Below are 144,179 nucleotides of genomic sequence, written 5' to 3' on the forward strand. Positions count from 1 at the left end.
TCAATAGGACTTAGAAGAAAATCCACCCACCAAACTTGGAGAAAGCCAATCCCTCTACCCTGAAGTTGTTGTCCCAGACAAAATTATGTACTTAGTGCTGACAAAAACCATGCAGTAATTCAGTGATATCTGAGGGAAGAAGGGCACAGCAGGACCTTCTTGGTTTTAGCGAAGCTGTGACTATGTCACTTGCCTGAAATCCATGACCTGTGAAGCTAACTCAGCTGAGAGATACCTCCCAGTGAGGAGTTAATATTTTTCACTATGTTCCTGTACCCTACGCCTCTTGATTCCCCCATCACTCTGGCACCCCAATGCTGTCCTGCCTTTGAACTCTAATCACAGTGTCCACCCTCCCTCTGGTGACTAGGGATGTTCAGTTTTTGCCACGGGAGTCACTTCTATGCCTTTTGGGAAGGAATTGCTTTGCCCCAAGAAATCTGCCTCCTGGGGTTGGTTTTGACCTCATCCCTTCATTCGTTTCATCTGAAAAGTTCCTCAGCAGATTCTTTTTTTTTTTTTTATTGACTTTGTAATAATATTACATTAAAAATATATATGTGAGGTCCCATTCAGCCCCACCCCCCACCCCCCCTTTCCCCCCCCCCCCGCAACAACACTCGTTTCCATCATCATGACACATCCATTGGATTTGGTAAGTACATCTTTGGGTACCTCTCCTCAGCAGATTCTTAAACTGAAACTCTACTGCTGTTTTTATGCCTGGTCTTTCAGGAGCCTAGTAAAGTCAGCTCCTTTTCCATGTGTTCTTCAAGACACCAGCTTCCCCTGATTTGAATTCCATGCATTTCTCTGGCATGATCTTTCAGGATACCTTCCCCCCACCCCTCAAGCTGAACCACCTTGAAACTGACCCAGAAGTTCTTTGAATATTTTCTACTCTCAAACCTGTGGACTACTCGCATGAATTCCAAAATTAGTCTCTCTCTAGTTTCCTCCTTCCTGAATAAGGAATCGAATTTAGAGGGGCCAACCCAGCACTGCCTTTCTGGGCTAGCACTCAAAATTTGAAACTAGAACCTCTCCAGTGCTTTGCAATATGCAAGGAACTCCATTGTTTTGTCCTTTAAATGCAACTAATACAGTTCTTCCCACCAATGCCTAAAAGGCCTGCTAAGATTCTGTTCTCTCTATAATCAGATATTTGTGTCAGCTTTGCAAGGGCCCAAAACCTGAGCTCCCTTGCACACAAACGGACCTGTGGACCCTGGTGAAAGCCCCACACATGTAGTTCTCCCCCATAAAATCAGCCTCTTGCCTGTGGACAAAACCTCCATAAACCGTTGTCATTCACCAAGGTGAACTATTGCATGCCTATCTCAAAAATGATCACCTAGGTCACAGCAGTTAACTCCAACAACATAACTGTAAAAACTCACCTAGATTATTACAAACCTCTACAAACTGCCAGCCCTCACATTAAAAATCCATGGCCAAAAGCCTTCCCACCAGTAATAGGCTGCCCGAAGTCCTTCCCTTTGTTTCAGTTTCTCACTGTTACTGGCCAAAACAAAAAATATTGGAGAATTCTGAAATTATTACCTGGAAAATTTAGCCCATCTTCTCCTGTTGCCAGCTAGGAGTGGAAGACCATGCAAAACAATGCATCCCAGAGCAAGTGCTCTATGCAGGGAGGAAGGCTTCTAAGAAGCAAGACAGTTATTCTTCATAATAATAATCAGCTGGTTATTCTTCCCAAGTTTACCAAGGAATAAGTCCCCCCCTTCACTGATGGAGATTGGCTACAAGGTAGAGAGGAGCCAGGGGATATTCTCAACATGGAAGAAAACTTCAGGTGTGGGACAAAGCATTCCCCCCTCACAGTATCCTATTTGTCCCTGAATGGCAGCTCCTAGCAAAGAAGTTCTCATTTAGTGGACACTCAATTTATACATATTTACTGGCATGAAAATGAACTGGAAAAAAACCTTTTCTGATTTACTGTTGCACTAACATAAGACCTTTACAAGTGAGAAAGAAGCAAGCCCACCTGAAATATACATTAACTCCTATATCCCCCAGCCAAGGGATGAGATATTTTATTGATTCTAAGAGATTTAATTAAAGAGTCCTTTAAAATCAAGTTTACAATCAGTCATTTCTTGCTCTGGCCCAGGACATGTTTCCGACCAGGTGCTTTAACCCCTCTTCCCCATGCGGAATCGTAGGAATTACTCCAAAACCTTTCACCCTGGAAACATCCATGCACTGATTTTCCAGGTGGTTCTCACTAGGCTTAGCCAAGGCCAGGCTTCCCTTATATCTGAATAATTACAGAAAGTTAAACCTGGAAGGGCTAATACAAACCATGTAGGATACTGCTCTCATTATTCAGCTTAAAAAAACTGAAGGCTAGAGAGGATAAGTGATATTTCCAGGCTCCTGTAATGCCTACGGTAGAAAAGCCCAGGCTGTGATACAAGTCACGTGACCACAAGAATAGGAATCTTGCTACTCTGATGTCTTCGCACCCCTTGGACCAAGGACAATTGTTTTGGGTACTCTATTCTGGTGGCTGCAATGTCATACACTAGGACAAATGGGAACATGAGCTAAAGCAATTGCTAAAGCAATTAGGATTCCACCGAAATCACATTGCATGTTTCTCTTAGGACTGGGATGGGGAGGTGCAGACGTTCTTCATCTAAAGCTGCTTGACCTCTATTTGATTGAAAGCAACATCTGGTCTCCAGGCTTCCAGCAGAGTTTCTCCTATTGAGAGGTAGCCAATTGCAGACAGATGTGACATTTCCTCAACACACTGTGTTGACATCACTGACATGTACCTTATTTGAACAATGGGCAGCCAAACTTCTCAACACCTTTAAATCCGAAGCAATTCCAGGCCAGGATAGCTGAAGAGCCATTCTGTGCATAGACTTTTCCACAGAGATCAGAACGAGTCCAGATCCCATGCTGACCACCCCCATCTTCTTTTTTGCCATATATCCTGTCACTTAAGCCCCAAACCATTCCCTTTCACACAATAAATGTGAATTGCAGAACACATGAAGCTAAAGTCATGAACAGGTACATAGTCTATGAAAAAATGAGTATGTCTTAAATTCCAGCCACCCAAAAAGCCTCCAGACAGAAAATTCTTTTACAGTTGTTATGTACTCACTCAATTCCAGGTCCAGGCCCCCAGCCGTTCCCTGAGTTGTTTTCTCTTGCCTACCTCTCTGTTCCCTTCACTAACCTATACCCCATGATGCAGATGCTTTTACCTCCAACTGACAAAAGAGGAATGAGTGATGATCCAGAAATAGTGTGTGGCAAAGCTGAAGACCTGATTTTAACCCCCATGCTTACTCCAATGATTAAAAATAAAAGTCAAACAAATACTCAAGAGTTATTGATGAACCATTAAAATTAAGATAGTTATTAGTAGTATAGGTAATATTCTTTTTAATTCAGAAAAGTGGCTGAAGTGTCTCATTACTTTGCAAAACTTGTGACATCGAGAGCATCACTTAGTGTAGTGGGGTTAATAGTGTATCCCACAAATTCATGTCCAGCCGGTATCTGTGAATGTGACCTCATTTGGAAATAGGGTATTTGAAGATGTAATCAATTTAAGATGAGGTCATATTGGATTAGAGTGGGCCCTAAATCTGATGACTGGCATCCTAATAAGAAGATGAATTTGGAGATTCAGAGACAGAGAGGAAACCCAGAGAGGAGAACACCATTTGAAGACAGAGGCAGAGATTGGAGTGATGCAGCTACAAACCAAGGAACACCAGGAGCCACAAGAAGCTGGAAGAGGTAAGGTATTAGTCAGCCAAAGGGAAGCTGATGCAAAATACCAGAAATTGGTTGGTTTGTTTAAAGGGTAGTTATTTGGGGTAGGAGCTTACAGATACTAGACCATAAGTATAAGTTACTTGCCTCACCAAAGTCTATTTTCACGTGTTAGAGCAAGATGGCTGCTGATATCTATGAGGGCTCAGGCTTCCTGCGTTCCCCTCTTCCAGAGTCTTGTTTCTTCCTGGGCTCAGGGTTCCTCTCTTCCTGGGGCTTGCTTCTGTTTCATCTGTGAGCTTACTTCCTGGAGCTCCAGCCTAAGGCTGCAGCATCAAACTCCAAAATCAAAAACCCTCAACTCTGTCCTTTGCCATGCCTTTTATCTGTGAGTCCCCAAGGGTTGGGGACTCAAAGCCCTAATGATGTGGCCCAATCAAAGCCATAATCATAACTTAATCATGCTCATGAACAGACCAGATTACAAACATAATCCAGTATCTTATTTTTGGAATTCATAACCATATCAAACTGCCATAGGAGGCTTCTTTCCTAGAGCCTTCAGAAGGAGCATGGCCCTGCCAATGACTTGATTTTGGATTCTCAGTCTCCAGGAACTGGGAGAGAATAAAATTTCTCTTGTTCTATCACCCAGTTTGTGTTAATTTGTTATGGTAGCCCTGGGAAACTAATTCAGATTTTGGTACCAGGAAGTAGGATGCTATTATAGTAAATACTTAAAAATGTGGAAGTGGTTGTGAACTGGATAATTGTCAGATGCTGGAAGAATTTTGTGGTGCATGGCAGAAAAGCCTAAATTGGCTTAAAGAAACTGTTGCTAGAAATATGCGTGTTAAAGGTGACTCTGGTGAGGTCTCAGAAGAAAAAGATTAACATGTTGTTGGACACTGGAGGAAATGTGATCCTTGTTAAAAGGACAGAAGCTCTACTTTTGGGTGGAAGGGAGAACTTGTATGTAATGAATTAAATTTGATATTAAGCTGAGGACATTTCCAAGCAAGCTGTAGAAGGGACAAACTTTCTTCTCCTTGCTGCTTATAGTAAATTACAAAAGAAAAGAGGTAAGTTGAGGAATAGACTGTTAAGCACAAGGAAACTAGCACTTGATTATTTGGGAAATTCTCAACCTATCCAGATGACAAAAGTTAAGAAAACACACTCCTGGATAGACACCAAGGGTATGGTTGGATGACCTTTTGGAGAGATTAGGTTTGTAATAATGGATTTGATCAACCACTTCAGCAAAAGCCAAGGATATAGGAGGTATTGTTCAGGAAAGTTCTGTGGAGGATCTCTTGTATGAAGGCTTGGATCTCCATGAATTGCATGTAAGACCAACAAGGTATTTGAGAATGTTGTACTAGAAAGAACACTGCCAGCTTGGATTGATGAATCAGAGACGGGATGAAATGAAAGGTCATCAGACTGCCAATATTATACATGCAGTAAACAGGTCAAGAGGGCAGGGCTGTCCCTGCAGGCCTCGAGCGTGCACCCCACTGACAGACCCCAGAGGGTGGAGCCTCTGCTTCTGCCTAGAGGACAGAACATCAAGCCTCAGAGGATTATTCTCAAGACTTGAAACTTAATGGGATTTACCTGCTGGATTTTGGACTTGCCTTAGCTAATGATCCCTTTATTCCTTCCATGTTCTCTCTTGGAATGGGAATGTCTATCCTTTGTCTTGTCCACCATAGTATTTTGGCAACCTATGAGTTGTTTTCCTGTTTCACAGGTCCACAGATGAAAATGAATTTTGCCCCTGAATGAATGATCTAGATGAGATCTGGAACTTTTTGAGTTCATGATATTCATATGAGAGTTTAGGTTTAGAGTTAATGCCAGAATGGATTAAGACTTTGGAGATGTTGGATGGGATGAATGTATTTTGTATATGGAGCAGCCATGAATTTTATGGGATGGAGGGTGAACTGTAGTGTCTGGCCTATGTAGGATGGCAGTCCTAGGAAAGTAATATACTTAGGGTTCCTTTCAAATAACTTCTTGGTCTTAATTGTCCTCATTTCTCACTTTTACACAAAAAATAATATTTATTGAGTAGCTACTATATGTCAGGCATAATTTAAAGTACATTGTATTGAAATAATATAATCCTCATAAGAAGTGAAATTATAATTATCCTCATTTTACAGATGAGGGAACTTGAACACAGATAGAAGTCGAGACTGGATTTGAATGTAGGCAAGTGCCAGAGACCATGCTCTGAGTCACTCACTGTGCAACATGCCCTCTCAAGCCCACAGAATAAGGCACACACTGAAAGCCCTCGGATAGATATGGTCAGAGTTGTTTAATTAACTTGAAATGTTAGCTAAAGCAGGGAATCATTAAAAAGATACAAACCTACTTTTATTTTATACATTCATTTTAAGCAAAAGGAGAGGTTTTTTTCCAGCAACTTATTATTTTCAAGTTTTTCAAAACCATTCAACTTAGTTTAATTTTTTGGTGGTGGCTCATGTTTCCTTGGTTGGCATAATTGTAATAGCAAGTGTAACAGGCATAAACAGGTTTGGGGACAACTACAACTAGCTAGTGAAAAACATACAAATCAACTATAACATTTGTGGGCCATGGGCATCAGTGAATATGTTTTCCAGGAAGAATGGAAAGCATTGGTTAGACTAGTGCATTGTGTAAATGGGGGTTAATTAATGTAGCTTCATGATATGTAAATGCCACATATATGTCTGATAATTAATAAGGACTCTTACAAGAACTTTAATTATTTGTCTAGATAGAATATGTTACATTAATTCAGCAATGAAGTAGATCAGAAAAGTAGTTTAAAAAGCTCAGTAACTGGTTAGCTGTACAAGGAAAAGGAGAGGGGAAACAAAGGCAATTCTGAGTCCCAGCGTCTGGACTCCTGGGAGAATGAACTGAAGAATGAGTCTGAGAATATTTGATGGAGGAGGGAGCATGTCTTAGATTACCAGGGTTGCCATGGCAAATAACACAGACTGGTTGGCTTAAACAACAGGCATTTATTTTCTCACAGTTTTAGAGGCTATAAGTTCAAAGTTGAGGTATCGGCAGACTACACTTTCTCTGCAGTCTGCAGCATCCAGGTGGTGACTTGCTGGCAATCAAACTCTGCCTCTATCACATGGAGATCTGTCTCCTGCTGTCTTTTCCTATGGCTTCTATTTCCATGTCCCAAATTCTTTTACTTATAAGGACTCCAGTCATATTGCATTAAATCCCATCCTAAATCTATTTGATGTCATCTTAATAGGATCTTCTAAGATCCTACATATAAATTAGTTCACACTCACAGAATTTGGGTAAGAACTTGAACATATCTTGTGAGGGGTATGATTAAATCCCCAGCAGAGGTTATTGTTAGACTTTGCTATCATTTTTATTAATTTGAAGTCAGCAGAACAACTAAGAGTAAATATTTGTCAGGTATTAAGTACTGACTATTGAAACCAAGGTCAAGGTTTTAACATTTTCTGCCTAGCTGAATCGATAAATTTGGGTAAGTTCTCTAGGAAAAGAGGAGAGCAAAAGGAGAAAGCAGAATCTTTACAAACCATCAACAAGTATAAATTAAGGGTCTGAGGGGAATGTGTAGAGGAGAGATCCCAAACATCCCACACTGGCAGCTGGCACAATTTCAAGAGCTTAGGCTGTAGAATGAAACCACTTTCCTTTAATAGCTCTCATGCTAAGTCACTCTACAAATGTCCTGTTCCTTCCTCTCCAGAGTCTTCTTTCCATGACAACTATTAGACTTTAAGGAATGCCTACTTAATCCAAGGGATCATTTGAGGTTGATAGTGCCCCGAGAAAGGAAAGTAAAAAACAAAAACAAAAACAAAAAACCTGCTCCATCAGCCAAGAAGCTAATTAGTTTTCAACTTGAAGGGGACAGAGTTAAAGGGCTCATGGATGAAGATTAATCCAGTATGCCTGAGAGTGAGGAAAATTGAAGAGACAAAGTAGTGTAGACAGTATTAAAAAGAGCCAAGTGCCAGGCATGGGAGATTGGTGCTGTAGAGTGTTGCAATTGAACCTGGCACACTGGCCTTCACGGGCTGATGGATTGTGGATGTGCTTATGCAATGTCAGTGAAACCTGCTAACCCAGCAACCTGGTTCATTCCTTCTCTACGCACTTATCATCTGAGGACCACTGCCACTGTCCTACCAATAGTTGCCTCTCCACCTGGGGACAGAAAACGAGTCTCCCTTCCCTGCAGGGTTATACGTGGTTATCACAGTCCCTCGTTTCCCCTGAGTTCAGTGTTCCATTGTTACCATGCTTTAATTAATCAGCCTTTATAGTAAACTCACACATGCACATACATGTATACACCCTAGGCTGTGTCGTTTAACCATGTGCTGTGCTTAAAATACCTCTTCTGAGCTCCCCGCATCTCAGACCCCAGCTCGACTTCCATTTCCTGTCTCAGGCTGAGTGAATTTCTTTCAGAAAAAAGACACACTCTCTGGTTTCCTATTTTCAGCTCTCTGTGCTCCTGGCTAGAGAAAAGCACATCTAATATTTTAGTGGAAATTTGTTAAATATGTTGCACTTCATGCTAAAACATTGTGCTTTAGTTGCATGCATCAGTTTTTGACAAGCAAGAGAAGACAAGATGAATTAATATTTAATATTCTACAGAGTATAGAACTATACACTGTTTGTTGATAGAGATTTTCCCAGCAAAGCTCAAAGCACTCTGCTTAGATGGTCATTTACTCTTCACTCCAGCTCTTTGAAATTACTACACTCCTGTTCTGTACTTTTCGATATTAACACTTCTACAAAATGAGAGGCCTAACACAGTCTCTCAGCACTGGAGGGAAGAAAGGATGCTTGTTCTCCAGAAGCTGAAATTATCCAGGATTAATTGACCAATCATAAATTCAGTGATGGTCAGTGAATCTCTGCACAGGATCACACATATTGGTATCACCACTGAATCAGAGATCAGGCCTATAGATTTTAAATTTTAGTTCCATTTCTCTTTGGGTGTTCAACTTTTTTTGCTAGAGAATAGCAGGAAGAAGGAAAACACAATTATAAATTTTATTTAAAATAATATTGTTCACTCTATTCATTTTGGAAAATTAGAAAGTGATGTAAAATAACACCCCATTAGAAGTAGTTGCCATTAACATTTGGTTTTATTTACTTTTTTGCCTTATATTTATTACTTTTTCATATATTTAGCTATTTTTGCACAAAATTGTTACTAGGATTCTGTAATATATCTTACTTCTTTGATGTATATTCTATTGTAAACATTTTCCCACATCATTAAAAATTGATCAAAAATATTTTGGTGGTGGCCTGATATTTCACTGTGAAGATTTGTCATCATTTGTTTAGTCGTCCCGAATTAGAAGACACCCAGACGAACTTGGTTTCTTGTTATATATATATATATATCGCTGTAGTTATCAACTTTGAGAATAAGTGTTCACTCATACTCACCAGCTGTGTGAACTTGGACAAGTTACTTGATCTGTGAGTCATCTGTTCCTGCATCTGTAAAATAGGGATAATAATAATTCTTCACTACAGGGTAGTTTAGAGGATTGAGGAGTTTATATATCTGGAAATTTGTTAGAGCAGTGCCTGGAACGTAGTAAGTGCCATAAAAACATTGAATGAATAAAAAGCTAAACCCTCAGCACTTATTATTTGCACAGGTCAATCAAGCTTTACCTCAGTGAACACTATGTTCTCAGCCTTTTGCCGTGGGTTATGGGGAAGAAGATAACCCAGTAAAAAATACAACACATTATCCTCCTTGCCTTTGGTGAAGCAGATAGAGATCCTATTCACAGCACACAGAAGGTTATAGCCCTATACCTGACATGAGTGTATACATGAATTGATCTCTTCCAAAAGAATTGTTCTTCCTTGTACAAATCAATAGCTAAATAAGTGGTTGATTAGTGGCTATCATGAGAAGATGAAATGTTACCCATTATATCTTGTAGAATAGTTCCCGGCTATTCACAAAACACATACTGTTTCTTCACTGTGATTTTTACAAGCTTTTATTAATTTACTACTGCCTTAGTTTCCTTGGGCTACCATAACAAAGTATCCCAAACGGGTGTCTTAAAACAACAGAAATCTATTCTCTCACCATTCTGGAGGCTAGGGGTCCAAGAACAAAGCGTTGCCAGGGCCATGCTCCCTCTGAGGTCCAAAGGGAAGAACCTGCTCCATTCCCTCTCCTGGGCTTCAACCTCTGCTCAGTGCCCCATAGCCATCCTTTCTCTCCTGTGTCCAGATTTTCTCTTCCTACAAGGACAGCAGTCATATTGAATTAGGACCCACTCTAATCCAGTTTGCCCCTTTTTTAATTAATAATATCTTTCAAGACTTTATATCCATATAAGGCCCCATTCACGGGACTGGGGGTTAAGATTTTGCCTTTTTGGGGGATCCAATTCCACCCATAACAGTTGCACATGTATGTGTAATTTATGTTAATGTATTTTAAAATAAAATATATATTTTTAAAATAGGCAAAAAAGTTACCTAAAATCTAATTATTCAAGTATAAGCACATATACTTGAATATATTTGAATATATATTTGCTATCTAGGTTTTCAGTGTATATTCTTTCAGAATATTTTTCTATTTTTGCCTAACATAGTTTCTGTTCAACACTTCACGTTGTTATGTAACCAGCCTTTTTACCTAACATTATATAAATATTTTCCTGCATTAGTAGATGTACAACTATATTATTTAGTAGAATTCCATTTCATGAGGCACCATAACTGACTTAAATGAATCCCTATTATTGCACAGTCAAAAACTTCTTACTATTATGAAATAAAAAGGCTATAAAAAAAATCTTTAGATAAACATCTTAGTCCAATTCTTTCCCTTAGGATAAATTCCTCAAAATAGAATTGCTGGTCCAATCATATGCGTATTTTAGGACTTTTGCCAAATTGCCGCCCAGAGGATAAACTCCCACCAGCAGAATAAGAGAGAGGCTGTTTTCTTACATTCTTGTCAAGACTGAGGAATTTCATTCTTACAATTTTCACCAATGTGATAAATAAAATGTAATATCTCTTCAATATATCTGCATTCCTTTGATTACTAATGAAGTTCTTTTAAAATGTTTTATTTTTAAAGGCATATCAAATAGAGGGTCTAGGAGTAAGGAGACAAAGACTAAAGATACTCATAAAAAAGTTCTTAAAGTCATTTAGGTATTTGACCCTTTCGGGATCTGATGAAAATTGTTGGGTTGAGGACAGGTGCTCATAAAATTTTGCATACAATCTCAGGGATTCATAAGCTTCCTATCATCTATCCCTGGGCTTACCGAGGTCCACAAAGATGTCTACCTTCAATTAGTGTTCTGTGAGAAATTATCAATTCATCATGCTTCCATCCTACCTCACTGGAAAATGTCTAGTCAGTTTCTGTTTTTCAGAAGCAGTGCCCTTAATTAGAACTAATCTCACGAGCAACTTCTCCGGCCATGCTATAATGGAACAAAGTCATAATATGAGAAAGGTAAGAAAACTGGAAAGCACCAGCTTTGGTAATGGATGATTTGGGTAGACGACCATTTTTCTTCAAGGCACTTGGCGCTGTGAGGTCTAGCAGGCTAGCCCAGGACACCAGCAAAGGAGCACTAAGGTTGAGTCATTAATCTTAAAATATGCCATATAAAGCTCCAAGAGCTATTAAACCTAAAGGATTTTTATAAAGGTTATACAAAGGGAGGGGGATGAGCATAGGTGATTTCCTTTGAGAAAATATGCTATAAAATAGTCAGTCTTAAAGAAATACATTAGGGAATAATTATTAACTTTTCTTACAGAATTTTCATTTGACAATAGGTTTTATTATAGGTCTTTTCTAAACAGTACCTAAGAGAATTGAAAAATAATTCAATTTTCAAAAATGTGATTTACCACCCACTTATTGTGTAAAATGTCTTGTTCTCCTGAGACTAAAGATGTTCTATGCCAATAAACTATTTTAATGCATCATCTGTGGCTCCTCTGGAGACCACAGTACTTGATAGATAGCGGGAGTAATCTGCTGTGTTATTGCAGAGATTGTGCTCAGAAGGATAATCAATAGATCGGTGTCAATCTGAGAAACAGAGTGGGAGCATCTCTAGTGGATTTCTTCTTGACTTTGACTTGAAAATATTGGTATTCCATGTGATCTACAGAATGGGTAGTTAGCACAACATTAAGCTTTGCAGGTGACACAAATCTAGAGTGGCTGGCATTTTGAATGGGAAGATTAAATGTCCTTGCATATTAAAAGAATATCTGCAAACAAAGAGAATTGAACATGAAAAGGAAAAGTGAAGGAGAGTTTCATTGGAGAGAAACAAGAAGAGTAACCAACTGAAGAAACACAAAGGAGAAAAGACCTGTCTTGAAAAGTACAGCAACCAAATGTGTAAAATATCTGATTTGAAGATAATTGTGTTTTGATTTTAAAATAAACCATTTGTTTATGAATTTAATATTTATCAAGCACCAACTCTGGACCAGTCCAAGTGATGGTAAAATATGTAAATGTAGATTCTATCATCCTATCTTTCCAATAAAACTTTAAAAAAATATATATATATAGTGGGGCAGATTTTACCAGGGACTAGAATCCACAAAGTTTCTCCTCAGCTTTGGAGGAAGCATGACTAGTTTGGAGAACTGCCAGGGGAGAGACACAGAACAAACAAGGGTAAAAGGTAAGACCTCAATTGAAAAGATAAAGTAACTGGGACTTTTCAGACTAAAGAGCAATCTCTAGTGGTCTAATGGAGGTACCTGATATTTTGCATTTACTTCTTTTAAAATGGGCTTAAACCCATGTATATAAATATACATATATGACAATGGGGGATACTTAAAGTTAAAATAGGATATGGGTTACCCATATGGAAATCTCCTAAGACTGTAAGAATGTAATAAATCCCTTTTGGCTAAGGATTTCAATCTTCCACCCCCCACAAGAATATCTATGACCTCCCACATCTCTTCTGATTTATTCTGTCTCTAAGAGTTCTAATTCATGAATGTTTTTCAGATTCACAAACTGGAAATTAGCCCATCACCTGGACAAGAACAAACATTCCCAAACTTGTTTGACTCTTAGGCATTCATCTCCTTATTGCATTAGAGTTGATCTTAACCACTGAACACATGGCCCTAAAATTTTAATGGCTATAATGGGGGGACCTGTAAGTTGAAGTATATACAACTATCACAGTTTGAATTTCATGAATATTTCCCATTATACAGGCAGTGCTCTGTTCTACAGCTGATCTTCTTAACCTTCCTCATCGATTTATTTCTAGTAACTCTTTTCTAATTTAAATAGTTACACATATTTACTCAGAGTTCAGAAAACTTAGAAATCTCAGAAGGAAATAAAAATTGTCCCAAACCCTGTTGCTCAAAGAGTAAGAGTCCTGCCTACTCCTTGATTTTAGTCATTTAGCCATTTCAGACTTCTGAACTCTGAAGCTATAAGATAATAAATTTATGTTATTTTAAGCCATTAAATATGCAGTAATTTGTTACAGCAGCAATAGGAAACTAACACAAGAAGCATCATAGTGTAGTAGAAGAAATATAAATTCAGGGTAAAATAGAGCTGGGTTTATATCCACTGAGTAACCATGTGACCATGGACAATTTTTTTTTTAACTTCTTTATACCTTAGTTTCCTTGTCTATAAAATGTAAAGAAAAATGCTTACATTATGCTGCTGTTGTAATGATTAATTGGCAATTTTTTATATATTTTGATGCTCAAAATGGTGTGACTAGCACATAGTAGACACTCAATTCATCTTTAACTATTTGTCCCTCTTTTCCTTTTTTTATGGCGTATAATACATTCCTTCTTTAGTTGCTGCTTTGTGAGAACTTGCCTTATATTTGCTAGTATATTGGAAGTAGCTAATGTATTTTTACCTTTGTATAGCAGGTTCTTAGCACACAGTAAGCCAAGAGGAAGGAAGGAAGGGAGGAATGAACAAAGAAGGGAATTTGAATAAATTTATCAATTTTCATTTATACATTTTCTGTTCATTCTAAAAAATTCTGCCAGCCTGGATATAAAAAGAAAATAAATGTTTCTTAAAATTCTTCCCAGAAGAAGAGAAATAAAAACTAAATATGTTTTGTCAAGTTTTATAATTAAATTTTAGCTTTTATGAGTGTTCCCCATCAATCAATGATACATTTTCTAATTGTAAATAGCTCATGACAGTCAAACCAAACAGCAAAAATAGGCCACAAATTGAAACAAATAATTTTCTCTCTAAGCTGTTGACTGAACAAAATGAAACCACATTGAGATTCAATTAAGAAGAACACATTGGGAAGCCATAAATGACCCAATGCATTTTGTAGGTTCACAAAAAATAGTTCATAGACTGGAAGAAGCTGTTTGTTGTTTTTGTTTGAGCATTTGCTCAAAGCATTGTTATAAAAAATCATCTTCAACACCTTCAAAATCAGTTGCATATTGACACAATTTTCACATCCCAGGGAAGAAAGGATAGGAAGATGAAAATAAGGAAGGAGACTAACAGTTAATTTGCTCTGCTCTCACCCAAGACCATGCTAGTGCTTTCATATGCATCTCATTTACTGAAGGAAATGTGAAGTTTCAATTTGTGGACTCCAAAGCATAACAGTTTGTGAGAGGCGACTCAAGAGCATTGCTGACAAAGCACTGATCTCCCAATGCTGGAAAACAGACTTAAGTAGGGAGGGAATTTAGTTCTTGCTTAATTAATGAATGGTTTTTGGCTCAGTATGGTTTGTTTTATAATTTTAATTCTGGAATGAATCAAACCCGGTTACCTGAGGTGTGAACTTCCTGTTTAATTTTCAAGGAAATAAGTTAAAAAAAAAAAAACAGTAGCCAGCCCTGATTAACCACTGTACCTTGTGTGCTTTGGAAATGACAAATGGGATTACTCTCTTACCACTTGACTTCTCCCATGCAAAGGGACAGCTTGTTCACCATCATCACCAAATATCCATTATGCACCTGGTACAGTGAACATTTATGCAAAGGGAATTCCACAGAAACAGTTCCTGTCCCCCACACATACTTGAATTATACAAAATTACCTCCCTTTGACTACAGATGTTCAGAGGATTCAGCTGGCACCCAGTACAGCCTGTGTGTTGCTCTGAGAAGAATGGGTCCAACCATAAATCATAAGAATAGCCTGCCAGATGGTCAAAACTTGTAATCTCAGCTTTAGTATTAATAATATCATTGTCCCTATACATAGAAAAACCTGAAATGTCTACAACAAAGCTTCTAGAACTCATAAATGAGTTTAGTAAAGTCGCAGGTTATAAGATCAATGCGCAAAAATCAGTAGCATTTTTGTACACCAATAATGAGCAAGATCAGGAGGAAATCAAGAAACAAATACCATTCACAATAGTAAATTAAAAAATCAAATATTTAGGAATAAATTTAACTAAAGATGTAAAAAACTTATACACCAAGAACTATACAAGACTGTTCAAGGAAATCAAAGAGGACCTAAATAAATGGAAGAATATTCCCTGTTCATGGATAGGAAGACTAAATATTATTAAGATGTCTATCCTACCAAAATACTTTCAATGCAATCCCAATAAAAATCAACACAGCCTTCTTTAAGGAACTAGAAAAACTAACTATGAAATTTATTTGGAAAGGAAATAGCCAAAGACATATTGAAAAAGAAAAATGAAATTGGAGGAATCACACTACCTGACTTCAAAACATACTACAAAGCTACAGTAGTGAAAACAGCATGGTATTGGCATAAGGAGAGACACACAGACCAATGGAATCGAATTGAAAGTTCTGATATAGAACCTCATATATATAGCCATATAATATTCAATAAAGCCACCAAACCCTCTCAACTGGGAGAGAATGGCCTATTCAACAAATGGTGCCTGGAGAACTGGATATCCATATGTAGAAGAATGAAAGAGATTACCATTTCACACCCTATACAAAGATCAACTCAAGATGGATCAAAGACCTAAATATAAGAGCCAAGACCATAAAGACCTTGGAAAGCAGTGTAGGGAAACATCTACAAGACTTTGTAATAAGAAATGGCTTCATGAACATCACACCAAAAGCACAAGCAGCAAAAGAACAAATAGATAAATGGGACTTCCTCAAAATTAAAGCCTTCTGCACCTCAAAGGAGTTTGTCAAGAAAGTAAAAAGGGAGCCTACACAATGGGAGAAAATATTTGGCAACCATATATCCGATAAGAGACTTATAACTTGCATATATAAAGAACTCCCATATCTTGAAAATAAAAAGATAAACAACCCATTTGAAAAATGGGAAAAAGATTTAAACAGACACTTCTCCAAAGAAGAAATACAAATGGCTAAAAAGCACATGAAAAAATGCTCCAAATCTTTAGCTATCAGGGAAATGCAAATCAAAACTACAATGAGATACCATCTTACTCCCATAAGATTGGCAGCTATGAAAAAAAACAGAAGAATACAAATGCTAGAGAGGATGTGAAGAAATGGGAACACTCATCCACTGCTGGTGGGAATGCAGAAGGATCCAACCATTCTGGAGGACAGTTTGGCGGTTTTCTCAAAAAACTAACCATAGATTTGCCATATGACCCAGCAATACCACTGCTAGGTATATACCCAGCAGAACTGAAAACAAGGACACAAACCGATATATGCACACCAATGTTCATAGCAGCATTGTTCACTATCGCCAAAAGTTGGAATCAACTCAAATGCCCATCAACAGATGAGTGGATCAATAAAATGTGGTATATACATACAATGAAATACTACTCAGCTTTAAGAATACACTACAAACACACGTGATAACATGGATGAATCTTGAGAACCTAATGTTGAGTGAAGCAACCCAGGCATTGAAGGACAAATATTACATGACCTCAATGATATGAAATAAGCAAACTGCCTCAGAGAGCTAGAGACTGGAAGATAGGCTTACAGGAAATTGGGGGGTAGAGGAAGGATGTAAGCTGACATCTACATGGGTGAAATCTATGATAAGCTGGAGGTAAGTATGTGCACAAGGAAGAGATAAAATGGGGGCATAGGGTTACCTTTGGGTGGGGCTTTTGTGGGTTTGAGGGGGGCTAGGGATGGGTGGATGGGTAATATTGTCCAAGAAATTGGGGGGAGGGTGGGGCAACATACGAACATAGGAGATTGTCAGGTGTTGGTTGAGAGTAAAATGCTGAGAAAACTTTTTCAAAATATAATTAGGAAAGTTACCTGTTTAAGATACTCAAAAGGGATAATTTGACGCAGGACAGACTCCTAGGGAATATCTGAATGCTCATTTTGCCAGAGTGGGTTATACCATTGTGTAGAGACCCACATAATGAGAGTGAAGGTAGCCCCACATCCTGGGGAAGACTAATGCCATCAAATAGAGGGACCTGTATCTCTCAAGAGAAAGGGTGGCTCCCAGGGCATTAGGGCAGTTGAGCAAGTCAAGCCCTCAACACTGTTGCAAGTATCTCTGAACATGGCTCCTCAAGAAATGAAGATTGACTGTCACTGTGGGCCCCAAGGGGAGGGGGAAATAGATATTGAATAGATGGAACCAAAGAAATGTGAGGGCAAAAGAAGTGTTACACAACAGTACACAAGGATGGATATAAAACATGTAATATTACACCAAAAACATATAGGGGATGACAGACTAATAATGTAAACCATAATGTAAAACATAGGATAACTAAAAAATTTAGAAAACTGTATAGCCTAAAGTATAAACCACAATGTAAACACAAATGTTACCTTGTTTGAAAGCTATTGTCTCAATATCTGTACCTCAGTTTCAGTAAATATGATATGAATAAGTTAAAAGATTATCTCTGTGGAAGGGAAAAGGTTTTATAATGGATATGTAGGAGTACTGTATATTGCATATATGAATTACTGTGATCTAAGGCTCTTGTGAAGAGAAGCTCAATAATTAGGAAAAAAGAAAAGAAAAAGATAGGATGTAGAATTTTTCCAAATCAATATGTATTCTATATCTAACCTTTAAACTCATCGCTATATTCCATTTTACTAGTAAGGGAACCTGACATTATATTGGGCTTCACTTTTCAGGAAGTTTTGGATCACAGAGTCGTTCAACAATGGCAGTGGAGGAATACTGGTATGGGATGTTATTGACAGGCAATATATGGTTGACAGGGAGTTATACAGGGCATGTGTCCAGGATGCATGGAAATGTTTGGATATACTCATAGTGGAAACAATTAAAAACAACAGTCAGGGGGTACTGGGTTCCTGACGGGGGGGGGAGGGGGCTCTGTCATGGTCCCTAGGGGAGCAGCGGCAGTCCCCCCAGGTGCAACAGTAAGGACCAGGAAGGAATGAGGGTCCAACAGTGAGCCCCTGATACTAATGACTATGCTTGTGAGCCTATACACCTGAAATAAGAACAAGGCCTAGAGCAGCACTGTGCCTAAGAGTTCCCTCCTGACAGCCTCCGTGTTACTCAAATGTGGCCAGTCTCGAAGCCAAACTCAGCATGTAAATGCAATGCCTTCCCCCCAGCGTGGGACATGACACCCGGGGATGAGCCTCCCTGGCACCGAGGGATCACTACCAAGTACCAGCTGATGATATAACTAGAAAATGACCTTGAATTAAAGGTTCAACGCAGACCAGCAGAATATCCCTGTCTACATATAATAACAGGAGTTAAAAATGCTGTTTCACCTAAAGTAAGGGGGAAATGGAAAGGACAAATGAGTTCATATGGCTATGAGTCTCTAAAAAAGAGTCTGGAGGTTCAGAAGGATTGCTCTTATGCACACCTGAGCAGAGTCTCAGAGATAGATAAAGTATATACAACCCCAGGTATTGGTCCTTTTGAGGGATAAAGAGACCCACAGGTTCTATGGTCATGGCAAATGGGGTTCACTGCCATGTAAGTTGGCCCTTCTTTGGAGCTGGTGTTTCTGCGTGATGGAGCTGGACTCAGATGGGGTCTCTTTTCACAAGCCTTTCATGCTACTTTACTGGAATTGTAGTTGGTGCTGGGGTTTAAGACATATCTAGGGGATTTGAATCTCTGGACTGACAATATGATAGCCAGGCCCTGAGCCTCAACAGACTTCAGCTCCTACACTCTGATTTATTGGACTTACCCCACTCAACTAACATGGAGTTGAAGAATGTCAACCACCACACCATGGAGCCTAGAGTGCCTACAACTGAAAGCAGGAGGATTGCATCCAGTATCCATGTGGAATCTAAGCCTCCTCTTGACACAGATGTGGAATGGACACAACCAAGCCAAGGTCCACAGGAAGGAGGAATACAGTAAGGATTAGAATGGACTTAATGATATCCTATTCATGAACTATTGTGGTTAATAATCGAGAAAATGTGGCATTGGTGTGGAAAAAGTGGCCATGGTGGCTGCTGGGTGCGGGGAATGGGAGGAAGAGATGAGATGTGGAGGCATTTTTGGGACTTGGAGTTGTCCTGGGTGGTGCTCCAGGGACAAATGCCAGACATTGTATGTCCTCCCATGGCCCACTGAATGGAACGTGGGAGTGTGGGCTATGGTGTGGACCACAGGCCATGGGGTGCAGCGATGCCCAGAGATGTACTCACCAGATGCAATGGATGTGTCATGATGATGGGGGAGAGTGTTACTGTGGGGGGAGTGGTGAGGTGGGGGCGGTAGGGGTGAATGGGGAACCTCATATTTTTTGAATGTAATATTTTTTTTAAATGAATAAATTGAGTAGAATTTGAAAAAATAATAATAATATCATTGTCACTGTTGTCATTACTATTATAAAACCTGTGGCTAATCAAGAACTAATTTCTGGAATGTGAGTTTAACACAATTAAATACCAGGGCCACCTTTCATTTCCTCTTCTATAGCTCAGAAAAAAAGATAAACATATTTAATGGAATAACTAGAAATTACCTCTCAAGAAGAAAAGTTATCAATTATCTTCCCACAAATTCATAAAAGTTTTAAAGTACAGAAGCCAAATTTATTTATTCAGGCCCAATTGTCCAGTACTAGCCACTGTGCCCTCTGCTATCTCATTTAGCCCTCAGAATAATTCTATTGAATTGTTAACTATTATGACCTTCTATAGAAGGTCATAACATTCTGGTTCGGAGAGGATAAGAAATACGCTCCAGGCTACACAGCTAGTGAGGAGTAAAGTCATTATGGGAACCCAGGTCTTCTGATTTCAGTCCTGTGCTCTTCTGTCATTATTTAATACTTTCTGAAACCATACGTGCACTCCTATAAAGAGACACAACCCACAAGAGCTCCCCTCACTCCCATTTCTCAGCTATGCCCTAAGCATCTGTTTTATCTGCAGATAAAATATGCTGACTGGATGACTGAAACCCTACCTCACTTATTTAGAGCTAATTTTTATAGAATGAAAATAGAGCTTATCTCCAAAGGCTTCACTGGGGAGATGTAAAATTTCAAAGCAGATACAGCCAGTAATATAAAGGCTATAGATTTAATTTGCATCCCTATATGAAGATGTGTGCTGATGATTCCTTTTTCTTGTTCAAGTCATTCTAAAAGAAAGCAAGTCTCAAAGTAGAAAATGGAAAAGAAACCATGATACACAATTAATGGAAAAAGAAAATCCTGTGTGTTCATTTTCTTAGTGTTTTACATTGCCAGAGAAATTGCCAGTCATTTACATTGTTGGGAACATTGCATCAAACTGGCCAAGGATGTCACAGGCTTTGGAAAGTCAAATTCCAGTATTAAGTAGCTATGAGACTTAGGCAAGTCATGTTTTCCTCTCTAAGTCTGAGTTTTCTAAGTCTGAGTTTTCCTTATCTCTCAAATGTTCATAATAATAATTGTAACAATAGTTAATCAAAGTAGTTAATAGTAGTTAATTATAATAGTAAAATTCATAGAGTTGTTTGAGGTACTAATGAAATATAAGACAGACACTCAGCATGATAAAGGGGAAACGGCAAACACTAAATAAACAGTTGTTTAAAAATATCATTTTGTGGCTTTTTGTCTCCAGAATGTAACAGAAGATGCTAAATATGGGCTCATATCAATGGAATCAATAAATTAATTTTAGCATTGTCCCTAATTCTTAAAAGTCTTTTTTGGAGCTCTCCAATAAGTTATTCCCAGGCAAAGAAATATGACCAATGAAAAGTAGGATGAATACTAAACATTCTCATATTTCCAAGGAATATGAGGAGAAAAAGGACCACATCAGTTTCATGTTTTCCTAAGGGTCATCTTATACCACTTTTACATGGAAGATGGGAAATAGAAAAGATTTTTTTTTCATGGAAAAGGAGAAAAAGGAAATCCCATATAAATGGTTTATTTAGCATCTCTAACACAATGTGAGAAAATTATATCTAAGATTTTTACATTCCAAGATAGAAAATTCCTTGATAAATGTAAATGATAATTGTAACCAAGAATTCTTGTTCTCGTTATTGAATCTCAGTTGTCCAGTACTTGCCACCATGACATATGGTAGCTCATTTAGCTCTTCTAATAGTGTTCCCATTGTTCCAACTTACCAGCACCCACTTTTGCCATGTATACGTTAGTGTGTGTGAGCAGGCATTTAGGAATAATGCAAAATTGTGAAGGTAGAACCAGGCTTAGGTGATGATGATTTCCAGGTTCTAATGCAGTACCGGCCTACCCAAAAATAACATTCTCTTACTGCTAAGGCATGAGAAAGTCCCATTCAAATAACTTATTCACAAAGGCAGATGATGTGTAAACCATGAACACTGGACTGAGATAGTTTCAAAACAGTCCCCCCAAAAAACAAGCACACCTCCAGTTGAGAAATCACAGCCCAATATTGGTTTTCCACATTTCCTGTGAGAATCCAGAGAAAGTTTCTTCATAAAACTTCCATTATTTGTTTCTAAAACATCAAAATTTGGCATGTCATATTCATAGTGGTTGAAGCTAAGCCTCCTAGCACCAGGTATGTTAAAAGCTTGAATTCCTTGACAAAATGAGTGTCTTGTTAATGCCACTACGGCAGGGCTCCTACTCATGTAGCAGCCCTGCCTTCCAAAGTGGTCAATCACCAGTACTTGCTGATGATACCACAGTTCAATGTAACACTTTATCATATTGTATGTGACCCTTTATGGGAAGTACATTAAGAGGAAGATTGCCTACCAGGGAAGAGAAGAGAATAAGCTTACCTGCATTTATAACATATTACATCAACAGAAAATATATTTCATTAACCAAATTCCCTCTGCCATTCTTTTAAAGTTCTTTAGAGGCAGACTATCTACTTTTTTCATTCTTGGGGTTTCACTTGCTCTAGATGGCAAAGAATGCATTTTCTTATGACCAGTTTGGGAATTAATCAGATTAGCAAAGTCTTTATTGATCTGCACTAGAGAAAACCTTCCAAATGGCTGAAAAAAATCTATACTTTCATAAAATTAATAAATAACAGAAAAAGCCATTCATAAAATTCCCATCTGCCTTGACTATCCCCCCAATTAGCATATATATATCATAATCCCAAAAAAAGAAGGAAGGAAGGAAGGAAAGAGAAAAGGAAGAAAAGAAGGAAAGAAAGAGTTAAAATGGTAGGCAAAAATGTGTATTAAAATTTCAGTTCAATCAAAAAGCTATATATAGTATAGTCATTCAAAATATATTTTATGAATGAATGTGTAAGTGTGTGGAAAGTTTCCAATTCTAATCAGTAATATTATTAGTAGTGATGGTAGTGGTAATAATATTATTAGTAATATAGCCAACACTTTTTTTAGTGGACACATTACTAGCTAGATACTGTCCCTTGTACTTTATATAAGTTAACTCTTTCAATCCACAGAGTAACCCCTTGAGGTTGGGTATTATTTTCATCTCCATTGTACAAATAAAGAAATTGAGACACAGAGAAGCTAAGAACTTTGCCAAAGGCCACATGGCTAGTAAATGACAGAGTTAGGATTTGAACCCAAGCGTCTGGTTCCAGGGCTCATGCTCTAACCACAATGTCTTCTGAAAACCTACTGCCAATTGTCTTGAGCAATAAACAGATGCATCAGTTCACAGAGTTGCAAGTACAAAGGGAGAATAAGTTCCAGGGGTGGTATAATCAGTGATCAATATTTTTACCTCAAAAGGACTCAACTTCTTTTCATCTATCTGGGCTGCCATTATGCACTGTAGGTTTTATCTTAAAATGGGTTCCCTTTGTAGATACAGAGTTGTCCCTGTTTGCATTATCAGAAGAGAGAGAAAATGTGGTCCTCAACATTCATTGGAATATATCTTCATTCTGTCTAATTGGGCCAAGTTGGAATACATAGCCAACCCTAGATCAATAACTGATAGCAAGTGACAAAAATTGAGTCTGCTAAATCGTCTAGGATAGAATGATTTTAAGAAAGTGAACCATATTGTCCACTACAATAATTTTGGTTTACAAATGGCCATGGATCCATAGATGAAGCCTACAGAGAGACTAATTTTTATTTCCTGCTTTCAGAATAATTATAATAATAGTGACTTCATAATTCAGTTTCTGAATTAGAACAATTCTAGGTTTACCTCCAATTCTAACATTCTATAACCTTATGAATTCTTTCATTTTTTAAACATTTCTTGGGGGGCAGGATGTTTCTAAAAAATATTTTGTACACCTGAATTTTTCTAATAAAACTGAATTTTTCTAATAAATCTTTCATTATTTGCCATATTGGTGCCTTAGCAAGGAAAACATGATAAAATGAAGGGAAAAATATAAGGTGGCACAGTGATATTTCTGGCACCAACTTTGCCTCCTTCCCCCCCTTAGCTATGTTAAAAAGCAAACATTTTTCATCCTACCATTTGATCTGCCCTTTCTGCACACACATAAGTGCAGAAACAGACCGCAGGCAGGCCTGATGTATGAGTCTGCTGAGAGATGCTACTCTTGGGATATTAATCTTTGATTTAGCTAGTTTACAGTGAACACTCAAGAAGATGCCCTAGCTGTTTTTGCACATGTGCTGGCAAAGATGTGGGCTGAGTCTCCATATCGTCAGTGAGGGATATGAGAAGACAGCTGCACTTTGACAGTGGCAAAGGTACACTTCACACACACGCAAGAACTCCATGCAGGTGATAGCAGTAGCCACTAAATAGTCTCATACAGACCTGGGGACCTTGGAAGGCTCTACCTTCATTTGGGGACACACCTTATTGTCTGCTGATTTCTGTGACAATCTTCCAAGCTCGTTGCCATTAAAGAAACATTGTATTCTACAACTGTGCCTACTGGCCTCTTACATCTATTGAGTTGCTGCCTCATGGAGACACAGATATAGTTACACAGGAAATTGAACAAGAACAGTTTGGGAGTCAATAATTTTCAGTGAAGACTCTATGTGTTAAACCTAAATATAGCTGAAAGGCAATTTTTCTGTGGTGTCCTATATGGTTCTGCTTGATTTGAGAACACCTTGGAATGATTGAGAACATTCACTTAAATTTAAAAGTCCAATGGGTTTATGAGAATCCTTCTACTTTAGCAGTCAGATGATTCCCTACTGAGTCAAGTTATCTGAACTTTGGTATTCAAAAGAGAGGTCCATTGACCAGCAGCATCCATGGAAATTCAGCACCTATAGTACAATCCCAGAACTCTTTCTTCAGAATCTGCATTTTAACAAGATCCCTGAGTTTTTCATATGCACAATGACACTTAAGAAGCACTACTCTAAAGGACATGCTTCTTTGACTTACAGCAATTTACTCCTTCCCTTCACCTTCAGTAAATAAGAAAATCGTGTAGGGTCAGTCAAAAATCCATTTGCAGATACCAATACCTAGAGACATATCCTCAGAATAATGCAGTGAATGACAGTGACAAATACAAATAACTTATTCCCATAATTATATGTGGCTATCTCGAAGATTCCAGATATTCTCAGGGTGGAAACCACTGATATAATTATTATATGAATTAAAAATTACCAGAAATAAAATATAAAGTGTTCCCAAAATACATATGAAACACAAATTGATCAGTTTTATCAAAATGGACATGGTTAACCTAAAATGAGGAGAATTGAGTAGCCATCATTTCCATCCTCAAACATGTGCAGACAGAAACAGAGCAAAAGATGTGAGAGGATGGTAGATTCAGCCTCATTGAAAGAAAAAGTTTCAATAGTTAGACAAATCCACGGTGTTGAATATACTGTTTTAAAATTTATTTTCCAAAACGCATGAACAAAATCTATTCATCTGATCATGACCTATATTGGACCTCTGCATTCCGTCACTTTAGCCTCCTACCCTTCCCTCCATGAATACCAAGCTCATTCCACAAAGGGACTCTGCATCTGCTGCCTCATGAGACTGAACAGTCACCCCAGCCTTTTGCCTGATGGGCATCCTCACCCCAAGCAGGTTTTGTTCAAATGTTCTTTTTTTTCACAAGGTCCCTGCTGACCCCTCTATTTAAATAATTCATCTCCTTCTCATTTCTGTCTGTATTAATCAGCTATTCTGAGATAACACAACGTCAAATTTTCAATTCTTACAACAACTGAGGATTACTTCCTACTCACATAATGTAGATTCCTGATTGGCTGCAGGCTGGCAGTCACTTTGCTCAAGGCCACAGCTTTGGCCCATAGGTTTGCTCACATGCAAAGTGGAAGATCAAGAGTCTGAGCTAAACCACATGATCATTTGTAAAAGTTTCTGTCCAACACTGGGGAAATCTGAGTAAGAGCACTGGATTATATCAATATCCTGGATGTGATATTTAGCAAGATGTTACCACTGGGGGAAACTAGATGAAGGATACATGGGGTCTGTCTGTTACTTCCTACAACTGTGTGTGAACCTACCTATTTCCAAATAAAATATTTAATTAAAACAAAGTTTCTGTCTTGCTCATATGTGGCAAGTATTACATCTACTCACATTCCACTGACGAACTCAAGTCACATGGACAGGCAAGGAAATAAATATACTCCACTCAGTGAAGGCACTGCAAGTCTTATAGCTATGGACATGCTTGTATAGTTCTTAAAAGCCAGGATGCTGGCTGGAAAAGAGAAAAACACATTAGGTTTGTCAACAGAGGGAATTTAATATGATGAACTGTTACATTGAAAGCATACTTGGAAAGCTAAAACAGCAGAGAGAGAACATGCAGGTAAAAAAGAAAGAGTAATTGCATGTAGTAGAACAGAAACACTGTGATGGCAGTGGCCAGATCAGCTTTGGTAAATGGAAGTCCATATCACTGAGGTCATGCATAGCCTCTATCTCTGCTCACATGAGAACTTTTTACATGTATCCATTCAGCAAGGTCATGGGTAGCTAGGGGAAAAGGCTGATTGTTACCTACATAACACATCACCTTTTCTACCTGAATGACAGCCTCTCTTGCAATAGATGCCCTTTGGTATTTGCCTTCACATGAAACACAAGTATGGTCACACTCCACATGTATTCTGAGATGTCCATTTACATACCTATTCTGCAGACCTTCTTTTCAATAAATGTTTGATTGTATTCTTTCCAAGTCCCAGAACATCCAGACAAGCCATTAGACAAGCTGTTGTTGTAGCAGTGAGGATTCATACATCTGGTCATCTCTGGGCACAATGGAAAATTATAACCAAATGGACTCTTTGAAGTTCTGCCTACCATGAGAATGTCCCATTACCTCTTCTCTCAGATGTATCTGATAGGGACTGTTACATTGCACCTCTCCACTTTCACTTGGAACCAGCATATCATGCCTACTCATTTGTAAGCCAGATCTGAATTTTTTCTTTTCCTCATTGAACTGGCCACATGAACTCCTCATGAGTCCATGACTGTGGACGGTGAGAGAAGGCATCACAACACGTTGGATGTTGTAGTAGACCAAGTCACTGGTCATGCAACTTACCTGTGCCTTCTGTGTCTGCTCAAACTTCATGATGGATTATTGCTGCATGTACCCAAAAATTATATTGATGTTAGATCAGATAACACAGTTTATGATGAGCAGCTCAGGTCAGTTATACACATGATGTTTCACTCAGTCTCTAGAAGGACCTAATGACAAGCCAGGAGCAGTTTCTCGAAGAAGAATGGTCATCTTCAGGAAGGGGCATGGCTTTCATCCCAAACCAAGGAATTTTCCCTGTGATGTTCTTATTGGGGCTTACCAGAGGTTCCAAATAGCATCTCTGTTTGCCATTGATATTTCAAATGTCATTTGATCTTCTGGTCTTGGTGTCCAAGTGACAGAGAGTTTGCACTCCAGCCTGGATCTGCTGCAAGTCTTTTCTTGCTATAGGTTCCCCTCAAACTGAGAATCCTAATGAGCTACTCTATTAGTCAGCCAAAGGGGTACTGATGCAAAGTACCAGAAACCTGTTGACTTTTATAAAGGGTATTTATTTGGAGTAGAAGCTTACAGTTACTAGGCTATAACGTTTAAGTTACTTCCCTCACCAAAATCTGTTGCCATGTGTTGGAGAAAGATGGCTGCCAATGTCTGCAAGGGCTCAGGCTCCCCCTTCCTCTCTTGGCTCTGTGATCCCAGCTTCTTCCAATATCAGCTATAGAATGGGATAAGTCTCATCTTTCTCCCAGGGCTCATTCCTCTCCATGCTCAACTGCTCTGTCCTCTCCACAAGGTCAGCTATAGACTATCAGGTGAATGACTCATCCCTTCTTCTGGGGCCTCTGCCATGTCTATGGAGCTTTCTCTATTCCTCTACATTCCTCTCCTGTGTGTTTACTTCCTGGGGCTCCAGAATTAAAACTCCCAACTAATTCATCTGCCTTGTCATCCTGTTGATGTCGCCCAATCACAGCCTTAATCATAATATAATCAAGTAAGATTGAAACCTCTGAATCCAATACAATCTAATGTACCCAGAGGAAAAGACCAATTTACAAACATAATCCAATATCTGCTTCTAGAATTCACAAATTATACCAAACTGCTACACCCACTAAGCATGTCAGAGGAGCACATGCAAATTGGTATAAATTGACTCCCAAATCCAAAATGCCAACCAGACCCATATTTCTTTTTCATAGTAGGTGATGCAATCTGCAGGAATTTGTCACTTATCTTGGAGGGAATATCCTGACTTTCTCCAGATCATTGGATTCCTAGAAACATTATCAAGGTTAAGGCCTTGAATTTTCATGGGATTTAGTGCCCACCTCCAGCTTGCATGTGTCTTACTAAGCATCTAAAAAGACACTTGTTACTTTCTGTTCATCAGGTCCAATCTGCATGATATCATCCATGTCATGGATCACTGCCAGGTCGGTAGGCTGTAAAATGGTCAAGGTCTCTGTGGACAAGATGATAGAGAAAGGAAATGAGTTTACATAGCCCCAGAGCAACACTGGGGATGTATACTACACTTGTCCTGCCTTGTAAAACAAACTGCTTCTGGTGGTACATACCAGTTGGTATAGAGAGAGGAGATATTTGCCAGATGAATAGTAGCATTCCAGGTGCCCAGAGCTATACTAACTTGCTACAGTAAAGACAGCATACTTGGAATGGCAGCTGAAATTGGAGTTAGCACTTGATTGTGTTTACAATAATCTGCAGTCATTCTTCAAGATCATCTGTCTTCTTCCTATGTATAAGAGGTAAATCAGATGGAAACGTGATAGGTATTATTACCCTATATCTTTTAAGTCTTTGTTGGTAGAGCTAATCTCCCCAGTTTCCCCTTCCTGCCTCAATGGACCTCACTTCCCAGGTGACTGTGCACAGGTGCCTGAGTATTTCTTTTCAAGTATACCTTTGGCAACTAGAGAAATAGCTATAGGAGTTTCCATTGTCTCACTGGTCAAATTATGAGTCAGACTTGGGCCAAAATTTCATTTATTGCTCGACCATAATAAGCCTTCAGTTGACTTTGGACCGTAGAATTGTTTGGGGCCCCACGAATTAGCATCAATTCAGAATTAGAATCAATTCAGTATCCATGTCCCATTCTCTGAGTATTTCCCTTTCTCCAGTATTTCCCCCCTACCACTCGTTTTCCCCACAGTCACACCAGTAAATAGAAGCATTAAGAAAATAGTTGTAAACAATAATATAATTTACTAAACTCTCTTGTCTTCTTTATTTTTCTTCATAGCACTTTTCACTACCAGAAATTACATCTTATATTAATTTTTGGTTGTCTTCTGTCTTCCTGATTAAAATATAAGCTCCATGAAGATTGGCTCTCTTATTCATCAATGTATCCCCAATGCTTTGAACACTGCCTGGCCCATAATAAACACTTTATAAATACTTGTTGATGAATGAACATTACTGGAAGGTAGTTTGGCAATGTGTATCAAAAGCCTTAAAAACATGTAAAGCCTATGGCTTAGAATGTTCACCTCTAGAATTTATCCTTAGAAAATAGGTCTATTTGAGTGAAAATTATCTAGAGAATAGTTCTTTCATAACATAAAATGTGAAATAACTTCAAATACAATACAAAAGGGAAAAAACCTCAATATGCAATTAGAAATTATTCATTTGTTAAATCAACAAATACTTACTATGTGCCCAGTAAGCACTGGGCACAGGGCTAGGTGCCCAGGACGCTATTGTGAACAAGACAGATATGATCCTTCAAGGAGGCCAGAGAGATAGATGTCAAGAGACTATTTTACTTTTAATTTTTGGAATGGAACAAATAAGTGAATGTTAGCTTATAGGTACTTCACTAATAATAGTCATAATAATGAGGATACTTTGCATTTGCATAGCACTTCTAACTTTTCAAAGTAATTCTCCAGCTATTATATTTCTTCAAATTAGGTCATATTAAACTGCACTTGAACTTCATTATTAGGTCTTTACTGAGAAGAGAGTTGAAAGATTGTTGGCCCTTTTACATTAATTATGGACATATAAGATGAATTAATCAAAATCTGCTGCATTTGCTATTAGGGTCTACTGTGTAGGGGGAAAAAAGGTCACACTCTGCAGGGTTTGGAATAGGATGCAGCAAAGAGGATTGTACAAGAAGAAAGGAAAGTACTTAAAATGATCTTATTTTTAATAACTCCTAAACCCATTGTCTTGATGAGGCATCACTAATACTCTGCCAAAATATCATCATTTTTCAGAATCAGGTTTATTGGCAGAGGTAGATTTATGGTGAAGCTAACGAAGCTTAGGCTTCAGGACGTTTCACTTGTATGGGCCCCATCCAAAGCTCTGGGAGGGGACTCAACAAGGTATTCAGTGGCTATATATCTTAGTAAAATTGACAAAAACATATTTTACCTTGATTTGTTTAGACTGCTGCCTTTTTCCATCAAACTTCTCCTCTTCCACATTTTTTTTCCGGTCAGATAGTACTGGAGCGACCACAGCCAGAGGCCCCGATATGGTATGCAGGGCCCCCAGCAAATATTTTTTTGTGTGGGGTGCCTATCTTTATGAACAATCTTATTGAAAAAATATTATAAAATTCATGTTCCCTTATGAAATATAGTGATTTGTCAGTGAATATTTAGAATAATGGGTAGATAAAATAATTTATGCACGTTTGTTGTCAAATCCAGGTACATGAAGATTCTTTGCAGCATCCAGGCACTGTCATGTCCTTGAACAGTCTCTTCATGTTCTTTAGAGTTAATGTGTGACTTCTTCTAACTCCACGACTTCTACCAGGGGAAGAAAGTAGCATGCTGTTGTTATACACAATGTCGTGGATTTTAGAAACCTGTTTGTATTATAACAATGTTGATCTCCTTGCCTCTGCAGTTGCCTAATACCATTTATTTCATGCTATTTACGTGATTGCCCATTACGCTGCATCATCCATTGTGCCTCCCAAGAATACTGACTTCCAGCGACTCTCTCAAAAGTTGTTACTGTGCTTCATCGATGATGACCACAAACTTAAGTCTTACCCAAAGCATGTAGGAAAATATGAAAAACATTTTTTTCTGGTCATGTTAAATTTACTATTATTTTATAACTTAAATGCAAAACAACATGCCTGCCAACTATGTCTCCACTTGAATGCCTTAGGCCATAATCACAGCATTCCTAGTATGTGACCACTTGCTATTTTGACTATACCTTGCCTTCCACACACAGGGGAGGTAAGAGAGGCAGGGGAAGAGAGTTAAAATGATTCTCTTTATTAAAGAATGCCTGACTCTCATCAGGCAAGGTTTGACAAAGATCTAGGAGGGGATGGCATCATGCTACCTCACCATGCTACATGCATAGGAGATAAGAGTCAACATCAATTCGAAGAACCCCCTAGCATGGTGGAGCAATGATCTTGAAAGCCCTTGGAGGAGAGAGGCATATCCATGCCTGGAAGACCATCTAACATGTGGTGTGGAGCCGCAGAGGGATTAGGGTGACAGCCCTGGGTGCCAGGTGAAATCACCTGCTGCCTCCCCTTGCTTCCCTCAGGTGCTATAGATGGGAGGCGGCACTATAGTTATAAAAAGGACTGGCAAGAGCCAATGCATAGGCCCCTACTCTCAGATCAAGCTCAAGGGTCAGCAATGGACCATCAGTAGCTCAGATCCCTGCATTCATCCTATGTTGGATGTTGTATATGACTGAGAGTCAACCAAAATCAGCCTGTCAGTGTTATTCTTGTGGCCTAATGTCACAGGATACCATGAAAGAAATGCCACACCAGACAGTAGGTGCAATCTACTCACAAGGCCAAAACCTGGGGGCATCTGGTCAACCACACACAAGAGGTACAATGAGATTGCATCCCAAAGGTTGAAACAAGAATTAGGGCTTACGAGAGTACAGGTATAGTGTTGGGGAGCCCCATCCAGATGGTACTGCCAGTTTCAGCCAGTCCCAGGTACCAGAGGGAAACAATTTGTTGGAAGGAATTTCAAAGTGCAAGGTGCACTGAGGTACAGGGTCCAGAGTGGAGTCCCTGCTTGCCAGGATCTAAGGACCATACCAGCCACGTGCATTTTTAATATCCAGTTAAAGGATGTTAACTTTGAGGATACATTTAGTTAAGGTTTATTGCAATATGGTTATCTAAGTTGTTGTCACTCCCAAGTATGATTAAGTTATTGCTAGCCATCCCAGTGCACAAATGGCTTCCAGAAATAATCCTTTAGGAGCGCCCACTGTGACAACTCCATGATATAAATGTGCAAGCCAGAGGCCATATCATATGACCCTTGCCCCCGAAGAATGAAGGTAGTAGAGGACAAACAAGGTTTGAAAATAGGGAGCCAAAAATTAGTCTGTGGAAAATTCTTTCAATCTTAACCTAAACATGATAGAAATTTTCCCAAATTTAAAAACAACCTTTAAAAATTACATGATCTCAATAACAAGATGTGAGGCCAAAAGAAACTTCTATAGTCAATGATAAAGAAGAATAATATAACATGCAAAAAGAAAGACTGCATTATCTTTTTATTTTCTATACACAAAATATTACAAAATCACCATCACATATTGCTCAACCAAAGAGAATGCAACCAAAATATATAGGAAAGTATTATAGAGGTATGTCAGTTCATTAATAAATCTTTTATATTTTTGTATTTGTGATATTTACGGCATTTGTCACCTTTTGAATGTGTAACTTATTGTGATTTTTTTCCTCATTCTAAGTAAAACTTACTTTCATACCTAACTTTCTATTCATTTTTTAAAGAGGGCCCTAAAAGTTGTGTAAGCTTCAGAGCTCGCAAAACCTAGATCCACTCCTATTTGTAAGGCCACATCTTACACACTTCAAAATAGCTGACTTGTCAATTGAAGTATGTCATTGGCTATAAAATAGACACACGGATTTATGAGTTCCTCTGGGTAAGAACTGCAGTATTTACTCTCCAAAAGGAGCCATTCATCCTTAGCATCAAATAAATACCTACATTCTTATCAAAAGAGACTTTCACCAGATGTAAACATATGCACAAATAATCCCTAACCTCTTCATTCTGACTGTCAGAAGACTGAATAACAACATTGTGCCTGGCAAAGTTCCCATTCCTTGAGAATTCATTTAATTCCTAAGCAAGGTTTACATTAATTTCATCTTTGTTTTCCTATCAGTTCCTACTTTCATGGAATACTCGGGGGGAAAGTTCCTAAACTTTTGAGGACTGCTGTGGCCAGCTGTGCAGGGCTGGGCTGAGGGCCAGTATGTGTAAACACATGGAAGGTCGCTAGGGCAGCAGACTCCCGGCTGGGCGCTGCTCAGGCTGCATCCTCTGAGGTACAGCTCTATACTTCATCACAGGGGAAAGTGACTCCCACATGTAATACATAGGACCAAAAACCACACTACTGTGGGATGTGGGCACCTGAGTTGAGGGTGGTCGCTTTTTAAAGCAGCAGATTGAAGAGAAGAATAGGATACCAGTGGGAGATATTAGAAAGCTGGAGCACTTCATGGATAATCCAATATAATCTGATTTAAAAATGTATTTTATGGGACAAGGCAGGAGTAACACAAGGTGCATCCTGTTGCTGTCAGTATGAAAAGAATGAATTACTAACAGAAACTCACCCTAGACTTAGCATCTACAGTCAAACATGCTCTTATTCTCTGAATTTGTGTTGGTCAAGATAATTAATGCTAAATGCACCAGCAAATGAAACAAAATCTCAGTGCCTTAGAAAACAAAACTTATTTCTCACCTAAATAAAGCCCTCTATGAATTCTTGTGTGGCTCTCCTCCAAGCAGTGACTCAGGAACCCAGACTTCAATCATGTGGCTCTGCCATTTGGGTGCCTTGTTGGCATATAACTGGCAGATTAGAGGGTTGAGAAAATGGAGGATCCTGCAGGACTTTCTGTGTATGCCAGGACTACAAATGGAGTTCACCATGTCTGTCCACATTGCACTGACCAGAGTGCAAGCATGTGGCTTCATCTAGCTGGAAGAGAGACTGGGAAATATTACTGTGTGCCCAGAAAGAAAAGGAAATGGGTTTGGGAGCACTGGTAGTGGCTCCATAAACCAGCTACATCTTGAGTTTCTATGCCAGTTCTTCATGTATCGAGAAAGTCATTTACATACTGAGGAAACTTTCAGCTTCTCCACTTGTTGCTAGCAATCATCCGCTTGACCCTATGCTTGAAATACAGAAAGGTTAGAATCTGATTGGTGTGATTATTCTTGTGTTTAAGTCAATGGATTGAATATCTCTTGTCTCAATTTAGTTTTAGGTTGATATTTGCTACATGGATTGAAGTTGAGAGGGTCAATACTTAAAATTCAGAAATGCTATCTATCTCTTTTATAAAAGAGATATAAAAGGCACCCCATTGGTATCATTGAGACCCTCAGGCTCCATTATATTTTATTTCAGTCCAGACTTTTTCCCACAGGTCTTGTACGAGGCACTTGAAAATAATTGGATACACTAATTTTGTAACTGTGGAGTTAGGTTAGTTAATAATGGCTTCAGGTATTATTACCTCCCTATTATTATGTGCATTTTTACCAGAGTTTTTCAATGCTTTAACTCAGCACACCCCCAACAAGGTTGCAGGGAGCACTGGCAGCATGGTAAGATCCCCCTTTCTGGTGGAGTTTGGGCCTCGTTACCTGGCTATATAATGTACATGAGCCTATTAAAGTACCCAGAAAACTCTACAGCAATGATTTCAGTTTTGTTTATTCAGTTTCCCCAAACTTTAAGGACCATGGAGGTTTTGGTGTGTTTTTTGTTTGTTTTCCTTGGTTGTCCTTTGGTTTTTGCTTTTATGGTTTCACTTTTGTTTTGGTTTTGTTTTGTTTTGTTTTTGGGGTTTTTGTTTTTTGATTTTTGGTGTTTTTTTTTGCATAACCCATACACAGATGGTGAAATATTTCTAATGTTGAGTAATTAAGGCCCAACAGAGGGCCAGCAAGGGCAATAGTTGAGGCAAAGGTTTTTCTCACAGCTCATGAACCATCCTCCCTCTGCTTGCAGGGCCTTTACTGGTCTCAGTTTCTCATGCTTTCCATGGCCCAATCTCACATGTGCATTTGTTAAGCTCCTTCTCACAAGTGCTTTCCTTGTCTCCTGGACTATGTATCAATCAAAAATCAGAGTCTCTCCAGTGATAAACAAATAAATTTGTAAACAGTTTATCCCCCTTGGGGGAATTCCAACCTCTCTTCCATTTTAAAGAAAAGAAAATGTACAGGCAGCATCACTGTTTTCTTTGTCTATGCCACATCACAAGAATTAAATCAAAAATTTTAATTTTTTAAATTAAAAAATTAATTTAATTTTTTGGGCTTTGGGCTTTGCACTTAGAAAGAAAAGAAGAACATTGTCCTCTCAGAGGGATGGACTTTTAGAAAAAAATTAAACAAATAAATTCAATAAGCCCCCTACCAGGAATCCCCCTTCTCCTCCAGCTTTTCCCTGCTGGGGGAAAAAAATAAACCTTGCATTCTGCTCTCCCTTGCTGACAGTCTCTTCTAACGGCATCAGAAACTGAAATTTAAAATAAATAAATGGATGAAACCAGCTGCTATGGGTGGGAAATGCAGAGATGGATGATTAGGACCTTTATGAGGAAGGAAAGCTCAGCATCAGCTCATCTGAAAACATACACTCAGCCTTTCTGGCGTGGCCCTAAGGTAAATGGGGAAATGAGGGTTTTTCCAGCAATGTTTGGTGAAGACTATATATCAACGAAAACTCAAGGTTTGGTATAGATAATTCGCCAAAAACTAGACAGTGCAAAGACATTTTGGACAGCCTTGACTGACCTTCTGCCACTCTTTCTCCTAGAAAGACTCCACCAGGAGAACAACCACAAGGAGAACAAAAGACAGTAAGGGAAGCGGACTTGGCTCAACAGTTAGAGCGTCAGCCTACCACATGGGAGGTCTACGGTTCAAACCCAGGGCCTCCTCCTTGACTTGTGTGGAGCTGGCCCCCACACAGTGCTGATGCACGCAAGGAGTGCCGTGCCATGCAGGAGTGTCCCCCATGTAGGGGAGCCCTACACGCAAGGAATGTGCCCAGTAAGGAGACCCGCTCAGCACAGAAAGAAAGTCCAGCTTGCCCAGGAGTGGCACCGCACACACGGAGAGCTGATGCAGCAAGATGACACAACAAAAAGTGACACAGATTCCAGGTGCCCCTGAGAAGAGTAGAAGTTGAACAAACAGAGAACAGACAACTTGGGGGTTGGGGGAAGGGGAGAGAAATAAATAAAAATAAATCTTTAAAAAAAAAAAGACTGTAAGAAGCTGAGTGTGGGTTACCTGTGCTCCGTTGAGCTCCTTACTTGAACTAAACAGGATGCCTCCAGCCCAGGGTATGTTTGGGCAGAACGCTGTGTCCCCGATGCCTCTCTGTTCACTCAGGTGTGCACATCTCTCACTTCCCCAATGAACTGTAAACTCTTTGACAGCTGGAAACATTTTTGTACTATTGCTTTATAGCCCTTACAATGTTTCCCCCACTGCCTTAGACTTCATAGGCATTCGATGGTGACCAAGTACAGATTGTGCATCACAAGTCACATTTCCAGATCCCTGTTTTATTATTTAATAATCACGTGACTGACTTTAAGCCAGTCACCGCTTCTCTGAGCCTGCATTTCTTCATCTGTATGTGGCGATAATACAACTTTCAGTGCTTTCATCACCGAGTCATTGCAAGAATGGTGCGCGCTGCTAGAGGTGGAGGGTTGAGCAGAGCACAGACGGTGTTGTGAGGCACCTGAACCCTGTCCTCATTTCAGCTCCAGCTCTGCTTTTACCTACTGGATATATTGGAATCCCATGGAAAATTTTGTTTAAAGAAAGAATTGTGATCCTAAAAAGTACTTGAGAAAACACTATTCTGTGAGAATGCGTTTGCTAATCTGTGAAACAGTATAATCTATTTTTACAGTATTGTTATTGAGGTATAATTTACATAAAGGATAATGTACATATCACAAGTGTACAATCAATTAAATTTTAATATATGTATACATACCTGTGTATATACCACCCAGATAAAGACATTGAGAATGTCCTTCTCCCAGAAAATTCCTGATTCCTCTTTCCTGTCTCTTCCCTTTCACAGCATACAGCTGCCCTAGGCAACCACTGAGTTCTATCAGCAGAGAAGAGTTGTGTCATTCTCGAGCTTCATATAAATAGAATCACACAGTGAGTATTGTTTTACATCTGGCATATTTCTCTCAACATAATATCTGTGAGACTCATCCATGTGGTTACATATAATTGAAGCTAATTTTTTCAGTGCTACATGGTGTTCCCTTGTATGAACATACCACAATTTGTTGATTCACCTATGAGCTGTTTAACAGTTTGGGGCTACTGCAAATAAAGCTACTATCCACATGTATGCTCAAGCCCCTTTGTAGTCTTATGTCTTCGTGTCCCTTAGATAAATACTTAGAAGAGGATTTGCTAGGTTATAGGGTAAGTACATGTTTAACATCATAAGAAACTCTGTTTCCCAAAATGGTTGTACCATTTTTTACCGCCACCGAAAAAAAATAGGAGAGTTCCTGTTGTTCATATCCTCACCAACACTTGGTGCTGTCAGTGTTTTTAATTTTGATCATATTAATGGATTTAAAAGATCTCATTATGGTTTTAAATTGTGTTTCCCTGATGTTAAGTACCTTTTCCTTTGCATTAAAACCATTCTAATATCTTCTTTATTTTTTTTGTCAAGTTTTTGACAAATTTTTTTAAAATTCTGTGGTTTGTTTTTTACCATTGCTTTGTAAGTATCCTTCTTATGTATGTATGCATGTATAATATATTTGTGTATGTATTTTTATATCTTTATATATGGAACAAAGGACTCATTCATAATATATGTAGCAAATATTTTATCTCTATCTGTGGATTTTCAGTTTCTTAATGGTGTCTTTGGAGAGCAGAATCATTATAATTCTTATGAAATCTCATCTTAAAAATATCAAGATATGAAAGATATTTCCTTATATTTTATTCGAGAAGCTTTACAGGCTTAGCTCTCATATTTAGGTCTGTGATAAGAAGCGGTATATATTCATTAGTTATTTCTTATCTGATCCTAAATTAGAGGAGCTTGAGAAACACTACTTGGGCAACTTGATTTAAGACTTACAGCCTCACAATTAGTTATCTGTTAAAGTCTCTAAGTCTAATCTCCTTCATCTGTCCACCTAGCAAGTCATAGAAGAGTTTGAACGAGGACAATTTTGACAGTTTTAAGAGGCACCATCAATAATCATGCCCATTCAAGAGGCATAAACCAGGACTGTTCCTGGAAAATTCTGACATATGGTCACTCTTGATTCAGGTCTCTGACTCCTGGTTAAGAATTATCCTTAGAAATTTTCCATTAAAAGTGACTTAGCCAACAAAGATCTCCTCCTGTAGCAATGCTTATGTTTATTGCAACTATTAAAACAGTATCAAGGTGTGAAAAACAGTTGAGGACTGAACTCTTCAGCCTTTTCTCAAAGGTTAGAGTCAAGGGGCATCAGATATGGTTTGAAAATCAAGACTCATATCTTGTGAATCCTTGAAGACTGATTTTTGAGACTGAACAAAGAGTTTTCAACCCTGGTATTCCATAACTCCTTTGGGGAGCGCTTCTAAAAAGATATATTGTTATTGCTCCAGTTTGCATCACCATTTGGTTTAATTATTATTCGTAATCGTGGAATAATTAGATAAAACGATGATGTAAACCCCAGTGGAAAATAGACATCTCTTAAGAACTCTAATGTTTTCCGTCACTTAAAAGGAAGGGGATATGACTTACTGGAGGAAAAAACTAATTAGAAAAGCAGACACATCTTCTCCCTCTCCTCATATTTCAGGCATGCTGGCAAGTGCTCAAAAATGATCAGAGAGTGGCCTATTTCTCAAGGACCCCAGGAGAGCATGATAATTTAAATCATCATCTCAGGAAAGTGCCTTGAGCACTTGTCTTTTCCGTTTTATGATCTTCAGTCAGGAGAGAGAGTGTGGCTCTCCAAACTGGCATGGACATACAAAATACTGGCTGAAGTAACACCGAAGTCACCCCCACACCAGAGCGAATCCAGGCAAGTTAGGAGTCCTGCCAAGAGAAACACATTTGAGCAAAGCCAGAAGACAGAAATGTTTAAAACAATGCTGTCCCGCAGCAAAATGAAAACAAGACCTTTACCCAGGAATACAAGTCGGCTTTCAGAAAGGTTGGACAACACGAGGAGATGAGAAGGAAGTGATTTGGATGTTCAAATGTGGGCCTAGCAACTTCAAAACTCGAAGCAAATCTCCCTAAAATCCTCTGCCCAGAATTAGATCACATTATTTAAAAAGATAAATTTAAAACAAAATGCCAATAAAAACCAGGAAACTTCTTAAAATTATTTCAACCAAAAAGCAAATTTTATGAAAATGACATCTCAATGAAAATTCTATTTAAATACCCCACTTTGAAATTTTAAATGTTTATTCATAAATTATAATGTAGTTGTTTGAAGATAAAAAACAGGAAAGCTTGAAAAGAAGGAGTAAAGATTGCACAGCCACTAAAATGCTCTTTACCCTTTTTCCCAGCTGGGCCAATTACACTTCCATCCATGAACAATTAGGTAAAAAATAAATAAAAATAAAATAAAAAGTAACACACACACACAAACAAAAATTTGAAAAATTAGCCTAAAAACAAATCTGGACTTCCACAACTCAATTCTTAACTATAAATCCAACCTCTATATAGCAGAACATTAAAATTTAAACTCACCTAGGCACAAATTATGAGTTCTAAGAAATTCAAGTACACTCTGCTCCTAAATAGGTGTACTGTCTTCTTCACTTTTCCCTCATGCTTTCATTTATGGGAACTGAATCCCCAGACTTACTCCAAGGTTAATAGGAATGCTTGGCTGCAGAATGTGCTGTGCACTTGGAATTGCCATTCCAAACCATTCAAAAATATTTACTGAATGTCCACTAAGCAAGAGGTCCTGGGCTTGACAGTATGACTTGCAAATCAGTGAGATGGGCTTCTCTGGGGAAAGGTTTCTCCGAGGTGAGGGGACTTCAGTTGAGTCTTGAAGGACAAGCTAGGTAATGAGGTAGAAGGAGCACACTCTTAGCAAAGGCACTTATACAAGCACATGCCAGGAATCCACAAAAGAGTGTGAGAGGAATCTGGTCAGAAGAGGTCACGAGTGAGATGGAGAATCAGGAGTGGAAGAAGGTAAAGAGAGACTAGGAGTCCAGGTTGTGGGGTGTCTTGTGTATCACCCAGTCTAAGAGCTTTCGCTGAATGGTGTTGACTCCTGGGAAAATCAAAGGACTGCCAGAGCTCATCACAATAGATATACCAAGCCGTAAGGAGCACAGGGCCTCGCCTTCAAAAGTGCCTTAGCAGAACATCTATTTCAATTGGGTTTTTGGAAGTAAAGATTAATGGGAGTGTGTGTGTGTGGAGCGGGCACTGAATCCATGTGATTGTTAAAAGTTTAATGCGAATGGGAAAAAAAATCAAAGCAAAAGCACTGGACCAGATTCTCCCCATTTATTCAGACTTACAGATTAGACCAGAGATCATTTTTAACAAGGTGAATAAATATAAATTCTCGTCTCTACTTACCATGATCTAAGTGACCCCTGTAGTGGTCGCTGCACTGACTGGCATGATTTCCCAATCCATGATCGTCCTACCAGCAGTGTACTGGGAAACTGACTCTCTGAACAAAATGGCCTGATTTGTAGCATTTCCTAGATTTTCACGGTATCAATACTTGGACTGCTAATTTCAAGCTTCTCGCGTTGAGATCACTGAACGTAGAGTTGAAGAGAGAAGCATTAAATCAGGTCTTGCAAGCTGGTAAGAGCCAGGTTCAGCACACCATCGCACCAACTTCTAATATTTCTCCATCTTCAAAATGTCCATATCTTATATCCTATCTCCTTAGGTTTGGAATCTTGGACACCCCAAGGTGAATATTGCTTAAGGAGATGAACTTGTCTGTGTTTCTGTGAGATCTCTAGGGTTTTTCCCTCTCATTCAAGCAAACATCTATAAAACTGTAGAAAAGAACGGCACATTGACCTTCTCGTTTCCCATACTCACTGGGCACAAGGAGGATGGGAAATGAAATCGTCAATCAATTTAAACCCATTTCCTCCTTTTAAAGTAACAACTGAATGCCCTTGCTTAACAAATGGGGGGTTAATATTATTAGTTTCACAATAGACTACAATGTGTTGTCTTTTCTATAGTATCCCTGATATGAAAAATTGACTCCAAAAATCCCATCCTGGAAATCCCCTTATTCATAAAAATTCTGTTTACTATTTTGCATGGTATGCTACTCAGTATATAATGTTTGGAAACAATAGTGCAAGAGTTGATTTTTTTTCCTCTTCAGTAATTCTTTTGTAATCGGTGTCATGAATTCTTTCAAAATCAAGAGAAAAAATATTTTGAGTGTTTTTATTCTTTTTTTGTTGAAATGTAGTTCAATGTTTATTATCATAATTTTGATTGCTATTTCACCACCTCAAGTGCTGTATTTTCAACTCAGTGAGCTATTATTTGGCTTATACTCATGATTTCTGCATTAATACCATTCAAGGTTATGCAATAACAAATCAGAAATTATGATAATAAACATTGAACCACATTTCTACAAAATATGATAAACTCGTGAGTTTTTTCAATCTTTTCATTAACAAAGCATCTTATGCTTCAGTGACACTTTAATTACCAAGAAATTACCCAAGAAAATATGTAATTATGTCTAGTAATTGACAGTGACTCTATATGTAACACCTCTTTATGCTAAAATAATTGCTAAAATGTGACCTTTTTAAGACATGTGGATTTAATTGATTACATTCTGTTTTTCAAATAAAAAGGTAATAAAAATACCATTGCTAAAAAATGCATAAGTCATTCCAGTTCAACTGAAGACTGTTTCAATGACCTCAAAACAATTTTTGATGACCATTATTAATGAAATTATCTTGATAAATTTAGGGTAATTATTTAGATTTCTCATTCTATCACAATGTACTAAAACATGTTCTTTCTCAAAATGGCTTTTATTATCATTCCAAAACATAGATTGCAAAAGAGAACATTCTCTACATGGCTATGCAAGTGATCAAAATCCTTTGGTTAGGTTTGACCAATCATTAAAAGAAAAAAGACAAAACTCCTTTCTCAAAAGCAAAGCCACTCTTGGGAGAAAATCATTTCGATTCCTTTTAGCTTTAATATTTCAATACTTTATGATACTGTAAAATCCATTCATAACTTTGACACATTCTTTAAACTATAAACCAGTAGTTCAAGCTCATCCATCTCCCTACTTCCTGCTTATTCACCTGATAGCTTAGGCTAGCAAGAGACTTAACTGACAAACCAGATACACAACTCCTTCTACAACACTCTGCTTTTTCCCCACAGCTCTTTTCGTTCCCTGAGTCAGGGTGAAATATTTATCAGATAAGTTTTTGTCATCACACACTGCTGCTTTTAAAACTGACCAACATAGTAAATTGTTTTAATCAGCCACAATAGAGAGGGACTGAATTTTTTTTTAAAGCCTGGATGTTGTAAAACTCTTATGTCCCTTGTAAATGTCTATTGTCTTTTTGAAAAATCACCTTCAGGGAAGAGGATGAGGCTCAAGTGATAGGGCCTCCACCTACCATATGGGAGGACCTGGGTTAGATCCCTGGGGCCTCCTAGTGAAGAAGAAGAGAAAGCATGCCTGTGCAGAGAGCGGAGTGTCCGCGCGGTGGGCCAAGTACCCGTGCAGTGAGCCAAGGGCCCACGCAAGTGAGTCACACAGCAAGGTGATGATGCAACAAAAGAGAGATGAAGGGGAGAGATCAAGGTGAAGCCCAGCAGAGACCAGGCACTGAGGTGGCACAATTGACAAGGATCGAATCCCAGTGAATCCTAGAGAAGAAAGACAAGAAGAGAAGACAAAAAGAGAAATAGATACAGAAGATCACACATTGAATGGACACAGACAGCAAAAACAGCAGGGCAGGGGAGGGAGGGGGGAGGGGAAGAAGAAGGGAATAAAAATCCCCTTCAGGGATCAAACTTCTACTGAAATTTTGGGCAAAAGCACACAAATCTAAAAATCATGGTAATAAAAAGACTGACATTTCTAAGTGATCTCCAGGAGGATTCTCATGGGAAGCTAAATTGGGAATTGTAAGTCCCTGAAGATTTGGTGAGGTCGCTTCAAGGGATGGTGGGAAAGAGTAGAGGACATGCTAAGGGTTGGTCCTTGTCCCTTGGCCATCGTTCTTCAGAGTTGCTCCAAACTGATCCATCGTCTCTATTGAGTGTTCTGGTTGGTTTTGATTTGAAGATGCTCTCTTCCCTCAGTTTATAGATAAGAAAATGGAATTTTTGAGAGCGCAGCTGATTTTTCCCTGACTCAAACACCTGCTTAATGGTGCAGTAGCAGAGAGAAGTCAGGTGTATGCGGTATCGAAAGCCAGGATGTGAGAATTCTGAGAAGGAAGATAATTTATTTTGACTGGCCAGACTCAGTGGACTCTTGTCCTGATAAAAACCAAGCCCCAGATAGAATTTTTGAGTTCCTTTTATACAGAGGACATAAGAGAGGGGAGTCAAACAGTGCTTGTATGCAAAAGGACTTTTTGTTAGTTTTCTTCAAGTGTTTTATCTGAGTATTAGACAGTTATTTCCTCCAGGTAAGCTTGCTTTAACACATATCCCCCACATTCCTGGTAACTTTGACACATTTGGCTTGCATCCTCCCTGAAAATCCAAAGCCTATAGAGTTTATACTTCTCAATTGGCTTTCTAGGCATATTTGGATATAAAATAAGTTTGAATTTAGCACAGGCTATATTAATGGTAGCGCTCGGTCTAGAATCCAGCTTGTGGGACTCTCAGTCTAGTGCTCCTTTGTCACGCAGAAAAGTGCCTCGACATGTTGTCTAATAGTCTATGGATGGCTTTTTTGAGCTATCACTGTGTTTTCTCAGAGGAAAAATCTCTGCCAGGGAGAGATCTGAGGGAACAAGCATCACTGAACAAAAACATTGGCCCTGACTCAAGACCCAGCTTAGAGTAATATGCTGGAGCATGTAATATAATCCTCTCTCTCTTCATCCACGCTCCAGACAATTAGACAGCCATGCCCTTGGGAGACAGTTACTCCATATATAAGATGTTTAGAAACAGAGTGGGGCTTGCTGCTTGTTATGTAGATACTCACTAGTCATTGGCTGCAATCTTAAACAAGACCTCTTAGGCAGAATAGATTTAACAAGGGACAAAACAATGCTGTGTGCCTTAAATTTACTTTCTGGTCCAATCTTCTCTCTTTTTTTTAAAGATTTATTTTTTATTTATTTCTCTCCCCCCCACCCCCAGTTGTCTGCTTTCTGTGTCCATTCGCTGTGTGTTTTTCTGTGTCCACTTGTATTCTTGTCAGCAGCACCAGGAATCTGTGTCTCTTTCTGTTGCATCATCTTGCTGTGTCTGCTCTCCATGTGTGCAGCCCCACTCCTGGGCAAGCTGCACTTTTTTCGTGCTGGGCAGCTCTCCTTACAGGGCACACTCCTTGCACATGGGGCTCCCCTATGCGGGGGACACCTCTGTATGGCCCGGCACTCCTTGTGCGCATCAGCACTACGCATGGGCCAGCTTCACCACACAGGTCAGGAGGCCCTGGGTTTGAACCTTGGACCTCCCATGTGGTAGGCAGATGCGCTATCCATTGAACCAAATCCACTTTCCCCAATCTTCTCTTTATATTTACCAGTTGGCTCCTTTCTTCCTACCCCATTTCACTGAAGGATACATCCTCTTTTACCTCCTTGCTGCTGGAGAATGTGTTTTCTTCACAGATCAGGAAGCCTGAAAGTGTTAATACTTTTGGAATAATTTTTCCTGTGTTTGTTTTCCACTTATCTCAAAACGTTCTAAGTTTGACAGCAAGAAAGGGCTTTTTATTTTTCTATGAGTTAGAAAGGTCTCATCACTCAACAAATCCTGTGAGCTTTTACATTCTCAGCACTGTGTCCTTCTTCTGACCTTAAACTTTCTCACTGCCTGGAAATAAAGCTTTTCCTGAGAAGTCACAAAGCCCTACAAGCTCAGTTTGACAATGAGACAAGCAATGCACAGGGCAGATTATCAGCGGAGGAAACTGCAACTTCCTCATCAAAAATCATTTGTTTAACATAAAACCCAAGAGTCAACTGCCAGCTAACAGACTTGCTCCCGTACCTCCAGCTGCTGGTATTTTCTTAGGAACTCAGAACAACAGTGACACTTAGAGAACTAATGACTGTATTTCTCTAAGCATTTCACTATTCTCGCTGACTCTCGACCCCGTTTCTGGGATGGAAAGATCCCAAGTCACTTATAGCCCCCGCCTTGGGGACGATCCATTAAATGGAGCAGGAACAATGTACCCTTCTGCTACTTCCAGTTGGAATTTCATTAGACACCCTAAGAGAAACGAAAAGAAGAAGGAAGGGGGTAGGAACCGTCAAGGAGGAGGATCCTGAGCACGCAGTGGCTGGCAGGTTCTCCTGAGTCTTTAAGGGAGTGGGTGTCATTCCTGCCAATGACTCACTAAATGGCCACTGTAAAGGTGTTTCACCTGCCTGTCATTTCCTCATCTTTAAAACTGGACCGATGACTACAGCCCTTTGCGTGAAATTGTTGTGTCGTTTAAGTGAGATTAGGCATGTGAAGTGACTGCCCAGCACTGGCACGTACTTTGTGTTCAGTAAATGTTACTCGTTAGTGTTATTAAGTGGCCTTTAATCCTCTCCACAATCCTGTGACGCAGGTATTATCCCCATTTCCAAGATGAGCAAAGTGAGGCTCTGAATGTAAAGGAGCTTGCACAAGATTGTACGTGCTTTGGGAAGGGAGAACACCTTCCGAGGCACGCTCTGTGGCATCTCACCTTCCTTGCAGGTTAAAGCCTCTAGAGAGAGTTTCAGAGCAACCCCCCCCCCCACCTCGATTTCCTGATATCTGAGCAGAGAAGTGAGGCAATTAAATCCACTCTTCAGATGTGGAGTCCTAACCCTACCCCAGCAAGTAGGGACTGCTCAGTCCAGTCAACAAATGAAACTTAATTCTGAGAAGTAGGACAGGTAGTCTTTGCCCAAACCATCTCCACAGTGCTTTCCCACCCAGGGCATGGTAGAGCACATTCTCTTCCTTGCCAGTGAGATGCAAAAGCCCACCATAAAAGGAGACCCCTGGCTGCAATCGTGTCTCGTGTAATTTTCCACCAAGTGTGAACAGAACTAAGGTTTGAGCCAGTGTACTTCAAATAACACCCAAGTTATTGTTCCAGATATTGTGTTCAGTTATTGCAGTGGAGCAAGGATAGGCCACAATATTTAAGTCCCAAGTTCATTGTAAACAACAAAAAAAAATCCATCAAAAACAGAATATCTCAAGAGAAAACCAATCCAGGCTTTCATTATTGACTGCAAGGGATAAAAATCTTTCAGCTCTCTGATGGCCCCGCTGTCCCCATGCACATGGACGGTGAGGTGACTGTTTCTTTTGGGGGAGGGCTTACATAGCCTCTGAAGTAAGTCCATCGAAGCCATGGCTGTTAAATATGTGTGGATGTATGAAGCGCTGCGGTGTCCTCCAGCTTTGCACCAAGACCCAATACATTGCCAGAGAGAGGGAATGTTATTAAAATGTCACTCTCTCACTGTAACATGGACGTTTTATCAAGCAGCTGCCACCATTTTAAAAGCCCTGAGTTAGCAAACCAGAGAGCTTGCGTCCTTCCAGTCTCCCAGGCATACGGGGGGCCTCGGGTTAAGTGCTTAACCTCCCTGTGCTGCTGTGCCTTTATCTCTCAAGATTATTTTAAATCCACATCAAATGAGGTCTATATAGGAGAGGCTTTTCAAAGAGAAGAACTGTACAAGTAGAAGTGATTTAATAAGCATCGAGCTCCAACGTCACACGGGGCTTTAAGAAACTTAGAGACGAAGATCGTTACACGTCCTGCCCCCAAGGAACTTACCATGTAATTGAGATGCCCTGATTAAATGCGTGGGAAGAAAAGTGCTGAAGGAAAGTGTGAGGACACGGAACTCGTGGGGCAGGGAGTCCCTAAGGCTGGAGAGGGTGAAGGGGCCTCTGCGAAAAAACTGCAGCCCCAGAAAGGCCTTTCCAGCCACTCACCCCATCCTCATCCAACTCTTGTCCTCTCTATCACTCTCTCTCTCACCGCACTTTATTTTTTTTATTCTTGTATAACACATGTTGCAATATGTAACTATTTATTTGGGTAGCTCGCTGTTTAACAAATCAAGATTCCACAAGAGCAGTGGGGTCACATTTCTTGTGCTCACCATTATCTCCGACACACAGGGCAAACTGCTTTGCAAGTAAAGAATATACAAATCACAGTTAGTGAACATTTGAATATCTAAATGTATGCATCACCACATTTTCCATATGGAAAAAATGTAACAAACTCTTAATTATGGAAAAATTCAGGCATATAGAAAATTTTTTAATTGTGCCATGCACAACCATATATGCATTGCCTAAATTCAACCATTCTTAATACATTTCCCATTTTTGCTAGACATCTCTCATTTTTTAATCTCTATTGATTTTATTGCTAAATCATTTGAAAATGGCTGATGTAATGATACTTCATTAATTAAATATTTTATCACAGAAGTCTTAAAAATAAGAGTTATGCCCTACATAATCCCAATACCCTTAGCCAGCCTAAGAAAACTAGCAATAATTCCCTACTTTCCTCCAAGAGACAGACAATATTCAAGTTTCCCCAACTGATGTTCAAATCTCTTTAATTCTGAAACCAGTATCTAATCAAGATCTATACTTTCCATTTGTTTTATATCATTTAGGCTCTTTACATCTAAAGCCACCTCCTCATCACACGCACATTTATTTAATGCACTGACTTTTCAAGAACCAAATCAATTGTCTCGTAGAATGTTTCAAGTCCAGGGTTTGTCTTGCTTTTTCAATGCGGTGACATTTAATCTGTTCCTCTAGCTCCTGTATATCCTGGAAACTAGAAGTTAGGCCTAAAGGCATGATTACATTTAGATTAAGTATCATTTTCGAAAATAATCGATAGACAATGCTTCATACTTGGTATTGCATCATACCAGGAGGCCCACAATGCCAGCCTGTCCACTCTTCAGGGTGCCAGAGTTAGTCAGGTGATTAAGATGCTGGCCACCTGATCTGGCCATTGTATTGGTGCATTAGGAAGAGATCATTCAGAAAATTTTAAGAAATTTATTTGTAACTAAAATCCAAGTTAAATTCCTCTTCTTAGAAATTAATACCATTCAAAAATCTTGATTAGTAAAATTTTTTATCCCTTTTCTTTTGGGGGAGGGGGAATTCAATTACCTCTGGAGAAAATGTGACTGTGCTTAATCTCAAGTTTTCGTGAATTTTAAAACAAAAGCCCCCTCCCATATATTTCAAAGAAGAGTATTTTCTATAAATCTCTGATTACAGCATTTTCACTCAGCATTAATTACATACATCAACTTTTCATCCTTCCAGTAAACCGATATTATTTATTAAACTCACATGAAAAGACCTGATTAATCTTTGTGATTCATTGTTTCTCCTGCAAAGAACTAAAGTACACACAGTGTGAAGGTTTTTGTGGGGTTTTTTTTGCCTACTGGGGCTGAATATTTGGGTTAAATTAGTGCTACTCAAACCAGAGTACCGCTGGGAGTAGGCAGCAGAGTGGTGGCAGTTCTCAAGAGATGTGGAGTCTCTTTCTGAAGCATCATTTTTCCTTAATGGTAAGTAATTTAAAACATTTTCATATACCCAAATAAAGACACATTACAGAATAAAATGCAGTTTCACATGAATTTAAAGCTCAACTATAAAGCTACTCTAAGCAAGCCACCACTCAGTGCCCTCTCTCTCTGCTGCTCGCCAAGTCTGCACACCCACCCTCACCCCAATCCACAGGTGATCGCTCTTCTCCGCTCGTTGAAGTACTTGGTTAATTACAATACCTGGCTAATTTGTCAGCAAAAATTTCAATCAACAAATCAAACTTCTTTTAAAAGATTTACCTAATGGTTCCATCTTAGTTCGGCTGGTATGACAAACCCCACACAATAGGTTAGCTAAAGTAACAGGGCATCACTGTCTCATGATCTTGCAGGCTTCAAGTCCAAACCAAGGTGCCGGCAAGGCTAGGCTTCCTCCCCAAGGCCAGTCGTGCTCTGGTGCCGGCCTGCTGCAGGCGTTCATGTTCCTTGGCTGGCACTTCTGCCCCCCTCTCCCTCCCCTGCCCCATGGCAGGCTCCCTCTTCTTGGGTCAAGTCTTCAGTCTCCTCTGACTTCTGGCCTCTCCGTGCAGTCGTCTGTGATTCTCTGCATCTGAGTTTCTTTTGTTCATAAAGAACTCCAGTAATATGGGGTAAGTCCCACCCTGTGCAGTTGGGCTGTCCTTTAACTAAAAATGCTCTATTTACAAACAAGTTCACACCCACAAAAACAAGGATTAAGATTAAAAATAGGTCTTTGTGGGGATATGTAGTTCAATCCACCAGTCGATTAAATTCTCACAGCCAATCTCTCCAACCCCGCTCAATGTCAGATAAATATTAAGTACAGGAATGAAAGAGTGGGTTTATGAGAGTCCACCCACTTTTAACAATACATCTCCGTGAACGCATTGACCTGCCTTTACCTCCACTCTCAGGCAGGACTCCTCTTGTACTCTTCCTCCTTTCTCCTACACCCCAACTTTTGTTTAACAAGCATTTAAAAAGGGCTTCCTGTGAATCAGACACCTTTACAAGTACTCTGTTAGTAATAATTTTTTTCACATCTGTCTTATAAAGTAGATACTAATATTAGTATCTACTTTAGAGGAAAGTGAAGCAGTTAAGTGACCTACCCACAGTAAGAACTATTGGAGCCAGAATTTGAATCCAGAACTATAGTCCCCAGACCAGAGCCTTGCACTTAGTACAATCTCATTTAATGTATTTGACAAACATGTTGCAATAGAAGAAAAATCTAGAGTCAACTTTGTTCCTTCTTTCTGCCTATTTTCAAGCAATCACCAACTTCATATCAGACTATCGTGAATAGTTCCTTTAACTTCTGTAAATCCCCACTGCTACTGCCTGGAGTCAGGTCTTTATCCTTTCTCAGTGGGATGCTGCCAGAGCTTCTTACCTGGCATTTCTGGACTTCAGTTCTTCCCATCCTTCAATCCATCCTTCGTTTTTGTACTAGCTTCCTAGAGGGCTGCTATAGCAAATTATCACGAATGTGTACAACAACAGAAATTCTCTCACAGTTCTGGAGGCTAGAAATTGAAGTTAAGGTGTTGGCAGGGCCATGTGCCCTCTGAAGAGTCTAGGGGAGAATCCTTCCTTGTCCCTTCCAGCTTCAGGTAGCTCCTGGCAATCCTTGGTGCCCACAGGCTCCTAGCTGCCACTCTCCAGTCTGCCTCTACCATCACAGGGACTCCTTCCTTCTATGTCTCTCTGTGTCTCCTCTTCTTACACAGACAGCAGTCTTTGGATGAATGCCCTACCCCACATCCATGATGATTCATCTTAAGGTCCTTAACTAATTATGTCTGCATAGACCCTATTTCCAAATAAAGTTGCATAGTGAAGGTTAGGTGGACATTAAATTTAGAGGGAAACTTTATCCATCCCACTCCCATACCCTTGCCAGGTTTGTCCTCCAAAGCAACGATTGTGCTCTTGCCAATCTCTTCCACACAAATCTCTGGGGGTTCCTCTCTGCCTTACAAAATAAAATCTATGCTCTGCTAATAGCATTCAAGACTTTTGTCTCGGGACCCCTTTTCACATATGAAAAGTATTGAGGACCTCAGATTCGTGGTCTCCTCTGCAAAGTACAGCATTCTCAATGCTGTCGCCTGTGCTATTTTGAGAAAGAGTTAGCACATCATCCTTCCCAAGTAGGTGTTTGAGTGGGTTATATTGAATCAGTATCAGCCATATTATAAATTAAACTGAGAAAGTTTTGAAATATTTTAGTGTTATTTAATTTTAAATTTACAGTAAAACAATCCAAAAATACATAAGTGAGAGCAGAGATATTGTTATACATTTTTTTTTGCAAATCTCTCTAATGTGATAGAGAATAGCTGGATTTTTCGTATCTGCTTCTGCATTCAATCTCTTGTAATATCCTACATCATGTGGCCTCCAAAACACTCCACTGTATACTCATGAAAAAATGAGCATGAAAAAGGAAAACAACATCTAAGTATTGTCATGAAAAGAGTTTTGATCTCATGGACCTCCTGAAAAGGAGAAGCCCTGCTTTAGGGAAACTACTTTTTGCTTTTCTACCAACTCACCTTAGGCTTGTGACATTTTCTTTCTCTGAAACAGCCTTCCCCCTTGATTTCTTTCTATTAAAACCTAACCCATCCACCAATGCTCAGGGTGTCACTTTGTTATGAAAACTTCTTCCTCCAATAAGAATTCTTTCCTCCTACGAACTTCCATACACTTCAGTTGTATCTGTACTTACATTTAAAGTATTGAGCAACTATGTTCTAATTGTGGAAACTCTCTATCCTTTCTCTATTGCCCTTTCCGTACCGACTCCCCTGTACCTTCCCCCCTGTACTCGTCAAAGTGACAACAAAGCAATCTGTTAGTGGTAGAACTATAGGTACACTGGCATACTGGTAAGGGGGATTTTTTTTTAACTTAAAGGACTTTTCCATATTACCCAAAAGACAGCACATAAACCTTCTGATTTGGCCATTATTTAAAATCCCTATTATATTTAACACACACTGAAATATGTTCAATTCTCTTTAGTAAGAAGAAAATTAAGAGAAATTCATCAAGAGAAACTTTCAGCAGCATAAGTTTTCAAACCACTATATCCCTTAGCCAATATCCCATGGGCATTCCATTTGACAAATATATGTTATAGCAGTTTTTGAAGCATTTTATCCCCAGATAGGTGGGAAGAGCTTCTAACCCCCATATTACTATAATGCTAGGCTTCCAATGAGCATCAAGTATTTGAGCAAGGAGGTCCAAATCAGATTCCTGCATTTGCCTTAATGAGGTATATCACTTTAGGCAAGTCACTTGACATTTCTGGAACTGAATTTCTTCTGCTAGAGAATAATCTTCTTGATATTAGAATATATGTCCTTTTCCTCTCTGTGCCACCACAGAGCATGTCATATTTAAGTGTTCGATAAATAAATGTTGGGAAAAAATGACTTTATGGTGAAGAATTATGATAAATAATTGCCAAAGTCCTCAGTTAGGGGGTTGTCTAGCATGTCATAGCATTCAGTAAATATTTGATGAATGGATGACTAAACAACTGAAAAGTCTAGTAATCTCTGATTTTTCTATGGGCAAGACTTTCTCAAAGAACCATGGGGTTATGGTATTGACTGAAATATGGTCTCTGCTCTCAAAGAACTCAAAATTTAACCCAATATTGGCTGTTATGACAAATAACTATGGAGCAAGGTGTCTAAATTCATTATCTGGCTTGGAACACCAGGATATTCCAAATGCTACCTCTGACTGGCAAATTCACTTTTTATTTCTGCTTCTACTATACATATAACTAAATGCAAGGGCTAATGGGATGTCAAAGCAGTGTCATCACAGCCCCTTAATTGATCTGAAGGTGCTTGCATAACTATTCAAGGCAAAATGATGTTCTCAGTGATGGGAAATATAACATGTACAATTTGCATCTCATCAAGAAAAAAATAGTTCTTGCTTTCCTCTACAAAGCACTCATGTTCTTAATACTGCTGACTGTGCTATTTTGAGAACTAGCCAGCATACCCTCTGAAGAGTTAGAGAATAAGAGGAAATATTGCCTCTCCAGGTGTCAGATTTCCTTTCTTTAATGGAAGGATGTGTGGGACAGCATTTCAAACACAGTCATAGAAAAAAAGGAGCCTGACAAGTAAGATAGATGAATAAGAGGGAAAATATATGTTGAGAAGGAAGCTGTCAGGAGTAGATCCCATTTGTGCATCAGAAGTGTCCTAATTAAAAATGCCCATCATAAGAACCTTCAGGTCAGAAAAGAAAAAGAAAAAGAAAAAGGAAGCCTACCTCATTGCGCTCTAGGAGAGCTCAGAGAAAAGACAGGATTTGGGGTCTCCACTGATCTGCAGTATTCACACTGGTGGCTGGATCTTGGCATCTGGCATATTAGCTGCTTCTATAACTCAACCGAGGAAATCTGCACCTTCATCAGGAATGCCTTTTTTTTTTAAAGATGCCGCAAATTTAGCTGAAGTATAGAAGCTAGAGATGCCGGAGTGTCACCATGCAATTCAGGGCTTGATCTTCCAACTTCTCATCAATAACAATTTCCTTCTTTCCCATAATTGGAGTCCTGAGCCTTCTATGTTTACAGTGACATTAGTCAATTCCCTAGATGCACTGGGCTAAATTAAATAAAGGACCGCAGGGAAATTTATCTATAGAACATGAATCTTTAATGAGACTTCATTCCTATAACTCTTATAGTAGAGACTTTGAGAAAGCGATTTAGTTTTTAGTCACCCATGAAAGCTGGTGAACTTGAGCAGATAAATGAGCATCCCTGATGCTCTTTTGCTTCATGTATAACATAAGGGGACTGGGTTAGAAAACCACCGAGGTTCCTTCCACTTTGACCTTCAAACTCTATTATTCATCTCAAATTTCCTTCATCCTTCCTAGAGGAGTGCTTGGGCCATTGCTAATGTGTGTGGTAGATTTACAGTGGGAGAGGAATGGTGCTAAGTAGGGTGAGTATGGACCCTAGTATCAGACTGCACAGATTCAATCTCACCTCTATCACTTAGCTGTGTGTCCTTGGGCAAGTTACCTAAGCTCTCTGTGCCTCAATTTTTTTAAAAAAGATTTATTTTATTTATTTATTTCTCCCCATTGCCCCCATTGTTTGTACTTGCTGTATGCTCTCTATGTCTGTTCTTTGTGTCTGCTTGTCTTCTTCTAGAAGGCACCAGGAATCAAACCCAGGATCTCGCATGTGGGAGGGAGGCACCCAAGCGCTTGAGCCACATCCACTCTCTGTTTGATGTGTCTCCCATTGTATCACCTTGTTGCATCAGCTCATTGCATCAGCTCACTGGGTCAGCCTGTCATATCAGCTTACTGTCTTGCTCATCTTCTTTCGGAGGTACTGGGAATCAAACCTGGAACCTCCCATGTGGGAGGTGGGCACCCAACTGCTTGAACCCATCTGCTCCCCCTAATTTTTTCATCTGTAAAATGGGGTAGTAATAGTTCTTATATCTCATAAAGTACTTTCATCTGTAAAATGGGGTAGTAATAGTACTTATATCTCATAAGATTAAATAATCTATTCAAAATACTTGTTATAGTACCTGCTACATAGTAAACATGCAACCAATATTTGTTGATGTGTGTATTATGCATCCAGTGGAGGGAGAAGATATTTTCTCTGCAGAATCTACCAGATGTAGTCAGAGGCACATCCGCCAAAGTGACTAATTTAAGGAGTTATGAGGGAGGCCCTTTTAGTATATGCTACTTGTTGATGTCAAAATTCCTTTTTTTCACATAAAAGGAGCAAATAATGCATCAATGTGAATTCATATTATGTTGTAAAAAAATTTACTCATTTATCAATTTATTGAAAATAGGCTTATTTTAAAAGGATACTTGATAGAAAAAAGAGAGAGGACATGAGGATAAATAAAGGATAGAGCAAGAGGAAGATAGAGGAATAAAAGGCCAGCTTCCATTACCCTATAATAGGGTCTGTTTTCAATCCAGTTCTATGTCTATTTATGGTTCAGATTTCATTTGTACCTATATAATAAATACCTTCCTCAAAATTGTTCACAAGGAATGCAAATGCAGATCGAATTTGGGGAGGTTGTATGGAACCTACCTACCTGATTTGATCATGTCAAAAAAGTTGGGCTTATTAAAAATAGATTATGACCTAGATCCCAGGAAGAGTGTTTCTACAGGTAGCCACCCTTGGGTAGATTTTTTAACATGGTCCAAGACACTTCTGGTGCCAAAAACAACTGAGATGTTCACAGAGTCTCCTTGAGGGTTTGATTTCACCAGCAGTCCTTATATAAACCTGGGAATATTGGACCAAACCTTATATCCTAAGGAGGATCTTAAAATTGACTGGAGTGTTACATCAAACATGTATGTCTCCAGAATAAAGCAATATCAACCCTCACCACCCACAGATCTCAGTCAAACTCAAGCCAGAATGTATCCAACACACCACTGAATTCTATGGTCCCCTGATTGCTCGTTTCCAATTGAAAATAACTTGAATAAAATGCACCTGTCAGGCATGAAGTTTGGCAGAAACAGACCAGATAAAGATTATGAATTCATTAAATTAAAAAAAATACACCAACATTAGTGCTTTTCAGTTAGCAGGACTGAAAAGTGATACTGAATTATAGTTATTATTTATGTATATTACTGATCAAAAACATCAAAACACAATCTAGAATGATACAGAAAACCGGATAAAAGCAAAGAAGGAAATAAAGAAAGGAGACAGGGAAGAAGTAAGAAAAGAAGACTGGTTCTACATTTAACACCCCCAAAAGAAAGCCTTCCAAGAAACAGCAAAACTTATCTGCAGTCTGAGGGATTTTTTTGCATGTCTTTGTATGTCAAATTTATTGAGATGTCATTGGTTGCCTTTTTTGTTGTCTTATTTACTAAATCAGGTCAACTGCACAACCAAGCCAATCAATTATTTAAAAAGTAGCTGATGATCCCTTTCAGCAATGGAGATAGGTTCTGGGAAAACAACAATTTTAGGTATGTTATCTCAACACATGATACAATATTTTTTACAAAATGGTCATTCAATAACAATTTGTTGATTGGTTTAGATATTCTAATACTCAATAAAATTGGGCTAATGCTTAGGTAAGTTACCACTTTTTAAATAAGAAACTACATAGGACACTTGTCATTTAATGAACTTGAGCATTCCTAAAGAATATTAATTTCAAAAAAAAAGAAATAACCTATCATCTCTAAGAAAAATTGCAGCTTTTCTTTAAGTTGATAGAAAATACAAGGATAGGAAACATTAATATAGCTGCTTTCAAAGGGACTGTGGCTATTATATATTCTACTAAATAATTTATAAGAACAATGGCAAGAGAAGACTTACCTCCCTCCACATTATCTATTGAAAAGTAAATGAGAACCTGCACTGTTAAACTGGTCATTTTTAATCAATGTTTAATCATGTAGGATAATAAAGAATGCACAGATGCTCTGTTAATGAATATTAAATGAGCAGAAATTGTTCTATATGATGGGCTAAAGAGAAAGGAGTTAGTCACTGGCATCAGTTGACTAGTTTTCATTAAATAGATGTTTACAACTTATGTTAAAATTCAGCAAATAGAATTGCAAACTATATGTACATAGAAAGTAGAGATATTTGTTAATGAAGCAACTCTGAATGGAGGAAAAAATGGAACCAAAGATTTTAGGCTTTTTTCCTCCTCCTTTATAGATTTACATGATACTCAAATCTAAACACCAAAATGCAATGACTACTAAAAAGAAAACAGAGCCCAAGAGAGTCTTATAGCAAATCCCTTCAAACTTTCAAATCATATTGCTAAAATGATTAAGGACATGAAGGAAAATCAAGCAAAATGAAATGGAAAGGAAACTAGGGACCATTAAAATAGAACTAGACAGAGAATGATAAATTCAGAAAACAGGCAAAGATCCAACATACACATAATCGGTGTTTGAAGAGACTGGAAAATCTGGAACTGAAACAATGTTTTCCAAAGATCAAAGAGAAGAAAATATTCCTGATATAAAGCAGGACCAAAATCTATAGATTAAAAGAGCATGTCAACAGAGCAGTTGTAGCTCAGTGGTTGAATGCCTGCTTTGCATGTGTAAGGTCCTGGGTCAATCCTTGGTATCTCAGGGAAAAAAAAAAATCATGTCATGTTGTCATGTTCCAAGGGAGGAGCTGTGACCCAATTCAGCTGGTTCAGACATCAGAATCTTTGGATGTCATGTCAAGAACAGTGAGTCAAGTAAAAGATTTTAAAACATCTCATAAGGTAGTTCTCAGGTATTCCCATGGCCAAAGTCAGTGCTAGAATACATCAGGAAATTATCTACAAAGTTCTGGGGAAAGGAGTGTGATCCAATAATTTTATTCTTGGCCAAGATATCAAGCAGATAAAAAGGCAAAAGATATACAGCTTCAAATAGTTCAAATTTCATGTAACATGGTACTTTGGACACTGACTGGGGGGAAAAAATGACTTGAAGATGCATCCCAGCCAATTAAGACATGAGTGGAGAAACCATAGTGAAAAGATCAGATGTGAGCACTGAATAAGTTTAAGGACAGGGCCAAGGCTAAATAACTGAGTTCAGAAAATATAAATGTTATGAACCATGGCAATGTTGAAATATTATACTTTAAAAAAAGAGATAAAGTGAGAAGAAGGTAGGTTAATAGTATAGCATGCAGATTCCTTCTTTTTTCAGAGTTGTGGTAAAGATATAATTTAAAGAAGATGAGTCTCAAACTTAAGCTTAATATGTTAAGATATAAGATAGCCTCTAAAGAAACTAAGAAGAATAATGTAAAAAATACAAATTGGGTTGTGAAAGCGAAAGAAGAAAGATGACGAGAACTATAAGTATTCATTTCCTCATCTTTCATAGATAATAAATAATATTTAAAGATCATGAATTGAGAAATAGAAGTTATAAAATATTTTAAAACTAAAATCATCTATGAACACCAACCTATACAATGAAATAAAAATAGCACAGTAAAAGATGTAGAATACATTAAACAGAGAACATTAAAAATACAATCTCAGAAGTATAATTTTTAACAGCAAAAGACAATTAGTCTCCATCAAAAGGAAATTAATTAAATAACTTTAGGAATATCCACACATCCACACAATGGAATATTATTCAACCACTTAAAAAGATCCAGCTTTTCTGGAAACTACCATAAGGTACATGGTAAAAGAAAAAAGCCAGGGGTCAGATAGTATATATTGGATACTTTAATTTGTGTCAAAAAAAAAAAAAGATATTCAGAAACACATGTACTCACACACGTTGGAGGGGCACAGACAGTTTCTGAGCTATGCAGAAGAAAGTGTTATCAGCGATGCTTCTAGGTACGAGGACTTGTGTCCTCCTAGAGTTAGAGAAAAATTTCTTTTTCTTTAAATTCTCTTTTGTACATTTATTAATACCTGACAAAAATAAATAAAATCAGTAGGTTCAAGAAAAATTTATTCGTTATCATATATATGTATACATATATAAATACATATTTCCTAACCAAGTTTAGTAGACATGTGCGGTCACCCCTCGGGCTGAAGTGTGGTTTGCTGGCCTGGTGGGGGAGCAGCCGCGGCAGGCCAAGCCGCTGCCCCCATAATAGGGTGGCTGGTCGGACTCACCGCCACCCCTGAAGGGAGCTCGGCATGGGCGCAGAGTGCCCTCGGGTCTCCCCTTCTCGGCAGCCATGCTTCCGCGGCCGCCCCTCCTCCCGGATGGCGCCACACGATGCCTGTAGGACGGCACCCTTCTTCTTCTTTCTCCCTGCGCAGGCTCAGGGCGGAAAATTCCAGTCTGCCCTTTTCCCCTCCCCCGACAGCAGCAACAGCCAGGCGTGGGCGGGAAACTCAAGTCTGCCCTCCACCCCAGCAACAGCAGCCACCAATCCCTAAACCCTGCCCCTTCCCCCAGCAACAGCGACAGCCAATCCCTAACCACCACCCCTCCCCCGTCCAGTACCGCCCACTGACCTTTCACCGGCAACCAATCAGAACAGGGCGTGGCTTTGACCAATCAGCCTTCCCCAGCCCCTATAAAACTGTTGCCTCTCCCTCAATAAAGTTGGACTTGCGTGTTTACCTTGTCTCCGCGGTAGTTCTTCTGCCGTGCGCCCTCCAGTCCTGAGAGCCCCCGACAAGGGCCTGGCCTCCCTTGTCCCCAGTTCGTCGCCGGCTTCTCCGGGCGACCCCTTCGTCGCCGGCTTCGCAACCCCTTGTGAGACCGATCCCTCGTCTGCTGCCAAACCGACCCCTCGTCCCAAGTGGGACCGACCCCTCGTCCCAAGCGGGACCGACCCCTCGTCCAGAGCTGGACCGACCCCTCATCCGCAGCCAGACCCCACCTCTACCGACCGAGCAAGCCGCCGCAGACATGTATGTGCACGTATGCATGTGTGTGTATAATTAAGGAAGTATCACAAACCAAAGAAGTAAATGATAAATTAGCTAATAAATATTGCTGGGAAAATTAGAAAAAATATTACATTAGATTTCTCATCTCATAGCAAATTAAATTACAGATAGATAAATGTGAAACCTAAAACAAAACTATATGAAACTGCAAAGGAATATTTAAGTGATACTCATTGGGAAAGGATTTTCTAAAGATTAAAACAATCCTCATAAACTTGTAAGGAAAACATATGCCTAATTTAAAACATGGTCAAAAGAATAAAAATAGGCAACTTTTGATAGATTTTTATTGAGCACCATCTTGTGGTACTCACCATGCTAGACTTTGGGGGTTCAGGGGTAAGTTAAGAGTTCTCATGGAGCTTATGGTCTAGTAGAGAAGAACATTCTAGAATTGGAAGAGGTGTCATCTCATGATCAGATGGTCAAAATTGATTGAACTCATAATTCTAAAAGGATTCACAACTGATTGCTTCCTTCTATAATTATTTAAAGCATTTTCAAACCAGCAGTTATCCATAACCAATTAGGATGTATTTTATAAGAATATTAGCAACATCAATGCATCCCTCTGTCTATGCCACATACTAGACCATAGAAATACATTGTCACATTTAGTCCTCACAACTTCATCTCTGCTATTATTATTTTCCCCCTTTTGAAGACAGAGAAACTGAGGCTTTGAGAGATGAAGCAATTGGTCCAAACATATTTGATAACAGATTAAGGTACGATTTAAGCTGTCACAACCCCAAAGTCCATGCAATAAGCCAACAATATTTCCAAAGAGCAAAATTGGCCAGAAAAATACAAATGCTAGGTCAAATAATGTACTCAAGCTAGTTCTCTATAAAACATGAATGACTGCTTTTGTAGCACAGACAGATTTGATTTACATATTTCTTGGCATCCCATAATGTATTTTCACTAGAAATAATATATAAAGGGTGTTTTCATTTTTTGTTGGTTTCATTTTGCCTCTGACAGTCATTACCGTTGCAGTTTGATTAAATGATATGATTGCCCTTGAACTCTTTCTATATTCCAAGGCAGCAGAGCAGGAAGAAACATATGGCACCAGTGCTGTGGCAGCACAATTTCAGGCCTCCTCAAGAATTATGTGGCTATGGTGGTGATTTGCTATCAACAATTTTGTGACTTCTAATTCAGAGCAGTAGATCCATGGTCTTAAAATGCAGACCTGTCGCTCAGCCAGGCAGCCTCTCTGGTGTTCAGAACAGTCCAGATTTTCAGCACACAGCATCTGCATTTCTCTTTACACAGCCACCAGACTCAGGAGGTTTTGGACCAACTCAGCATGCAAGGACAAGGCGTTTGTTCTGTAAATAGCACACAGCATGATTATTAGAACAACTGACTTTGTATGAAAAGAAAGGAAGAAGAGGGGGCATTTTCAGTGCGTTCCATGAACTAAACAGGAAACTATTCATTTTATGATCATCATCCAGACCTAGTATCCAATGCTTGACTAAATGATGATTAGTTGCCATTGTAAATGTGTGAGTTTGAAAAATGAAATTTCACCTCGACATCACGCTGTTTGCTTTAGAATTGCTTCTTTGTTAAAATTCAAAGGGCCCACAGTTCTCATAGCCGCAAGTATGATATCTCTTCCTGGTTTACTGCATTTCTTTTTCTCTAGACATCTTTGCCACAGTAATAGATTTGACTGCATATTCTATCAAATTTGCGATTAATTACCCTAAGCTCATTCAGGGCTTGTTTCTAGAGAGGTTTCATAACCTTGTGGGCACAACTATACAACAATGGTTTTACTTTGCACACTTACTCAACATTTTAAACGCTTATACCACAAGGGGGAAAACATTTAAGGACAAAAAACTATGCTCTCTCACGAAAAAGACAAGGAACCCTAATTTAGATAATGCTATTAAAGATGTCAGTGGATTCTGTCTTTCTTGGACATGCTGTACTCCACAGCCCTTGAATCCTGACAGAAAGTATAACCACATATATGAGTCACTTTGTGGCATGTATTTTGGTTTTAGCACTAGCCATTTATTTTCAATTCTGCTGTAATCGTTTGTTGAGTTTGGCTGTGCCAATAGACATGGGTACCTTGCTGTCACTAAAAAGTTGACATTGTTGGTGGCGATGGCGTAACCACAGCCGCACTTCCTCCTTCCTTGCCCTGCTCCGTAACACATCTCACTCTCCTGATCATGCTCTTCTATAAGCAAATGCAGTGCTTTCCCACAGGCCTGTCCTCCTGAGCTGTGGCAGGGAAACACAAAAGGAAGAGGATACACACCTTGGTTTTGAATAAGGAAACCCGGGAGCGTTAAGACTGATCTTGTTCAGTCACCACAGAAGATGAGAAAGGACAGATAGCTGAGGACGGCAGTCAGGAAATTGTAGAAGCCCTTGACTTTGAACCCTGTGAAACTCAGTAACCCTGAGGCTACCCCTGCTTAAACCCCTCTCCCACAGGCTAAATGCCACGGGCATTTATCTGCACACAATGGCATATGTGATCTCGGCTAAACTCTATTTCTTGTCACTCTTTGACCCTTTGTGCACTAAAGAGAAGTAAGCTCTTTTGGGGTCCCACACAACCCAAGCCGTTTCCATTTCTGGACGGTGGCTTAAGTTCTCTCATTTACCTAGAATCCCCGGAACTTCCTTCCCCTAAATTCTAATGCTATAATACTCAATCCTGGGAACATCCTCTCTAGGAAGACTTCCTGTTCCTTCTCTTTGCTCCAGTTAGCTTGATTTACTACCATGACCCTCTCATGCGTGTGTTCCCGATGCACTGTGAGATGCGTTAAGGCATGGGCTGTGTCTTATTCAGCTACACACTCTGAAGCCCATGGCATATTCTAGGAGCTTAATAAATATCGGCTGAATAAGTGAATTCTCTGTAGAGGTTTCAAGTATCCATTAAAAGAAAAAAAGGAAAAATATAGAATTATCTAATTATTTCCATTCTCTGTTACCTTGATCAAATTACTTATCCTTCCATCTGTACAATGGACCTAGTACCACCCACATTATAGAGTTATTGTTAATTATTGTGACAATTAATTGTGACAATTAAAGAAGAAAATCCTTTGCAAATGAACAGAGTTCCTGATATTTAATAAGAATTAAATGATTAGGTATTATCATTAACCAAATAATTAAAGTGAAGTCAACACTTTGACTTTTAATATCCGTATTTTTCAAGAGTTAACTTTTTAGGATTTTTTTTGCTGTTTGTTCATGGTTGGGATTTTAGTCTCCTTTTGAGGGTTTAGTTGTGTTGTATTACTCTTTTATTTGAATTATGCTGATCCTTCCTTCAATTTTTCTCCTCTCTGTGTGAGAAGAAATAGCCAGTAATTCAGGTGCCCAGTAATTCAAGGCTGGGTAGCTCACACATATGTTGAGTCAGCAGGGACTACAATTTAGAACCACATCAGTAGACATCATCCTCTGTAAATATTTCACAAAGTGATGGACATGGCTGTTTTCACTATTCCAAATTACCATATGTGTCTATCACTCAAATCTCTTTCCATTCACAAATAAGCTTCACGATGTTATTCTTGAAAAAAAGGAACCATGAATCCAAATTTCTATACACATCAGCGTTATTCATTCTCTCTCCCGTCAGGCTTTGTCAAGGGAAAGGAGGTTTATAGGTTGGTGGAGGGAGTGAATTTAGAATAATACCAAAGGTCAGCAGTGTCTTAAAGCACTTTAAAAACATAAAGTCAAATCCCCACAAGTCAAAAGTTATTTACCAAGGGCAGCGGTCTTATTTTACTTCTTCTGAGACCACAAGCAGGCTTATTTCCCTAACAGTCCTAGAGATTTGTTTGTAGTATAAGTGGGATTGGGAATAAAGTTAACTGTAGCACTCTACTAATTGCAGACCACCCTGGTACTGGACTCAGGCAGTGTCCTTGCACCACAAATCTACTATGCCCATTTCCATCTTCTTACTTTTACTCACACTTTCTCCATCCTCTATAACACCCTCCCACTCTCCTGTTTCAAATTCTGGTTCCACCACTAATTTGCTCTGCAACCCAGGAAAATTTACTTAACTCTCTCTAAGCTTCAATATCTTCATCCATAAAATGGGAATAAAAATAGCATCTCTCTTAAGGGGTTGTTATAATTATTAAATTGCCCAGTGATTTAATTTAGCCTAATGCCCAGGTTACATGGAATATACTACATGGCCAACAGGGCTGCTCTTATCCCCTCTTTTCACACTCCACCCCCTATAAAGACCTACTCCACCAGGTCAACTCCCCAGATAGTTTCTCTCTGCACTGTTGCTCTAGTATGCACTTCCCTGGCTTCACAAGTTCTGTACTGTTAAAGGCAGCACTAGATTAGCTGTTAATCAAATATGTATGTGTGTATATATAAATATATAGATATATAGATAAATAGGTACATAGCTATATAGATTTATAGATATATCTTCATAATTTTTTGGCACCCAGGAGAATTGTACTCCCCTTACAGTCCGGGGAGCAGAGGTGTCCACAAGATTTATTCTGGCCAGTGAGTTGTGGGCAGAAGTGACTTATAACTTTCAGGCTATAGTATTTAATTGCCTGTGAGAGACCCTCCAGAGTTCTTTTTTTATCAATCATGGAAGTGTTTGTTGAGCTCGAGCTCCTATCAGCCTAAATTCCGAGTGACTACAATGACTAGAGTCCCCTCGATGAGCCCTGCTTGATCTGTAGTCTGAAAAGAAGTAAATCATGCTTATTTTAAGTTTCTGAGATTGCTTCTTGCTAACACTGATCCTGACTAATAAGCGTATGTTGATTTTCTCTTCTTGACTAGATTGCAGACTCTCTAAGGAGAAGAAGCAAAGTCGTACCCTTCTAGCAACAATCACAGGCCTGGACACTTAGTAAGTTTCTTGATTTGTGCCTATATTACTTGGCATAAATGCTCCCAAACACGAATTTCTAATCAATAAAGTAGAAATGGGGTAAACTAAACATTCAGGGGAAAAAAAGGTTTTAGTAGAACCTAAGGTCAATATTCTGCTTTCTTTCAAGGCAGTCCCTAAGAATATCTGTGGTAAATCTCTAGAAGCAGACATGGCAAAACTGAAATAACAGCTGATATAGTTCATATGACTCAGGGAAGCATGGACCTAAGATATTATTAGGGAAAAAAGGTTTAGAGTGGTTTCAAGGATGAGAACATAAAGACAATCAATTCTGATCTCAAAATATCATGGCCCTCCTGGAAAAATTGCAGAATGGGAAAAGTAGGGCAATTCAGATAATCTGGAGCACAATCCACTTTGTTTTGCTGAATTATGTGCCAGTGTTGGGAACTGGAAATGTTCAAACTATCAAATGCAAATCTTGAATGGGGATGAGAAGCCATACACGAAAACTTAGCGCGGGGATTTCAGATATCTGCCAACAAGGGAAGAGAGGGTTGATGGCCAGATGAGAGGAGCCTGAGGATGGTCCAAGTGTGTTTCAAATAAATAAAATCCCCAAAGGTTCCCATATTTTGCTGATTTTCAGGTTCAACAGGCACAATTTTTAAGAAGACAGATTATCAGTCACCATCTCAGATGTACTTATTCAGAGTCTCCTGGGATAAGGTAGAAACTGAGAATATATATTTTAAACAAGATCACCAGTTGAGTTTGATCATCACTTGGGGTCTGGGGAATGTTATTTTCCTAGAAAAGAATCAGTCTTCCTGCATCTTGGGATGTTTCTGGCCCCAGAGAGAAAATCAAGGTATTCTCTCTCCCATAGACAAAAGCACCTAAATACCTGGGAGAATGAGAGGAGACAGTGGGAACTGTTCCAATTTTCCCTTGTGCCATTTGAGAGTCAAGAATGAAGAGGAAGCAGGGGCTCCAAGGAAACCCGGGTGGTCTCCAGCAGAAGTTTTAATTCCATAACTCTATTGTCAGGTGTTTTCCTGAGGGATGGAGCTTCCGTGTGGTTACTGACAAACCTGAGAGGCATCCCTAGGAGTCTCTTAGCCTCTGTGTTGTCCATTTTACCTGCATTAAGGGAAAATTCAAGGCAATGTAAATAATGTATATATTTTCTTTAGAAATCAGTGTAAATATTTCTTTGACTGTACAATAAATAAATACATTTGGGAAAAAATAATATAAGTGTTTCACAGTTTGCAGAGCAATTGTTAAGCCTGGGATTACATATAAGTGTTCAAAAAATCTAATAAATACTAAGGTTCGGCAAATGATTTAAAAGTGACCTATATCCTAAAAGTGAACAGAGTCATGGGTATAGTTTGGAAAAGTGCTGTGTTTGTTTCTTAGCTAGGGGGGTGTTAAATCAAGATGTCACAGTCTGTAGCAGCCTGCTTGTGAATCATCCGAAATTTTGGTAACTCCCAAGTGCCTATGCCTTTGGATAATACTTGGCTTCCAGTTTGAAATCATAAAACGCCCTCTGCCTATGAGAGAAATACAGGAATAGCATGCAGTGCAGCTGCTGCTTTTGATGCAAAGAGTTTTCCAGTCTTGCAATGGTTGCTCCCACAGAAAGACTAGATCATAAACATCAAATGCCTCCTGTAAACTAGTTAAGCAACATTCTCCACCCAGCAGTGGCTCAGAGCTTCAAGCAGACCAGACAAATGCTTCCTCAGGTTATCAGGAAAAAATTAATCCTGGTCCTTAATCTGTGCCTGTTTCACATCTCTCTCCTCTTCTACAATTATATGGAACTACAGTCCACACGGCCCACACAAGTCTGTCTGTTTCCTCCTCCATTTCTATTACTTTTCATGTATGCCCTTCAAGACTCCGGTCCAGCACTTCTCTCGTGGGCAACTGTGCTCACTGAACCCTGGATATGCTCCTATTGTAATATCTGTCCCAGAAAATTGTAAGTGCTTATTTATATTTTTTATTCCCCATGTTTCCCAGAACCTAGAAAAGTGCATGGCACATAGACAACTCCATAAATATTTGTTGAATAAATGAATAAATGCCTCCCCTAGTGACTAGGGATAGTACTTTTATCCATTATATCCTCAGAGCCTGGTAGAGTCTCACACAGAAGATGGGATCAATAAAGATATCCTCAGGGGATAAATAGAATTTATCATGTAGTAGGTCTGCATATGATAGTTGTAGTGGTGTGTCAAAAAGAAAGATAGAGAGAAGGGAGAAGAGATAGGGATATAAGGGGATGCAGAGCTACTACTTCACTCAACATTGAAACATATCCCTAAGAAAGATTGACAAGTACACGCTTTAATGAAGACTTATGAGAAGGATTAAGAATAAATTCCTTAAAAAAGAAATCCCCATAAGATTTTAAAAAATTATTCCTGTTTGTTTATATAGCATTTGTATATGTAAAAATATTTACATTTATATATAGCATTTGTATGATACCCACTTCTAAGCACCTTGAAGGGCAATCACATTCAGCACATCAAGTTTTCCATCAAAGCACCACTGTTATAAATACATAGACTACATTTATTAACCTCGTTTTCCCCTTGGGGGAAGCAACGGCCAATTAAAGGAAAAGACCTAATAACTTACCCAAAGGTGCACAAAAAAAGATGCAAGAATGGATCCAGTTTCCTCTCCATAGCTCCTTAGAACACATTGCTTCCCTAATGTAAAAAGGGTTAGAAGGGCAAATCTGGCATTAAGAAGCTCCAGCTGCTTATGATCCATCAATCAACAAAAGTTCATGAAGCCCAAGCATCACCAAGGACTATGACAGTGAGGGGGATCCAAAACAAAATAAGATACTGTCCCTCCTCGCAGAGTGAAGAATCTGGTTGAAGATTTAAGACTAGACAAACAATTAGGAAAGCTGTAACTCCCTATGCACAGCATTACATAGCAGGTGCAGCTGAGTGGAAGATAGAATGTATTATTTAGACTTCTTTTATTAGGTGCAGCAGAGACTGGGCACTGACACAGAAGGGCATTTAGTGTAACCATGTGTGGAGCCAGAGGAGAGGAAAGAAGGCTGCAATCGTCAGGCAGCTCCAGTGTCTTCCTTCATCAAATGACTTGCTTGACAGCCTAGTCCAGCCACCACTGTTGGAGTGAATAAACAATTGCCGACCAATTTTTGACCCTGTTCCAGATTCAGCGTCCCAGTAGAGAGAGTCTCAGGCGCTGAGCTTAGGACAAGCGCTGTCCCCTAGCTGCATAGGAGTAATTATAGGAAGGATCCTGTGACAAAGCCACTAGAGACCTCCAGCATGGGAAGGCAGCCTCCAACATCGGAAGGCAGAGTCCCTTGATTTATTACCCCTCTGTGACTCCACCCAACATGGAATTACCCAAAACACACTGGTATTGTCAGGAAGGATGAATGGATGAAGGACTAGCAAAAGGTGGCAAACACTTTCTTCTACCAATTCCTATGAAAGGTCTTCAGCAGACAGAACTATCTGGACATTAGTCAGGGAAGAATCATGGAGGAGGTTGGACTTGAGGGCTATCTGGAGTATTCATAGCACTTAATTAGATGGAGCAGAGTAGGGAGGGTATAAAAGGCAAGATGAAAATCCAAGACTAATGCACCAAGAGTGGGGGCTAGGAGAATATAGCTCATACTGTCAAAGAATGAAAAAGACCACCAGAGCTAAATAACAACAACAATAACAGTAACAGTGCTATCTTTAAAAATATAAGTTTATTTAGTTGCCACATAAGGGAACACACAATACTGAAGACATGAACTGAGATAAAATGAGATGTAAAAGTTGGGAAGTTCATAGAGGTTATGTTAAACTAGCTCTAGATAGTATAGAATGAGTCAATAGGTCTGTGCAAAGTACATGATTATTCAGATACATCCTACTGTTCATGGATAAAGAAATGGTTTTTGGTTCGGTTCAGTAAGACTGGTATATGGGTGTCCCTCCGTTCACTGCTATTTAACAGTTTTAGCTTGCATATAGTAAGGACAATATTCGGTTTTGATCTCTTTGGCAAGTGGAACATTTTCCTTCCAGAGACCAAGTTTAAATCACATATTATAATAATAATGTTTCACATGTGCATAATACTATGTTTATCAATTCTTTCATAAATGACCCCCTTAAACTTCTATGCTATGTCTCTGACCTATGTGTCTATTCTCATTTTACAGAAAAGAATCGAGTCCAGATAACATAGTTAGGGTCAGCCAGCTGACTTTATGCATTTATTTTTCCAAGTCACACTTAATAAAGAGGCAGCAAAATATCATGCTATGTATAAACTTCAATAATCCATGCTCTCCTGACATCCAGACCAAATTAAATTATTCTAATAAACATTTATATCTTTTTAAGCATAATGATGAAGTTCCTCTGGTTAACAAATAATAGCAGCTCTTTTAATGGAAGGAGGAGGAGTCATGAAGAGAACATATCATCAGTTAACAAACATTTACTCAGTGCTTTTCTTTGTTGAAATTTTCCTCCAAGACCAGTCAGGGCCCAAGGGTAAGGAGAGAGATATCTAGCAATGGGGTGGAGCAGGCTCCCAGAGCTAGGTAAAAGGGAGACACACAAGAAAGCCCAAGGAAGGATCTTCCTTAAAGATCTCGTGTTCAAGCTGGAAAGAGAAAATACAAACATATGAAGATGGAGTTAATAGCATAGAACAGGAAACCAATAACAAACAAAAAAAAATTTCCATGTCACACAAGAGGTCAGGGAAGGAAGAAATTACTCTAGGCTAGGGCAGCCTCTGAAAATTCACCAAGGAGAAAGGAATGACACAGACCTTGAGAAATGTGCTTGTGGCCTATATTCCTTGCCAATTTGCATTTCAGTGTAATCCGGCCTTGTAATTCACTTCTCTGTCTATCACTCTTGGGAAGAGTAACCCTTGCTTCCTTTATTTATTTTCTCTACTCCCACACTGGATGATTTCTCTGAAGGCCAGCCAAAGGATTATATCAGTATGCCTTCATTTTATTTCATTTCAACAAACTTATGTGGAGTGCCTCTGCTCTGTGCTTGTCACCATATCATGCTTGGGACTTACAGAAATTAATAAGGCACAGGTCCCTGTCCTCAAGAAACTCAGTGTTATTGAGGAAACACAGACACATGAACAAACACATGGAGCACATGGTGGCAAGGCTACAGAAGGACATCACTGCAAAAGCTAAGAGCAATTACTTCTACCACCAAGAAGTGGATTTTTTTAAAGTTTTGAGTCTTAGCTAAGTTCTCATTAATATGATGGATACCGGGAATCATTGCTTAATATGGTATAGTCCAATCTCTGGAAGAATTTGTATTTTAAGTTGGGGTAGAAGCCCATCTGAGTGAGAACTAAGAGGTCACATTTTGGTCATTCTGATATGCCATCACCAAAGGGCTAAAGAGTTGTTACAGAATGGCTCTAACTTGGTGCCGTAATGATGGATGATGAAGGGATTGGGCCACACATTTATACATGACCCATTTCCACCACCCCTTCCAAATCACATGCGATTTTTTTAATTCCTAGGGTCTTGCCATCAACAAAAAGAACAATATCAAATACTGTCATTGAAACAAGACATATTGCTCTTACCAAAAAGAACACCCATTGCAGTAGGAACTGTCTCTACATGAGAGAGATGGGACTCAGGTCAGGATGGCCACAGTCCTGCCTTGCACAACCGATGTGTTCTGGAGTTCAGGCCAAAGGGGCGCTCAGGACCATGAGCCCACTTGAGGGTCTACAACTTCCCATGCCGGAGAGAGCCCCAGGGTCTTAACCTGGGCCAGACCCACAGCATTTCTGAAGAACTGAAATATAACCAGTCAGAATGATCCCTGGCCACTGATTACGGTCTACCCTGTAGCGGTGTTGGGAGAATTAGGTGAGTTAATAAATTACAGGGTTTCGAATAGCCTGCACCATGAAAGGAATAACCATTATTATTATTTATTGTTGTTATTTAGTAGCCAGTCCAAATATATCAGGCAACAGCTTTTCAAATCACTAGTAAGCAAGAAAAGAAAGGGGAAATCAGTTAATTGACAGAATTTGAGATGTAGGAAAAGTGTATAGTTGGCTGCAAATTCTCAATTTTTAAAGCTCTGAGCTATATTTCATTTCCCTGTTATAAAAACTGAGTGCTTTGCCCTCCTAGTCATATAAAATGGTAGATATCACGTGTGTATGTCTGTGTGAATGCAAGGGGCACCAACTTTTTAAAATAGGCCCATGAAAGCAGCCTCCAAACATCTTTTTTTAACATGGTCTATTTCTTCCAAATTGTCTTGTTTCATTTCTTCTGTCCATTCTCATCTTCATCAAACCCTTCTGCATTCCCCTCTTTGTCTAGAACTCTAAAATAGGCGTAATATTTGGGACATGTCTTCTGATATATTTACCTTCTCAGCAATCTGCTTCCTCCCTCTTACAGCTTTCTCATTATTATTGCATAAAAGAAGGGAGTACATAAAGCCTTGGGAAAAGTGAAGGCTCTGACATAGGGATAGTTTCTGTCAGATAAGAAGGAATATATAAAGCTCTTCCAATACTTACGAGAAGAACTTGAGTGGAGGAAAAGAAAGGCAACATGTTGGACACACCTTGCTCTCCCTCCCACCTTGGTATCAAACATTGAGGTGGGAGAAAGTAGTGGAAGCTCCCAGACTGGTTTGGGTGATTCTCAATGCAGAAGGAGCCTGCTCTTTGCTTTTCAGAGGACACACATTCAAGCATCAGCTTCTTAGAGAAGAGAAGATTTAGGCATGGAGCCAACGGGTCAGGTGAACATCCTGGCAGTCCTCCACAACCGAGTATGCCATCTAGGAGCCCAGAAATGTTAGGAAGTCCTGTTGGGGAGACGTGCTAGGGGACTGGTGGACCAACAGAGGCCTGACGGGGGATTATTGAGCCCTTAGGTAAGCCAGGGGTGGCATGGGCTGTGCTCGTCAGCAACAGGGCCAACGTGATGTCCCAAAACCAAGTGAGTCCAGCCACACTCAGCAGTGACAAGAAGGAACAATGGACCTTTCAGATGATTCCAGCCAGGACTCAGCAAACAAACCCACTACCCCACCCCCAGCCCATAAAAACTGCCTCTAGCACTTATATGCCATTGGGAAGACTGAGGGGTAGGGAAGAGCTCTTAAAAGAGAGAAGTTTAAATGTTCAAGTAACTATTTACCTAAAAGAGACTTAGAAATGCTAGCAACTGAGTCAGCTTTAATTGATAGGATTAAGTGCCTCACTTCACTGTGAGCAAAATGATGCTAACTATGGAAAATAAAATTACATAGTTCGCCCAGACTTAGAAAGACCCAGGTACCCAGATTTTCTGGGGCAGCCAGTATTAATTATAAACAGTCTACCCCATGGCCCCCATAATGTGGATTTTCGGTTAGAAGACAGATCACATTGCCACAAAAAGTATTATCCTTTCAGAAATCTTTAAATTTTTAAAGAAAAATATCATCATGTTATTCTTGACTAAAATGAAACATAGCTAAATGTATAGAAAACCTATAATGTTGGCTTTTCACAACAAATGAAACTTTTCTTCCAACAAAATTTTACTCCCATCACTTGCTTTGGAGAAAGGAATCTTTTCTTTGGGCCCACTTTCAAATTATTTTTTTTTAACTTGCTATATTGCATAGATACTGTTTCCAACTAATGATGAGAAGGCAAGGGAAAAAGCACCCAAGAGAGAGAAAATTATTAGAAGATCAAAAATGAAAAATGCCTACAAAGTTCAAGAGGGCAATTCAGGGTACAAAGAAACATATTAAAAGAGTCCAATTCCTATACGAATCCAAGACTTCATCATCCACTGCTTCTCACTCCTCAAATATTTCCCAGTCCCTGAGAAACCTGGCTTTTTTCCAGCCTGGGAATAAGTCTTCTGCACCATTAATGCAGAAGTCTAGAGATGGAATAAAAACTAAATAACCTTCTATTTACCTTAGGTCAGCAAGAGAAAACTGAAATTACCATGCAAAGAAATAGTGAACATATTGTAAAAGAGATTTTTCCCTTGTAATGGGAAATTTGCAAAATAAAGTAAGACAGTTCCAAGATCAAGGGGAAATATTTTTAATGATAATAAGTAATTCTGATGAGATTTCAGTGATGCTAGTAGGCTCGCTGCTGGTGGCCTACAAACATTGGATGAGTAATATGGTAATATATAACATGAGCCATAAAGACGTTTCCAGTCTTTAAACAGCAATGCTATTATCCAAGTTTCAGAAAAAGCACATCACTATATGTACCAAGATATTAGCAGCAGTTTTGTCTATACTGCCAAACCAAATGAAACACTCAGAAACTAGAAATAACTAAATGTCTAAATAGGTTTATGAAACATTCACATAATACAATAGTCTGCTTCCTTGAAAACACCTTTAACACAGACCATGCGAAAACATGGGGCTGGGTCTATTATATAAATGTTAGATGGCAAAATAGGATGTGGTTATGTACCTACCTACTGTTACAAATACATGAAAATGTTTGCATGTCGTACGAAAACAGTATCGTTTGTTCAGCTAGTGGGGTTCAGTTTTTTTCTTGTTTAAAAACTCCTTTATTATATTTGTGATTTTAATGAACAAATGAACTATTCTGCCTCTTTGAATGTGTATTTTATAAGGAAGTCCTTTCAGGAAGCAATGTGGCTATGATATAAATTCAGATGGTAAACTAACAATGTATTTGAAGAATTTTCTCTCAATGGAGACAATTTAGGGATTAAAAAGGAGAAAGAAGTAAAAAGGCTGGAGTGAGGAACAGTGTGTGGGAGAAGCCTGATTCACCAGGAACTGTTTCTTTAACAAAAAGAAGAAAGACAGAGAAGCCAAGTGATGGAATTTTTGGGGTTTTGTTTTAGTTTTTCCTTCTCTGAAGTTTTCTCTCTTTTAAGTGTGGAAGGTGCGAGATTAAAAAAACAACAGCCCTCACTGGTTAGCTCCTCTAGGAGCATACTGCCAAATCTGAGCAGAAAAGAAAACAGCTTTGACAAGAGTTAGCAACTAAATACGATTCTCACACCTTAGAAATTAATGCCCCCATTGCAAGTACCCACCGGAGCTTTTAAAGTCAGAGCTAAAAGTGACTTGAGGGTAGCCATGCATTGGACAGAACCCAGTATTTGAAGGTTAAAGTGCTTTCGAAGGAGAGAATGGAAACCAAACTCAATTAAGTTGAGATGGATAGCAAATTGAATTTAGTGCTCAAAGGTACATTATGCTTGGGAGTTGTATTTAAATAGTCAGCATGGTAGAGCAGGAAAAAGCACTAAGCAGGGCCTCAGAAGATTGGGTGCTAATCATAGCTCTGCCACTAACTACCTGGCGGCCTTGGTAAAAGTCAAATAATATTTACTTGATTTTTCTCACCTGAAAATTGAAGAAATTAGATTAGATTGGCCGTGTCTACACATAGGGCGGATCCAGTCCTGGTGGGGCTGCCTAGGAGGCTGGTACCTAAAGTTTGGGAGGTTTTGTATCACATCAAGAAGGGCTGTTGTCATTGAATGCACGTTTCAAGGAGATGAGGTCTCCACTGATGATGCCCTCTAGCCAGAGACCACTAGAAATACACATATTCAACCAAGTCAGGCTTATTGGCTCCTTGCAATGAGGGAGGCAGCACACTGGAGAACGACAGAACAGGTGTCTCAGTGAAAGGGTTTTAGGATGGGCTTTTATTAGGATTTGGGCTTGTAGGTAGTTTTAAGGACAATTCAAGGAGGCAAGATTTTTTGTTTGTTTTATTACAGAAGCCATGGGTTTACAGAACAATCATACATAAAATACGGGATTCCCGTATACCACCCTATTGACGAAAGCATATTTTAATAATTGTACTATTAACTGTAATAATTAGAGTATTGTACATGGTTTAAACACAAACCTCTGATTGTGGTTTTACAGTTCCATGAATTTTTAATTTTTTTTTATTCTAGTAACATATACAAAACCTAAAGTTTACACTTTTATACACATTCAAATATGTAATTCAGGGCTACTAATTAAGTTCACCACCCTCCCTTACCAAAACTTTTCCATTGTCCCAAAGAGAAACTCTATACCTTTTGCAAGGAAGCATGGTTTTGTTCTGAATTGGTTACTATCAGCAATTGGGGGAAAAGTCAATCGATTTTTCTCTAATAGACAAGAAGAGCAGGGAGGGACTAAAGCTATATTAGTGAAGAAGCAGGAGTCACTCCTGTTAGCCCAGAAAGGGGAACATCTAGTCATTTCTGGGCTGTACAGCATTCTAGTTTTTGGCTGTGCGCAGACCTGTTGATGGAGTGGTTTTGTTTTTGGCTGTGCTCTATCACGTCAGAGAGTGACACTGTCTGATATCGATGTTCTGTGAACGTGTTTATGTTGTACAGAACTCCGTGACCTAGCTGTTAGAGCCAAACAGCTCCAAGCTGACAGCAGTTAAGGGTTGCCCTTTCCTTTCACACAATGACGAAAATAATTAACTCCAGGGTTAAGAAATTAGCTTAGAAACCAGAAAAGGAGTCCCAGGCTAGAAGCTATTGAAAGGTAGAATCTATGCATAAAGCTGAAGTTCTGAGAAAATTATCCAGAAAACAAGTAGAAGGTATTGACTCAGGAGAAAAAAGACAGAGATATATGAGCAGGTGACACGGGATACCTATGAAAATAACTCCTGGAGTGCAGGTCTCCCACAATGCTGCTACATGGAGGCACAGGCATGTGGGGTTCATTGCCATGGCGGATTTTTAAGGAATTAAGGTAGGCTCAACATAGTAACTGCTCTGTAATTTTATGAACACTTGCTCCAAATGGTATTTTAAAGACCAGATTGATTAGTGTTTGAAATAACAAAGATTGGCCTGTTTTAATAGTATATTTTGTTAAAAATGGAATTGAGCCATTCAGTGATGTGCTCTATTCAGTCTCTCAATTGTCCATGTATGGACCACCATGCAGGGAGTGCCATTCACCTTCTGAAAGCTATCAAAAGTATAGAAATAATATTTAGGAAGAAATAAGTTTATTCAAGTGGGAAGAATATGCATTTCAGCTTATATGGAAAATTCCTGGTTTCAAATAGTTAGTCTCAAATAGTATATCCACTCATATCAGGACACAGGCTCTGATTTTTAAGATATTATCCTCTATTGAGAAAACTTGTCTTGCCAAGGCAGATCTATTTGGTGATCCTCAAAATCACAGTCTGAATGACTACTTGGTTACGCATTCTGGTAAGCATCTGTAAGATAGGAGCTTGGATAGCACTGAAAAGTGTTTAAACTGAATATGCTGAGGCACAAAGCTTCCCCATCCCACATTCCCAGATCCCTAGGGGTGTACACTTGTAATAGGATGGGTCTTAGACATCACGCAGGGTTACCGGTATCCTAAGAAGCCTCCAAAGAATTTTGGGAAGTTGCAGCAGTATTCATGACCTGCCGAATGGTAGAGTAGTGCTGGTGTTAGGTCCAGTAATTGACTTTGACCATCAGAGGCAGGGCACCCCCTGCAGAGGGCATCGATAGCTCTGCTCCTTGAGAGGAAGTCGTGCCGGTGCCTGAGTGGATCGAGTAGTATACAAAAACAGTAAAAGAAAGCCAATTTGCTCAGTGAAATCTACATGAACTGAACTGCTTGCAACAGTTCCTCAGAATCCCTGAGGATGACCCAGGAGATTTTTAAGCACCTCCACAACTCCAAAAGATCCTGCCAGACCCTCTTTTATTTTTTATCTTCTTTCTTGTAAATATGTGCTACAAAGAGCAAATGGAAATGTACTTTCCCACCACCTATTTCAGGCCTTGTTTCTTAGTCTCTGCTCTGAGATAAATAAAGGACAGAGAAATAGATGATGAGATAGATAGATAGATAGATAGATAGATAGATAGATAGATAGATAGATAGATAGATAGATAGATAGAGAGACATATACATGTACACATATACACACCATATGCACATATATACACATGTACATATACATATACTGCACTTAAAATATATATCTTTTAAAAACCCATTGTAATTTTTTATCTGCTAGCAAAAAACAAAAAAGAATATTATATCCCTAAGGGAAAACCTCCTTAAGGACCTTCCTGAAAGAGTTTTAGTGAGAAAAACAAATAATGAAATTATAGACATGCTCCACTTTCATAGGATTCGGATTCTATCTCAAAAGGAGTGCTATGAGCCAGCCTGTCTCCTGAGGCCCCAGTGTTGGGAACAGTGGACTTCATAGAAACTGCTGAAATTTATAGAAGTCCTCTGGGGTTTAGATGGGGCTTGTGGAGGGTGGTTCTCTAGACTGCAAGTTCACACTCAAAGGACTGTATCCAAGGGTATATTTCCTTTTAAATTAGTATGTAAGTGAGACCAGGGCCACCTCCACTGAAAACCATAATGGGTCATGGTTTAAGACAGTGGTTCTCAATTGCAGTGCCTGAGAAAATTATCCAGAAAACAAGTAGAAGGTATTGACTCAAAAGAAGCCAATATTCACTAGGCAGCCTTTAAAAAAAATCCTGATGTGAAGTCCCACCCCAGACCATTTAAATCTGCTCATGGGATGCAGGCATCAGTATTTTTTTAAATCTCCCCTGATCATTCTAATGTGCCACTAAGTTTGAGAACTGCTGGTTTGGAGTAAAGAAAGAAAAGGAAAAAAGAAAAGTTAAGGTGAGCTATGACTTGGTTGGAATAGAACAAAGCTAACCCCCAATGACTCTTAAGTGAAATAGCCAGTCACCCCCAACTTAGGAAGGAGATACAAGCACCCTCTGCAGCTTGAACAGAGGCCCATTTATAGCTACAGTTTGTCTTTGAAGGATGCTAGGTGGGTGGAACAGAATTGAGTGAGCCTTTCTTGTCAAGGCTAGAAAAGAGACTACCCAGAGAGGAAATGCGGGAGGGGATCCCTCTATGGTTTTCTGCACCCAATTGGGAACTATTCTGCTTAGGCTGCGATTGATCGAGGTCCGTGAAACCGCCTTTTGGGGTATGAAACTGAGTCAAAGTTAGCAATCTCTCTTCCAGTTTTTCTGAGCCCTTCCAAGTGCTCACCCTCCATTGTTGCCCCTATTTCATGTTTTCTCTGATAACAGACATCTGAGATCACTTACATGATAACAAACAAGGTTTTACTTCAGACAACCAGGTGTATGGGTGAGGGTAAGGTGCAGAAATGGGTGGCTGCCATTTTCCCTGAAACTCAATGACCTATTTTGCCATAAACTGCAGCCTGCTGGTAAGAGTCAGTTCCAGAATTGTGTATACTGCTCAACGTTAAACTTAGTCATGCCGTTAAAGGAAAACGATTAGAAAATTTGCCTTAATACCTCGCTATTTAGTGACACCCACAAGGTTTGTAGATCTCTATATACTACGTGACTCTGGTTATTGGTTCCATATCTGCTTTTCAGTTCTTCTGCCTCCTCCCTCCCTGCTTGGATGATGTAAACCCTGTCTATGGCTTGTAACACTCTATGTTGAAAAAACTTAATTATAAACATTTGTTGAATAGATGAATAACAACCACAGCTATTGGAAATATGGCATTTACAATGGGCCAGGCACTGTTCTAAGGTCTTTATAGAACTAACTTATTTAAGCCTCATAGCAGCCCTATGAGAGCAGTAGCATTCTACAAATCAGGGCAGTAGAGAACAGAGAGATTTCAATCATTTATTCAGTCACAGAGCCAGAAAGTAGGAGAGCCAAGATTCCAAGCCAGGATTCCAAGCCAGGATTCCAAGCCAGATTGGGTGGCTCTGGAGGCTGTCTTTTTATGACATGGGAGGAAATGGTGACGCCTTTTCCTTGCTGTCAAGTGCTTCTTTTCTTTGTCCACGTACGTCCTAATTCATTGCTTACTTTTCCACCCAGAATTATTTTTAACACCTATCCATGTCACTATATAGAAGTAGAGCACATTGCTCTGGACTATCCGCTTCCAACATCAGCATGGAGCATATTTCACAAACCCATTCCCTCAAGGATGGTCACCCAGTTTGCTTCCAGCTCTTGGATTTGTATCATGTTCTAGCAATATGGAACATCTTTGCATTTGTGTCTGGTGGACTTTTCAGGAGTCTCTGGGGTATCTACCCAAGAGTGAATTTCTGAGGTGTAAGGTAACCACACTTTTAGTATTCTAATCATTGCCACTTTACTCTCCAGAAATACAAGACTAGCTTACAGTCCTGCCAGTAGCGCATAAGTATGAACAGCACTGCGTGAGCTCTGTGATCAAGCAAAAATGAATAACTAAAAACAATTGAGATTCTTTCTTATTCTTTAATTGCCATAGTTCTAGCTAGGCGCTTTTTAGCTTTCTTAAGAATTGCTGCAATTATGATTTTTATTTTCACTAAAAATAATTCATATATTTCATAAGCTAGTAAATACCATATCTTAAAATCCTAGTTATAACTTTAAATAGGACTTTATTCTTTAAATAGCACATAAGGCATAAAAGTTGCCATGTAGGTTTTTGTTTTTTATATAATAACTTAAAATTTATATGGAAATTAAAATATACCTAATCCCTACAAAATATGTACAAATATTTCATTTGACAATAGTGTTCTGCTTAAGGAATCCTCTTAAAATATCTTTAAAAAAGCAGACTGTAGTTTAAAATGGTTCTGGTGACAGGGAGAGGAGAGAATAAAGAGAAGCTATACCCAGCACTCATACCACCAAGAATGTGCTGGCTAGAGTCAGCCATTGTTGGCAAGAAAAGATTTTTACAATTTCTTTTCCACAATTTAGTACAGCTAGATAATTACATTTAGAAAAATAAGCGAGTAACCACAGATTTATATGTAAGGGATCTTTTTTAAGTAGCTATATCCCTCATGGCAATAAAAGGAGCAATAGAAGACTATCATTACCAACTTTAGAACAAAAGTTTCATTCACTCCAACCAAAAGAGCAATTAAAATCATCCAGGAAGACAAAGAATGACAATCTTATCTACTTGCTACTTCAGAAAACTGACTTCATAGTTATAAACACACTCCCCTTGGCAGTCAAATGTATTTCTAAAGAAGAGATCCACTTCCATTAGGGTGGGCAGGAAGTCTGTCTACTCAAAGCAGCTCCATCCAAAGTAAGGATGAGAACTTTGTTTTAAGCAGGAGATTTGACTAAAATATGTCTTGGTTCTCCAATAACTAGTTGAAATGATCTGGGAAAGCAGCATGCTGAATATAAAAACTGCACAAGCTTTGGAATATTCTAGGTGACAGTTGTACTAGTTACAGAATCTTGTGACAGTTACTTAACTTCTCTGAGCATCGTTTTCCCCATCTGCAAAATGAAAATAGCAATACCTACCTGTGGAATCATATGCAGGTGTTTGTAATGACAATATTTATAAAAGGAAAAAGTATGAACAATTAAGTTGTTTCACAGTAGGGAAATATTTTAATAAATTAAGCTACATTTGCTAAAAAGAAAAAGGAAAAAGGAAGAAAAAGAAAAGAAAGAGAAGGAATACAACACAAGTAGCAAGGCTTGAATTATGTGACAAGTGGGTGATTTTAATTTTTTTTTCCATTTGCCTAGCTTTATGTTCCAAATGTTCTACAATTTTCTACTTAGTGGTAGAACAAATCCAATCTTGTTAGTTCATCTGTAGAGTTCATTGGTTTTACATTACATGGAATGAACAAGTTCAGTTAGAACCTGCCTAAAATGGGCTGCAACCACAAATAAGCCAGAGTTAATTCTAGAACCTCAGAGTCAAGCAAGAGACATGACTTTCCCAGGTCTCAGGAACCTATGGGCTACATTTAAGCTGGACATAGAAGCAAACAAGAACCAGAGGAAGACTAGAAAAGTCCTGGATAATCAAAATGGTCAAAGATTAAAAAAAAAAAAAAAATCTTAACTGGTGCAGTCAGAACTTGATTGGTTAGGTAGAGACATCTGAAAATAAAGGGGTCTCTGCGTAAAAGTCTTGACTATTTATTCTATGTATTGCCATTGTTGATATCATTTTTCATTCTCAGCACCTGTATTTACACGTGTAAACTTGTACTTCCTGTTGCATTCAAAAGCATTGGTCTGAGATTATGTTATTGTCCAATATTCATTATGTCAGGGAATTATTTAAGAAGGGGTACAGAGGATAAAGGAGAGAGAATTATCTGTTGTCACAGCTCAACAAAGGAGCTGCAAATAATATGATCTTCCTCACGCTGCACCTCAAATAAGTACACCTGTGCTCTAGACTTGATAGTCTTTTCATTAACTGTGACCTTGAGCAGAACAATTATCCTCTCAGAATTTACTCCAGAGAAGATTGAATTGGAATCAATGCTTTTCTATTATTTTTTAGAAGAGTAGGAATCTGGAGCAATAGATGAATGGTAAAAAAACAAACCAACACTTCTTCCGCTCCTGCTTAAAACCAGAGCAATTGCAATTTTTCTTAGCCATTTACACTTCCTCATAAGATTTTGTTTAAAGAAAGAGTTCTGCAGTCTTTAAAACATAGTTTGGAAATTCCTTGACTCGATGACTTCTAATGTATTTCCAGATTACCTCAGAGTAATGGCCAAAAAGTCAGGAGGCAAAGGATTCTGGGGCCAGATGCTTGAAGCTTAAGGATAAAGGTGTAGGCATAGAACAAAGCCACATGAAATGAGCTCCCATAGGACAGCTAGCTAGCAAGCAAGTGGCTCTGGTTCTACTGTTCCAGGTAAAACTCCTACTACCCACATTTCTTAAGCACTGGATTTGCTTTATTGTGGTTATATAGGCCAGGGACAAAAATAATACCCCAAAGCTTTAGATGGAAAGAAAAGGACTGGAACAAATACATATTTCAGGGCCACTGTCACTTCTGGCTTAATCACCAAAAATACGGGGAAGAAAGAGTAAAAGAAAGACAGGAAATGGTCTGCACTTGCTCAGGCTATAGCCATGAGAATAAAAGAAAAGCCAACACTCAGTTCTTATTAACCTGCTCTGCTACCCCCACCCTCATATGGTAAACCTGTGCACCAAACTCTTCTTCAGTTCTGGGATAGCAATAATGACTTCCCCTCATTTAATACCACCGATGCATCAAATGCAGTGCTAGGTGCTTCCCATACACAATCTCATTTGATTCTTGCTGTACATATATACATACATACATGCATACATCCCTCACGATATGAGAGACTAGTATGAAAGACCTCTTTTAAAGACAATGAAACTGAGATTCAGGAAATGTCAATAATTTGCTCAGGCTCCAAAACTAGTCAGAGCAGAGTACAGGATCCAAGCTTTGACCTTCCTGGCTGCAAAATGCTCTTACAATGTGACTAGGCCACAGAGTTTATTGCATGTGCCACAAGGTGCACAGTGCGAAACTAGAGAATTCACACAGTAGTCATTAACTAGTAATTTGCTCCCACCAGCTAATTATTCTTAGAAACAAAACACATTTTGAGTAATAACAGAGCACATAATTTCTTTCTTCAAAATGTCTTCTGAAGATTATGACCTTTAGCGGAGGTAACTATTTTCTATTTTGGTCTGGCTTTAATCTGGGTAATAGTCTGATTGAACGTAGATATTTATGACATTTATTAAAAGCTTTTATTACTAATTTTGCTCAGAAAAAAATTCTAATGGAGATGTATTGGAAAATTTCCATAAAATTAATGTCCAGACTTAATGGATGTCTAAGGTATCATTATTAATGGGAATGTCCCATATATTAGAATCCTTTGATTAGAGATTAGATACAGTTAGATCAGAACTTATTTAAAGCTGGATGCATGCCAAAGTATCCAGAAATTCAATTTAAACACATTCTAAAGGCTAATGCTTTGTTTAGGTTGCATCTTGATGATGTCAAATGAAAAGCTGCAGTTATAAAAAAATCAATTTACTTGGCCAGCGGCTAGATGATCTAAAGACCACATCATGCTCAGTTTGACTTCTGCTGATGCCTCCACCAAGCTGGTCAGTTGAATGAAGATGAATTTTCCACTCATACTGGATCCTGGATCGGCAGTCCTGCTCTCCCATAATCTCTGATTGGCCCAGTCTTGACTGATGAACTCGGTGGGATTACCTGTCTCTCCTGTCGCCTCTACCTCTACAATGGCGATGCGCCACAAGGCGGCGAAATCCCAGGTCTCACTTTCATCCTACAAAGGGCATGTCAAAAACACCTGAGGGCGGGGGCTTCTTCATACCCTACCTTCCCTCAGCCTAGAAATTTTGAGAGGTCACCCCCATTCTGCTATTCAGTGGTAGCATTAAAATGCCCATGGAAAAGGGCACTTTAGTGTGTTAGATTTAGTGCTCTCTGAATGCCCTTCTCGATGCCCTTAAGTAAGTAAAACCAGCTTGACAATGGCTGGGAATGTCAGGGGCCCAAGTAGGAACAGGATTCCGTGTCAGTTCTCTTACTACCTATAGGTAGTTTTCTGAGTTGGTGGACATTGGGCCACCCGCTCCTGCAAATCTTCATAAGCGAAGCAGAGAGGAGGCCACTGCCTTCCAGAGACAGCATTTTTCTTAAACCTTGCCCTGAAGGTGCTAGTTTCTCAGACTCTGGGTTCTTAGCTTCCTGGGTGCAAACCAGAAACAGTGAAGCAATGGTCCACAGATATATTTTTTGGCTCAGAGAGTAGTGGCCCAAATATCTTAAACATGAATTAGCAAAATACTGAATTGGTTATTTTCTTTCAGAAATTGCAAGAATTCACAAAAACATGAATTCCCAACCTCTCGGAAAAATGCAGACTCTGGCAGTGCTGTGCACGCTTTTCCCCTCGGCAGCATTAAGCAGCAGCTCGGTATACTGGACCTCTACCTTTCTTGATTGTCCCTGAATGCTGACATCACGGATCAGCTTCTCCTACATTAAGCTCACAAGGCAGGTGAATATTACCTGCCTGGAACCTGTAGACATTTCCTTTTTCAACCCAACCCCCAAATGAATAAGCTGGATGCGATCTCAAAGAAAATTTTCTCCAACCACCCCTCTTCGGTAAATGAGGAATTTCAGATGGGGAGAAGGGAACTGACTTGCTCCAAATTACCCGTCTTCCTAGTGGCAAAGCTGGGAATAGAATCCAGGTCTTCTCTTAATCCACTCATTTCATTTCCAAATAAATCAACTCAACTGACACTCTAGCCATTAGTACCTAGAAGAGTGAAAATATATTGAACATTAAATATAACCCTGGCGCTATGCTAGTCTCATTTTATATATGATTTCCTTTCATTCTTATAGCATGCTATGCATCAGTTCTTCATATTAATCCACGAATCCATTTTACAGATAAGGACACTGAGGCTTAGAGAGATAAGTAAACAGTCCAGTGTCACACAGTGAGGGCCCCATGCTTCAAATTCCAGAGCTGACTCTTAACTGCCATCTGCTGCCTCATCTTCTTCTTCGCTCTGATTTACTCATTCATTCAACAAAATGGTGAGCCCCTATTATGAGCCTTGCACCGATCCAGGAGTGGGGATAGAGCAGTGAAGAGTCAAGGTGGCTGTACCCATGGAGTCTGCCTGGTTGGCTCTATCAGCATTAATCATTTCATTTTATACCATCTCACACTGCCATCCAGGTTTTATATATGTCAGAATTTTCTGCCTGTACATTCCACTAAGTTCATGAATTGTTCTTCTCTTATGTTTTCTGAAACAGCATTTGGGAAGTGGATGTGGCTGGGTGGATGGGGCGCCTGCCTACCATGTGGGAGGTCCGGGGTTCAGGTCCGGGGTTCAGGTTGGGGCCTCCTGGGTGGGATGGTGGGCTGGCCCACTTGTGGTGCTAATGTGCGTGGGGGTGCCGGGCCCTGCAGGGGTGGTCCCCGCGTGGGGGAGCCCCATGCACGAGGGGTGCACCCTGTAGGGGGAACCGCCTAGGAGTGAGACTGTGCAGGCAGGGGGGCTGAAGCAGCAAGCTGGCACAGCAGGGGGAGGTGCAGATTCCCGGTGCCGCTGGCCTACGGGGACTGGACGCGGGAAGGGGCGGGGGTCAGAAATAAATAAATCTTTAGGAAAAAAAAAAAGAAACAGCATTGCAGCCATTTGATAGTACTGATTTGATGAATTCCAAAAAGAAATAATGGATTATGTTTGTAAACTGGTCTTTTCCTCTGGGCATATAAGATTATATTGGATTCTCTTGTGTCATTAGGGCATTGAGTACTCGTCCGTTGGTGGGTGGGGACTCACAGATAAAAGGCATGGCAAAGGACAGAGTTGAGGGTTTTTGATATTGGAGTTTTGATGTTGGAGTTTGATGTTGAAGCCCTAAGCTGGAACCCCAGGAAGAGAGGAACCCTGAACCCAGAGAGAAACAAGACCCTGGAAGGGAGGAACCCAGGAAGCCTAAACCCTCACAGATGTTGGCAGCCATCTTGTTCCAACACATGAAAATAGACTTTGGTGAGGGAAGTAACTTACGCTTTATGACCTGGTATCTGTAAGCTCCTACCACAAATAAATACCCTTTATAAAAACCAACAAGTTTCTGGTATTTTGCATCAGCACCCCTTTGGCTGACTAATACAAGCATCCAGAACAGGGATTGGTTCCTTGTAGGTGGTGAATAAATATCATGGAGCCCCGAATATAACAGAAAGAACAATAGAGGAAAAGAGCCAGGCTTTCCTTCCCCTGAGTATTTGGCTGGAGGCCAGATGCACACCTATGTTTCCTGTTTGTTCCTTTATGACAAGAACTTGCCTGCCTGACTCAGGATCTGTTGGGATAGCTACATACTCACAGTCCTCTCCCCTGCCTCCATCTAGCCAACCTTCCTCATGGACACAGATTCTGGAAATTTGATCTATGAAATAAAAACCGTGAACTGTTTCTATGCTTCATAGATGATACTGCTCCCTTCCACGGGAAATGCCAGGCCCTTCTCCTTGGAACTACTCCCATTCAATGGATGTAAAGAGATACCAGCTCCAAACAACTGGAAGGACCCAAATGCAATTTGATTGCAAGAAGGACCAGCCACATTTTCTTGAAATGTGCTAATAAAGGATTGGTGTTCACGTATTTGAATGGAGATAGATTATTATGAAATCACAAGATCTAAATATGTGGAGAAGAGATGTTTGATTCTACTTTCTATTTTATTATTGCTAATGATTACATCTTAGAGAAAATAATAAATTGTAATGTAAAGAAAACACTCGAAACTGAGAAATGCAACATTGAAAATCAAGAATAATGGGAAGATTATCTAGAGCTTTCAAGAAGGATATCAAAAGTAGTGAAGAAAAGGATTAGCTAGAGATAGTGATACTGGTTATCAGTTGTATAGAGATCCATCAAATCCAGGGGAATGACAACATAAAAAGAATGACAGAAATGGACCACCGAGAACCAGAATAATAGAGTACAAAGACAATAAAAATAGTCTTTAATTTCCATTATTAAAAAAGCAAAAATAAGAACACATAGAACAAATATCAGAACTAAAATTCTAATCCAAAAGTTATAACTTGAGTCCTAGCAAAGGAACTTAAAGTAAATTTTAGGCAAAAAAAAAAAAAAAATATATATATATATATATATATATATATAAAATAAGTTTCTTAAAAGCAACAGATCGCATGCTAATTTCAGATTTGATTTGATGGTAAAATAGCACATGAGATGAAATGCATAAGATCCTCTTTCTAAGCCTCTATTCCCACTAGCTTTCAAATTTCTTCACAAAAGTAAACCAGCTATAGAGTCTATCATTTGTTCAGTATTTGTGGGAGGGCTGGTATACATGAGTAAAATGAAAATGAAAATAGGTTCAGTATCTTTAAATTGTTCAGACACAGATGTATTTTCCATTATTCAAAACAATTTCCCAGTTGCCTTTTCTCCAACACAGTAGATTTAAGTGTGGTATTCAGGATATCTTCTATTTGAATTTAAAAAAAAAACAGTATCTGCCTTTATCTACCCAAAACAGAGGCGCTGATATGAAAATGTAACTCCTAGGGAGTGAGTGTTACGGCATAGCCCCCGAGGCAGCCCTCTGGGTTTTTAACACAATAGACTTCCTTTCTTTTTTTTTTTTGTCTTTATTTAGTTTTTTAATATTACATTCAAAAAATATGAGATCCCCACATACCCCCACACCCTCACCCCACTCCTCCCCCCATAACAACAATCTCCTCCATCATCATGAGACATTCTTTAAAGCCCTTATTAGTAGATATTGTTGGTTTTCTTTTTAGGTTATTTTGGTTGCAAGTGCCAGAAAGTGAACACTTTAAAAAGATAAAATGGCATCTCACAAAATTCAAGGAAGAATTGAACAAACAAGGCTAAGAAAGGTTGGGAACCAAGGATGCCCTGGGGACCAGCTATTTTCTCTCCAGGAGCAAAAATTGTTTGGGGGAAAGGGAATCTTACTCTTTTATGAATAAAGCACAGATATATACAGCCACAGTATATCTGTGGCATTAAAATTTCATGGGGTGAGAGGGAGTAATTACGATAAAAAGTGTCTTAAAAGGCTCCTAAAAGAGGTGAGAAATGACTTTATTGAGACTCAGCTCAAGGATTTCCCATTTCTGTGATTTTCACTTCTCAATTCTTAGGACCTAGAGTGGGTCAATCCATCATGGACTGAGGGTCAAGGTCATGTGCTATGGACATCTCTGAAGAGGCCCCCTGAGGCCCTCTCCTGGGTTCCAAAGGCAATTCACACAGAAGTCAGATTTCTGGGAGCTAAGCAGCCACCCCCAAAAGCTATCTCATATCAACTTTGGTCTGTCATACCCCTCCTCCCTACCTTTCGACATGATGCTCCATCTAATCGTAATGACCTCCCTAGCTCCTCTCAATAAAGCTTGCCTTTCCACCAATTCCCTGGCCAGGTTTCCTCTCTTTCATGACTCTTTGCAGTCTGGTGTACTCTTCTCTTTCATATTGCCTGAGACTCATAGTTGGTGTAACTCATTTGCCTTTCAGAACATGTATCTTTTATTATTGCTTATTTTTGTAAATGATATTATACGTCCCCAGCGAAATACCACTAGTGAACATAAATTATAGTACTGACCAAGAAAGAATTACTCCATGTTAAGAACCCTTAATCAAAAGCTTAGGTCCTATAAGAGACTGTAACCGTCACTACATACTTTGCATCTCCACATCAAGTACCAGATTCTTCTGTATTTAACTGATTCAGATATTGACCCAACGCATTATTTATTTAAACCCAGGACTTTAAAAGAAAACAAAAATTAAGGGCAATTTAAAATTGACTTAATCTACATACTGGAATGAACAATATACAATTTATAAGTTAAATTAAACATAACTAACTCATTTAATAAAGAGGTTTTAATAGTACTCTCCAATCTTACCTTAGTAATTGGTGAAACTCTTGACGTCAGAGTTTCTAGGAAATCTCTGGATCCTTTTTCTGGGCGCTGTGCTGCTCATGATCCTTGCCAGCTATGGAGATGGACCACTTTGGTGTATCAGGGTCCTTATTGCCAAAACAAAAACTCAGCCTTAGTTTATACAGTTATTCAAAGTTCACTTAAGTACAGAGTGTTATTGGCTGGCTGTTTCCCACCAAGAAAGTTGCTTCTTGCTCTATTTACACAGCCCTGAAATTTTCAGTCTTTCTCCAGTTAACTTTATTCTCTTGTCCTGTGTTTCTTATTCTGCTACTTACATAGACATAAAACAGTGGACTTAAAGTCTGCATTTTAGCATAAGCAGTAACTGTTATAGTTAGAGCCAAGCAGAAAATCTGACTTCCTTCTTTTTTTTTTTTAAGATTTTTTAAATTTTATTTATTCCCTCCACCCCCCTTGCCACCTGCGCTCGCTGTCTGCTCTCTGTGTCCATTCACTGCATGTTCTTCTATATCTGCTTGTCTTCTTGTCTTCTCTTAAGGAGGCACAGGGAACTGATCCTGGGACCTCCAAAGTGGGAGAGAGGCATCCAACAGCTTGAGCCACCTCAGCTCCCTGTTGTTGTTTTTTGTTGTTGTGTCTCTCGTTGTCTTTCCTCTGTGTCTCTTTATTGCTGCATCAGCTTGCAACGTGGGCCAGCTCGCCTTTACCAGGAGGCCCCGGGAACCAAACCTGGGACCTCCCATATGGCAGGTGGGAACCCAATCACTTGAGCTATGTTTGCTTCCCTTGACTCCCTTCTTAAATAAGAAAGCAATGCAATTCCAGTGAATAATGGCGATTTTCAACCCTAGCATCTATTTCCTCTTCCTCCTGAAGCATTTCTGGCTTTCCTTTGGGGTGCCTCCCCTTCCCAGTCTCATTTTATGTGGTCTGGGTAGCATCCACTCCTAGCCTAAGGGGTGGACCATGCCACACAGACCCATGCCAGTCCGCACATTGTTTTCCTCCTGCCTTAGCACTGGTTCAGGGATGACCACATGTCCAAATCTCATCTAATCGAAGAGAATCTTAGGGCCACAGCACCTTGGAGCTCCTACAGCCTGACACACCAAACCCACAGTGCTGCAGGAAATAAAGGGCAGTGGTGCCCGGCACATACAGATATTGAGAAATGTTAGTCTTCCTTCCTGCCTACCCTTCTCAATCTTAGGAAACAGGAAGAATTGATTTGCTTTTGTATGTATTTTTTTAAAAAGACATTTGTATTGAAGCCTAACATGCATGAATAAAGTATACCACCTTACCTGAATAGGTCAATGAATTTTGTCAAAGTAAACATACCCTATAAAAGCATAAAACAGAACAAAAAAAAAAAAAATACAAAAAAGGTAAGCATACACATAGAAGAGTCATCCAAGACACAGAACATTACCAGAGCTCAAAAGCCTCCCTGTGGGAAATGGACTTTGGCCCAGTGGTTAGGGCGTCCGTCTACCACATGGGAGGTCCGCGGTTCAAACCCCGGGCCTCCTTGACCTGTGTGGAGCTGGCCCATGCTAAGTGCTGATGCGCGCAGGGAGTGCCATGCTACACAGGGGTGTCCCCCGCGTAGGGGAGCCCCCACGCGCAAGGAGTGCACCCATGAGGAGAGCCGCCCAGCGTGAAGGAGGGAGCAGCCTGCCGAGGAATGGCGCCGCCCACACTTCCCGTGCCGCTGACGACAACAGAAGCGGACAGAGAAACAAGACGCAGCAAAAAGACACAGAAAACAGACAACGAGGGGAGGGGAGGGGAGGGGAGGGGAGGGGAGGGGAGGGGAGGGGAGGGGAATTAAATAAATAAAAATAAATCTTTAAAAAAAAAAAAAAAAAAGCCTCCCTGTGCCCTAGCTTACTGGTTACCTCTTGCCTAGGAAGAGCACTATTCTGCCTTCACCACAAACTGACTTTTTTTCAGGAGGTACAAGGAACGAACCCGGGACCTTGTACCTGGGAAGCAGGTGCTCAGTCACTTGAACTACATCTACTCTCCAGGATTTTAACTGTTATATAAATGGAGACATACCCACAGCATATGTTCTCTTTTGTTTCTGACATCCTTTACTCAATATTATGTCTGTCATGTATAGCTGTAGTTCACTTTTTCATTGCTGTGTAATGTTCCATTTTATACATATACCACAATTCATTTATCTATTCTACTATAGCATCTATAGACACTTGATTTGTTTCTAGTTTGGGACTACTAAAAATAATGCTGCTAAAAACATCCTTCCACATATCTATTGATGAACATATCTACACCTCTGTGCTGCTGCATGGACTGTTTGGTCATGTTTTAGTGGATACTGCCCACCAATTTTATCAACTATACACCAAACAGCAATATATGAGAGTTCCTATGCTCCAAACATCACCACACTTGATATGTCAGGCTTTTATATGGGTTTTATTTATTCTGGAAGTTATGTAATAATATCATGCTGTAATTTTAATTTTAATTCATTTGATGATCAGTGATGTTGAGGATCTTTTCATATGTGCATTGGCCTTTTGGGTATTCTTTTTGGTAAAGTGTCTGTTCAAATATTTTGCCCATATTTTTAATTATGTTGTGGGTCCTTTTAAGAACTCAATTCAAAGAGTCATTTTGTTTGTTTGTTGAGTATAGACATGAGTCCATACTAGGCATTACACACTACACACATTGCAAATACCTTCTCCTATTCTGTGACATGTGTTTTCACTTTAATAGTGACTTTTGATGACCACAAGTACTTAATGTTAATGTAGTACAATTTCTAAGTCTTCCTTTTTACGATTAATGCTTTTTGCGTTCTGTTTAGGAAATTTTACCCACCCAAGAACAGGAAGACATTCCCCAATGTAATCTTCTACAAACTTTATTGTTTAACCTTTCACATTTATATTTATGTCCACCTGAATCTCATTTTTTTGTGTATGGTGTGACATATAGGTCAAAATTCATTTTTTTCTCAATGGTTAACCAATTGAACCAATTTACTGAAAAGACCTTCCTTTCCCCATTGCAATACTGTGACACCAATATTATAAATCATTGGACTGTAAGTGCGAGAGTCTGTTTGTGGACTCTGTTCTGTTTCATTACTCTATCCTCATGCCAATATCACACTATTTTAATTCATTCGACTTTATAATAAAATTGGCATCTACTATTATAAATCTTCTTGCTTTGTTATTTTTCAAGACTATTGGTCATATTCTTGGCCCTCTGCATTTCCAGATAAATTTTAGAAATAGCTTGTTGATATCCATTGAAATAATAAATGGCTGGGAGTTTTATTGGTATAGCATTGACCCTATATATCTATTTGAGGAAAACTGAGTTTGTTACAATTTGAAATCTGTCAATCCATAAATATAACCTATCCCTCCATTTATATGAACTTCTGTAATTTCTTTCAGTAATTGCCTATAGATTCCTATGTTGAAGTCATACATATTTTGCATTACTTTATTTTTAGGTATATAATGGTTTTCATGTTACTGTAAACAGTACCATTTTTAAGTGATTTTCTGATTTTTCTTGCTAATATATAGAAAAAATTAATTTCTATATTGACGTTTTATTTAATGACTTTGCAAACTTCACCTATTGATTATAATAGTTTATATATAGATTATTTCAAGAATTTTACAAACTGAACGAATCTTATCATTGGCAAATAATAATATTTTCTTCTTTTTCTAGCCAATCTTTATATCTGTCATTCATTTCTTGACTTACTGCATTGGCTGAGACCTCCAGAACAATATTAAATAGGAATAGAAATTATCTTTATTTCATTCCCCTTCTCAGGGAGAAAGCATTCAATATTTTACCTTTAAATGTGCTTGCTGTAGGTTTTTTATAGATAACCTTCAGATTAAGAATTTCCTCCCATGGCCTACTGGGCGGCATGTGGGAGAGTGAGGACTATGATGTGGACCATTGACCATAAGGTGCAGCGGTGCTCAGAGATGTATTCTCCAAATGCAATGAATGTCTCATGATGATGGAGGAGATTGTTGTTATGGGGGGAGGAGTGGGGTGAGGGGGGTGGAGGATATATGGGGACCTCATATTTTTTTAATGTAATATTAAAAAAATAAAGACAAAAAAAAACAATTTCCATCCTATTCCTCATTTGTTAAGACTTTTATTAAATCATGTATGAGTTTTGAATTTTATAAAATTAAGATGATAATAATATCATTTTTCATTTATTCAACTAATATTATGGATTGCATTGATTGGTTTTCTTTAAATCAGCCTTGGATTCATGGAATAAACTCAACTTGGCAGTGTTGTTTATTGTTTTATTAATATATCACTGCACTTGATTATTTAGTATCACGAGAATTTTTGAACCTCTGTTGATGAGAAAGGTGGCCTGTAATTTTTGGTTTTTAATATATTCATCAAGTTTTGGCATAAAATTCATGCCAGCTTAGTGAAATAAGTTGGAATGAATGTCTTTTTTTCTATCCTCTGGAAGAGTAGATAAAGATTAGTATAAATTCCTTAAATTTTTAGGAAAAAAATTACTTTTCAAGCTCTCTGGGTCTGGAATTCCCTTTTTGTGATGATTTTTAGTTATATATCAATTTTTTAAATTAAAATAGGAAATTCAGATTGTCTTTTTTTTTGTTTTGTTAATTTTTTTCTAGAAATTTGTCTATTTGTTCTAAATTTTCAAACTTATTGGCATTAGTTTTTTTTTTTTACTTCCCTCTTATTTTCTGTTTAATATCTGAAGGATCTCTATAAAGTCTTTTTTCTCATTCTTGATATTGGTAATTTGTGACTGCTGGATTTTTTATGAGTTTCCTAGGGGTTTGTCAGTTCATTAACATATTAAAAAAGCCAGCTTTTGGTTTATTGATTCTATTTCGTATTTGTTTTTATTCCATTGATTTCTTTTTTTTTTAAAGATGTATTTTATTTATTTCTCCCCCCTTCCCCCCCCCACCCCAGTTGTCTGTTCTCTGTGTCCATTTGCTGCGTGTTCTTCTTTTTGTCCACTTCTGTTGTTGTCAGCGGCACGGGAATCTGTGTTTCTTTTTATTACGTCATCTTGCTGAGTCAACTCTCCTCTCCGTGTGTGTGGTGCCATTCCTGGGCAGGCTGCACTTTCTTTCGTGCTGGGCGGCTCTCCTTACGGGGCACACTCCTTGCACGTGGGACTCCCCTATGCGGGGGCACCCCTGCGTGGCATGGCACTCCTTGCGCACATCAGCACTGCATGTGGACCAGCTCCACACGAGTCAAGGCGGCCTGGGGTTTGAACCATGGACCTCCCATGTGATAGACGGATGCCCTATCCACTGGGCCAAGTCCGCTTCCCTCCATATTTTTATTATTTTCTTCATTCTACTTTGCTTTTAATTTGCTTTTTTTTTTCTAGCTTCTTGGGATGTTGTAGAAGATATTTGATTTCTAGGCTGTTTTGTTTTCAGGTTTGTTCATGTAATACCATGCATTCCCTCAGTGTGCTTCTTTAGTTTTACCCCACAAGTTTTGTTATGCTGTATTTTCATCATCATTCAACAAAAATGGTTTCAATTTTATTGTCATTTCTTCTTTGACCCATAGGTTATTTAGAAGTATATTGCTTAATTTTCAAACATTTAAGGGTTTTCTACTTATCTTTTTGGCACTTATTTCTAGCTAATTTCCACTATGATTAGAGAATATACTGTACCCAGTTTCAATCTTTTAAAATTTGTTGACTGACTTTATGTCCCCATGATTGATATACTAGCTAATTGTGTAAATAACTTCTACATGTACTTGAAAGGAATTTGCATTATATGATTATTGAATGCAGTGTTTCATGAATGTCTATTAAGTCAAGATAGTAGATAATTATTCAAATTTTTATATCTTTAGTTTTATCTGCATATTTTAACAGTTGTCTGTTTATTCCAAATAACTGCATATTCTAAAAGTTTTGTCTTCTTATTCCCAAAATCAAATTATGATTGTGGATTTGTCAATATCTCCTTTCACTTTATAAGCAAAAGTTAGATTTTGCTTTATATGTTTTCAGGCTATATTAGTTCCATAAAAATTTAGTATTGTTAATTTCTGTTGAATTGGTCCTTAAACATTATGAAATGTCCCATTTATCTCTAGTAATACCTCCTACCTTAATACCTTCTTTATCTGGTATTAGTATAAATGTACCAACTTACCTTTGGTTAGTGTTTGCATAGAATCTCTTCTTCCATTATTTTAATTTCAAGTTTTCTCTGATCTTATATTTAAAGTATGAATTTTGTGAACAGGATATAATTTAGCCTGGCAGGATGGGTGCCAAATGTTAAAATTAAGTTGATTTTAAGACACTGAAAAAGGTGTCATTTCTTGCACACCTGAGCTTATAAAATAAGATCCTTCCTTGCTGTACCTAAATGTAGGTATGTGTGTGTGTGTTTGTGTTTGTGTGTGTGTGTGTGCATGTGGTACATACTAGCCCAAGAACAAGGACCTGGGGACTCACTGTATTAGCAAAGTGGTTAAGAGCAGAGGCTCCCTCCTGGCTCTTCTAGCTTCTTTCACAGTGACCAGGACAACCATTTCCCACCAGTTTGCCAAAACCAGAGGATGTTGTAGCCAAGTGGAATGGAGGAAGGGAAGGGGGTCTCTGGAAACTAGAGAAACCTATTTGTCTGAAGCAATGTGAGCATCATTGCAAAGAAATAAATCTAGAAGGAAAAAGTAGCTCTGATAGCAGTTTCTTGATAGGGCTTCGTTATGCCCCAGGTATATGGAATACTTCATTCAAAAATCTCCTGATTCTGATTTTAAACTTGAGGATCCCATATTCCATGGTGAGTAGTGCCCTCTGGAATTAAAGTCCAAACTGATCTTTCATATTCCCTTACCGTCTCCAGCTTGACCAAATGTTTTGAAATAAATGATACAACAATGTTCAGAAAATCTTACTTTCTCAAGATGAGATTTGGTACAGAATCCACCAAAATATGAAATTTGTCCAGAGCTAAACAGTGGCAGGACCACACTCTTTATTTTTCAGCATGACAACAAAAAAAGATGGGGCCTAGTCATAGAAAGGATTTATTTTCCAAAATATTATACCAATACATATTTGCATGCAGTAAATATGTCAGTGTAGCTGTAGAGTTAAATGTTATAACCTCTGAAGTCAAGAAATTCAAATTTATGGTTGCCACATTAAGCATAGATGTTAAAGCATTAAAGTTAACACCATATACAGTCATATAAAATATTGCATGTGCAAAGGGGCTGAGTTACGTTCATACTGGGAACCATAATTTAGAATTTCCTGACTTCTGAACATGTAACACATCACAATAATTGATCTAGCTCCTTGGAGCTAATATAAAATATCTTGTTAACATATTTTCTATCCAATTCTTTCGTCATTTACCTTTTGGCTCTTGAAGAAACAATTCATCATGTTCAAATGTTTTCACACACCTGCACAAAGTTAATATAGCAATGGAAAGGCCAATGCAACCAGAATTGAGTGAAAATATTTATAAATCATGTAGGAATTTTGTTAGTGTGGACTCAATATGGATGATGCCAGATGGCACATGCCTCGGGGTTAGAGTTTTATTTGCTCTGTCTTGTCACAGTGATAACCTCATGATTCTGCTGGATAGGGGTAGAGGATAGGAAGGTAGCTTACACATGTGAAATACCTATAGACTGTGTGCAAAAAGCTGAAGTAGAAGAGAAATGGAGGATAGCCCACTTCAAGATGGGATGAGACATGTTAATTTCCTGACACTGCAAAGACAATTCTGTGCCAAATGCTGGACCTATGTGTACCCACCCCTAATCAATTCCTGCCCTTATTTTCATTTGCCTGAATCTTAAATTCACCTTAAATTAACCCACTTCTCCTTATTGCAAAGTCCCCCATTGCCGTGCTCCACACCAGGTAAGGAAAACCAATAGCAAACAGTTCTAAGGAGCTTATCATATTCCAGGCACTGCCTAAAGTATCTTATAAATATTGCCTCATATAAACCAGTAGAGCAGGCATTGACAAACTATGGCATATGGGCCAAATCAGACCTATCATCTATTTTTGTAAACAAAGTTTTATTGGAACAGAGCCACATTCATTCATCTATGTATTGTCTATAGCTGTTTTTATGTATCAATAGCAGAGCTGAGTAGCTGTAACACAGAACTTATGACTCACAAAGTCTAAGATACCTGGTTTTTACAGAGAAAATTTGCCAACCCATGTAACAGAGGATTCCTGTCTGTCTGATCAGCAAATCCTACTTTCCAATTCACCTGTGAGAAATTTAGAATCATTATTAGTATAATTCTCAGTTTTCAGAAGAGAGAGAAAATTTAAATAATAGCACAATTGGCCCTGCCTAACGTCAATGCACTAAGACTTGCCTTTTGTCATTATATAGTTGATATTGGGGATTTTTTTCAGTATGAATTCTAGTCATCACTTTTTGTCTTTTGCACTCTGTTCCTTACTCATCTGAGTTTGCCCGGACTTACTTCTTGGAATCTTTAACCACAAATTCAACGACGACTACCAGCACCTTAACGGAGGGAAACAATGGCGTATTAGCCATTGAGCTTATTTCGTGCAGTCTGTCTTGCAGCTGAAGCAGCAGGCTGGATGTGCTTCATAAATCTCCATGAACCAAGAGCTTGCATATGGAATTCGATTTCCCTCTTCCCACAAGGGAGCATGTGTTTCCCTGGCATGGAAGGGAAGTGAGCCTCCTCTGGTCCCTTTGCCCAGAAGTTCCTCCCCAGGATAGCCATGGGGCTTTCCCACAAGCACATACTGGCTGTGTCTTCACATTGCCAAAACATCTGGAGTAAAAAATGCATTTAATCATTCAGGTTATTTTCCCCTTAAGCCATGCCAAGCATCTCTCTAACTAGAAACAGCTGCATCTCCAGCTTAAGTAGGCTGGACCTTTTGTGTATATGAGGGAATACATAGGCAGATTCAGTGAACCAGAGAACCAGAGACTGCATGGCCCTGACTCACTCATTCCTTGTTCCTGCTAATCCACCCTCCTATGAGTCTTTCTTTGTAGGGGCCACATCAAGATTCTATCCATGCTAATGCCACAGGCTCTATGCATTCAAGAGAACTTACCCTGGTTCAGCATAAACCCAGACTGGCTGAACCAGGATGAATATGTGTGAGATACTCCTTGCCATTCAGGATGCAGAGACTTGAGAGAGACCTAACTTGGAATTCTAGAGCAAAATCAGAATCACAAGACTAGATATCCCACTAAAACTTCAACCTGTTACTATTGCTAAATAACAAACCACCTCAAAACTCTGTGACTTAAACCTGTGAGCATTTATCATTGCTCGTTTGGGTGGTTCAGCTGACCTGGGCTAGATGTGGCTGACCTGGACCACATGTGGCTGACCTGGACCAGATGTGGCTGGCCTCCGCTGACTTTACTCATATGACTGCCATCAAATGGCAGGTGGGCTGAGGTGTGACTCGTCTAGGAGAATCTCACTCACGGGTTTAGAAGTTGTCTAGGATGAAAGGACCATGTGTTTGCCAAACTTCCACAGGCTAGTCCAACTTTATTCTCAAGGTGTTAGTGAGTTTCTAAGAGAGAGGAGAAGCACATTGTGACTTTGACCACCATCTGTTAGTCAAAGCCAGTCATAAAAATCCAGCACAAATTCAAGGGGGGGGATGTATTCCACCAATTGGTGGGAGGATCCTCAAAATCGCATAATAAAGAGAATGGATACAGGGAGGAGTTTTGCAAACAATGTGCCACAGGATTGGAATCTGGGAAACAGTGGCTTCTTAGTAAATGAATGAGTTCCTGATAACTGTCCCTTCTTTCCCTCTGTTTACCACCTTTTCCTTACTAGGGAGTGAACATAGAGCATTGGTGGAAGAAACAAGAGGACTGTGTTTTGCTTATCACTCTGCCATCACTAGCACTGTTATAATGAACCAATCAGTTTCATCCTGTGAAACTCTGTTTTCTCATCCTGAAAAGAAGCGTGAGAGTCCTGTTCTCCTTAGGATTACATTTTTTGCAAGTCTTTGGTCACCATGTTTTCATCAATCAGTGCATAACCTTGCTTTATGTGAACTTCTGTTTAAAGACACCTTATTTAACATACATTGTTGATTCACGAACATTGATCTCACAGCCAACAGCACTACAACTCATGCCTGAATGAAGCCAATTTAATGCCCATATTTTCTCTGTGAGGCACGTCACAGCCTTCTTGCACTAAGGAATGCTGGCCAACATTCCAGCACTATGCTCGGGGGCATTAAAAACAGTGAAAACACTAACGAAAAGCACAACAATGCAAAACAACCTGGCACTAGGTATACCATGAGAAGGACACTCATTATAGTATGAGAGCTTAAACCAGACGGCAGAGTGTTGCCTCGTAAGGAGTCCGCTGACACCGTGCATATGTGTTAGGTAACACAGTTTTTGCCATTCTCTGCATGTCCATGAATGACCACAAAAGTATCACAACCGTTGGTTTTATTTTACAAATAAATATTTTAAAATAGGCAAATTTCCTAATACAGAGCACATGAATAATGAGGATTGACTGTAATCTTAAGGCCTCTTATCCTTTAGAGGTCCCTTATTCAAATCAGATCATCTCCTCTAGGCCTTTCCAATTAGCCACCTACCTGAAACACTGAGCTGGTGGTGCAGACATTCCTAGCACCTGGAGCCACGCCTTGTTTGAATAGCAACCGAATAAATACTTGCAGATTGATTTTTCCTAGGTTGACATCTGCCACTGAGCTCGTGTGATTGAAACAATTAGACTTCAGAAGGTCAACTCCTAACTGAGAGATTTGGTGGGTACGATTTTTACCTTTGTCTCATCAAGACCAGTCCACAGGCAGAACAAGCGTCTCTTCCATTCTCAAAGCCCAGAGGGTAGAGGATGAGCTCCTGGGAAGGGGGATGGCACATTGTCCTCTTGCTCTCTTAGGAGCTCAAACATGCTGAGCTCTTTCTGTGTCTCCATGTGACATGTGAAAAAATGTTGGTAGACAAATGACGCATTATCCAGAATGCAATTACCATTCTAAATTTGAAAATTAGAGAGGTATGTGAAAATTACAACCTCCTTACATGAAAGTATGAGTATTCGCAGTTAAACATTTTGCCCCAAACAAGCAATGTGTATACCTAAATTTATCCTTCATGTAAGTGTGAACTTCTTCATTTCAGCTCCTTAATTTACCAATGCTTTGTATTTTCTAACCCTTCTACCGTGCCCAGCACATAGGACATGTTCATTAAACGCTTTATGAATTTACTTTTTATTGGGGATCAAAAGAAATGTACTTAATATATTAAAGTTGTATTTACACATTGCCAAAACATGTAGTTGAAAAGTGAAAACTCCTATCATTTAGATGCCAAATTATGCCACACATTCAGACATCTGGGAAACATTTGGCGTATTTTGCTGTCCCCATGAAGGTTTTGGTGTCCTATAGAGGCAAGCCTCAGGAAATGGCTGTGGGTGTTTGTGGTGAGCGGAGTGTGCAATGTGTGTGGTAGTATTTTGAAAGTGGCTTCTGGGGTTCGTGAAAGGGGTGCTGCAAAGTTGAACTGAAATCCTTTCCCTCCTAAATGTTGACTGTCATGCATATGTGTGCTAGTCTTTCGCACACAATAAGGCAATAAATATCAAAAGTTGATTGTTCTCCTTTACTCAGCAAGTCAACAGGACAAAAGTTTAAGAAAACCATCCTCTACCAAATGAATGGAATAGTAGTCATCCATTAAAAATGTGAAACACGAAGGCTTTGAGGCCACATGGAAAGATATTTATGATAAATGGTTAGCTAGAAGAAAGAAAAAAAAAACAGAAGCTAAAATGTCCTATATGTTTACAGTACAAATAGCTAAAATATATATGACTAATGAGGGGCTTCCTATACAGATACACTTTGTCTGGTCATGGTTCTGCCCAGCATGAATCACGTGTACTGACCTCTTTCCTACCCCAATGTTTCAATGTCATGCGTGGGCAGTTTCATCTGGTTTGTTCATCTCTCCTTTCAAAACAAGGCATTTAGGAATTCATTTATTCAGTATTGATTGTGAGCTTGCTCTATGACAGGCACCAGGTCAACTATCTTCTCCTGAAAGGCCTCAGTCTAGTGGGTTAGGGAGGTATGTTCTGAAATATAAACTTAGTATTGTTGCCATATTATTTTTGAACTTCTGAAAAATAATTTGAGACAACTGTTGCAGATCTTAGAAGTAATCTCTGGTGGCCTTCGATGTGGGTGGTGCCCAATTCTAATCCCCCTGTGGCAGGCAAGGGTAAAGGGAAGGTCTGAAATGAGCAAAAGATAATAGAGAGGGGAGTCCTTGTTTCCAAAGGGACAGTTGTTTTCACGACACTCTTCCTGAAAATGGTTTCTTGCCATTCAAAACCATCAAAGCAAGAGAATTTCCTCAAAATTGTCACCCCTATTGATATAGGAAAAAAACTCACTTTTTCCCTAAACTCATATCTGAATCTTTGCAGTTCTTTCATCTTCATATACCAAACATGTTTTTCATTTTGTAGTTTATATAAGAAGACAAGATTGCTGTGTTTTTTTTCATTTTCTAAATAAAATATTTCATGTTTTCCAAATTAAACATGAAAATTCAAAACTATTGGGACTGCCAATAATTACTGGAACTGCCCCACCTTGCGTGTCCATCTCAACTCAAAATTGTAGGGGATTCAAAGACCTGAGATTTACATTTAGGCTACCTACTGCATTTGGAGATTGAAAGGTTGCCATTGGCTGAAGATGGCAGAGAATTAATGAGGATTTGCTCTAAAAATGTGACATCAGGTGTTTAAACTATAAAATAGGCATTAGATTCACATCTTTCACCAATTCCCCAAGTGTGACTGATAATTGGGCTCATCCCTAGAAGTTGAAGAGTTGGGTCAACAAACTAAAGATGTTCAGATTCTAGGGAAATCTCTCCCTGGGGACCCTCTCTCCCCCTATTTTTAAAATATTTTATCAGTTAAATTGATTGTCAAAGTCCACTGAAAGGGGTTAATGTGAAGAGTGTAGAGAAGGTGGAGCTATAGGAGAGAGTAAGAGCAGCTTTTATGATTTGGTTTACACATTTATTACCAGTTGTCCAGTGCTCAGTCCTTTCTCCCTTCCGGCTGCCTGTGTAAGTCACTGCACAGGGGCCCCCAAAAGACAGGGCCTGGGAGACCATCTCAATTTGTTATATCCCAAGTTGCCTTGGATGATAATTAAATGATAGTCTCTTTAATGAATTTTTCAACTGGTAGAAATTTTCCCCGTGCTAAAAAATTACATCACAACAGTAGAGACTTTCGAGGAATGGAAAAGTCATTTAAGGACAAAGAAGGTAAAAAGAACTCATAAGTAATCAATATATCATGGGGGAAAAAAAAAAATTGGCCCTTTTCAAAATGGAAAACAAAATAGTATTAAAGAAAACTTGAATTTTCCAAAACTTCAATTGCACTTCATTTTCCAAATGTGTGCTCGTTTAAAATGATTAACATTTTAACAATCTGAAATAAAAGGAGCAAAGAGTAAAGGAAAATAAATCTTTCCATATTTGAAATTTGCAATATTAAAACTAGCCAACGAAAACATGGGTTCGCTTGGAACCAGCTCTTGCCCATAATCAAATTAGAATGTGTTTAAATTCTTAATGGCATGGTATTTTACACTGGGTTTGAAATATACACCTAAACACTCAAGCCATCATGAGTTATTAATATAAAGTACCCAATAACTGGAGAAGTATTACAGCATATTATCATTCCTCCCTGGCTAATGAAACCAATGATCCTCTCTAGTGTTTTAGCCACACAAACCAGAATCACTCTCCTTGTAGTTTAAAAGGTTCCAGCAAGCATTGAAGCAGCTAAAAGGCAGCCTTATTACCTGATGAAATGAACCTGAAATAAATGTTAGGCTGTTTTTACTGAAGAGAGTGTATGTATTTTCTTTTCAAGCCTTCTACCTGTCTGCCTCTCTGCATGGAATAAAAATCTATTTAGGCCGCAAATGACACAAACAACCTGACCACAGTTTACTGATTGTTATTGGGAAGCCTCCAGATGAGAGGAAGATCACAGTTTGGAAAGCTAAGCTTGCCTATTTATTTACTGCGTTTATTTTGATAAGATTTGCGGAAATGTACATATTAAATAGCCCTTGGTGATAGGTTATAAAGTCAGTTGAATTTGAACTGGTAAGAAATTGTGTAGGTATCAAGCAACTAAACTTCAAACTTGTAATTAAAATCAGGGCTAGTTAAGCCTTTTAACTAGCTGGACTCAAGGGCCAGGACCGGGACTTGGGGCTTTGGCAAGAACTGAGGTCTCTCCTCACTAGACATTTTGGCATAGACCCAGGGCAACTATGCCAAATATGTTTCAGTGTACTCTACCCATTGGACTAATGATCCCCTTAATCACTAGGCTAGGCCCTGTAAAGCCACCATCATTAAAAAAAGTGCCAGAGAGTGACAGAGTCAGAATGGACAAAATATTGCTAATACTATTATAATAGTTGAAGCTAGCATCTTTGTCACCATGAGAAGCAGGTGAATTGATCTTAGAATCCTTTTTCAAGTCAAGTAAACTAGTACAGAAGAAAGGGCATTATCTAAGGAGTAGAATTTAGAATTCAAACTAGAATTTAGTGCCGAATATACATATTGAGATAATAAATAAGAAGGCAATTGATCAAGGATTTTCTAATGAGCAAACCCAGACCATTAATAGATTTTGCTCAGGGCCCCTTGGGGGAGCCCAGAGTTCAGCAGATGCCTGGGGAAAGGCAGAAATCTGGGAGGTGGCATGGAGGAGTCAGAGGATGAAGTGAGTCACTTTTAGAGGGTCCCCAAGGAAAAAAAGGATGATCAGGTTGACAATAGGCCTAAGGATGAGCACAGACCTGGGAAATCAGAAGCCAGAAAGCAAGGACGATGGTAGATATGAAAGAGCAAAAAGGCAGGGTAGAAATAAGCAATTCCGAAGCAATTGCTAACACTGAGGCTGTGTGTTAGAGGCTCATTTTTATCATCAACTTGGGGATTGGTTAGACCTGGCTCCTTAAAGTTACAAGGCTAGGTGGAAGATTTATATTGAGTTTTGAAGGATTTTTCTGACAGTTAAAAATAATTTTTAAAAATATATCCAGGGAGGTGGATGTGGCTCAAGAGATTGGGCTTCCATCTACCATATGGGAGGTCCAGATTTCGATTCCTGGGGCCTCCTGCTGTAGACAAGCTGATCCACACAGCAAGCTGGCCTGAGCGGAGAGCTGACCCGTGCAGGAGTGCTGGCACACACAGCCAGCTGGCATGCATGGAGAGCTGGTACAGCAAGATGACATGACAAAAAGAGACACGGAGGAGAGACAATAAGAGACGCAGCAGACCAGGTTGCTGAGGTGGCACAAGAGATTCTTTCCCACTCCGGAAGGTCCCAAGATCTGTTCCTGGTGCCGCCTAAAGAGAAGACAAGCAGATGCAGAAGAATGCACAGTGAATGGACACAGAGAGCAGACAACTGGGCGGGGAGTGGGTTTAAATCAATCAATCAATCTTTAAAATAAAACCCACACATCCATTATTATTACTTAATGAACAGTACTTTATGCCAGACATTATCCCAGAAACTTTTATTCATACTTCATTAGAATCAATAATAAGAACAAGAATAATAATAACTACCATTCCTTAAACGTATATGCCTAGAACTGTGCTAATGGCTTAAAATACATTTTTTTGTTCAATCATCCAACACCCTGCAATGTTCTCATTTATTTATTATTCTTATTTCACAGATGAGGACACAAGTTCAGAGAAGTTAAGGAACTTGGCCGAGTTCACACAGCTTTGTAGGAGCAGAGTCAGCATTTGACTAGCCCTTTTAAAATATAAATACCATGCTATTTCCAAATGCTTAGTGATGGCATAGACAATAGGGAAGGAAGACTGATAGGTAGGATCTGGAATGGGTTGATGACAACCTTTTAAGGGGAAGACCATAAACTCAACAGTTTTGAGATTATAAAAGCAGCTACCCTTGTTCCAAGGGACCCATTAACAGAAAACGTACCTGGGCAATTATGATTGCTAATGGTGATCGTGATCAAGAAGAAAGAGGAAGAAGAGATATTGGTGATGATGGAAATTATGATGATGCCAATGATTACAGCAGCCAAACTCATGTTCAGGCAGAGTTATATGCCTGAACCTATGGGCATACTTAGAGTGGTGCACACCAATCACTCCCTACTGAAAAATACCTTCTCCACCTCCTCCTACTTAATGATGCTTAAAACTCTTGTAAAAGGTCACAGAACTTGATTTCCATAGTTAGAGACAAGGTTTAAAGACAGTCCTAAAACAGGTAGCAGTGTCTTAAATGTATTCAAAATATTATAGTAAAATATTTAAGAAAACATTTCTCAGAGGCGTGTTTGATAAAGACAGAAATAAAGAGCATGACGGGAGGGGAAAGAGAGAGGATGCTCTGAAGTAAGAAAGGAAGTAGTCATTTAGTCCACAAGTATTTCCTGAGCTTTTTCCATGAACTAAGTCATTTAAGAGTTATTATTCCTATCGTCAAGTGTGGAAACTGAGGCTCAAAGATGTCACTCAAGTTGTAGTGGGGTAACCAACATCTGAAACCAAAGCCAGCTCTCTTTCTGCTTAGTCCAGGGTAGTGGGCATACCAAGGCCCCAGCTACATTGTAAGTGACCAGATGAAAGTCCCCTGATGAAATGGCCAGGACTCGTTCAGCTATGGATTTCCTTCCCCCTGACACTCCAGGCCATGGCCCAAGGCCAATATTCACAAAGCACTCTCTGGCTTATTAAGACTTTGATTCCTAAAGCAGCTAAAATTTACTCCTGATTCTGATAGCAGTAATTCACCTGCTGAGAAGAGAGCTTTCCCATGGGCTGCAACTCCACATTGCACAAGGGCTGGTCTACACACATGTACCTGGTTAGTTTCAAAGCCTTGTAACTAACTCATCCAAAATTTACATACGACACTTTGATATCAAAAAGCCAATTGCATTCTATATGGTGATAAATCTCTCTCCCCAGCAAGGGAAAAAAAGCTCAAACTGTCAAACTGTCAGTGAGCATGCAGACAGGGAACAAGGCAGGTGCCCAAGGAAGACTGCGGAGGCTTTCCCTCCCCTTCACCCACCTGGGCCCCTTCTCTCACCAGCCACCTCTTCCCAACTTCTCCTTTCCATGTGCTCAAGCTGTGTACAGGGGGAGAAGTGCTAATCCCTCTTGAACAATTGGTGCCTTGGTCCCAGATTGCTTTAGTTAAGGAGGTAGTGCCTCCAACCATCACAGCTACAAAAAATGCATGGAGATTAACTCCCCCAATTAGATTGCATAGAGAAAGTAGGGAAAGAACATGATTGCAAAGGCAATGGAACGACAATTGTTCATGCTTGTGTTTAATGCATTTTTTTTCCCAAAACCTACTTAGGTAAAGAGAAGCTAAATATTTCTCTTAAAGAGAACATAAATAGCATGAATATTAGCAAGAGGTAGCCTGGTGGTCTAACAAAGACTTAGCAAATGTGCTAAACAATCCTTGGAGGAGGTATTTAAGTCATCACAGTTGGCACTAATTATAAAAGGAAATCACGTCTTTTTTTTTTTAAGACTTAGGAGAAATGTAACTATTTCAGCACGTGCCAAAAATAAGTTAACTATATCCTGATGTTCACTACCATGCCTGAGTCCTCAAAGACAGATTTCATCTTAGATCCCCAAACTGTACATTTTGGGCATGGACAAATCTACTGAAAATTAGTCAAAATAAATCTGCAATACAATTGCTTGCTTCCCATGGTTATTTCAATTCACTCCCAAAACCACTCACATAAAGGGCACTGAAGTCCTGGAACTGGGTGAAATAATGTCTCCCACCCCTGAGACCCAGCAGACAAGAAGCAGTCAGGCAGGGGAAGAGTTTATGTGCCTGCCCTAGCCTCTGAAAAATTCTAAAAGATCCTTTCTCCCTAATGCAACAGCTCTCCTTATTGATTTGCCCACTTTCCTGCTTGTCCCCTTCTGTCCATTCTCCTCGGAGCAGTTATATGTGAGTAATCTTCTCAAAGCTTGGAGAATGTCTCCTGTTTAGAAGCCTCCAGTGAGATTGCTTTGCACTTAGAATAAAATCCACAATCCTTAGTGTGTCATAGAAGACACTCTATGATCCAACCCCTCTCTCTCTCTTCACCCTTACCTAGAAATACATTCTGACTCACATACAAGTCTTCCCAGCATTCTCCTTCCACTTTCTGAACATGCCAAGCTCTTTCCTGCAGCAGGACCTCTTACAGGTGGATTCTTCTACTTGGAAAGCTCTTCTCCAAGTCCTTCTGGACTTTTAGTCTCAGTTTAACTATGGCTGCCTCAGAAAGACATTCTCCAACCATCCTCCTAAGATATACCCTCTGCCTCTGCATCCATCATTCTCCACCCAACCCCAGGCTTAATTCTGTTACAACAATCATTAGAACTTGTAAATATTTCAATTGCTTTTCTGTGTTCAGACAGAGGCCCTGTCTGATTCCTTACCATTGTAGTTCCATGGTTATATAAATGAATGAACAAATATTAAACAAAGCAGAAACACTTTGTAAACTCCAAGGTGTTAAGTAAATGCCAGTTATAATTATTAGATGTTTAGGCCTATGAAATCAAAATATATGTCTTCTTTCCTTTGCATGCTTCATTTCCTCAGTAAAAGGTAACCAAATTGATTAACGTATTCATGATTTGAAAGTGATGTTATGAATGGACTGCCATGTAGAATAACTTATGATTTATTGCAATGTATAGGTTTTAAAATACTTCATATATAGTGCCTCACATTAATCTTCATAGCCAACCTATCAGTAGACATTCCCATTTTACAGAGGAGGAAACTGAGCTGAGGAGTTAAACACTCAGGTTTACACAGATGATAATTATAAAGTCAAGACTCAAATTCAGGTACGACTCTTTCCTGCCCATCACTGTCATCTCAGGCTGCTTAGTAATAATTCCTGCTGGGCCCTGGATGCCAATGGACAGTTATGTAAACAAGATACTGTCCTATGAGTTTGGTGGGCAGCAGGGTAGAGGTTTTTCTTGGAATGGGGCTTTTTTGAGCCAATACAGGGCGGGGGGGGGGGGGTGTTCTTTTTAACTATATTTTCCTTAGTATTTCAAGTCCAGAACCTGAGCACGTTTTGCTACTACAGCCTAAAATATCACTGTCTTCGTTCTATTTTGAGACAGATTTTTCCAAGACAAATGATTTTGGGTTTTGTAATATAATATTCTTTTGGCCAATGAAAAATTATACTGTTATGTCTTCTGGGATTAGTTCTCTTATATTCTCAACTAGGTAATTTTCCAGAGGTGGTTAGTTCTGTGAATAATTTTTCACTCATTAAACAGATATTTATTTAATTGTGGCCAGGATCCATACCAGATTACAGTCTCTCTCATGTGACATTTACAAAAAAAAAAAAAAAAATCTGTATGATAATTGATTCTATAATCAAAGTTGAAAGACAAATGACAGAATATGGGAAAATATTTGTAACTTATAATGGTCAGGGTTAATATCAGGTATAAAAATATATTACAAAGGAATAAGAAAAAAGAAAAACGATCCAATATAAAACTGGGCAAACATAAGAACAGGAATTGACAGAACACACGAAATTGCATAGCTAATATATACTAGAAGACAATTTTATTAACAAATCAATGCATATTTAAATAGTACCTGTCTAAAATATTGGTAAAAACTTTAAAAGCTGAAAGCATCTCTGTTAGCAAAAGTGTTTTGGCGTGTAAATCATCATTTCAGAGGGTAATCTCATAATATCTATTTATTTTTTAAATATGGATACCTTGTGATTTCCATTTCTAGGACTATATCTTCTTGAAATACTAACATAATTATGTGTTTAGCATAACATTCTGTTAGTACATTTAATTACATTTTATATTCAATTCAACAAGTAAATTCCATTTATATCCACATATTTGGTCATGGTAGACACAAATTTTCATTTGAAAAAGGTATTCAATAAGAATTGAGTAGTGGCTCAATAATTCTGCTTGAATGGGACTGAAAAGATTCAAGCAGAATTATAACTGAAAAATCCATAAAAACATTCAAGGAAAACATTATCAGCTTCCACAGGACTACCATGCTCCCCCAAAAGAAGGTATAATGGGAAAGACCAATAATTTTGGCATCAGCCAGGTATGAGTTCTAATCTTTGCTAGCTATTTTGATTTTTTGATAGTTACTTCATCTTCCTTAGCCTCAGCTTCAGTATCCATAAAAGGCATCTAAATAACACACTCTAAATAAATGGATAATAGCTGTATGTTAATCCCTTATGCATTTGTGCTCAATCTGTAGACCAGGCAACTGGGTAGAGAGGAAAGGAAAGTTAGGAACAGACAACTCTTCACTGCTCTAAGATTCACTCATTACTCATTTTGCTACATTTACCTAGCACCTCTGCTGTGGGAAATATGGCACTTGGTTCTATAGGTACAAATATCAAATGGAAAAAGTCATATATCCTGTCGTTCAAACTGGGACCAAAGAAGTCCTCATAAACACCTATAGAGAGAATAAATGCCTCTCTTTTTTGCTAGGATAATAAGTAAAGTAATATTATTGATAAGAATAATACTATTGGGAGTTTATTTTGTGCCAAGCACTGTTATAGTCACCTTATATGGATTTTCCTTTTAATCTTTCTAATCCTGTGAAGCAGGTTTTAATATTGTGGATAACAATAGTCAATGAGAAAGAAACTTCAATTTCTGGGCATCAAACAGACCCAAAGTTTAGATGTGATTGATATGCATATCTTTAGAGCAAGCAGTTTTAATATGGACTTATACCAGGTTCTATAATGATAAGATGTGAACCAATTGAGTAAGGAGGAAAGTTTGGTTCAGAAGAAAAAAACTATCATCTTGATCAAAGCAAATAATTTTAACAGTTCACCATATAATGGACAGACCCTTAGACCAGAGCCTCCTCAACTGGGTAGTGGACTCAAAATTTCTATGGAAAAGGCATTCAAGTCTCATGGATTAATTAATATCCAGGTCCAGAATTCATCCTCCATTCATTCAAAAAATAATTGCGAGCAACTCTGATGTGCCATGTTATTTTAGTTTGCCATAGGGCTGCCAATGCCAAGTACCAGAAATGGGTTGGCTTTTATATATTTAGGGTAAAACATTACAGTTCTAAGGCCATGAAATATCCAAACCAAAGCACCATCAGAGATGCTTTATTACCAAAGTGAGCCACTAGTAATTCTGGTGTCCTGCCACATAGCAAAGATGGCAGCGATTTCTGCTGAGGTTCCTGCCTTCCGCTCCAGAATCAACCATCTTCCAGAGCTCAGCTGCGGGCAACCAAACACAGGGCTTGTGTCCAGACCTCCTCTCTCTCAGTCTCAGCAACTCCACTTTCGTCTGAGTTCAGCTGTGAGTTATCAGGCTATGGCTCATCTCTTCAGCCTTGAACTGCTCCATGGGCCCAGTCTCTTGAGGGTTTCATGCTTAAGTTGTGGCTGCTAGCTTTCCTCGAGACCTCCCTCACATGACAGGGTGAAAAATGGTACCTTCCTTTCTCTGTGTCCTCTTTTTCTCTATGTCTCTGTTTATATAAGACCCAGTAAAGGGAAGCAGATTTGGCCCAGTGAATGGGGAGTCTGACTACCTCATGAGAGGTCTGCGGTTCGGACCCAGGGCTTCCTTGACACATGTGGGGCTGGCCTGGCCCATGCGCAGTGCTGATGCACGCAGGGAGTGCTGTGCCACGCAAGGGTGTCCCCTGCGCAAGGAGTGCACCCCATGGGGAGAGCCGCCCAGCACAAAGGAGATTTCATACTGCCCAGGAATGGCACCGCACACATGGAGAGCTGACACAGCAAGATGACATAACAAGAGACACAGATTCCTGTGCCGCTGACAACAACAGAAGCGGACAAAGAACATGCAGCGAATGGACACAGAGAACAGACAACAGGGGTGGGAAGAAGGGGAGAGATACAGATAAAATAAATCTTCAAAAAAACAAAAGACCCAGTAAGAAGGTAGACTCAACCTGAGTCATGCCTCACTGACACAATCCAGTCAAAAGGGTCTCCCACCCACAGGAATGAATTAGTTCAAGAACATAATCCTTCTCTTTTTGGGAATTCATAAAAAGAACTTCAAACTGTCACACACATCCTCTTCTGGACACTGGGAACATAGCCATGAACAAAACAGACAAAATGTAGCTGCCCATATAGAGATTGCAGCTTACATTTTCGTAAGAATATAGACACAATAAGCAAATAAATGAGTATAATATACGTATCAGTCAGTGAAAAGTGCTATGCAGGAAAAGTGAGGGCAGGGAATCAGGAACTCTGATGACGGGAGGGGATAGTGGGACTAGGGAGGTTAACCTGTATCCCAGCCTCAATAGCTCTGGGAGGCTCACTCTGAAGCCCCATGTAAGTCAATGCACAAAATCATTCTTCCAAAAGAAGAAAAAGAATAAGAAAAACGATTAAGGAGAAACAAATAGATTTATTATGATTTTTTATACCGAATTTTGGTGTAAGGGTGCTGCTATAAACACATTAATATTATATGAGCATTGTCTGCTTTCTAAAGCACTTAAAACATTTACAAGAATGCGATGTTAGACTTATAATTTTAATTAAATATTTAGAAATCTTAGATTTAACCAGTAATCACTCTTTACATGTTTGGGAAAATATAATTTGCTAAATTTGTACATTTATATTTTTTTGTTGCGTAAATACTGTAGTATATAAAGAGTTAGAGGAATGTTAAGCTTTTGTATTTTTAAAATACTCATTGATTAATAAATTCATAAGGTTAATATAATAGGTACTACAAAAGTACAAAGAGAACTGAGTGTTTTTCTTCATGAACAAAAGCATCTCATACATTTTATATGAGAAAACTGAGGTCCAGCAAAGTTAAGTAAATTGTCCCTCATTCAAAGTCCCACGGCTTGTGAGTGGCAGAGCCAGAAAGGATTTGAGTGGGTCCACTACACTAAGAGCCTCCCAATAATGTATTAAATATTTAAAGTATGTGGCACAGAACCTAGCACTTAGGGGGCACTTAATATTTCTCCCTTCTCCTAGCCCCAACCTAAGAGAACTGCAGGGGTAATCAGGACAATCCAAATGCCACCAAACACTCACAGGTAATACAAACAGTGCATTGGGGTTGGACTGTGTCCACCAAAATAATATATTTAAGTCCTAAACCTTAATGGACTGTGACCTTATTTGAAACTAGGGTCTTTGCTGATATGATCGAGTTCAGACGAGTCATATTGGAATAGAATAGGCCCTAAATCCAATGACTGTTGTCCTTATAAGCAGAGATGGAGCTGGAGACACAAAGAGAGATGCATCAAGAGGAACATCAGAAGGCAGAGGCAAAGATTGGAGAGATGCAGCTACAAGCCAAGGAACGCTGAGGATTGCTGACAGCCACCAGAAGCTAGAATCGAGACTTCTGAGGGAGCTTGGCTCTGCTGACACCTTAATTTCAGACTTCTACCCCTCAGAACTGGGACACAATGAATTTCTGTTGTTCGAAGCCACTTAGTCTATGGTAAATTCCAGGAGCCCAAGGAAACTAACACATAATATTAGGTACTAACAAACCACAGTCATTAACTCCCTCCTACCTCCTAACAACTCAAACTCAACAGGATACCCTCAGCTGATTTGGTGTAGTCATTTCACCCATTAAAATGATCTGAGTAAGCAAACTAACCAATTCCTTGAGGATTGTGGATGGCAGTTTCCAAAGACAGCCCCGTAATGACCCAAACCTCCTATTCATGACCCACTCCTTGAAACTGGTCTGTCCCTGTGATTCACAGGCAGCAGAATTATGCAGAAGTGACACTGCATGACTTTCAAAGCCAAGTCAGGAAAAATCTTGAAGCTTTTCCCTTGGTCTCTTGGAGCACTCACTCTGGGCAGAAGCTAGCCACCACGTAAGAAGCCCAAATTAGCCAGGGGTTGATGACAGAGGCAGAGACTGAGTTAGAGGATGCCCACAAGCCGCCACCAGAACACTGCCAATGTCAATGAATGCATTTTCCTATAGACACCTTGATTTTGGACTTGTGGTCTCCAAAGCTGTGAAACAATAAATTCCCATTTTTTAAGCCAACTGGTCTTTGGTATTTGTTATAGCAGCCCTGGCAAACTAAGACAGACAGCTTCCATCTGACTGCAAACACAGAGGGGACCCAACTAGAGAAAACTACCTAGCTGAGCCCCTCCACTCCCAGAACTGTGACAGATCATAGTAAATTTTTTTCTTAAACCATTAAGTTTTGGAGTGGTTTTTATACTGCAATGGATAAACAGTGACCACCCTGCAAACAACTAATTTGACATTTTCTCATTGTATTTTCTAGTTAATAAATACTATGTCTCCCTAGATATAATTATCCACTCCCAAACGTCCAGTGAGCCATCCTCTTTTTCTTCTCTATTCATATTTGGAATAGTAATAATGTATATTTTATCTAATATTTCAAAGTTATCACATCTTGATATCTAGACAAAGGCCATTTTCTTTCTCCTTTTTCAGGAAATGGTTGCAAACTAAGTTAACAATGAACATTTTCCAAGCAACATTCTATTCCAGAACTCATGAGAATTATAAAATAACCCAAAACAGGGTGAAATGGCTTAGCCTTTAAATTCTTTATATCTTTAAGTCTTTGATTTAAATCATTATTTTTTGAAAAATCAAATCACACAGTGCTCTTAATAAAGCATTATTATTTCAGGGAGAAGGAAAAAACTTCCCAAATGCAAATGTTTAGCTGGGATACAGTTTTAAAAGATTCCAAGACATTAGTCAGGAGATGAATTGCTTTGCTATTACAAGTCTGGGTTACAATATCACTGGAACTAAATTCCTGTCAGATTAATCTTTACTCAAAATGAATGTTTGTAATTATGAAATGAAATAAGTTTTAATTTGAATTGCCTTAAAAGGGGAAACAAAATATTGTGTAATTACAGGAGAAGAAATTTGAGATGGAAAACAAGATAGTGTTATTTACAATTGAAAAGGCTTTTATGGGATTATGGAGCTTTAATGTGCATATTTGTAGGATTTGGGGTGGCAGGATTTGGAACTAAAATATTTTTCATCAGCGTTTATTTACAGTGTGCATGCAAGAAATGGAATCCCAGACACATCTGATATTGGGCTTATTTAAACCTTTTATATCCCTACTAAATCTGAAAAGACTCAAATGTTAGCCACACATTATGGAAGTAATCGCCGAGTGTGATAAAATAAGTATTCAAAAACCACATGCAACTTTTAGGCTCAAATCCAGACCCATAAAATCCACCTAGAGACATAATGAGCCTGACTCTCTTTCTTGGAGGAAGAAAAACACTGAGGGGGGAAAGTACGTCCTTATTCTCCCTTCACAGCTTGTGGCACCTGAGTAGAGTCCCCCATATGGCTTGTAAGCATTTTACTGCACAGGCCGCCCACAAGAACCATTCTGTCCCCCTGGAGGACAGCCATTTCTTATCCTCGGCAAAACTGTGACTTAGGCAGCTTTTTGTCTCTACCCTACATTTCTCCCATCCTCTCCTAAACCCCACTTCTCGCCCCCAGAGGGCCATAGATCCATCCCAGGTGTCTTTCCCAGAGCCTAGACTGCTCAGTCTTGGTGCCTCCAAACCTTTCTCCGTAGCCTTTTCTGGGATAAAACCTTCATACTGAGGCTCTCCTTCCTCTGGTGGGAACAAACTAACTTACCTTAAACCACCTTCCCAGAGGTAGTGACTCCTAAAAGGTAAGGCCATGCCAGTTACTGGTGCACCAAATATTTATTCCCTCTTTATGTATTGTGCAAAGTATATGTCCACTCCCTTGCAGTCAGCCAGGGCCATGTAACAGAGTCCTGGCCAGCGAAGCATGCACAGACGTGATAAGCACTCCCGTTACTTCTGGCCTGTAGAGACACCCTATGCAGCTCTCTCCACGCTATTTTCCGATCCTGCTGACTGGAAGGAGACAACTCCCAGGGTGATTTGGTAAACCTCCAGCAGCTTAGGTCCCTGAATGACCAAATGGAAGAGGCCCAACCCATGCATACATTTTTTCTTTCCAATGTGGCTAAGTAGCAAGAAATAACACCACTGGGTTGGGTCCTTTTACTTTTTCTAACTGCACCTGTACTGCCCTTACACACTACTTAATCCAAAAGAACTATTCTCTAATGACAGAAATTAGACAATTCAGGGCAGATGTTGGGGGATAAAAAAGAAGCTTCCTTTGTAATCAATTAACTACAAATCATTTAGTTCAAAAACAACCTATAGGGAAGTGGATGTGGCTCAAGCAGTTGAGTACCTGCTTCCCACATGGGAGGTTCCCACATGGCAGGTCCCGGGTTTGGTTCCAACTTAGGGAAGCCGATGTGGCTCAGTGGTTGAGCGCCACCTTACCACATATGAGGTCCTGGTTTCAATCCCAGGCCCCTGGTACCTGAAAAAAACAAAACAAAACAAAAAAGAAAAACAACTTATACATAGAGCCATTTCAGTGGACCTCCAGCCAAAGGTGACCTTCAGTAGAAGACAGGCATACTTGTGTACAGACGTCCACATGGGTCAGTTAGCAACCTTACCTTCTGACTGCCTTCCTGTCCAAGGACCTCCATCAATCTGATTCCTCACTGTTTACACTTAGAAGTCAATGCTGAGCATCGGATATTTTCAACAGGGTTGCACAGCATTTCAATTCTGAGAGTCATTGGTCAACTAAAAATTCCTGTTATCATCTCTTCATTCATTCATTTGTTCATTCATTCATTCATTCAAACACTTATATAATATCCCTAAATACTAAGCATTGTGCTAGACATTGAGTGAACACAGACAGCCACTGGTGCTGGCAGGTAGAGGAATGGTCATGGGAACGAATGAGAACTAAAAAAAGAGGAGGACAGGTAATGATATGTCATTATAGCTAAATTTATTGAGCACATATTATGTGCCAGATACTATGCCCAGGACTTGGCATTCTTTATTTTATTTTAATCATTGCAACAACCCTAATTTCATTTTACAGATAGAGAAATCAAGGCTTGGTGACATGAAGCAACATGCTGAAATTGCACAAATATGTACTATCAGGCTTGGAATTTAAAACACATTTTGTCAGATTCCAGAGCCATTTACTAATGTTGTGACTTTAGCCATAAATCCCCATTTCTAATCTAAAATGCCATCTCAGTCACAAAGGAAGGGGCTTCTACTAAGAGCTAAGTTACAGAGCAGACAAGTTTACACTTTCACTGTCCAGAGTATATTTTATGTATACGTTGTGTAAAAATCTAGCTTCTTGAACAATTTGCTTGCTTCTGAAATGGAGAAAGTAGGGAAAGTAGGATGAGGGATACTTAAATAAATATTTACAATATTCATATTATGAGAGAATTTTCCAGATGGTGCTTCTGGAAATGCTGATTGCCTTCCCACAAACTGAGGCCCCAGTGCAGGCATCTCCAGACTTATCTTAGCAACATAAAAGTGCAGTGATAAGGCGATCCCTGATTATCTGGTGACACCAGCGGCTCCTGTTCTCCCGGCATGACTGTTCCCAGGATGTGACTGATGGCTCTGGGAAGGCCCAGAGGAGGCCGGGAGATGGAGTGTGCCACATGAAGCCTGGTTTGGCAGCCAGGTGCACACTCCTTCAAATCCCTGCACTCCAAGTGTTTATTCAGGCTCAGCCATGGCTGTGAAAAGAGCATCCCCCAGAGAACAAAGAAATACACACTTGGAAGAGACTTGGAGGTTGTGCTGGGAAGGAACCACGGAGCAAGACTGCTGGGCAATCAATGAACAAAGCCGATCAGCACCTGCGGATTAAGGACTAAGAGGCATTTGGAATCTTCCTCTCCCAGGCTGCAACCCCGGGACTGGAGCAGCTTCCGCTCACAGAGAAGAGCCAAATTAGTGCTCCTCCATGGAAGGCTGATTTTAGGGGCAGGAAAGGCAGTATAACCAGAACCACAAGATGTTTAAATAAACCTGTAAAACCCACTACTCTCAAAGGAAAGTGGAGAATGTTCATGGAAAGAAATTTTTTTTCTTTTTTTTCCTTTCTTCCTTCCTTCCTTCCTTCCTTTCTTTCTTTCTCTCTTTCTCTCTTTCTCTCTTTCTTTCTTTCAGCTTGGCTGGGTTGTGAAGTTGTTAAGGGTGAGAATTCTGGAGTCAGCTACCTAAATTCAATATATTATTCCATAGCTGTGTGTTGCTGGGTAAGTTTCTAAACCTCTCTAAACCTATTTTCTTCACCATAAATGAGAATAACAAGTATACCTAGCTCCCATGGTTTACAATTAAGTTCAATAGAAAGCATTTAACAATGTGCCTGGAATTTAGCGAATGCTTAATCAACTTTAAAATTAGTTTTATATCATATTTGAGATAGGAACCAAAGAGATGATTTGCTCTAAAGGAGTATTTCTCAAATGTTTTGGTCTTAGGACCTCTTTGTATGCCTAAAAACTATCAAGGACTCCAAAAGTGCTTTAGTTTATGTGGGTTATATCTATCTATATTTACCACATTAGAAAGTAAAAGCAAAAAGTTCAAAAATATTTATCAAGTAATTCATTTTAAAATAACAATAAATCCACTATATGTTTGCATAACATATTTTTAGGAAAAACCAAAGACAATTTAGTGAGAAAGGTAGCATTGTTTTACATTTTTGTGAAATTCTTTTTTGTCTGCCTTATTATAGTCAGTTGGATTCTCATATCTGCTCCTCCATCCAATTGGTTATGGTATGACGTTTTCACTAAAGTATATGAAGACAATCCAGATGCGTGTTGGAGAAAGTGGTACCTTAATAGCCTTTTCAGATAAGGATAGTCCTCTTTGATGCTACACCAAAATTCTACATATGGTAGTTTCTTAAAGGTCAGTTGCAATGAGGAATCTAAAACCTAAGCAATGAAACTTTTGGAAGTCTCAAGCACTTTTAATGGATTTTTCATTTATGTGTGATGATTCTGTAACATCATGCATTGGTCATTTGGAAAACAGGTTCAAATGAATATTGACACATTTTCTTAGAGAGTATAGTCGCACATCACACATTCCTCCCGGGAGCTCCATTGTACACTTGTGAGATAATGAGAGTGGAAAAGGTAAATTGTGACTTAGAATTATTAGGAAAATAAGTTTTGACCTCATAGACTTCATGAGGTCACCACACTTAGAAAACCATAGATTTAAACCAGCACAAAAGGTAACAATCTTAAGTTTCAGAAAGAAATGTGGGAGATAACCAGGAGTAACAGAAGCTGTGTATGGGAAGATCCAAGAGAAAACACACCAGGCCCCCTTCTCTACCCCACCAAGTGGTGAAATAGCTGAAAGGGAGTTTGGGGAAGAGATAGCTCTAATTTATATTTGTAAGTTGTTTTGTGTGTGTTTGGTGATGATGGGATTTGCTATATCAATCATGCCTCTCCTGAGAAAGCTTCAGAAAATTCTGTAGAGTTCACTGATGCTATTATACAAGTGACCTCTTTAGCAGGAATTTTTTTTAAAAAGATTTAATTTTATGACCTATGCCAGACAGCACAGAGAAAGTGTGCTTGGGCATAGTCTTCAGAGCAAAGAAGGTTCTGGGAGTTCACAGAAATGCAGGGGTGAGATACATTTGTGTGGGAGGACGGCTTCCCCTATCAGAAGAAGCAGGAGTTTGAGGCAATCCCATCTGACTTTCAAATCTCAGTGCCCAACTCTGACAGCTAGTAGCATCAAGAGGTCACATGTCCTCTAACCAAAGATCAGCTGCTGTGTCCTCAGGTGGCCACTTCTACCCGGGGGGGAGGAGCCTTTTTCCTCACATAGGGGAGATTCTACAGTAGGAAATTTGAGACTCAAGTAGAGTTTGGCCAGAGGACCTCGGAGGGAGGCGTAGAAGAGAATCCCCATGTGGGTCGCAGAATCCAATAAGCCCTTGACCCCAGTGGCCAGGCCAGGGTTCAGTCTGGCCCAAGTTTAGAGATCATAAAATCAAAGCATCTTAATAAAGTCTAAGTCAAGAGTTCTCAGCCAAGAGCCTCCAGGGGACATTGTCAATGTCTGGAGACATATTTTATTTGGTTGTCACAACCTGGGGGGAGTGTTCCTGCTGGTATCTGATGGGTAGAGGCCAAGGATACTGCTAAACACCTATCAATACACAGGTCGGGCCCCACAAAAAAAGAATTTTCTAGTCCGAAATGTCAATAGTGCTAAAGTTAAGAAGCCTGGCCTAAGCTACTTCTCTGGGCTGGGACACTGAGCCTCCCTTTCCACCCTACCCAAGAGGGTGGGGGGAGCTTTCAGCAGCCTTTCAGAGATCAGTGGGCTAAGTAGACCAAGAATGGAACACCCAGTTTTCCCCACATGATGGGCCGCAGGGGAAGAATTAGGGTAGGACAAGCTGGAGAATGACTCATAAGTCCTAACGGTTCTCAGGCAAATGTCCCTGGGTACCCTCAATCCCTTTCTCACCCTTCCCCCTTCAATCTTTACCCTTTTCTCTACCACCCTGACATTCCAGGCTCCCAGAGCCTTGTGATCCTTCTTCCTTGCAAACGTGTTTCTGAGAGAAGAACTAATATTGGTCCTTTATAATGTGGTATGGAAGTAAACTATTATGCTTCCTCTTTCAGGGATATTGGCATTTGAAGCCTCATTGTCATCTATGTGATGAGAGGCATTTGCCAGGAGAGGTGGCACAATTAACTTATATAATAGAATAGGAGGCAAGGTCAAGTAGGTAGGGGAAAGTCTAGGATTTAGGGCTAGGATAGAGCAGAAGGCTCCTTATTCACAGCCCTAAAGCCACATCATGAAAGGCAACGTAGCAATGACAACAGCAGCAATCACCTCCCTTATCTGGGTACCTGCTGCAGGTGAGGCACTATTCTCAGTGCTTTACATATAGCATCTCGTTTCATCTTCACAACAGCTCTTTGAGATAGTTACTGCCACTAATTTATAAATGAAGGAAACTGAGGCACAGAGACACTAGAAAACTTGTTGAAGGTCCACCAGCAAGAGAAGAAGTAGGAGCTCAACCCAAGCCATCCGACCACAGAGCAGGGCACAGTCATAGTCCACCTGCTTTGCTGTCGCTCATGCTGTGAAAGGAAACTCTGACTGGATGAATGCCGCCCCCACCCCCCCAACTGCACTAAAAGAGTGTTTGGGGCAAGTCTGGCTCCCCACTGGGTTAATTTCCTTCTTTATGAAGTGACAGGATTGGACCAAAGAATCACAAAGTTCGCTGCAATCACTAACATTCAATGATTCTTAGGGTCCAGATATAAAATTTCAAAGTAAGTTGACTTCTTCTCATCTTTAGCGGTGTTTCTATTGAGCAATATGGTTGAGTATATATCATCCTCTTATCAAAATCTAGCAATAAGAACTCCATGCTATTCAATTGAGCCCTGCCCTTCCCAGAATTATCCTCCTGTTCTCAGATTAGCTTAGCTGGGAGATCGACATCCCCATTCCCTTATTTAGCGGATCTCTTTGGGTAAGAGAAAGGAAGGCAGAGCAAACTAATTTACATTAAGATGTGAATGGATGATGTACTCCAGAACCTTCTCATACCATAACAAATTAAATAATAATGTTTTTAAAAATTGTCAAGTTAGTGGCGGAAGGAAAAGATACTTAGGGGTATGACAGTCCTTGGTAGCACTCCTAAAATCATCAGCTCTCGATCTCTCCGAGCCTAAATGTGGTGCCACTGAAATAGTCCTGTTTCTTTCATATGTCATAATATTTGACTGAGGCTCAACCTGAGTGCTCAATAAGTACTTGTTGACTGACTGACCAAGGAGATAATGGCTCTGTGTGCCCCAAATTAATTTTGTTAAATTAATCTTTGTGGGAATAAAGTCAGTACTTGTGTTTAGATCTTGAAAAATACATCTTTACCACCTAACAAGTTAGAGATTTATCAGAATGTTCTTTTTTTTTTTTTTTTTTTTTTTTAATTTTTTTATTTTTTATTGACTTTGTAATAATATTACATTAAAAATATATATGTGAGGTCCCATTCAACCCCACCCCCCCACCCCCCCTCTCCCCCCCCCCCCAACAACACTCGTTCCCATCATCATGACACATCCATTGGATTTGGTAAGTACATCTTTGGGCACCTCTGCACCTCATATACATTGGTTCACATCATGGCCCATAAGAGATTTATCAGAATGTTCTTATGAGCACTGACCTGAAGTCTTCCGGAAGACAACTAGAGACACGGGCCAATGTTTTGGTATACAAGGGGCTTCTTAGGAAGAATCAAGGGGTATATTAGGAATGAGAATCTCCAGCCCCATTCCAGATTCTTTGAATTAGAATCTTCTTTTTGACAAGATCTTCACATTATTTGTTTGCACATTAAGCTTTAAGAAGCAAATTTTGGGAAACCAGCACCTTAATGGATAAGACCACCTAAAGCATTTCCTGTTTAAATCCTGAAGATTACTTTGAATTTTTAGAGTTAATTTGGGCATGGAGGCAGGAAATAAATACATACACACAGAAGCATGATCCTGCCTGCAGGATTTACAGCCTCATGAAGGTCAAATATTTAAAGGAGAGAGGAAATAAAAAAGGCAGGGCCATCCAGTGAGATGATGTGATGATGATGACTGATTCAGGATGTGAGAGGTAAGTAGAAGAAATGCCTGGGTCTACCTGGGGAACTCAGACATTGTTTGACAAAGGGGATAAAATAGTCCAGAAGCTTTTGGTTTTCAGGCTCAAGATAGAAATACAAACAAACAAAAAGGAATATATTGGTTTATGTAACTAAACAATACTGGGGCATTGGCTTCAGGCATAGCTATACCCAGGTGCTGAAACTGATTCCTCAAAGGTCTAATTTTTTTCATTGCTTTCCTCTGCTTTGATTTCATTCTTAGACCAGTTCTTTTTAGGAGTTTATCACAACATGTTCAAGTTTACATCTACTTTTCAGGACTCCCATAAGAAACTTCTCTTTCTAGTTATTCCTAAAAATTTTAATTGCTCTGGCTGGGGCCATATGACCATTGCTAAAACAATCACTGTGGTCAATGGATCTGGACTTGAATGCCCACTCCATTACCAGTTACCTAATCTCAGTATTCTCTGTAAAATGTAGATAACAATGCCCTGTGTTCAGTAGTAAATGTAGTGAATGTTCACTCATTGGCAACCATGATTATTATCATCAATGTATCTCCATTCCTAAAGGAACTGACTTCAGTTTTCAAATAATGAACTTCTATCTGCTGTTCTACGCAAGCTTCCTCTGTTTGTAAACACCCCAATCTGCTCAAAGTAAGTCCTGCAAAGGAAGGGTCATTCATTATCACCACAGGTGGCCCGGGGGGAGTGGCCAGAGCCACCCTAAGAACACCAGATAAGGCACTTTAGATTTCAGGTAGCAACTTCAGAAAAAAGGCGAGGAAAGCCCACAGGGCCCAAAGATTTAAAACAACACTAGTCTGTAACTTGCACAGGTGCTTGAGATCCTGATTTGGCTCCTGACCTTACACCATGGGAGAAGGTGTAGAGAGCCATTTTCTGCTGTGAAGTCAGCATCTCGATTTCTATCACTCCCTCTAATTTCTGCACCCTGTTTAATTTGCCCAGATGGACACTGCAATTGCACCCCCTGGATGCTATTCCACGTGGGTTTACACTAGACAAGCACCCCTAGAAGGACCTTTGTCCCCTGCTCCCACCCTGCCTTTCGCTTCCTTACACTTTGCCCGCCTGTTCCTCGTAACCTCCCTGTATTATGGCCCTTCTCAGCAGCAGTTTGTGCTGCTGCCTCCCTCTGCCCCTCCTCCCAGCCACTGTTATCTTCCCCCTCCCAGCCGATCGCTGTTCTCCCGCCTCATTTCAATCGCCCTCATCCCGTATCCGCCCCGGCACAACCTCGGAAACAACCCCCTCTGCCATCAATGGCTTACGTCATAAACCGCAGGTCCGCCCTTGCCTCTGCAGCCAATCCTCAGATGCCCTGCGGACATGCCCCTCCCACAACCTCTCCGCCTCCATGACACTATAAAACCCCATGTACTTCCCGAATAAAATCAGACCTGCGCATAGACCTCGTCTCCGTGGTTTTTCCTCCATCGAACCGCGCGTCCCCACCAAGCCTTGAGCCGCCCGCTGCCGCCCTGGTCAGGCCGTGGCGTAGGCCCGATCCCCGGCAGCGACTCGCCTGCAGTGACCCGCCTGCAGTGCCGCAGCGGAGGCCAACAGGTGGCGCCCGAACAGGGACCCCAGCTACGGCCCCTTGTCTGGCCAGCCCGCTGCTGACCCCTCGCACGGGACCCATCGCCGTCCTCCCGTGCCGCCGCTCAAGGTAGGGACTCTCCGGCGTTGCTCCCTTCACCCCCCTCCTGAGCCCTCTGCCGCGATGGGGGCCTCCCTCTCATCCCGTCAGGTTCCTCAAGTCCGCCTGCTCGCTGCCCTCTTAGAGACTCACCACGTGAAGGTCTCTCTCCGTCAGCTACAGCGGTATTGGGACCTTCTCCTACCCTTTAACCCTTGGCTCGTCACCTGTGCTCTCTGGAGCCCAGAGACCTACGAACGTTTAATTCAGCGGGTGACGTCCGCTATGGAGCACGATCGCAAGCAGTTTCCCCCCGGCCTTATCCCGACCCTCGTCGCTATCCGCGCCTGTCTCCAAGGTGTGCCCTCCCCTGCCTCCGCTCTCGCCTGTGAGCCTAGCCACCCTCTCACCTGCGATCCTGATGGAGACGATGATACTCGTTCTCTGTCCGCCCAGCTAGAGGCCGCGCTCGAACTGGATCCCCCCACAGCCTCCGATCCGGACCCCAACCAACATGGCGACCCCCGCCTTCTCCCCCCCCCACCGCGTCCTGCAAACAATGCCAACATGGCGCACCTCCTCCTTCTTCTTCCTCGGCGCCCTCTTCCCGCCTTTACCCACCTCTTCCTGTCTCGTCGCCATCCGGTCCCGTCCCGGATGCCTGCCGATCGCCATTTTCGGCTAAACCGGCAGAGCCTCCGGTGCCATCTTGGCCTGTACCTGGAAATGACGTGGCCACTCCTCCATCTTGGCCCGAGGCCAGAAGTGATGTCAGGCGTGACGTCACCGTGCCGCCATCTTGGCCAATCAGGAACACCGTTGCCGCTTCGCCCTCCTGGCCGGCGCCCAGTGGCACCGCCCATGCCTCACCTCCATGGCCTGCTTCGCATCCCGCCTGCCCCAGCAATAGCGGGAGCATCGGGAATCCTCCTCCACCAGCGTACGACACCGCCTTTCTCACCTCCCCCACTCCGCCTCTGGCTCAGATGTTCCCCCTCAATCCCGCTCGCACTCCGCAGAGCCCACAAGCGTGGGTCCCCTTCTCTCCCAAAGACATCCAAATGCTCCGCAACGCGATAAAAGAGGATGGCCTTGCCAGCCCTCATGCCCAAGACATTCTCGAGCGTATGACCATCCCTCGCTGCATCCCTTACGATTGGATCTCTCTAGCCCGAGCGGTTCTCTCCCCCGGGCAATTCATTGACTGGCGAGCCCATCTCGGTGTCCTGATCGACAATCAGATTGCCGACAATGCTCGTCAGGGTGTGCATTACCCTGCAAACGCATTTCTCGGGTTCGGCCCTTACGGCGATCCCAGCGCCTACACTGCCACCCCGCCTGGGTTTTTCATCCAGCTCCATGACTGTGTTTTCCAAGCCTTCCGTTCGTGCGCCGCGGCCGCCCCAGAGCCCCTCGTGAAGCTTTTCCAAAAACCCGAGGAGCCGTTTAATGAGTTCGTAGCTCGTGTGCAGGCCGCTGCAGAGAGGCGAGTCGTCGGCAATGCTGCCCGCGAGTCCTTCGTTAAGGACATCCTGCAGGAGGGGGCTAACCCAGCTTGCAAAGCCATCATTCGTCCCCTTCGTGACAAGCCGCTCCAAGACTGGGTCCTCGCATGCTCCGGAGTTTTTGGGCAAGCATCTGCGCTTGCAGCGGCTATTGTCACGGCAGTCCAAACAACCAACACCTGCTTCCGCTGCGGCGAATTGGGCCACTTCGCTCGGGAGTGCCCCAACCTTCCGGCTCCGCTGCAACCCGTAGTCCAGCCTATGGTGCCACCACCGCGCCCTGTTCCTGCCGCCCGGCCGCCCTCCACCCCCTGCCCGCGCTGTGAAAAAGGGTATCATTGGGCTCGCGATTGCCGTGTTCCGAGATAGCCTTTAAACGGGCAGCGGGGCAAGCCTCAGCCCCGCCATCAAGAGGCTCCAATCGCCCCGCGCCAGCCCCGCCCGTAGGCATCCACTGGTCCGTTCCCATGTCGCCCGCTTCGCAGCCGCGCCTCACCATCAAGGTCAATGGAAAGTGGATGGACGGCCTTCTTGACACCGGCGCCGAAATCTCCTGCATCCCACTCTCCCAAGCTCGTGACTTCCCACTCACAGCCGGACCCGTCATCGTAGGCGCCACAGGCCAGTCCTCCTCGCAACAGGCGGCTGAAGATCTTGCCTGGCATGACACCGATGGACGGTCAGGGTTCTTCCGTCCCCTGGTTCTCAGGGATATCAAGCAAGTCCTTTGGGGGCGCGACATTCTTCACCAGTCAGGCGCCGTTCTTTTTACTTCGCAGCCATCGCTGCCCCCCCAATAGTTTTGGCCGTTGCTCGCGTTCGACCTCCAGCACCCGTTCCTCTGCAATGGGACACAGAGGAACCCATTTGGGTGGAGCAATGGCCTATGACTGCCCCGAAACTAGCTATTCTTCAGGACCTCGTGGAAGAGCAGCTCCGTGCTGGCCATGTTGAGCCCTCCACCAGTCCATACAATACTCCCATTTTTTTCATCATCAAAAAATCTGGCAAGCCACGCCTCCTCCACGACCTGCGAGAGGTTAACAAGCACATCAAACCCATGGGCTCTCCTCAGCCCGGCATGCCTCACCCGTCAGCCTTCCCGCGAGATTGGTATGTGGCAGTCCTCGACATCAAGGACTGCTTCTTCTCTATCCCCCTGCACACGGATGGCCGCCCACGGTTCGCCTTTACTGTTCCCCAGCCCAACCACCACCGGCCTGCCAAACGGTATCAGTGGAAAGTCCTCCCCCAGGGCATGAAGAACAGCCCTGCCATCTGCCAGCTGTTTGTGGCTACTGCTATTGAGCCCTTAACCTCCGAGGCCACTATCGTGCATTACATGGATGACATCCTTGTAGCCCATCCGAGCGAGCCAAAACTGCAAGCTATAGTTGCCAGTCTTCTCTCCAATCTGAAAGATATCGGTCTTCAGATCAACATAGAGAAAGCCGTTTTCCACCCACCGTTTCAATTCTTGGGCTTTGAAATCTCGGAAACGGTCACGCCCATGGCGCCGCTTATAAACGTCCCCAAAACCATGACGCTCCATGATCTCCAACAGCTTTGTGGCCAGCTCAACTGGCTGCGCCCGTCGCTGCCAGTCACCACACATCAGCTGCAGCCTCTGTTCCAGCTCCTTCAGACCACTGGCCCACCATCACAGGCACCCACAAAGAGGGTCACCCTGTCGTATGAAGCAGAGTGCGCCCTGAGCTGTGTCAACTCTGCCCTAATGGACTGCTTGCTCCAGCGAATAGACCCAGACAAGCCATTTGCAGGACTTGTCCTTCCCACCCGTGGGACCCCCACTGGCCTCATCTGGCAGGACGGTCCACTCCTGTGGGTCCATTTAGCCAAAAGCAAGCTTCGCAAAATCACCCCCCAATCCGTCCTGTTCGCGCAGCTCGCCATCGCCCTTGTTGAGCGCTCCACCCACCATTACGGGCGTCATCCAGATGTCATCATTTGGCCCCTTACAACTCAGCAGGTCACTCACTTGCTAAAGGACTCCATAGATATGCAGGCACTGTTCCTCCTATTCTCCGGCCCATTCAATAATCACTTCCCCCAGCACCGCCTCATACAAGGCCTCAGCACGCTCCCCGTCGCAGCTCCTGACCATTTCCCGTTCCCGTCCTCCAAGCCACTCCCCAATGCCGCCATCGCCTTCACTGACGCCTCCAAGCACTGCCTTGCTATAGTCCTCTACAAGCCAAACTCCACACAACCCCTCTGCCACACCCGCCGACATAGCAGCTCTGTCCAAGTGGCCGAATTGAAAGCCGTCACTCTCGCTCTCCAATACCTCCAGGACCAGCCAGTAAATATCTTCACGGACAGTCTCTACTGCCTGCAGGTCTCTCGTATCCTTGCCTTTGCGGCCTTCCTGCCGCCTGCTAGCATCGGCAACCGGGACATCAACCTGGCCTTAGCTGACCTTCAACTCCTCTTAGAGAGGCGGCGACAACCCTGGTTCATTGCCCATGTTAGGAGCCACTCAGGCCTCCCAGGCCCCTTGGCTCACGGCAACCATCTCGCTGACCAGGCCGCCCAAGGTGCTTCCATCAATGCCCTCAGCCCCGCAGCTGCCGTAGGAGACATTATCAACCAGGCAAAGACCTTGCATGCGCGCTTCCATCTTGGTGCGCCCGCCCTCCATCGACTCCTCCCAGAACTTCCCATCGAGACATGCAAACATCTGGTGCGTGCGTGCCGCTCCTGCGCACCTTTGCTGCCCCTGGGGCCACTCCAGCCCCAGGGTGTCAACCCGCGCGGATTGCGGCCCAACTCTAGATGGCAATTAGATGTCACACATGTCGCTTCCTTTGGCCGATGGAAGTTCCTTCATGTTGCCATCGATACGTTTTCGCACCTCTGCTACGCCGTCGCCCTCCCGGGAGAGTCTGCCAAGTATGCCACTCAAGCGCTCCGGGAAGCCATCCTCTTCATGGGAGTCCCTTGGGACATAAAGACAGATAATGGCCCCGCCTACCGCAGCGCCGCCTTTGCCGAGTTTGTGAAGCTCTACAACATCACCCACCACTTCGGCATCGCATACAACCCGCAAGGCCAAGGACTTGTTGAAAGAATTCACCAAACCCTCAAGATCCTCGTCCAGAAGACTAGAGAGACTCAACCCCGCCTCACCCCACGTGAAACAGTCACGCAAGTGCTCATCCAGCACAACCTGATGACCTTTGACTCTGAGGGGCTTTCGCCCGTCCACAAGCACTGGGGGCCCTCTTACCGGCCCACTCCGGCCCCTCTCGTCCTCTGGCGCGACCCGCTCACTAGCAAGTGGACCGGACCAGCGCCCCTTCTCACCCAAGGGCGAGGATTTGCCTGCGTCTTCCCGGAATCTGCACCCCAGCCTGTCTGGATCCCTGCTCGTCTTGTTAAGCCCTTCACTCCACACGGCCCTGCCGACCTTCCACCTCCCGACCCCCTTCCCCCTGATGATTCCCCCCTGCCATAATGATGGCCCCTCTCCGCACCTCACCCCCCCCGTGAGGTTTTTCTCCTCTTGTCATTGCAGATGACGCCTCCAGTCGCCCAGTCGAGCCCGCCTGAGTCTGCCCCTCCTGCGCCATCACCCGCAGGGACCACGCCAGCTCTCTCCCGCCGCGAGCGACGTCGACGTCGTCTTCTTGTCCGCCGCTTGAGCCGTCTCTCCCTCGAAGATGCCTCCATCGAGCAGCAAATTCTCCAGCTTCTCCGTCGTGCTCGCGCCTCCCCTGCCCCGCGCCCTCCTACCACCCCCCCCCTCCTACACCTTCTCATCATTATGCTCTCCTTAGCCTCCTCAGCCCAGGCCACGCCCCTTTGGGCCGCCCTTCTTCAAGAGCCTGGTTTCCTCTTTCTCTCCCCTCACTCCCCCACCTTCCCCACCATGTACTCCCCCAACTGCGACTTCCTCCCAGAAAGCTGCGACCCCCTCGCCCTTCCTGTCTCCTCGTCGTTGCCAAATGTCTCCATCCCTATTCCCCTCGCACAGCTGTCCTAGTCCTCTCCCAAAGCCATCCCCTTCCCGAGGAGGCCCGGCACGCCCAGGTGTGGCTCACGGAGGTGGCAGGAGGCGGCCATCGATAGGGCCCATCGTGGTCGCCTCGAGCTGTGGGTACGGGTTCTCTGCCCTCCGCATGGGAAATCGGGCATTTCAGCCACCCTCCCCTCTGCTCACGCCCCCCTCGTGCCCCCACGCCCCCTGCCGGTAGCCCCTCCTCGTTCCTTTCTCTCCTATTTCCCCTCCTCTCACCCCCCTCATCTTTCCTCCCTACAAAATGTCAATCCTGCAAAATCTGCGCTTTCTTCAAAGCCGCCAATGGTTCTTATTTTTGAAAGAGGGAGCAATTGTCCCCTGCTCCCACCCTGCCTTTCGCTTCCTTACACTTTGCCCGCCTGTTCCTCGTAACCTCCCTGTATTATGGCCCTTCTCAGCAGCAGTTTGTGCTGCTGCCTCCCTCTGCCCCTCCTCCCAGCCACTGTTATCTTCCCCCTCCCAGCCGATCGCTGTTCTCCCGCCTCATTTCAATCGCCCTCATCCCATATCCGCCCCGGCACAACCTCGGAAACAACCCCCTCTGCCATCAATGGCTTACGTCATAAACCGCAGGTCCGCCCTTGCCTCTGCAGCCAATCCTCAGCTGCCCCGCGGACATGCCCCTCCCACAACCTCCCCGCCTCCATGACACTATAAAACCCCATGTACTTCCCGAATAAAATCAGACCTGCGCATAGACCTCGTCTCCGTGGTTTTTCCTCCATCGAACCACGCGTCCCCACCAAGCCTTGAGCCGCCCGCTGCCGCCCCGGTCAGGCTGTGGCGTAGGCCCGATCCCCGGCAGCGACTCGCCTGCAGTGACCCGCCTGCAGTGCCGCAGCGGAGGCCAACAGACCTTCCTGGGCTCTATTTAATGAGCCTGGGGGGAAGGGAGACCTCTGGTGGCTGGGGTTGCAGGAAGGGATACACAGTCTTTATAAATATAAATAAATTCAGAATGTATCTTCTGTAAATGAGGTGAGACAAGTGTCCAGGAGCCTGACTGGCAACTGGTCCATCATCAATCTAGAAAGGGCAGGGTTCAAGTCAAAACCTCCACACTTAGAGAAGAGCTGAAGGGCGAATTGTCTCTTTGTACATCTATTGTCAGCATTAACCCTTCATATGAACTGAAGCCTCTCCTTTTTACAGTCAAAAGCAGCTGTCAATGGGTATTAATGTGTTTAAATTTAACCTGATTATTATCTCTGAGTAGTTTTTGGAGTCTCAACTAATATTTTCAGAGACAAAGCAAGGAAATAACAGCTTAGGCTTAGAAAAGGTCATCCACAGTATAAGTATAAATACATTTTTAAGTAAACAGAGAAGCTAAATGATTAATATAGTTTGCCTGCTGGAGATAGATACCTGTTCTTAGAAAAAATATGAGTGAAGCAAGGTCTATCAGTCATGTTCTCCAGAGAAACTGAAATGAGAGAGAAAAATAGAGGTATAGACGGATGATAGATAGATATAGATATTAAGAGATTTATTATAGGAATTGGTCTCACAAGACTGTGATGGATTGGCAAGTCCAAATTTTTTAGAGCAGGTCACAGGCAGGAAACTTCGAAAAAGGGGATTCTGAAATCTGGCACATCTGAACTCTGTAGGGCAGGCCTTAAGCTGGAAATTCTGATGAAGGTGAAGTTGTATTTCCCAGGAGAAGCTGGCTAGCTGAAGAAGAGACAGAAATTCTCTCTTTGTCCTGAAATCCTCAGTCCTGCTTTAAGACCCCCAACTCATTGGATGAGGAGCCCGCCCTCTTTGCTCAGGGCAATCTCCTTTGTTGACTGTAGATGCAACCAGCCACAGATGCAATTAACTGACTAGCCATGTTAATCCATGTACAAAATACTCTCAGGGTAATAATCAGGCTAGTGTTTGCTTCACCAACAACAGGACACCATAACCTAGCCAAGTTTACATGCAAAATTAACTGTCACAAGAGAGGAAACGAAAGAAAGAGTGAGGGGGGAGAGAGAGAGAAAGGCTGAAACCGCAAGCAGAGGGTTTGTATTTACCTATTTTTTTACTCATTAGGGCCTCCTTCTCTTCCCATGGTTCCATCTTTCCACTTCTAAGGAGGGTACTTGCTATAGGATTAGGCTAACATTCTTATTTAATAGAAGAAAAAAAAAAAAAACAAAGGAGAAACACCAAATGAATAACAATGATGACCTTCAAACTGCTGAGCTTAGAGGGTTGGCCTCAGCTCTATGCTTGTAGCAATCTCTCAATAACTGATTAAAGGATTAACCACTCAATTTGTTCAAAGGAACACAAGATTTATATACTTATAAGGTCGGGGGAGACAGACACCTGAATTAGCATAACAATAACCTACACCAGAGAAGTCAGGCAGAAAAGTAATTCACATTTATAGCTTGAATTTCAAAACCATCTATAAAGTAGAAAACAGGGTGTACTTTGCATCTAGCTCCAGCATCATTAAGGTGTACACGTGTGTTTTATCTGTACCTCTTGAACAAATAGGTCTAATTAGAAATTAAATTAGAGCATCAAATGAATGTAGGTTACCGACCAACGTATCTACACATGTCTTATCTGGGGATCTGATTCCAAATGACATCCAAAAGAGGTGAATTCCCAGCTGCAACAGAACAGAGGAGTTAACACAACCCTGTATTCCAAAGAAGGTGGACCGGATTGGAAGCAGTGAGCTCACCCTCGCGAGGCAGGTGCTAGAGAAAGCAACATAATCCCAGGCACTTGTGTTTTAATTTGTGCCCCACCCTTTACTGTGAAGGACTGTTTACTCAAAAGGGCACGAATTGCATTCCTTGTGTCAGTACAAGTGAAGCACGCCCTTGCAGGGAAAGTCAGATGATTTGGCCAACAAAGGAAATCTTCCAGAGCAAGTCAACGCAGGTAGCCATGCCCTTGGGCACAGGCGATTAACTTCAGGCTCATCAGGGCCAGGTCTTATGGTCTGCATATAGAGATGAAAGGGCTAAGGGAGAACCTGCTGCCACCACTTCTGACCAGCCACCAATGTCCACCTCGTGAGGATGAGCCTCTGGCTGCTAGTTCCAGTCTTCAAGCAGGGTTTAGTAAAAGAAGTTAGGAAGGAAGAAAGAATTAGGATTTTAGTATTGGAAAACTACACTCAGGAAGCAAGCAACAGAAAACGTACCAATATGAGCCCAATTTTATTAGGTTTATCTGACTTTTCTCATGGCTGGGAACTATTTTGTCCATCTTACACCCCTGTCCTCCAACTTTCCAGCCAAGAAAGTAAATTAACCAGTCCTTAATTTGATCGTAGCTTTCAGCTGCTCAAGAATGTCTCTCTCACAGGGTTTCATCATCTTCCTCTGATGCCCCAAATCTTTCCAAATCTTCCCTGAATGCCCCACTTCTTTCAGAATGGACGTTCCCGTTCTCTACATAGCTACTCTGATCTGGCAGCTCCTTCCTGGGATGCACCATTCTCTCCTCTGCCTGACTGCCTGAAGCCACCCTGGCTCTGCAGCACAGCCTTTCTCCTTCTTCCAAAGCCTACTCCTAGTTCACCGCCATGAAGACGTCTTCCCAGAAAAAAAATCTTATCACACTCTGCTACACACACTTTACCCAGTTCCCCGGAGGGGTTGCCCATTCATGGGGCTCTGAGTTGTTGTGTTGTTCTACTGTCTTATTAAGGGTCATTGTGAGCCTCACCGTGGGGTAACCCCACACACACCTGTCAAGGCAGAGTCATCTCTTCACTGTGCTGTGAACTTCCTCAGCCTCCAGGCCCCAGCACTGCCGATGGTTGGCTCACAACAAATCCACAAACGCCCTGCCTGACTGTCTGGGCCAAAGTGGGTAGATCAGAGACACACAGAAACCAGCTGCTCCAGTTAATAGCAAGCTCAGCAAACAATCAAGCGCATCATCTAACTTCAGGAACTAATCCAAACACAAGAAGTGAAGCAACGTGCCTGAGTTTTGGTCATTGTTAGTTTTGGTTTGTTTCTGATGGAGACGTAAACCATATTGTTAAAGCTTACCTCTTCTTGATTGTTGTTGTTGTTGTTATTGATCTTGCTTTTTTTTTTTTAAGTTCCATTTGAAACTTCTTTCTGTGCTATTGGGACATGGCCCTATAGTCACAGGAACCCCAGCTGCTGAAAAGGGAATCCACTGGTACGGTCGTAAAAGGATATTTTTCTATCTGTAAACTGATGTGAAAAGTAACATAATGATAGGAAATTAAGTTCTCTTCATTTTTAACATTGAGTAAATCATCTATCATCTTGCTAAACAAGAATATAATTATGTTAATTTTACAAGTGAGGAAAATCAGGCACACGTATGTGATCACCAACGGCAGAGTCACTATATGTTCTAGCAAAGAAATTCTGCTTAATCCCTGTAATTTTTTCAAGGCTAGAAGTCCTGGTCATCTAGAAAATAAGCCTGGTGTATGATAAATAGGACTCTGACACTAGGGAGAGATACGCTCATAGATTTGTTTATTCTAAGCCTCTGACTTGACCCCTGTGCCCCAGAAGAAAAACAGAAAAGTATGTGAGTCTGTTTGAATGAATTCCTGGCACCCCATCAAAACTAACCCATACCCCAGGGAGGTTTGGGACTGACAGAGAGTGGCTCAGAGCCAGCTGAGTTAACCAAATCAAACTCAAGAGTGTCAGTGGAGGGAAATAAGTACGGGGGTGGATGAAGGGGCAGGAGAGGAAAATCATGGTAAGAATAATTCAGCCTGAGGAGTGCCCAGCTCGCAATGCTCTTCTCACAGGTGCCAAAACACCAGGGCGGGGGCGGGGGGGGGGGGGGAATGGATTTACAATTAGCCAAAAATCTAGCCTTTATTTTTGTGCTGACCAAAGTGATTTCCCAGCAGGGCTGCTTTGAAAAGTAGCACAAAACTGAGGAAGGTTCTCAAGCTCACCTCCTCTCCATCTTCCCAGCCTCTTGGTAATGAGTTGAAGCAGGTGGCTCACAGGGCAACTATCAATCTCAGGAGTTAACTTCATGGAAGTATTTGTTTTTTAACACTTGTCTCAGATGCAAATGAATTTAGGTCACTTGGTTTTTATAAGGTAGTAGAGGAGTAGTTCCAAGGAAACATATTCATGATTTATAAGAGGATACCATTTTTCTGATCATTTTCAACAAAAAGAAGGAAAGAAATGAATTGGCATGAAACATTTCCAAGGTTAGATCAATGACTTTTCACTGATGGGTGAACGATAATCCGAGGGTGGCAGAATTTTAACATTGGAGATCATCTCACTAACTTATACGTTTTCAAAATGAGGAACCAAAATCCAAGATAATCAGCAATTTTCACAAGGTTACACAGTGTTACCAACAAAGCCAGAATTAAAGTAAAGATCTTCAAACTCAACGTGCATATTCAGCTACACCATGTTGCTTTCTCCCTCTTAGTTGAGTCGCTGTCTTGGCATATCACCTCTAGGGTAGAAGACAATGGCCTCTGAACACAGGCTGGCTGAAAACTACTCCCTGTCTTGCAAAAGTCCCACCAACCCCAATAATAGATTAATAGTTTGGCTGGTTCTATTCATGAAGGTGCAGGTGGGTTATAATTCCTGAAGTTATTCACTTATGCCCAGAACATAGTCAATCCATTATTATTCTGAGCACTGATATTCTGAAAGAATCCACCTACAGATCCCCCAGGGAACCCTCACAAACTTCAACAGAGCCATCGACCAACATCAAGTGTCTTCCAGGACCCAGAAGCTACCTGGAGAATGCAGATAATTAAGCATCATTTTATCAAACAGCAATCAACTGAAAACAAAAACAATAAAAACACATAAACTGTCTTCACCCCATTATTTGATTGATTGGGACCCCAAAGCAGCATTTTCAAACTACTTTTTCTGAGTTTAGATAATTTAGGATATTACAAAAGAACAACTTCATTATTTAAGTTAAAAGGGTGGATATCAGAAGAGCCATAGCTATAAGGTGTTCAGGCTCTTCAGGTTCCCGAACATCCCTGCTCTGCTATGCTCACTGTGCCGTCCTGCCCCTCACACACGTTTCCTGACCAGCCCGGGGAACAGCTGCCACTTAACCCTGCCATAAACGTTGGTGGCAAATGATGAAATTCCAGGCCTCTCCCTTTCATGTTGTCATTTGAGCAAAAAGACAGCTGCTCACCATTTCACTCCAGATACCCTTCATCTATGGGAGGATGGGAAGCCATTCCCCTCTGGCTTCATCGGGCCCTTCCAGCATATACTCACTGTTGCTCCACAGAGGAGAAAGGGGGCTGGAATTCCACTCAGTGAACCATGTTCATGCAGGTCAACAGCCCTTTCTTTTCACACTTTCTCCTTGGCCTCTGATTCCCTTTCCCCAGTCCCATTTGCCCCTTAGTCCCCCTTCCCATTTGTTTTTATTTCTGAGAAAAGTAATGATGAGGAAGTTATGAAGGAGAACAGAGGGCATATGGGTTCAGTGATTATGGCTGTTCAAGCCTTCTGAAATGCTCATCTAACAGCATTTCTGTAGCCTGGATCTTTTGTTGTTTTTCGTGTGTGTGTATGTATGTGAGAGAGACATTCTTAGACAACCCCCAAAGACCTGACACACAGAATGTATTGGTTGTAGATTTGTTAAACTGAATGGAATGCAATGGGATTTCCATTAACTTATTTGGGGCTAAGATGACCGGATTCATCATTTAAAATCACACCTAAACTACTCTGGACTTTTTTGTGCCTATCCCAAGAAATTATTTCCTGTTTGTTCGTATGCTGAAATTCCAGATTATAGGATAGAAGGATAAGGGAAAAGAAAATCAGAGAAAAAGGGGTAGAATGAGAAAATAAAAGTGGAAAGAAACCAGCCATATAATAATAGAAAAAGAATAGACCAGAACTCAAGATGCTTTTTTTTAAAAGAAGATTCAACTAACTCTTTAAGACTCAGTTTCCTAAATGGAGAACATGGTGTCTAATTAATAGGTTTACTATGAGGATAAGTTATATATAGTATATACAAAAGTTCTTTAAATACCATAAAACTGGAACACATGTAAGGAATAGTAGTTACACTACCAGAATGGTTAAGAACATGGTCAAACTGTGTAAATTCATCTAATCTTAACTTTGCTTCTTATTAGCTGTGTGATTTAGAACAATTTGAGCTATCTGAAGCTTAGCTACCTCATTTATAAAATGGGAATAATAATAGTAGCCACTTCTCATAAGGTTTTTTAAGGTTCAAATGAGATAATCCATATAAAAACTTAACACAGTGCTTAGTAAGTATAAAGTATTCAAAACCACTATTTTTTATCATTGTTATTATTTTAGTAGCCCAATAATAATAAACATTTCCATCGTGCTTTCCACTATTCTAAGCGCATTTCGCATATGAATTCATTTCATGGTAGGAAAAGTCTATAATTGTCTCTTGGGCTTGAAATCATGGCACAGGGCTCTCCTCACCTTGGAACTGCCAGTCTCAGCTCAGCCCTCTCATGCTCGCTCATGCAATTTAGGGCATATGATTTTGCCTCCCTATCGCAAAACCTCCCCCTCCCCCACAGCCATCAATATCATGTTCCTACCTCCCCAGGTGAAGGAGAGGGGAAGGGCTGGGGAGAGGGTGTGGCTATGGAGAGGGTGTGCCTTCCAAATGAAGGCAACTAGGCACTGATGGGAGAAACCTGAGCTGCACTGTCCAAAGTGACTTCCACAGAAAACCATTCCATAGGAATGTGAGAGGTTCGATTTAGTACTCCAATGAAAGACATGTTCTTAATCATAATCCTCATTCCTGTGGATGGCAACTTGTGTAAACAGAACTTCGTGATGATATAATTTTGGGGTAAGATGTGGCACAACTGAATCAGAGCCAGCCTTAATTTATATTACTAAAGTCCTTTATAGGGAAGTGGACATGACTCAATGGATAGAGCATCTGTCTACCATATGGAGAGTCCAGGGTTCAAGCCCCAGGTCCTCCTGACCCATGTGGTGAGCTGGCTCACGTGCAGCACTGCCGCATGCAAGGAGTGCTGGGCCACTCGGGAGTCCCCGCGTAGGGGTGTCCCACGTGCAAGGAGTGGACCCTACAAGGAGAGCTGCCCCATGTGAAAAAAGCACAGCCCACCCAGGAGTGGCGCTACACACATGGAGAGCTGACACAGCAAGATGATGCAACAGAAGAGAGATGCAGTTTCCCAGTGCTGCCAGATAATACAAGCAGACACAGAAGAACACACAGTGAATGGACACAGAGAGCAGACAATTGGGGGGGTGGGGAGAGAAAGAAATAAAATAAAAAGAAAAAAAAGTCTTTTATAAGTAGAAGAAATTCAGACCCAGTCAGGGAAGTCCACACAGGAAGAATCCAAAGACCAGCAGAGATCAGAAAAGCAGGCACTGGTGGACACCACGGACATTGCCATGTGCTGGGAGGGGGAGGCAGAGATACAAGCCAAGGAATTCCAGATGTAACAGTTTGAGATTATTTTATGAATACCACAAAAAGAAAGATATGTGTATAAACTAATTTATTCTTCTAGGTATGACACCCATTTAATTATAGTGGATTTCATTGAGGGGCCCTTGATTAAATTACCTGTTAAGATTAGGGCTTGATTCAACCACATCAGTAACAGATGACTCAGGTTGAGTCCCTGCCCCCTTATCGGGCCAATATAATGGACACTCACCCAAGAAGACACACAGGAAGAGGAGAGAACTTTGTCGTTTTGATCCTACCATGTGACAGAAGGGAGAAGGCTAAAACACCTAAAGCTGGGGGGAGAGACAGACTATTTGCCTGATAGCTGACAGCTGACCTTGGCAAGAGAGCCAAGATGGGTACAGAAAGTCTGGGAATAAATGAGTCCTATGCCAAGAGGAAGAGGAAGCCCAGGAAGGAGAGACCAGGCAGAGCTCAGCAACCATCTTGCTTCAACAAGTGGCAACTGACTTTGGTGAGAAAGCACCTTGAGTTGGACTTTATAGAGCCTTATAACTGTAAGCTTTTACCCCACATAAATACCCTTGTAAAAGTCAACAGGTTTCTGGTATTTGCATTGGCACCCCTTTGTCAAACTAGGACACCAAGGATTGTGGCAAGTCAGCACCAGAGCACTACTGATTTGGGGGAGAAAGCATGGCCTTGCCAACACCTGGATTTGGGACTTCTGACTTCCAAAATCATGAGCCAATAAATACTTATTATTTAAGTCAACCCATTGTGTGGTATTTGTCATAGCAGCCTAGGAAACTAAGACAGGGAACTCCCTGAGAAAGAGAGCCTATGAAATCCTACCCACTGGAGTGGCCTCATAGAGATTCACATCAACATTTGAAAGACTCTGAGAAGGAAGGAATTTTGGATAACTATGCTTACCCTAAGTTTCCCAAACTCAATCGACCATGACCTTATTTTTGTACTATCACATCTTAAGACAACAGTTTGGAAACCATTGAACTGGAGGACTTCTCTATCCTTCCAGGTAACTTGGACCCTTTCCTAAAAGTGTTTATATGTATTGTTGACCATAAAAGAGTCAATCTGATGAGGTTATTTCAAAACAGAATAAAAGAAAAGGAGTAGTCATAGCAGATGAGTAGAGAAACGATCTCAGGGCACAGAACCTTGAAGCAAATTGCACCATAAGGTGGTCATGAATGTTGTTCACCAAATATTCCCAGGCACATGGTAGGGCTGCACATCTCTGTCCTCTTAATGTTAGGTTTAGTTACATGACTTGTTTCAGCCAATTAAATATGAGTGGAAGTGTCATGTGATTCTTTCAGGAAGAAGTTTTAAGAGCTAGGATGCAAGTTGCCACCTCCTTTCCTTGTTGGTGAGGTGATTGTGGAAGCCTATGTTGATATGTAGCCTCCATCAGCCTTGTCCCTTGTGGACTCTGATAAACAGAGTTCCCTTTACAATCCATGATAGATGAGTGCCCAGACAGAAATATATCTTTGTTATTTTAAACAACAAAAGCTTGGGGGTGTTTTTTGCCATAGCCTAACGTGTTCTAATACATGCCATCAATTTAACTACCGACTCTACTCCACTTGTACTTGGCCTGACTCAGTGCCTATCTCCCTCCATTCCCACTCTCAACTTGACACACCATGACTTACCCATAGACTCTTAAAAACCTTCTTTTTTCAATAATGTGCATAAGAGGATCCTTCAATACTCAGAAACCCCCAATCCCCATTCAAGTTTTCTCCTGCTGTGTGGGGAGAATCAACCTCAATAGTTTAGAAAGATTCATGCCTAATTTTATTGAAAAGGGAAATCAGTGCATTCCCTTTGTAGATGGTGTGACTGAATAATTCATTCAAAGCTTCATTATCCATAATTGTGATAACACACACTTTAAAATAAAGTATTGCACATATCAAATATCACTGATACATTTCCAAGCAAACATGTGCACATATGTAATCAGCTGTGGTAATCAACCGCACATCAACAAAGAATCGGACTGTTTCAGGGGCGTAAAGATGCTGTTACAGTGAACAATTATTTGGCAGTGTGGCTTATTTTAATAGACACATCACTTTAAAATAAGTCTTCACCATCTGCTGCAGCCTCTAATTACAAATGCAACAAGACATAATTCACAATTGCATCATTAAAAGTAAGACATAAGGGATTTAATGCATGCCTATGTCCTTTTTTAATGCAGCAGACGTCTGTTCATCTTTTCTTGTGTTTCAGGCACACACTGGTGGTAAAACTTTTTTTCCTCCATGCTGAAATTTCCCAGAGAGTAGAGTGCTTCAGAAGACAACAGGAAATCCATATAAGGGTGCTCAGTTGTCATAAATATTCATAGGCTATAATCCCAAAGATATTAGATTTACTTGTCAATATTGTTTTTCATATGCAAAAAACTATCTTCAAACAATTTACAAATGAAGAAAAGAAAAGTCTATTCAGCAAGAAGTACAGATAAAGCCATTTAATCTGACCAGGGTAGATGGACTGGAAATTCATGTCTGGTTTAAGTTTTAATAATAAACCTTTTAGCAGCTGACTTTCCAAATGCTTTATAAAACTAGCCTGATGATTCTGACCTCTGCCCATAATTAAAAGAATATACAATACCAAAGCATTTTAAAGTTATTTCTTTATTTTTTTACTTGAAATGAAATGCTAATTTTTCAAAGAATACAAGAAAAGGAGATACTATGGCATAAACTGTCAATTTAGAAATTTGAATTTGAAGACTGCCCTTCCTAGACACTTTGCCTGAAATAAGGGTATCCTCCACCAATGGGTGAGAGTCATGGTTATGACCTTGAGGTCTAAATAGTAGTGTCATTAAATAAAAAGTATAATCTATTCAATTGTTTATAATTTATATAATTATATATATACGCACACATATATTTATTCATCTGGTTCCTTCCTTTATTAAGCTCTAATCCTCAACTAATAGCACTAGTAGCTTAATCCAGCCCTGTAGAGTACCTCATCTATCAGCATCATCCCCACAGTAGTTGATACCCTTTTTGATAAGATATGTGATAATTTGCCATGCTAAGCACAGAGAGAAATAGTCATCTTCATCATAATGTGGTACCATAATGTGTGTAAAGTTTTTTTATTTCCTCCAAGTAGTTTCATGAAATATCAGCAGGTGGTATATATTCTATTCCCCTGCACTCCTGGAGTAGTTGAAATATTGTACAAATATTTTTATCACAAAGTAATATTAACAAAATATGCTATATAATCTGCACCTAACATTAGGCCAAGAGATGGCCAACAGAAGCTGAGAAATCCTGGGCCTTGGTCTGAAAAATCCATTAACCTCACCCACAACCACTAGTGGTTTAATACTTTTCTGAGAGGTTAATTTGGGGTGTACTTGCTGCTATATTCAGTTTTCTAGCATTTCCCAGGATTTCCATGAACACAATGACTTGGAAACAACCTAATTCCCTTCAAGTCCCCTTCATAATAACCTCCTTCTACATACTAGGTATCTTTGCTTCTTTCTTCCTGGATGCTCTGGTTCCTTTCTTATAATTACTGCTTCTCACATGATTCCCACACACTATTGCAACATAGAATTCAGAGTAATTCTCCCAGACTCCAGAGAGAGAACTCCCTCAACCTATTACTGGTAGTCACCATCTTATTTCTTTAGCATTAACGACTTCCTGTCCTGATCAGTTACTTCCTGTCCTCACTGGATGCTCCTGAGGGCTTCCCTTCCCACTCAGTTTCCCAATCCTCCTTTATGTCACAACTCTGTTTTACAGGCTTATAGCCCTAGCAGTCAAAATCAGTTTTATGATTTTCTGCATCTTTCTTTTATCACATCAAGTCTCACATCAAGATTCTTTGCCTACATGACCTGTAAAATGATTTTTTCTTATAAAACCAATCATGATATTTTTGCTATCACAAGTAAAAATTGCATTTTTGCTTCCTCAATCCTTAGCTCTTCCTCTTTGGGGATGACAATTTCTGTTATTCCAAAGTTAAACCAATGATCCTGACTAGTCCTCAGAGTGATCACTATATTCAAAGATTTCCACATACATAAAGCTAATTCCTAAAAGATATTGGAACTACAAAAAGTAGATAAGAACACAACATTGTTAAAAGATTTAAACAAAACCAAAAGTTGAATACTGAGATATAAAGTGGCCTCACAACAAGTCCTTATTATTCCATTTTCCACATAACATGATTTCACTTTCCTACTGAAGAGCAAATTAGAATAAAAAATATTGTAGACTCGTAGAAATAGGGGCATAAGGAATACTAGAGAGAGCACAGACTACTAATTCACCTTCATGTCTTTAGTCAGAAAAGAATGCACTTACACCACCTCAGAATCATAGCTCTCTACTGCACTTTCTTGCAGAAACTTCAAAGGAGGCTCCCCAGTGCCCTCCCTTCCACATCATATACCTCATACACAACCCATCCTCGGTTATAATGAATTCCGGGGCCTCCCAGCCCCTTTAACAGAAAGTTCTTCCTAAGCTCCCTGCTGCATCCTCAGACCTTTCTTTTTTCATAGTGGAAAAGGAAAAGAGCTGCCCATTCTTCAGTACAATAAATAGCTTTTCCTGTACTTTATGATTTATTGATTGAATTTCCCTCAGCCTTACCTTGTCATGATTAAATAATGTAAATGCTTTTATCCTATCATTGTTTTATTTTACTAATATTATTTGGTCAGAATCAATCCCTTCCTATAACAAATTTTATAAAAATATTTTAAAATCAGGTTTTCCTAGCAATATCAAATATTAACAGTTATGGCTTCTGCCATTTTGAGTTGTCTTTATTTCCACAAAGTTCCGTTTTCCCAGATCAAATTTTGCACGTCTAAATTTTGTCAAGAAGATTTAATTTTGCTGTCAATTTTTTTTAGCCAATAACAAATCTACCATGAGCCATTTTAGTCATTGTCAGTTTTATTTTGTTTCGATCATTTCTACTAGTAAGAGAGAAAAGAAAAATAGCTTGTATTTATTTCTTATGTAGCCCATGAGAAAATTGTCAGTTGTTTTTGTAAAACCAAGATGAAGGCAAAAAGCAGGAAACAAAAAGACAGAGACAAGAAAGAGACCCACAAGGGGAGAAAAACAAAGATATTCCCAAGGTGAGTGAAACCAAGAAAGAGAAGCTACGACGGCTTTACTGTATTAACAGCTCAGCTGCCAAAATACATGGTATTGTCAAAATATTCTCTGGCTAAAATGGTGGACTCATTACACAAGGTTTCAATTTTGTTGCACTTCTCAGTTACTATCTAACTTCATAAAACATATTTAAATTATCAGGAGGGAACCTGAATAGCGTACTCTCCTAATGGTATGGTCAGTGTTCCATGGAAAGGAAAGTGTTGGCTATGGTTTGTTCATTCATCCATTTATTCTTTATTCACTATATTAATATGGGACCAGGCACAATGATAAGTGCTGCAGATATTGGGGAAGGTGAGATAGACCAAGCCCCTGCCTGGTTTGTGCTCTTGGACAAAACAGACCAAGTGAGCAAGTAAAATAAAATACCTTCCTCTAACAAGGGCAAATTGATAAACAAATGAAGGAAATATTTATTTTCAATGACGTTGAAATCTAAATATGTTCAAGATAAATATTGGAGTATCAAGATCAGAAATATTGATTTGATTTCAGTATTCAGCTTTTCTACCAAACTGGTTTTCAATTTATCATAAGTACTCAGACCAAAAAAATTTTTTAATAAAATAAAGTAAAATTATATATATAAGTATGCAAGTCATATTTCATTAACAAGTCTAAGATTTCATTTTTAACCTGCTTGAGGAATAATTGGAGATCTACTCTTGCTCCAAGTTTCTGAAACATAATTTCCCCTCTTGGTTTAAGCCAGTATGCAAAGCCCTGAGGAATATTTCAGCAACAAAGACCTTCCCCCATCAAACACAGGAAGAAAACTAACTTCATTTCCTCCTGTTCCTTCCTGCCACAAATCTAGCTTCATATCAGAAGATAAACTGACCCCCAAACACAGGTAATTCAATATTCTATTTCAAATGCCATCAGATTTGAAACCCAAGTAATTAACAGCTCACTAGGGACCTTATTGAAATAAAACCAACTTTGATCCTATTCCCAAATCCTTTACCAAATGGATGGGCAGCTCAACCCCCTTTGCTTTCCATTGATTAAAATGAATAACTGTATCAGAAGAATGCCGTATGCAGGAGGGCAAGTTACAGGGGATTGAGGGTGGGGTTTCAGCTTGATTATTAAAGGAGCTAATTTGATTTGGGGGATAGGATAAATAGTGGCATGCGTTATTCCTGGTCTTGAACTAAGCCAGCAATGATGGCATCTTGGAGTAACAGAAATACATGAGAGATGATGCATCTTAACTTCAAGGTACAAACCTCTGTTTCTTTTATTACACCCCAGAGAAGGACCGTATTTCATTACTAACATTTTAATGTGGAAAGAATGGCCTCCTGGTCCAGTGGGTGACTATACAGAAACAACATATATAATTTGCAATAATATGTTCCTCTTTCGCTCAAGTGCTTTGATTTTCCGTAATGATCTACATAGCTTGATCTAAACAACCCATCAGCTTTTTTTACAGAAGCCACTTTGACATGGTCAAAGGATCCCTGATGAATCACTTAGAAATAGACGAAGTTAACACTCACTGATTCCTATACTATAATAATAGTGGCTTGACCCAGACCACCGCTTTCAGCTACCTCCCCAGTTACAGCAACCGGACTAGAGTTGGAACCCATGTTTATTCCCAGCTCTACCACTTCTTAGTTTGTCACTTTGGGCAACCTCAGTGTCCTTTCTGATTCTCAATTTCTTCTGCTATGCAATGGAGATAATAAAATTTGCCCAAAAAGGCCATTGTGAGATTTAATCAAATTTTAAAAACATATAAAGTATTTTAAATAATAAGGTCTGCATGAGTATAGTATATAATTATTGCTAATTCTTGTTTATTAAATATCTATAAATTGCTAAGTACCAAACTAGGTCCTATTGATATGTTCTCCCCCGTCCCCATGGAACATAAAGAGTAAGTATTATCTCCATTTTCCAGGAAAGGAAATGAATCTTCAGAAAGGACAAATAACTTGCCCAAGGTGTAGATGGAATTAAAACCCCTGTCAATAATGGCAAAATAGTCTCTGAAATTATAACTGACAAAAAACAGGGTCAGTTAGAAATGCCTCTTGTCTTGAGAATTTTTTGAAAGTTCCTGGAAATGACTTGGAAACACTGAATAGATGTTGAGGCAGTTTGAGACTATTTTTGAACCCTAAAAAAGAGAAGGATTATGTTTGTAAACTGGTCTGGTGTTCTGGGTATGATACCTTTGATGGTATTAGATTCGGCTGAGATGTCTTTGATTAAATTATGTTAAGATTAGGGCTTTGATTGGACAATGTCAGTAGGGCATGACTCAGGGTTGAGTCCCTGCCCCCTTGGTGGGCTGACAAGAAGACACTCACCCAGAAGAAGATAGAAGAGGAAAGAATTTTGTCATTTCAGTCCTGCCATGTAACAAAGAGGAGAAGGCTCAGGCAGCTAAAGTCCCTGGAAGAGAGAGGAACCCTACAGCTAGATTAGAAGAAGCTGCACCAACAGAACCTTAAGAGGAAGAAGGCCCAAAAGACCAGGCAGAGATCACCTGCCATCTTACTTCAAACATGGCAACAGACTTTGGGTGAGGAAGTACCTCTTATGGTACCTTGAGTTGTACTCTCTAGGGCCTTGGGACTGTAAGCGTTTACTCTGAATAAATACCCATTATAAAAGCCAACAGATGTCTGGTACTTTGCATCGGCACCCCTTTGGCTGACTAATACAGAAATGATATCAGTGTGTGTATGTGAAATAAACATACACCTGTAATAAATATATATTTGCCAATCACATTTAAACAAAGTAAAACTTGTGCATAGACAGTGAAAAGTCTTTGAGTAAACATTGGTGTTCCCCTGGACTCCATCGAGCTCAATTATGTAAGATTAGCATGTGCCATGGTGGAGAAGGTAAAGGTGAGACCCAGGCAACTCCTGAGTGAGATACAGCACCTTCCCATCTGCCAGGGGTATTCATCATCTTCCAAAGGGCCTTAATCATTTGTAGG

Source organism: Dasypus novemcinctus, chromosome 7 (assembly GCF_030445035.2).
Source record: "Dasypus novemcinctus isolate mDasNov1 chromosome 7, mDasNov1.1.hap2, whole genome shotgun sequence".
Classification (NCBI taxonomy): Eukaryota; Metazoa; Chordata; class Mammalia; order Cingulata; family Dasypodidae; genus Dasypus; species Dasypus novemcinctus.